Source organism: Pantherophis guttatus, chromosome 10 (genome assembly GCF_059756535.1).
Source record: "Pantherophis guttatus breed Tessera chromosome 10, ASM5975653v1, whole genome shotgun sequence".
In the NCBI taxonomy this organism is placed as follows: Eukaryota; Metazoa; Chordata; class Lepidosauria; order Squamata; family Colubridae; genus Pantherophis; species Pantherophis guttatus.
The window spans coordinates 5963982-6068638 of record NC_142072.1 but is presented as its reverse complement, the minus strand read 5'-3'; the positions used below and the strand labels follow the sequence as shown (position 1 = coordinate 6068638).

The following is a 104657-nucleotide window of genomic DNA, read 5'->3' as shown; positions in this document are numbered from 1 at the left end:
CAAAAGTATTAAGCCAGGGTTATCCAATTTTAACACCTGTGGACTTCAACTCCCAGAATTCCCCAGCCATGTCCATAAGTCTTAAAGTTGCCAATGTTGGACATTTCTGTATTAAACCTTGTCTCAAAGTCAAATTAATTAATATATGCAATTGTTTCTTCTCAGAACCTCAGGATCTGGAAAGGCATACATTTTAATGAAGTATTATTCTCATTTATCTAATACACTGTTTCCCAAACTTGGCAAATTTAAGACTCCTGGACTTCAACTCCCAAAACTCCTCAGCTAGCATGCTTGTTAGCTAATCTATGGTATAATATACCAGTGTTTCTCAACCTTAGCAACTCTTAGCAAGGTGTGATGCTGGCTGGGGAATTCTGGAAGTTGAAGATTACAATGTCTTAAAAAGTTGCCAAATGTTAAACACTGGTCAAAAATTAAGAGCCGTTCAACGAATGACCCAGATCAGTGGTGAAATCTAAAATTTGTTACTACCGGTTCTGTGGGCTTGGCTTGGTGGGGTGGGATGTGACTGGGTGGGCATGGCCAATTTTTTTTTAAAAAACTTTTAAAACCATTTTTTCTACAACCTCTTTGGCGAAGAGGTTGTAAAAAAATACTTTCAAAAGGCTCTGACGATCCCAGCTGAGTTGCCTGATCGTCAGAGGCTTTTTTTCTTTTAAATGCCTCTGCCGATCAGGCAACTCAGCTTGAATTGTCAGCCATTGTCTTGGATCGTCAGCTTGGATGTCAGCTTGGATCGTTAAACTCAGCTTGATGATCAGGCAACTCAGCTTGGATCGTCAGAGGCAAGCTGAGTTGCCTGATCATCAGAGGCTTTTTTTTCTTTTAAATGCCTCTGACGATCCAACCTGAGTTGCCTGATCGGCAGAGGCTTTTTAAAAGCCTCTGTCAATCAGGCAACTCAGCTTGGATCGTAGAGGCATTTAAAAGAAAAAAAGCCTCTGATGATCATGGGGCTCAGCTGGGCATGGGGGCGCCCAGGGATTTTTGCTACCGGTTCTCCAAACTACCCACCTCCATCACTACTGGATCAGGCGATCCGGTCTGAACTGGGAGCATTTCACCCCAGATACACAAAGATGTCACAGCAGAATTTAGCTTCCTGCTCAACTACGTTGCTTTAGAAAAGCCACAAAATTCTTTTTCATAACCACAAAGCTGGCACCTTTGCATGACCCTCATTGTCCTGTACAATAAACAGGTGTATTCCTTGCCAAAAGGCAGGAGGTACATTGTTTGTAGGTACACATTTAATTCTTTCTCTTCCTTGAAAAAGGAAGAAGGAATTTCCTATACCCAATGGAGCTTCATTGAGAATGCATGAGGATTGGGCCTCAGGCTGGATGGGGCGGATGGACAATCCAATAGGTCGAAAGATGAACTAAAAAATTTCATTTTGTTCGGGGGGAAAAGTGGACGGTCCAGATGGATATGTCCCATCTCCATTTGTACCCTTAATATCTTTTACCCATAGCCCAAAAATTCATTGGAGAAAAATTTACCCAAGCATTTTCACCCAATATAAACTCAGGAAAAGGCTCACCCACGGCCCAGGGATGTGAGGCATAGCAAGAGACATCAAAGGCAAGAAGGTAGCTCCAGTGGCATGATCAGAGTCCCACTTTTTATACAGTATAAGTCATGGATTTGCACCCTCCAAGAAGGTCAGATGGAATGCTGGTGGCAGCAAGCCGTCCATTCTGCACCCCTATCCTAGCAGCCCCATTTATGTTTCTTGTTAACATTCATTTTAGGCTTTCTCACAAGAATGTTAGGGGAACTAATTCCTGACTCAATGTATTGTGTGAATCCATATATGGGTAACCAGTGAAGTGTGTTGGGCAGACACCGTCCATAGCAAATCTTTTCAGAGGGAGGGAGGGAGGGAGGGAGGGAGGGAGGGAGGGAGAGTGGTGGGTGAGTGTTGTGACACAGGCCCACATAGTTAGTATTAAATACAAAACAGTTCCAAAAAACAAACAGAATTTATTAAAACAGCTGAGAATTAACTCATTCTCAGCGTATTCCAAATTAAATAAAAGCAAAGTCCTCAAAACACCATTCTTCAGTTTATCTCTGACCTTGGGATAATTAGGCAAATTGCCAAAGGCTTTTCTTGGCAACAGTTCAGGAACAGAAGACGCTGACAAGAAAGAAATACATCCAAACACAAAGCAAATCTCTCAACGGTTGTTTTCCGGCAAAGAGGCTAAGAGCCGTTGCTGGTCTTTTAAGCCTACCATAAGCCTCCCAATCATCTCTTGGCCCTACTCCCGAGTCATCCTCTCTGCTTTAGCTGCTCCTGCCTTCTGGCAGCTCATCTCATACGTGCACTAGGAACAGGCTCCTCCTGTTCCTCTGCCTCTCTACTGTCAGCCTCTGGTGGCTCCAAAGTCCACACATCACTCCCCGATGGCCCTGGCCCCATCTCTGCCTCTGACGCAGAGTCCTCATCCAGGCCTTCCCCAGCCTCCAGGACTGGCCCATGTTCTTCCTCAGTCTCATTGCTGTCCGACTCCTCTGCCAGCTCCTCAGGCAGCTGGCAGACCACAACAGTGGGTAAGAAGGAAGGAAGGAAGGAAGGAAGGAAGGAAGGAAGGAAGGAAGGAAGGAAGGAAGGAAGGAAGGAAGGAAGGAAGGAAGGGTTACAAATTACCCAATCAAGGTTAATCACATCATGCCAAATGCTTTTAGGAAAAAGTCAACAGCCATAATCCTAACCTCTTTTTCACAACTCTTGTAACACAGTAATCTAATACATGTTGGTCAGCTGAGCGCATGGTAGAGACCAGTGTTTCCAGTTACACACCCCTGCATCATTGTGTGTCTTTGCTTCAGTTAACAATTGCGGGTGAGGGAAATTATTTTGACCAGCAAGTGGGTAAACACCTTGTGTTTGATTTCCACAAAATCTGGCCAAGTCTAAAGTCCAATTTTAAAAAAAGGAATTAATGGGGCAAATATTTACGTATTCTGTATGTCCAAGGAAACAGAGATTTGATTTCCTTCATGCAACGAGCAGGATATTACTGTCCCAAGAAATCCCCTGTTGCACTGTTTCTCAACTTTGGCTGCTTTAAGATGCGTGGAAATCCACACCTCTTAAAGTGTCCAAGATTGAGAAACATTGCTCTATTGTATGCCTCTTGGGGAAAAAAATATAAATGAGAGGCCTTGGATTTGCAAGATGGAAACAGAAGCAGAAGCTGGGACAAGTAACGGGAGCTCACCCTGTTATGCAGCACTAGGGATTCAAACCCCTGAACTGCTGACCTTTCGATCGACAAGCTCAGTGTCTTAGCCACTGAGCCACCGCGTCATATATACATACACATACACATACATATACATATACATATACATATACATATACATATACATATACATATATATATACATGTATATATACATGTATATGTATATGTATATGTATATGTATATGTCTTTGGTTATTCGGGTCTTCTCCCACGTAAAATTGGAAGTGTCTTGGCGACGTTTCGACGAAGTCTCATTTGTCATCTTCAGGCTGGTTTTCTCGGCTTCGTGCTTCCAGGAGCAAAGCACGAAGCTGAGAACACCAGCCTGAAGATGACGAATGAGACTTTGTCGAAACGTCGCCAAGACACTTCCAATTTTACGTGGGAGAAGACCCGAATAACCAAAGACCTACATACAAACACCCGCGAAAACCTGAGAATGAATATATATATATATATATACATACATAAATACATACATACATACATACATACATACATACATACATACATACAGTCCTTTTGGAGTGGGGTGGAGATTTTACAAAGCCGCATTCACATTTGATGCTTTTTCCATCCAGTTTTGATAGCCCAATCAGGAGTTGCGGGCAGGGTTAAAAAAAAAGCGAGTGAATGCCTCTTTGAGAGTGGCTTATCCCAGCCTGTGAAATGGGGCCAAAGTTCCTTCTTATCTCTTCCTTCCCTGGAGAAACGGCTGCAGAAGCTTTCCCATGGTGGCCTCCAGCATTATTCACCTACATCGTGCTTAATGCATGAGACCCCGCCACTGTGGGAGATAAAACAAGAGCTCCACCTACGTCATTTGAGAAGTGGTTGGCCCTCGCCTTCTTTCTACGGGCTGAGAGAAAGTGACTGGCTCAAATAAACCCCAGCTGGCTTCATGCCTGGCTTCATGCCAGAACTCATTTTCAGGACTTGTGCCTTACACACCGCACCAAACCGGATCTGTGGTTTCTCTCTGCCAGATGCATAAAAACCAAAGTTTATGCTTTAAAATAGCAGTCCCCAACATTTCAGCTTTACGGACCAGCAGTGTGGGGAGGTGTTGAGACAAGATGGCTCCACATGAGTGACGTGTCAGTGGTTGCACAGTGCAGGCCCACATGCGTGCTGCCCACCAGGGGTGGGCCTCAAAAATTTTAGCAAGAGGTTCTCTGCCCAGTTGCTGGGTGGGCATAGCCATGGGGGTGTGGCCTAGTCAGCTTCCTGCACCATGGCGGGGGAGGGGGTTCACCCTCCCCAGGCTCTGGAGGCTTTCCTTGAGGGCGAAAACGGGCTCCCCCAGGCTCCGCAGGCCCTCCAGAGGCCGGAAACAGGCACATTTCTGGACTTCAGGTACTTCCGGTAGGTCCATTTTTCACCCTCCCAGAGCCTCCACGCAGGCCCTGCACTTACCTTGCATCCAAAACGGGCTGCGTGGAGACTCCTGGGAGGGGCGGGGTGGGGAGGACGGGATCAGCCAGTCCTTGCAACTACCTGTTCGGCGAACCAGATTAAAATTAACATCCAATTCGCCCAAACTGGTCCGAACCGGCTGAATCCCACCCCTGCTGCCCACAGAAATGGAGCTTAGCGCGCGCATATGTTTTCCCGCCGCTCGCACAAGTGGAGCTGTGTGTCAGGGTTCCAAGTAACAAACCCAAAACAATCAAAACTCTGAGGCCTAGAGTTTCCTCAAAGTATAAATTTATTAGGAATGTCATATTGGCACAGCTGGTGAAAACCCGACTCTGAAGGACCAGGAGTTTCCCCCACCCAAATCAAAACCCCAAGTTTCTATCTCTATCTCCCCCCCACCCCTCACGTTCCCACAGCTCCGACTGGCCTTGCTGTGGCAGCCCTGAGGATGGTCCCAAAGCGGCTTCAGGGCTGATAGTGTGTACATGTGTGCATGTACGGCAAGAGGTGGGCGGTTCTGAATGGGCCACGGCCCAGGAGTTGGGGGGGGGACCCCTGCTTTAAAACATCATGATTGTTTTAAAACACACACCGTCCGAATCACAGGCAACAATTTCTAAAGGATGGAATGGATCATTTTCAAAGCCGCTAGCAATTAATCCCAAAAGGAAATTATATGAAAGTATGCTCAAGTAACACATCTGTTTTGTGAAGGCAAAGCTGCCTGCACCGGTTGATTGCTACAGAAAGGATTGTTAGACTTTTTAAATCTAGAGAGAACCAGCCTATATAGGTTTAATTTGTCATGAAAATTACCGGGAGGGGTTTAGTTTACCCAGATTTCAAAAGAACAATTATGCACATAGTTATGAAACTTCTTAATCACTGAGACTATGACCAATGCTTCAAGCTGTAATGTACATAGTTCATCGTTCCAAAGCCATTGTTCGGGAATAAAAGATATTGGGTGTATCCCAACTATCAGACACTGGATGGCTAAAGACAACACAGACACCAAAGAATGAGGACTCACAAGGGGTAACTACCTTTATCATAATGGACAAGGAGAAAAGTTATTCGGCTTTTTTTACAGTTCCTCGTAGCCCCTTTGCCAGTGATGGGATCAGAGGTGGGTTTCAGCAGGTTCTGACCAGTTCTGGAGAACCGGTAGCGGAAATTTTGAATAGTTCAGAGAACCGGTAGTAAAAATTCTGACTGGCCCTACCCCCATCTATTCCTTGCCTCCCAAGTCCCAGCTGATCGGGGGGAAATGGGGATTTTGCAGTAACCTTCCCCTGGAGTGGGGAGGGAATGGAGATTTTACAGTATCCTTCCCCTGCCATGCCCACCAAGCCACACCCACCAAGCCATGTCATGCCCACCAAGCCACGCCCACAAACCAGTAGTAAAAAAAATTTGAAACCCACCACTGGGTGAGATTCAACCGGTTCTGTCCGGTTCGGGCTAACCGGTAGCGCCGACTGTGTTAGGCCCCGCCCACCCGCCTGGATGTAATGATGTCCTATTTAGCCACGTTCTGGAGGACGTGCGCATGTGCGGAAGGTGGCACGTGTGCTCACATTTGCAAACCGGTTGGGAAGGTAAGTGAATCCCACTTCTGCCCTTTGCCCAGCAGGCAATCCAAGGTTTCTGCTGAAGCAGCCTTGTTTTTCAAAAGATAAAGTAAACCTGGAGGAGTTTGATGAAAACCTGATTTGTAGACCCAACTTCAGAATAGGAAAGGCCAAAGCTATACAAAGACATGGTTGGGGTATGCATTGTTCCTTGATGGCTCCTTGTTAATGGTTCTTGATCTGCTAAGGCTGGCAAGGAAAGTGATTACAGGTAAATCCTCAACGTACGACCACCATGGAGTCCAGAATGTCCGTGGTTAAGAGAGAAATTTGTTCGGTGAGTTTTGCCCCATTTTACGACCTTTCTCGTCACATGTGTGAAGTGAATCGCTGCAGTTCTTAAATTAGTAACACGGCGCTGAAGTGAATCTGGCTTTCCCCATTGATTTTGCTTGTCAGAAGGTTGCAGAAGAGGACCACACGCCCAGGGGTGAAATGTAAAATTTGTTACCACCGGTTCTGTGGACGTGGCTTGGGGGGGGGGGGGGGCTAATGTGACTGGGTGGGTGTGGCCAACTTTTTTTTTTTTTAACTTTTCAAAGCATTTTTTCTAACGCTTTGAAAAGCCTCTCTGCCGATCAGGCAACTCAGCTGGGATCGTCAGAGACTTTTCAAAGCATTTTTTTAACCACCTCTTCAGCCAAGAGGCTGCAGAAAAAAATGCTTTGAAAAGCCTCTGATGATCTCCCAGTTTCCAGCATGTGCATGTGCACCAGCCAGGTGGTCTTCAGGCACGCATGCACACCAGAAACCGGAAGACCAGGTGGCCGGTGCATATGCGTGCGCCGGAAACCAGAAGATGATCTTCCCAGCACGCACATGCGCACCATGCAGCTGCTCTTCCGGTTTCCGGCAAACACACACGCACGCACTCACTCCCATTTCAGCACTCGGTGCCGAAAAGGTTCGCCAACACTGGGGTAGACTAACAACAACTGACTATACTTTTGCTGCATTCTCTAAACCAGGAATTCCCTGCCTTAGAAACTTTAAGAGGTATGAATTCCAGAATTCCTCAGCCAGCACGTTTACTGAAGGATTTTGTGAGTTTTGAGTGTGACATTTCATTTCTATTTTCTTCCATGGGTGGGGTAGTTAATCATCAGGGGGAAAAGTATGAGACAATAGAGAGCAAAACGATTTTTACTTCCTTATGCCTGAGGGTGTAACAAAAGGAGTCCTAACTACTTCTAGATAATGCAAGGAGGAAATAATTAGCATGCTTTGGAGGAAGAGAAGTGAAGGAAGATGTCAATTTCTCTCCGCCGTGTCCTCTTTCGGTCTGGTGATGCATTTTACCCCCAAATTCATGGCATGTATGTGTCTAAGGGAGTTTACTCTGTGCAATACATGCAGAGGTTAAAAAAAAATTATCTTCAGGGCATTTGTCACAAGATGGGGTATCTGGCCAAAGCTTGCTCCAGCCTTCCCTCTCCTGGAAAGCCAGCACGCCGCCCAAGTGGCCAATGAATTGGCTACTGGCTACTGACAACCTGATCAGAATAACAGAAGAGATGGAAGGGACTTGGGAGGTCTTCTAGTCCAACCCCCTGCTCAAGTAGGAAACCCTATAACATTTCTGACAAATGGCTGGCCAATCTTTTCTTAAAAACCTCCGGTGTTGGAGCATTCACAACTTCCGGGGACAAACCATTCCGCTGATTATTTATTTATGTATTTATTTTGTCGCATTTCTATGCCGCCCAACTCCCAAGGGACTCTGGGCGGCTTACAACAGAGAATAAAACAATGCAACAATATCCCATACAAAAGCTAAAAGAAGACATTAAAACGTTAAAACGTTAAAACACATACACTCCAATTTGTGGCCGGGTCTCACAAGTTCACTATAACGAGATCAACGGCCCCAGGCCTGCCGGAAGAGCCAGGTCTTCACCGCTTTCCGGAAGGCCAATAGGGTGGGGATGGTCCGGACTTCAGGAGGTAATTGGTTCCAGAGAGCCGGGGCAGCCACAGAGAAGCCCCCCCCCCGCAGGCCCACCAGCTGACATTGTTTAGCTGATGGGACCCGGAGAAGACCGACTCTGTGGGATCTTACCAGTCACTGGGAGCTATGTGGTAGAAGGCGGTCTCGAAGATAGCCTGGTCCTGAGCCATGTAGGGCTTTAAAGGTAATAACCAACACCTTGAATTGTGCCCGGAGACCGATAGGGAGCCAGTGCAGCTCGCGGAGAATTGGTGTAATGTGGGTGTATCTAGGTGCACCCACTATAACTCGCGTGGCTGCATTCTGGACCACCTGTAGTCTCCGAACACTTTTCAAGGGTAGCCCCATGTAGAGCGTGTTGTAATAGTCCAACCGTGAGGTGACAAGGGCATGAGTGACTGTGAGGAGAGCCTCCTGATCCAAGTAGGGTTGCAATTGGTGCACCAGACTGTGCAAAGGTCCCCCTAGCTACAGCTGTCAGATGTTGTTCCAATCTCAGCTGTGAGTCTAGAAGGACACCCAAATTGTGAGCCCGTTCTGAGGGGGGCACTTTCTCTCCCCCCAGAACCAAGGATGGACAATCGACATAGTCTTTAGGGGCCAATACTCAGAGCTATTCGGTCTTGTCTGAGTTAAGTCTGAGCCTGTTGACTCCCATCCAGATCCTCACAGCCTCCAGGCACCGGCACATCACATCTACCGCCTCACTGAACTGACAATTAATTGTTCCATCTATCAGGAAGTTTCTCCTTAGTTTTACCTTGCTTCTCTCCTTGATTAGTTTCCATCCATTGCTTCTTCTCCAGCGTTCAGGTGCTTTGGAGAATAGCTTGACTCCCTCTTCTTTGTGGCAGCCCCTCAGATATTGGAACGCGGCTATCATGTCACTCCCTAGTCCTTCTTTTCATTAGACTAGACATACCCAATTCCTGCCACCATTCTTCATAAGTTTTTTTTTAATTTATAATTTTATTATAACATATATATGACATTCACATAACATACAACATATACATATCTCTTTTAAACATTGTTTCTTCGTGGTCTTCTTTCTATTATTTTATCTTTCCTCCCCTATGTCTTCATTTCTTTCTTTCTTTTTCCCATTGTCCTTCCCCCGCCCCCTTTGATTACAATATGCTTTTTAGCTTTAACAAGCTTAATTTTATACATTTCTCTACAATTATTATACACATATTTTAATTATATCTTTAATATACATTTTTATATTCTTGTTATATAAAAATTTTCTTCTTTATTTATACTGTTTGTTTTTGTCCGTTTCTATACATTTTTATTCCGCTCCATACATTTGTTATGTATATATTTTATACTTCTATTTTTTTCCCCTGATAGTTATTATTCTTTATTTTTCACCTTAAGCCATTTATACCATTTATTCCATATTCTATAATAATCTGTCTCTTCTTTTTCTTAAATTTTTTTTGTTAATTTATCCATTTTAGCACATTCTAAAATCTTATCTATCAATCATTCTTCATATGTTTTAATCTTCAGTCTCCAGGCGAAAAAGGATCTTCAGGGTATTTGTCAGAAGATGGGGAATCGGGCCAAAACTTACCTCCACCCATTCGCTTTCCTGGAAAGCCAGCAGTCTACCAATGCAGCTGATGAATTGGCTACTGACAGCCTGATCCGTTTACCTCATAAGATGTCTAACTGCCTTACCCAATCTGGGTGTCTTTGGAATGTGTGGTCCAACATCCATAATTTCCCAGCAAGTAAGGCCATCTTCCGGGAGTTGGAACCTATTTCTGTGTATAAGAGCCTTGATCTTAACTTGGCCTCAAACAAGACATCTTTGCTCAAGCAGGATCTGATATGTTTATATCTATTTATTTGATTCCTATCCTGCCTTTCGTTCAGCTGAAGGAGCATCTTCAGAGGTGATATTCAGCCGGTTCGGACCGGTTTGCCCGAACCGGTAGCGGAAATTGCTGGTGCCTGCCCACCCACCCACCTGCCCTGGCTCTATGTCGTCCTATTTAGGCACATTTTTGAGGCCGGGCACATGCACGGAAGGCGCGCACGTGAGCAAAGCACATGCACAAAAGGCCGGGTGCATGTGCGGAAGGCAGGCATACACTCAAACCAATAGCACCATAATGTGCAACCCACCGCTGGGCATCTTCCTATTTTCCCCCACAATAACCCCGTATGAGGTAGGCAGAAGAACTTGCTGTATCTCTTCTGAATCTTCTTCTGGTCCTTTTAATGGTCTGCACAAACAGAAGCTTCAAGACTAAGGAGAGATGGCCACATGCTAGCCAGGGAATTCTGGGAGTTGACGTCCACACATTTTTTAAAGATGCTAAGGTTAAGAAACACTGGTCTGGGATGAGCTGAGGTTTCCTGCTCTAGGCAGGGGTTTGGCCTATGATTCCATTCTTTTCATTATTAGAACACAAAAAAATTCATACTTTTGCAATGGCAGGAGGATAGATAGATAGATAGATAGATAGATAGATAGATAGATAGATAGGTAGGTAGGTAGGTAGGTAGGTAGGTAGGTAGGTAGGTAGGTAGATAGATAGATAGATAGATAGATAGATAGATAGATAGATAGATAGATAGATAGATAGAAAGAATTTTTTATTGGCAAGTGTGATTGGACATACAAGGAATTTGTCTTTGGTGCATAGGCTCTCAGTGTACATAAAAAGAAAAGATACATTCATCAAGAATCATAACATACAACACTTAATGATAGTCATAGGGTACAAATAAGCAATCAAATCATACTAGGAAACAATCAATATAAATCCTAAGGATACAGCAACAAGTTACAGTCATACAGTCCAGGGTGGGTTCTATTTACCTTTACTACTGGTTTGCAGCGGGACCGCCCGCGTGCTCTTCTGCGCATGCGCAGAAGCATTTTGATGATGTCGGGGTCAGTGGGCGGAGCCTCCCACTGGTTTTACTACCGGTTCTATAGAACTGGTGTGAACTGGGGGCAACCCACCACTGATACAGTCGCAAGTGGGAGGAGATGGGTGATAGGAACGATGACAAGATTAATAGTAATAGTAATGCAGTCTTAGTGAATAGTTTGACAGTGTTGAGGGAATTATTTGTTTAGCAGAGCGATGGCGTTTGGGAAAAAACTGTTCTTGTGTCTAGTTGTTCTAGTAAACCAGAGAGTACTGCCGATCAATACTTAGAAACCTAGTGCGTTTACCAATGCCTGTGCCTTTCGCCGTCTTCTATAGCTGCCTTTTAAGAAGTACATCTCCCAGACCAGCACGCTAACCAGAAGTACACCTCAACATGAATCATTCGTTTGCCCCACTATGTTACCTTGTTTATTTTAATCTCATATCCGCTCCGCCCATCCAAATATAAAGAGGCACCAGAACGACTGTGCCCTTGTTTTGCCTATAAGCATCGTACCACAAAAGTTATCAAGGAGCCAGAGAGAAAATCAAACAGGTAAGAGAGGAATTTATATATTCACGGTGTTCAATCTTTTCAATTTGCGCCTGGGATTGCTCAAGTGGAGCTATGCTTATGAAGGAAACTGATTTGATTCGGCTCTTCTCTGTTGTGTAGACGAAGTTTGGTGATTTTCTTGGGAGGGGAGAGAAATACCATTTGTGGGGTTTTTTTTGTTTGTTTGTTTGTTTTTTGCTACCTTGGCCTGAGTATTCCTGGCTCTTGGAATCACTATGGATGAGGCCAGGAAATAGGAAAAGTTTAGGTAACCCAATAATGCCCTGGTAGTTACCGATGGGAATTTTGAAGTCCTAGATATCTTAGAGAGCTTCATTTTCTTCCATCATTCCTCATGGACTTCTTTGAGGAAGGATTGCAAAAGTTGTGGATTCACTCAAGGTGCCAAGTTTTACTTCAATCCCGCAGTGAAATAAGTTTTAAGCATTTGCAGGTTTACTTACTCCTTTGTGTATTTATTTCGTTTCTTGTGCCACATCTCACCAGCTTTCTCCATCTCATGAGATTTCTACATTTTGGGGAAGGAGGCAACTGAGACATTACATGAAGTGATATAATACTGGATCTGGCTCAATTCATACATTTGCAGCTGTTGCTTTCATATTTTTCTCTAATTTGCATAGAGAAAAAAGGTACACCTGCCTAGGGAACAAAGAAACATCTCTCATCTTCTGAAAGACATCCCTTTTTTTTCAACCTGTAGGCATAGCTACTACCTTAGCGCTCATTCTAATTGCTTCCTGCTGGATATGATCTATTGTTTTACATTTGCATGTTGTGGACCTTTAAAGCACAGTGTGTTTGTTCTAGTTGAAGATATCTTGAAACAAGATATAGTCACTCCATCAGCTGCTGTTTTATGTTAAAAAAAAACAGCACTGGGACTGATATCGCCCACCTCCTTATTTGTGCAAAATAGTCCAGACTTTAAAGAGAAGAATTAAAACTAAACACCGACACCATTTGAATAATTCATAATGGCACCAAAATGGCTTTTTATAGCAAAATGCAAGATTGTTATCTCTACCTCCATTCTAGACTGGAATTAAAGGAAGGTGCCAGAAGTTTAAAAAAAAAAAAAAAAAAAAAACCCTGCTTTGCCCCTTGTTAGGGGTCTTTAAAAATGTGTTTGAAAATATTAAAAGCAAGGTATTAAAAACGGCAGCACTAATAGGAAAAAAAATATTGATAAATGGCAGTTATATAGTGAAGTGAGTAGGCGGATTAAAAAAAACACACCCTTCTAGATACATTATGATGACTCAAAGAAAGCTAACCAACAAAAAAGATTATACAATACTACCATGTTTCCCCCAAAATAAAACCTATCCTGAAAATAAGCCCCAGGTTGATTTTTACATATGCACCCAATATAAGTCCTACCCCCTGAATAAGCCCTAGTTAAGACCCCGCCCACTCCATTGCACCTGGTTACATAGCGTGGGGCAAGGCGCACAGGTAAAAATCAAGCTAGGGTTGATGGGGATAGGGGAGGAGCTGCTTACCTTCAGACAGTTGCAGCCAGGCCTTGCACACCAAGACACATGCCTTGCCCACTTCTTCTGCAGCCGCTTGCCGCTGCTTGCGCACATCGCCCCCAACCTCTGTTTTGCCATCAGAGGTGCCATCAGAGATCGTTTCTCAGCAGCAGAGGCCTTTTCTGAAGGCCCCTGATGGTGATACGGAGGCTGGGGGCACCATTCACAAGCAGCAGCAAGCGGTAACAGAACATCTGCCACATGGGCTCCTGCTGGGCGGGACTGTCGATGCCACCACCGTGAGGTGAGACAGTAGAAGACATTCCCCGAAAATAAGACCTAATGCCTCTTTTGGAGGGTGGGGGGGAAAGACCGGGTCTTATTTGCAGGGAAACACGAGTACTGATGGGATTATAAAATTAATTGAGTCTTCATAAAATACAGTAGTCTTTCAATTCTTGAAGGACTGCCACACAGGGAAGAGGGTGTAGGGTTTTTTTTTCCTCCTTAGCACTCAAGAATCCGACAAGAAGTCACAAAAAATTGAAGCTATAGAGAGAGAGAGAGAGATTCAAACTTGGTAAGGTGGCATCTCCTGATCATAGCCATTATGAAGCAATTGGAGAACCAACCTCCTGGAGTTGTGGTGGCTTCATCATTGGGAGTTTTGAAGCAAAGTTTGGATAGCCAATGCTTTGAAATCATGCTTCTCAACCTTGGCAACTTTAAGATGTGTGGACTTCAACTCCCAGAATTCCCCAGGCAGCCTTGCTTCTCAGCAATTTTAAGAAGTGTGGACTTCACCTCACAGAATTCCGCAGTCAGCGAAGGGATTCTCTCAGGAGTGAAATCCAGCAGGTTCTGATAGGTTCTGGAGAACTGGTAGCGGAAATTTTGAGTAGTTCGGAGAACCCGTAGTGGAAATTTTGAGTAGTTCGGAGAACCAACAAATACCACCTCTGGCTGGCCCCAGAGTTGGGTGGAAATGGAGATTTTGCAATATCCTTCCCCCAGGAGTGGGGAGGGAATGGGGATTTTGCAGTATCCTTCCCCTGGAGTGGGGTGGAAATGGAGATTTTTCAATATCCTTTCCCTGCCATGCCCACCAAGCCACACCCACAGAACCGGCAGTAAAAAAAATTAGATTTCACCACTGGATTCTCTGTAGGTTTGAAATTCAATTTTTGTCAACAGCCTCATAATTCTCCAATTCTTGCCTAGTTTCTCTGCCAAGGCATCAATCCCAGATACAACCAATCTGGCTTCCTGAAGCAAGTTCCAGGATTCCCCCTTTCCAATCAGGTCTACAAATCGGGAGTTTCTTGGTGGTCTCCCATTCGTGTAGCCACCAATTCTGACCCTCTTGTCTTTTCAGAAATCAGCCAGGGTCAGCCAGGACAAGCATATATATTTAATTTCATTTACATTTGTACAGTATTTGTATTAAAATTCAGTCGCATTTAGTTTTCCCTGTGGCCCTCAGCCAAAACTAAAGTGCCCAATGACAGACAGAAATTGTCATTTAGGGTGCGGAAGACTAGGCCGTGAAGAATTAGGAAATGTCTAAGCCATCATGAATAGAAGGTAGTTTCTATTTCCTCCACTGTAATTTTACACCTTTGAAGCAATGTTTCTCCCAAATATACTCATTATTTTTCCAGTCAGAGAATCTTAGAAATCGTATCCAGAAAAAAGAAGAAACGCTATCCAACTCACGATTCACCAGTTTCACGAGTTGGTTTCCAAGTTTCCATTTGTTCATTTGCCATATTAATTCTCTCTTGCTCTTTCTTCCTAACAAATGTCTAACCTGAAGAAATTCGTTGTTGGAACAGTTATCTCTGTGCAAGCCAAAAAAGTTCTCCATTCCCAGAAAAAAAAAAATGAAGTATCTTCTTCTTTTCACTGCTTTGATCGCTACAGGTAAGTCCAGTAAATATTTGGATCATAGCCTTTGGGCTGGGTGGGCAGAAGGCAAAATGTGATGAAATTGTAATCTGCTGTAATTTGGAGATTATTGATTGATTAACATTAAAAATATGTTGGGATCCTTGGTGTTCTCTGAGCTTGCTGGCTTTCTTACAGATGTTTCATTACCCTGATAAAGTGCCTGATGGTGTTACCTAGCTGGGTAATGAGCGGCCAGTGTATTAGCCATAGCAGTAGCACTTAGATTTATATACCGCTTCACAGTGCTTTACAGCCCTCTCTAAGCAGTTTAGAGAGTCAGCCTATTTCCCCCAACAACCTGGGTCCTCATTTTACCGACCTCGGAAGGATGGAAGGCTGAGTCAACCTTGAGCCTGGTGAGATCTGAACTGCCAAATTGCAGGCAGTTGGCAGTCAGCAGAAGTAGCCTGCAGTACCGCACTCTAATCACTGTGCCACCGCAGCTCATTGATGCATAATTGATACATAAACCATGATTAGGACAAGCTTTTACAGGGTCAGAGACAGTGGTGGGTTGCCCCTGGTTCGCACCGGTTCTATAGAACCGGTAGAAAAACTGGCGGGAGGCCCCGCCCACTGACCCCGATGTCATCAAAACGCTTCTGCGGATGCACGCAGCTCTGCTGTCAACCGGTAGTAAAGGTAAGTAGAACCCACCTCTGGTCAAAGAGGGTGCAACTGGTCACCATTCCTTGGAAAAAAGAATTAGATCAGAAAGCATAAATAAATAAATTATTAGTTATGCTTTTCAATTCAAAATTATTGCTATTTTATTCTTCTTTTTTTCCCCCACCCAAAACAGCAAATGCCCTTAACTGCCAATGTTCTACGTGTACCGGAGGAACTTGTACAGTCGAAACGGGGCAATGTTATTCAATCGAGAGGGAAATCGCTACCGGTAAATGCTGACACTTCCTATTTGCTTTTCTGAATAACTACTTCTAGGAACTTTCTCAATTGAAAGAGAGGGAAGGAGGGAGGGAAAGAGGAAGAAAGGAGAGGAGAGAAAGAGAAGAAGGAAAAGAGAGGGAGGGGAGAGGAAAGGAAGAAAGAAAGAAAGAAAGAAAGGAAGGAAGGAAGGAAGGAAGGAAGGAAGGAAGGAAGGAAGGAAGGAAGGAAAGGAAGGAAAGGAAGGAAGGAAGGAAGGAAGGAAGGAAGGAAGGAAGATGGGAAGCAGAAGAGAAAGGAAGAGAGGATGAGGAGAGGAGAATTTTCCAGCGTCCACAATTGTCTGGCATTTGCCCAATCTCCTGGAAAAGTCTCATTTTGGATGGTGTTTAAGCATCATGGCCACAAAAATGTGGCTGAAAATGTCCTTGAGCTTACCTTTCCATAATGTCAGGAGATTGTGAAAATTTATACCACGTTTAATTGTTGGGGAACTCATCCTGGTCTCTGTAGACCTAAAAGGTGAATGCCCCAGCTCAGCTCCACTGTGCATGCATGTGTGCCTCCAGATGATTTTCGGGTCTCTGCTGCGCATGCACGGGGGCAGGACACATGCGGGAGATGTGCATGCATGTGGGGAGGCAGGGGGGAGCATGGAGGGGTGTCACATGTGCATTGCATTATGGGTTATAAGTGCAGGGAGGCCTACTAGGCCCAAAACGGGGCGCGGGGGGAATGTGGCAGTGGTGGGTTGCCCCCGGCTCGGACCGGTTCACAAGAACCGGTAGTAAAACCGGCGGGAGGCCCCGCCCACTGCCCCAGATGTCATCATCGGCAATCTGCGCATGTGCAGAAGCAAGGCGCATGTGCAGGGGGAGGGGATGCATGGGGGGTGCGCACATTGCATTATGGGTGTGGGCACTTTCAGCACACGACAGCCAAAAGGTTAGCCATCACTGCTATAGAGCTTCTCAATCATCTCTAGGTCAAGGTGTTTTTCAAAAGGCAATTGGATTTTCTTGGCTTTTCTCCCTGAAAACGTTTCTCTTCTCATCCCAGAAGCTTTTTCGAGAAACGTTTTCAAGGGGGGTGGGAAAAAACCCAAGGAAGTCCAGTTGCCATTTGTAAAGCACCCTTGGGACTACCGAGCAGTGCTTTTAACAAACGCCAACAGTTGCCTTTTCAGCTCCTTCGTAACACAGTTTTCCTCCCCTTTCTCCGCAGAAAAGGACAAGCCAGTTAAAGTAACAATTAGAGGCTGCCAGGACGACAAAGTGGATCCAAATATCTGCAAACAGGGATTTATCCTCATGTCCTCTGAGAAGGATTTTTATCTGATGAGCAATATTACATGCTGTGATAAAGATTTGTGCAATAAAGATCTCAATGCAAGTAGGTGGCATTTGTTTCTTTTTTTTAAATCGGCTTTTATTTGCATTCCCCCCCTCCGATTCCCATTTCATACAGCCCCCATTTTAATAGCAATCTCTCTGGATGGAATTCTTACTGATAGTTAGGTGACTGTATTTATAATGCACCAGGTAAACTCCCAAGGGACATCAGACTTAAATGTCTAAATTGTCCATTAAAATGTCTGAACACAAGGGCTATCAACAGATTCAAACTCAATTCGCTCTAATCTTGATTGTAGGAAATATTTATTTGTTCGTTTTATATGCCACCCTTTTCTGGAGACTCAGGGCGGCTTACAATGCGTTAAGCAATAGCCTTCATACTTTTGTATATACCTGCTTAGTAGGGCTTTCGGGCCCCCCGAACGGTGTTCTATTTTATACAAAGTCAGCTTATTGCCCCTACAATCTGGGTCCTCATTTTACTACCTTTGAAAGGATGGAAGGCTGAGTCAACCTTGAGCCTGGTGAGATTTGAACTTGCAGTAATTGCAGGCAGCTGGTGTTATCTTAACAGTGCTTTAGTCTGCTGCGCCACCAAGACTTCTGCAATAGAGTAGTAAATGTCTGGAACACTCTACCTGATCCTGTGGTTAGTCTCGCTAATCTCCATATCTTTTACCTTAAACTGTCTACCGTGGACCTTTCATGTTTCTTAAGAGGTCCCTAAGCATAAGCGCACCAGCGTGCCTTCTGACCCTATCCTACTCTTCCCATTTATATGTACACATTTTATGTGTTTATGGCTATGTTTTGCTTATTTATTTCCTTTTATTTGTGTCAATTTTTTTTCATGTGTCCATGTCTATGTCTGTACTGTTACTTGTTTCCTTGTACTTGTTGACAAATAAATAAATGAATAATAATAATAACCACCTCAGGAAATTAGACCTAAATATCCATTCCATCTAAACCAGAGATCACACCTCCAGCTGGTGATTCAGAACAGGCCCCGTTCCATTGTGCAGAGAATAAATATCTGTCCTTCTACAAATTTTGGGGAGTGGTATCCCCAAAAACGGAACTGGATAAGATTTCCCCTCCCAAATACCCCTGGGATAATTTTGCTCATGGAAGTAGCGCAAAAGGTTCAGCTCCGTGCTAACTCATTGATATCTTAATTCTTGCAGCACTTGACAGGATTTTTCCCACGAGTGATCTGGTTTGCCCATCATGCTTTGCTCTCGATAAGAATTTATGCGATGGCAAATCAATGAACTGCAACGATCTCCAGAAGAAATGCTTCAACATCAGCGGGACAGTCAACAAAAAAGGTAAATCAGAAACATCCCATAGATTCATTACATTTTAATCCAGACTCTCGTCCCAAAAGCTGTACCCGCTTCTAACAGACTCGACTTAACTACAGTTGCGAGTAGAATTTCTATTGCTAAGCAAGCCAGTCATTAAATGAGGTGTGCCTGATTTTTGCCACAGCTGTTCAGAGATTTCACTGCAGTTGTTAAGTAAATCAAATGGTCATTAAGAGAAGCTGGCTTCCCCCATTGACTTGGCTTGTTGGACACCTGGTGGGAAGGTCGCAAGTAGCGCTCACATGACCACATGACACTGCAACTCGCCTAAATATATGCCCCAAATTGCTAAGCACCCAAATCAATTGAACATGGAGAAGCTGTGACAGGAGTTAAGTGCTTTTTTTTCAGTGCCGCTGTAACTTTGAACAGTCTCTAAGTGAATGATCGTAAGTTGAGAACTACCTGTAGGAGAAGGAGAAACGATCCCTTAGTCTAAGCCAGGGGTATCAAACTAGATTTCTTCGAGGGCTGGATGTTCTGCCCCAGCTACAGACCCCAAAGAACGCAGCACACACAAAATCTGTACAAACCTTAGTTTAATAAATTAAATCAGTTTTTTTTTCAAACATAGGCTGTTAATTAACTTTCTTAACAGCCTACAAGAATCCAAAGAATAAATAATCTTAATCTTACTATGGTTGGCAGAAAGCCCAGAAGCAATTTACAGGAACCTGATAAGAGAACTAAGATCAGGACGCGAAGGAGAGTGAACAAAGTTGTTCCCTGCAAATTGCTTCAGTCGGCATTCCTCCTTAAATAGGCTAAGGGAGTGGCCAATTAGCCCCAAGCCTTACTCTCAAGGAGACCTCCTCCTGAGGAGCCCCTCCTGCCTTTTGGCAGCTTTGTGTGCCCGTGCATCAAGAAGAGGCTCCTCCTCTTCTTCCTCTTCACTTAAGGGAACTTCTGGAGGTTCTGAAGGCCCTGGCTGAATCCCCGCCTCTGGCACCACATCTTCCCCAGCCTCCTCATTGTCTGACTCGAGTGCCAACTGCACAGGCTGCTGGAACAGCACCATACCAGCCTCCTCGCTGTCCGAATCAGCCACCAGCCGCACAGGCTGCGTACGGGCCACAACACTGGATCAGCAATGTAGATCTCCGCGAGCTGGTGCAGGGTGGTGGGGTGGGCGGGGAGCAGGGGGACAAATGGGACGGATGCCTCCTGTAACAACCTGCTGGCCAAAATGGGGCATGGGTGGGCCACACGCAGCCCCCTGCGCCCCGTTTTTGCAGCAAAACCTGGACGGCCTCCTGCAGCACTTTGCTGGCCACACGGGCCACGTGGAGGGTCTCGCGGGGCCTCCATGTGGCCCATGCTGGCTGGGGAATTCTGGGAGTTGAAGTCCACAAGTCTTAAAGCGGCCAAAGTTGGAGACCCCTGGTTTATAGAGCCAGCATATTGCCTCCAATAATCTGGGTCTTTTATTTTACCAACCATGGAAGGATGGAAGGCTGAGTCAACTTTGAGCCGGTGAGAATCGAACTGCCAGCAGTTGGCAGAATTAGCCTGCAATACTGCCTTCTAATCACTGCACCACCACCGCTCAGATAAAATGTGCAGACATCCCATTGGTTTTACTATCAATTCATTGATTTAGATATGTGCCAAATCAAACAAGTCAGGATCTGAGGAACTTCCGGCTAATAATAATAATAATAATAATAATAATAATAATAATAATAATAATAATAGCACATTCACTCATCTCTAGTGAAAATTGCAGGGAATTTGGTGCACAGTTGAGCCAAATTCAACATCGCTCCTGGGGAGAAAAACATGCTAATTCTAGTCCTGTCCTCCCCCCCCCCCCCATCCTTTGGTTTCACAGGTTCTACTGTAGTTCAAGATTTCAATGCCAGGGGATGCGCTGTTGAAAACACCATCTTCAAAAAAGGTATCGTCCTAGCCTCTGAAAACGCAACGTATGAACTTGAAAATGTCCAACTTGGGGAAGCCGAATCCAAAAGTGGTGGCAGTCAGATTTCCAGTTGCCTATCTTTTGCTATCTTTCTGCCGAGTGTCCTTTGGTTCCTACTGGACATCTCCCTATATTAAACCCCAACCTACCAGTGTCCTCTCTACTCAAATGGGGAAAATCTCCAATGGAATTCTACCAAAGAAGGCATAAATCCAAGAAGTTTTGGCTTCAGCAATTGCTGGTGCCCATGTGTCTCTCAATTGCTGGTCTGAGTCTCTTTCTCTGCATCTCTGTCTCTCTCTCTCTCTTTTCTCTTTGTTCAGTCAAAAGGGATTTTAATTTATCTAATTAATGCATATCTTAAATAAGAATAGAAAGGAATATTGGTGTTAAGGATGTCACGCAAGTAAAGGCATCCCAATGATATAGATACTGTTTCGTTTCATGAGCTTTTTACATAGTGGTTTGAAAAGGCTTGGTTAAGATTGGAGTAGATTAATTGGTTTAAATAATTAAGCTTCCAACGATTGAGGTAAGGCTGCAATCATCATACTGAAGAACAAAAATATATGTTGACATGTAGTTTTTTTTCCTGATGATGTATGATTCCCATCTAAGGGGCACTCTTGTGTGCATGTGTGACAGTGTAATGGAATGCCTCTTATAAGACAATGCCTGCCATCTTTCATTGTTTCTTCCATTTAAAAAAAATCAACTCAAAATAAATGTGTCTGGCAATTATTATTTTTTTCCAAAAACAAATTAGCAAACTGTGTTCAGAAGTAAATATTGCTAAATCAAAGGGATCTATTTTTATATAAATGGGTATATGATGCAGACAAGAATGAAGCATAGGGCTGGAAGCAGGGGTGAAATCCAGCAGATTCTGACAGGTTCTGGAGAACTGGTAGTGGAAATATTGAGTAGTTCAGCGAACCGGCAAATACCACCTCTGGCTGGTCCCAGAGTGGGGTGGGAATGGAGATTTTGCAGTATCCTTCCCCTGGAATGGGGTGGGAATGGAGATTTTGCAGCATGCTTCCCCTGGAGTGGGGTGGAAATGGAGATTTTGCAGTATCCTTCCCCTGCCCACCCACCAAGCCACGCATACCATGCCCACCAAGCCACGCACACAGAACCGGTAGTAAAAAAATTTGAATTTCACCACTGTCTGGAAGGGAATTTGGAGGGCTTCTGGTCTAACCCCCTGGCCAAGGCAGGAGTCCTTATTCCATCCCTGATGAATAGATAGCCTTTCTTGAATACCATCAGCGATTATGATCCCACCACCCTGGAAGGCAAGTTGTTTCATCGACTAATTGTTCTCACTCTCAGGAAGTTTCTCCTTACTTTTAGGTTGGTTCTCTCCTTGATTAGTTTCGACCCATTGCTCCTTGTCTTGCCCTCAGTGAATCAATTGCAGGTTATCCATTATTTCCTTCTGTACCTTGGTCATGTTTTGCTTACAGAAAACTCAAGTTTTACTGATAGCTTCTAAGCAGTGGTGGGATTCAAATAATTTAACAACCGGTTCTCTGTCCTAATGACCGGCTGGGTGGGCATGGCCATGGTGGCATCACTCGGCCTCCCTGCAGCCTCCTGGGAGCAAAAATGGGCCACAGAGGGGCAGCACCATACCCCCCCATGCCCCATTTTGGGCATAGTTGGTCTCCCTGCACTTACTTACCTGGGAGCTAAAACGGGGCGTGTGGGGAATTCTGGAAGGGGTGGGGAGGGGAGGGGCCGGCCAGCAATTTAACAACCGGTTCGGCCGAAATGGTACGAACCGGTTGAATCCCACCACTGCTTCTAAGGGCCTGGATGACACTAGATCAAGATAAAACTTAAGCCTTCCAACGAGTGGGTTTTAGGGTTGGACCTGGAACAGATCAAGTTTTCTCTTGATTATTTTTTCTTCTTCTTTGTATTTGCATCCTCTCTCTTAAGATTGTGATAAATTCCTATTGACCAGGAATACCGGCCTATGATAGATAGTCAACTCTTCCAATATGAAAAGAGGATACCAAAAAAAAAACAAAAAAACCACAACACCCTAACCTCTGTGAAGCAAGGTTAATGGGTGGAACCAGAAACCGCTAACCAGAATCTACCAGATGTAGTTAATTATTGCGACGGCTAAGGTTAAATAAATTACATTCTGTCTCAGTGAGCTGAGAACTAGGCTGACATTCTGAGTTGCAATATTTTGGTTTTGTATGTGTGGTAAACACAGCCATTGAAATGACATCAACAACCCACACCACTTGTGAGCGAGGTTGGGCCCAACAATGCATTAGCAGTCCTTCAGAGAACTCTTACTTGACATCTGGCCATCTAGGAGGAGAATCTGTCGCATCGTATTTCGTTTGATCCATGCATGATTAGAAAAGTAAACCGACAAAGGTAGACAGTACTTGTTTTGCCTGTGACTTCAGGATTGCTCAATGTGAGAAGAGCACTACAAGTAGTCCTTATTGTCTATGGAGATTCTCAGTCATCCAGGTTATCTCAAAGGTGCTTTGGGATGGAAGGATGGAATGAATGAATGAATGAATGAATGAATGAATGAATGAAATGAAGGATGGAGGATGGAAGGATGGAGGATGAAATCCTTGCATCCTCCACCACTCAGTCAGAACTGAAGAAGCTTCATGGATGAAAAGCAAAACATCTGCAAGGAAAAAATAAGGAAGTCCAATCGCCTTTTGAAAAAGCATCTTTGGGACAAGGACAAGGAGCCTGGATAGCTCAACAGACAGAGCTCTGTAATTTAAGACCAACTGTCTGCAATTAAAGTAAGATCGAATCCCGCCAGGCTCAAGGTTGACTCAGCCTTCCATCCTTTCTAAGGTAGGTAAATTGAGGACCCAGTTTGTGGGGGCAATAAACTGACTTTGTATAAATATACAAAAAGTATGAAGGCTATTGCTTAGCGCACTGTAAGCCGCCCTGAGTCTCCGGAGAAGGGCGGCATATAAATCAAATTTTTTAAAAAAAGTAGTTTACACATGGCAATTCCAGCAGTCCTATTAAGTGAGGACCAAGCAGATTGCTAAGGGAGGACTTCACGTGACTGCAGCTTGCGACTTCCTGACAGATTCCCCATTAACTTTGTGGCTCACTCTCACATCATAAACATGAGGTGATTATGGGTGCCAAGTGGCCGGATCACAATCATCTTGACAAAAAAATAATGGGTCTTAATGCCCAACCATCTGGAAAACATCACATGGCGAGGCTAAACTAACAAGGTTATTTTCATTAGAAAGGACATCTGAGTGACGCAATCAACAAACACACGGCGGTACATCACAGCTGCTGGCAACCCTTTGATACCTCAGCCCATTTCATTGTCAATCATGAATAGTTTATACATTTACAAAACAGCAAAGGGGTTTTATATATATAACTGCACAATTCAGAGGGCAAAATTTAAGAGACACCGTATTTTTCGGACTATAAGACGCACCGGAGTATAAGACACACTGACCTTTTTGGAGGAGGAAAACAAGAAAAATATATCTGCCTTTGCCCATTCGCCACCACCCATTCGCTACGGCCCATTTGTTGTGGCCTGTTCGCTGTGGCCATGGCCCGTTCAGTGCGACCCATTCGACATGGCCCGTTCGCCGCTGCCTGTACCCCGTCACCATTTGGTGTGGCCCATTCACCGCCGCCAATCCCTGCTGCCTGGAACCAGCAAAAAATGCAACATGTTGAGGCTAGAAATGCAATGCGCGGAGACCGAAAACAGCGGAAGGGTGGGGACTGGTGGGTGGGCGGGGTTTCGTCAACATTTGGTGTATAAGACGCACCGCAATTTTCACCCACTTTTAGGGGGAGAAAAAGTGCGTCTTATAGTAAAAGTACAGTAACTTTTACAACACATATACCTTTCAAGGTCAAACTCATCTTTATTACTGCCTAAGCCCAACCACATTAACTCGTACAAACAAAACTTACCATTAATTAATGCCATCCTATTCAACAAATATTAACATGCAGTAAACAATATTAGAAATTAGGTCATTAAATTTTGCCATCCTAACCCATTCATTCTTATCTAACAAAACTCCCTCCCTCCCTCCCTATAGATAGATAGATAGATAGATAGATAGATAGATAGATAGATAGATAGATATTCAGAGAGATAGAGATAGAGATAGAGATAGAGATAGAGATGGAGATGGAGATGGAGATAGAGATAGAGATAGAGATAGAGATAGAGATAGAGATAGAGATAGAGATAGAGATAAAACAGGTCTGATTGGCCTAAAGCTCATTTTTAAAAAAGTGGAAACAGCAACAACAATAAAAAAGTCTTCAAATTGAATAAACCAACTCTGACAAAAACGAGAGACCAAGATAAGAAGGATTTGCTTCTCAGTGGCTTAGTGGGTAGGAGAGATCAGGCCATCTACTTTCAGAAATTACTGTAAATTTTGTCTTGATTGTAGTCTTTTTGCAAGAACACGAAGTTATATGAGAATTTAATTGCAGCCCAGTTTCATGGTGGCAGCTTTTAGCGAGTGCAATAAGCTAATCATGTTTGCTGGCATCATTTTTTCTTCAATGTTGGGGAACGGCTCGCTCCCAACCCATTCACATGTTGCCAGAAGTAACGATGCACATGTGTATACCAACACCCAGACACGTGATCTCAAAAAGCTAACAAACCACACCGGATAACCCCTGGAGCCAGAAACCCCTGGAGATAACCTCAACTGGAAAGTACTTCTTGGTTAAAAAGATTCTGTTGGGTTTCTATAAAAGATACATCAACGTATCCGCGGAGTCACTAAGAATTGAAGAGACTTTAATTTTTTTCTCTCTCTCCCTATTAGCTCTTCATTGGGAATCATCGTATTTTTTTATTATTTTTTGCTATTATTGACTTTGTTCGTCATTCAAAGCAGCATGAACTAAAGACTCCACCTTCAAGCCAAATTTGCACACCTGGGTGTTAATGTTTATTGTTCCATCCATTCGAAACAGGACTTCCAACTAAACCAGCTTTTGTATTGTTGCGACATAATGGAGATTTTGTAGACTGGCCCATCCATCCCGGATGTTTTTAACCTTTCATTTCTGTTCACTTCTACTCTCAGGCTTTAGGTACAACCGCCGGGAATTAAAATGGACTGGGGCTCCCTCCCCTATAAACTAGAGATGGCAATCTGCAGGTTTGGGGGGGGTGAAAATACATTTTCTGGGTAAGAAAAATATAAGGGAGTGATCAGTGGTGAAATCTGAACCGGTTTACTACCGGTTCGTTGGCTGCACATGCGCAGTGCGCACCACGCACCAAATGCGAGGTGTCCATGCGCAGTGCACACCAAAAGGAGACATGCGGTAAATAGAACAGTGCACGAAGGGGGGGGGTGATCAGCTGTGGCGCGCAATCTTTTTTTTTTCTTTTAAAAGCATTGCTTTTAAAAGTTTTTTAAAAAGTCTCTGATGATCCGCGTGGCTCAGCTGGGATCTTCAGAGCCTTTTAAAAGCATTTTTTTTTTTACAACCTCTTCTACCCAAGAGGTTGTAGAAAAAATGCTTTTAAAAGTTTTTTTTTTTTTAAAGCCTCTGACGATCTAGCAACTCAGCTGACCTTGCTTAATGTCAGGACGGCCTCCTTTCATTATCCAAGAAAGAAAACCCCCGACTCCATTTTCATAGAGAAAGGTAACTTTTACTGGATAAGAACTGAATGCAGTCAAAGAAAAGCAAGGTCTGAAGCAAAGGAGCAAAAATCACATATAGAAAGCATCCCCCCCAACTGTCCAGCGTAAATCATCCAATCCAAAAGTTCTCCAGGAGTCATGTGGGAGCAAACATCTGGCAGTATCATCCTCTTGCTATGCCACGACCGGTGACCTTGAGACGGTATCAGCTTCAAAGAAAAACGCTGCAGCAAAGATTCACTTTCGTTTTCCTCCAGCTCGCTTCCCCCTCCCAAGAATCTGAAGAGCTCCCCCCTCCACCTGTTTCATGGCAGCCAAGCAAGTAAGCAATGAAAGAGCAGAAGCTGACACCTGGGATCGTCAGAGGCTTTTTTTTTTACCTTTTAAAAGCATTCTTTAAACAACCTCTTCAGCCGAAGAGGTTGTAGAAAAAAATGCTTTGAAAAGCCTCCGACGATCCCAGCTGAGTGAATGAATAGCACGTATGTGCGAGGGGAACCTTTACCTTTTTAATTTAATAGTGTAATTGGCTAAATGTCACCCCATAATTGGCTTCGCACAAGATCGGTAAACAAGTACAAGTAATCCTCGACTTACAACAGTTCATTTAATGACCGTTTGAAGTTACGACGACACTGAAAAAAAGGGCCTTCTGACAGTTTTTCCACACTCACAACGTTTGTAGCATCCCTCCACTCATGTGATCAAAATTCAGATGCTTGGCAACTGGTTCATATTTATGACGGTTGCAGTGTCACATGGTCCTGTTGGAAGGAATGTCCTTCTGGGTTCAGCTCCAAGTGGGGAAAAAGACACTGGAAACATGAGACTGCTTGGAAAGATGGTTTAATGGAAGACAGGATCACATGGTTTGAGTTCTTGAACAGAAAAGGGGCGAGATAGAGCGAGTCCCCGGGTTTTTATGCTCTCCCTGGCTTTGAACTTCCTGGGGCCCTGAAAGAGTATCCTGATTGGTTGTCAGACTCCCAGGGGGTGGGGGTTTTAGCTAGCCTTGCTGGCTGATGTAATTTTCCCAGGTGCCATGTGGTGAGTTTCTGTGCCAGATGCGTCCCATTGTGTTAGTTTCTGTTGCTATTGTATTGCAGATGGGTCCTATTGTCAAAGATTGAGTTTCTGCCTCTGGCCCATGAACAAAGGTGGGGGGGACAGGAAGGTGGGAGTTGCTTGGTCTTTAAAACATGTTTCTCCATTTCTCAACCAGGGAAACATAATATTCTGCCTTTTTAATATTTCCTAAAATATTTCATTCTTCTAGGAAAGGGGTGGGTGCTAACTTCCTACAGTCCCCTTTTGCGACCTTCTGACAAGCAAAGTCAAACGGGAAGCCAGGTTCACTTAACAACCGTGTTAACTGAACAATGGCAGGGTTTCCCTTAATCACCTTGTCAAGAAAGGTCGTAAAATGGTTCAAAACTTAACAAATGCCTCACTTAACAACCGAAATTTTGGGCTCCAGCGTGATCGTAAATTGAAGACTACCTGTAGTCCCATTTTCTTTGCGTGCTGAATAATGCTCAGTTCATTTATCACAATAAGAAAAAAATAACCCCTAAAGTCAACAGTAGCTCTGGTCACATTTGTCATGTTATGCAAATACAGCTTCTAATTTTGGAAACACACCTGAGTTCTATTGTTGAGTTGAGTTTTCTTGATTTGTTTCAAATCAAATGAATCATCATTACAGAGCTAGAAAAACCAACATCAGGGCGTGGATACAGTCATTAAAAAGAAGTATAAAAAGTTATTAAGTGGAAAGCGATAATGAACTATAGATGGTATCAGAAATATACAGCAGAAAAGATGTGTAAGAGGCATAGAAGATATAAATACATAAATAGTGGGAACAAAAAAAAGGAGGGGTAGAAATGCAGAGGAGAAAAAAAATGGTATGTGAAAGGTGAAGTACGTACCGTATTTTTCGGATTATAAGACACACAGGAGTATAAGATGCACCTTGGTTTTTGGGGAGGAGAATAGGAAAAAAAATCTGTCTACCAGGTATTCATCTGGCTAGCGTCCTTAGTCTGGTCAGCTTCAGCACATTAATTGGCTGGTTTTGAGTGCGCTCACGCTCACTACGCACCTGATTGGGGATAAAAAACAGCTTCTAAAGCACAGCTGATCATCGGAGAGAGAAGCAATGAGAAAAGCAGGCGAAGCGCGGAAGATCACTTCACTCGCTAGCACCTCATTAGGGCTGAAAAAAAGCTTCACAGCTGAGAATCGGAGGGAGCAGGCAAAGCACAGAAGATCGCTAGCGCCTCATTAGGGCTGAAAAAAAGCTTCAAAAAAGCTACATTCAGAGTATAAGACGCACCCAAATTTTCAGCCTCTTTTGGGGGGGGGAAGTGTGTGCTATACTCCAAAAAATACGGTAAGTCAAATTGACTCTACTTTGCAGTGTTGAGCTCTAAACAGAAGGTAGAAGTAATCATCTGATGAATTCTGAGAACATTTGCATAGAACCTGGCAATGTTGAATGTTGTAACAGGGCTGGTACATAAAATCAACAGGGAGATGTAAAAACTGTGTACCCTGGATAGTTTTGTAATACAGGTAGTCCTCGGCTTATGACCACAATTGGGCCCAAAATTTCTGTGGCTAAACAAAACCTTTGTTAAGTAAGTAACAAGTCATTTACTTGTAATTCGGCTGTCATTTAGAATATGGAAGAGTAGACCTGAGGGGATCGAAATGCTGTGTTTTGGGCTACTAGCTAAGGGGAACATGGTTTTTCTCTAAACATGCCAGTTTCACTAAATCATAATGAAAATAAATTGTTGCGGCGAAAGTATTTGTGTCTGGGTATTTTTCTATGGGGGTGTTTGAATGGACATGAGAAGATAGCTTTGTCGACTGGCGGCCCCCAGGGGGGGAGCCTTCTCTGTGGGGGCACCTACTATCTGGAACGAGCTCCCCCCCGAGATACGGAGGATTCCGGATCTGCGTACCTTCCGTCACACGCTTAAGACATTCCTATTCCAGCAAGCCGGCCTGACCTAAACTTTTCCTCTTTTAAATGGGAATTTTAAATTTGGTTTTAAATTATTGGGGTTTTAAAATGGTTCAGCCAAATTTATTTAATTTGTTTTATCTCTATTTTAAATTTTGTATTTATATGTTTTATTTTATGGCTGTTCACCACCCTGAGTCCTTCGGGAGTAGGGCGGTATACAAATTTAATAAAATGAAATGAAATGAAAATGAAATGATCACCTGGTCATTCCCTCCTCTGGTGTCATCCATTTTTGACTCAATACAGCTATACTCTTAGCCATTTTTCTTTTGGAATACCTCTAATGGTAGAATAGAAGAGAATAACGTAGTTCAAAGGGACCTTAGAGGTAGTGGTGGGATTCAAATTTTTACTACCAGTTCTGTGGGCGTGGCATGGCTTGGTGGGCGTGGCATGGCTTGGTGGGCGTGGCTTGGTGGGCGTGGCAAGGGAAGGTTACTGCAAAATCCCCATTTCCTCCTGATCAGCTGGGAGGCAGAGAATAGATGGGGGCAGGGCCAGTCAGAGGTGGTATTTACCAGTTCTCTGAACTACTCAAAATTTCTGCTACCGGTTCTCCAGAACTGGTCAAGACCTGCTGAAACCCACCTCTGCTTGAGGTATTCTAGTCCAACCTCCTGCTTAGGTAGGAAACCCTACACCACTTCAGACAAATGGTTATCCAACATCTTCTTTAAAACTTCCAGTGTTGGAGCATCCACAACTTCTGGAGGCAAGTGGTTCCACTGGTTAATTGTTCTCACTATCACTTATAGTTCTAAGTTGCTTCTCTTCTTGATTAGTTTCCATCCACTGCTTCTTGTCCTGCCTTCAGTTGCTTTGGAGAATAGCTTGACTCCCTCTTCTTTATGGCAGTCTCCTGCCATTCTTTCTGGTCATATTACAAGAGAGTTCTAATGTAGTAACTGTGAGAGGGATCTTAGTGTCCTAGTGGACAATCACTTAAATATGAGCCAGCAGTGTGTTGCAGCTGCCAAAACCTTTTCTTTTGGAATACCTCCTACCTACCATTCTCTTTTGTCACTGTTAAAAAGTGTTCAAGGATCAAGCCCAATAACTCCATCACACGAGTATTCATTTAGTTAAAGGTCTTTATTCATAACATGTCTCCTCCTTACAGATGTTGGACTGGAACTGGCTCTGGACCGCATGGCTGGACCTTAAGTACCTGTGGGGCGGAGCTAAGGGAAGGAGGGGTCAATGGGTAAGGGTGGACCCTGGGAATTAATCTCATCAGCTCCCTGCCCCCTGGCATGGGCATGAGGTCAGGTATTTATATGTGACAGTCACATCTGTCTCCCCAAAGGTAATGGGTCTAAGAAGATATCTAGGAGTTCTTCATAAATGTTGGGAAGAGCTTCTATGTCTAATGCCATGGGAGTTTGGATTAGGTATGCCGGATGCCAAGAAGTATGGTGAATCTATGGCTAGTATGGCTAGGGTATGGCTAGTCTAGAGAAAAGAAGGACTAAGGGTGACATGATAGCAGTATTTCAATATTTGGGGGCTGCCAGAAAGAACAAGGGGTCAACTTATTTTCCAGAGTACCTGAAGGCAGGACAAGAAACAATGGCTGGAAATCAATCAAGGAGAGAAGCAACCTGGAATTAAGGAGAAACTTCCTGACATTGAGGACAATGAACCAATGGAACAACCCCCAAGATCCCTTCCAGGTGCAGTGGTGTAACATGGCCCATTCTTGGGCTACCAAGAACTGCCTGCATCAATGCTCTCTGCACTATCTGTGTGCTAATGCGAATATTGGGTTTTTTTCTCCCTAGAGATTCAGGACCAAGTGAGGAGAGTGACAACAATAAGGAGGGCTCTTTGTATATTGCTAGGCATTAGAGGACCTGTCCATACAAGCCCAAGGCAGGGACGAGATAACAAGACCCAAGCAAGTCTGACTCTTTATTTATTCACACCTAATTGACAGAATCTTACCAAACTAAAGTTGTAAATTCCTTACCTACATCTTGACAGATTCTAGGGTGTGACTACCATGAACCTCCTCCTCATCCAGCTTGGCATTGCACGGTCTCTTAAACTGGACTTCTTTGTGGGAAAACTTTGTGTTGCCAAAAGACTCCCCCACTGCTCCTACAGGTGCACATTCCATCACCTTTTTGTGTAGTGTTTGTTAAGATGTCTTCTTGTAATCTGTATGGGAAAGGGAAACTGGTTGAAGAGATTCTACCAAGGGATTGGTCAGATAAGACACAGCATAGTCTGCAAATAGATAGTGGACGAGACAAGAAAGTCAGAAGAGACAATCCCAAATCTCTTGGGGTATAAAAAGGATGAGGAGAATTGTACTTTCAGATTCTGGTAATGTAGCTTTACAATAAGGTAGAAATAGTTCATCTAATTGTATTCCTATCTGATCTACCAAGAAAGCCTGACACAATTTCCTCCCAATCATTCACAATTCAGAAGTCTTGTTTCTTCCCATATCTGCTAATTTGCAACACGAGTGCCGGTCTTTGCACATTCAGTCTTCATCTACTTGTTGTTGTTGTTGTTATTGTTGTTGTTCAGTCACTAAGTCGTGTCTGACTCTTCATGACCCCATGGAGCACAGCCACGCCAGGCCTGCCCACCCTCCACAGTCTCCAAGAGTCTGCCCAAACTCATTCTCACTACATTGATAACAATATCTAACCATCTCATCCTCTGCCACCTCCTTCTTTTGCCTTCAGTCTTTCCCAACATCAGGGTCTTTTCTAATGAGTCCTCTCTTCTCATGATCCCAACAAGCCTCAACCAACTTGTTTGTTCTCCATTGATGTTGCCGCTTTCGCCATTTCACTGTGCAAGTTCTTATTACTCTACTTTGTGTGGGATTTGGTGATCACTCATGTCTTCCATTCCACCCACCGGAGGGAATTGCTCCAAAACATCCTACAGGGGAGCCACGCTCCAATAACTATAAAATTCAGTGCATTCACTTGTTGGCTTCAGGACAACACTGGAGTCACTCTTCAGATACCATGGCTGCTGCTCTTGTTGTCTTCTTCTGCCTCATCTCCTCGGTATTATTGACAGGTGGTGAGTATTGCTATTCAACATTGAGATTCTAGAGAGTTGGTAAAGGGAGGTTTCTTACATGGATAAAGACACATGGATAGACAGACATCTTCATCTCTCTGTGTCGACTCGCCAAGCATTCCTGACCTGCTTTCGAGTTGCCATAGGCAGGGGGATAGGGAATCGAGCCTCGCAGCTACAGCGAGGAACAAAGCACATTCCAGCCAGCAAATGTCAAGGCCATCTCCATGGAGACCCACAGTGGCCGGAGGGAGGGACTTCTACAACCCACAAAATTGCTTTGTTGGGGAATGTGACTGATGACACACCTTGGGGGGAGGGGAAAACAGGGTCAGAGCTAAGGCACGAATTAAGTGAGGTCAGAGTTGGCTTCACTTGGTCTGCGCTGGCAGCTCTGTGCATGCGCACATCGGGAACAGTCACCAGCTCTTCTTCTGCCCCACTGATATCCAACTCCGAAGGCAGCTGACAATTGTCAGACGGCCCTGGCCCCATCTCTGCCTCTGATGCAGAGCATTCATCAGAGCCTTCCGCAGACCCCAGGACTGGCTCATGTTCCTCCCCAACCTCCTCACTGTCTGAGTCTGCCACCCGCTCTGCTGGCCGGCGGCGGGACACAGCACCAGCTCCTAATTCAATGTTTTCAACCAAAACACTAAAATGAATGTCATAGATTATAAACCTACCTAATCCTTCCTCATAGTCTTAGGATACTCTGTATTGGTTCTTAATATGCTGGCACCCATTCAGCGTGTTTAGAAGGCCGATCTCAATCAATAATAAAAAGAAGGGTTTGGGAGAGAATCTCATCTGAAGAACTGAATGAAAGATCATGTTTCCTATTTAAAAGCTGAGCTAATTTCTGATATCCTTATTTTTCAATCTCTAACCTTCTAAGATTCAAATGTTTGGTAGAAATGTTTTAGGAGACACACCTAGAAAAAAATGTTATGAACAGAATAGAATAGAATAGAATAGAATAGAATAGAATAGAATAGAATAGAATAGAATAGAATAGAATAGAATTCTTTATTGGCCAAGTGTGATTGGACACACAAGGAATTTGTCTTGGTGCATACGCTCTTATTGTACATAAAAGAAATGATACGTTCATCACGAATCATAAGGTACAACACTTAATGATAGTCATAGGTTACAAATAAGCAATCAGGAAACAATATCAATATAAATCGTAAGGATACCAGCAACAAAGTTACAGTCATATAGTCATAAGTGGAAGGAGATGGGTGGTGGGAACGATGAGAAGATTAATAGTAGTGCAGACTTAGTGAATAGTTTGACAGTGTTGAGGGAATTATTTGTTTAGCAGAGTGATGGTGTTCGGGGAAAAACTGTTCTTGTCTCGTGTACTGTGTTTCCTGAAAATAAGACCCTGTCTCATATATTTTTTTGAACCCTGAAATAAGCACTTAGTCTTATTGCCATGCACTCAAAAACCCAATTGGGCTTATTATCAGGGGATGTCTTATTTTGGGGGAAACAGGGTAGTTAATTTGGAAGTCTAAAAAGGGGTTTAAAATAACTGTTGCATAACTTGGTTGGCTCACTACATGTATAACCATTTTGCTTCTCTCCTCTGTAGTCACATCTCTAAAATGCCAGACCTGTTTGGCCACTGGAGGAGAATGTAGAAATGAGGACATGGCATTGACGGAGTGTGAACCAGACCAAACACATTGCTTTTCCTTGACTTTCTTTATTTCTCTGAGTGAGTGAAATGTCTTTTCAGTTTAGCTGACAAGTCCATATTACCATCACTCAGTATCTCAATCTTCAAGGAATAGGTCAGTTTCCTTGAAGGTGGATTTCACCATTGACTTCAACGTATTCTGCCAATTTCAGTGGGTTATATTTACTAGAAATGTTCTGTTGGCAAAAAATATTGTTTTCTGTTGCTCTATCGTACATGGAAAACACAGGGAGAAAAGTGGTAAGAGAACGAAAGGGATGCAGTGTTCATTTAACTGTGCAGAATAGTTTCTAGAAGTTCACCTGTCAAAATTAACTCTTCCTCCTTCCCTGAAATAAATGGAGGAAACCATCTCCAATGGGGTAATTTTGTGCCTTGTAATGCCTGCTTCTGTGCTCTTTCTCCTATTAAGGAAAACCATATCATCTTCTTGACCAGTCAACATCTATTAATACAAGGGATCTCGAATAAAATATTTAATCGAGCATGGTGCTTTTTAAACATTGCCTTTATTTTATTTATTTTTTTTCCTTCTAAATCCCAGCATTTCCTCTCTGTTTCACAGCCACTCCTTCACTCAAATACACGGCTAAGTCTTGTGCAAGGGCTGAGGAATGTACTGATGGCATTTACAGTGTCACCTCCGCACAGGGAAAATTTTCTCAATCGAACACTTTCTGTTGCCAGTCAGACGGTTGCAATAACCTGCCTCTTCTGTGTAAGTAACTCAACACAATGTTTCTTTGCATAGCCTTAAATTTGTACTGTGGGCAGGGAGTGAGAAAGCCGGGGGAGCAAATTTGACCCAGTTTAAGGAGAAAGCAAGGAGATGCTCAGTGGCTCAGTGGTTAAGACGCTGAGCTTGTCGATCGAAAGGTCGGCAGTTCAGTGGTTCAAATCCCTAGTGCTGCGTAACAGGGGGAGCTCCCGTGACTTGTCCCAGCTTCTGCCAACCTAGCAGTTTGAAAGCACGTAAAAAAAAATGCAAGTAGAAAAATAGGGACCACCTTTGGTGGGAAGGGAACAGTGCTCCGTGCACCTTTGTTGTTTAGTCATGCTGGCCACATGACCACGGAGACGTCTTCAGACAGCGCTGGCTCTTCGGCTTTGAAATGAGATGAGCGCCGTCCCCTAGAGTCGGGAACGACTAGCACAGATGTGCGAGGGGAAATTTTACCTTTTAAGGAGAAAGCAACTGCACCACCATACATGCCTCCAAAGAGATGTCAAGTTTCAATGGAGCAGCAAGCTTCAGGGGGTGAGAGGGTGAGGAATAACAGAATAACAGAGTTGGAAGGGACCTTTGAGGTCTTCTAGTCCAACCCCCTGCTCAAGCAGGAAACCCTATACCATTTCAGACAAATGGTTATCCTATCTCTTCTTTAAAAATGGGTGGTAATGGGAGCGACATGGCATTCCCATGTAATACCTCTCCTGCACGAGCTGTACTGGCTCCCGGTGGTCTTCCGGGTGCGCTTCAAGGTTTAGAGTGCTCCATGGCTTAGGATTTGGTTATCTACGGGACCGCCTACTACCACCAATAGCCTCCCACCAGCCGGTACGCTCTCATAGAGAGGGGCTCCTCCGGGTGCTATCAGCCAAACAATGTCAACTGGCGGCCCCCAGGGGGAGGGCCTTCTCTGTGGGGGCACCTACTATCTGGAACAAGCTCCTCCCGGAGATACGGAGGATCCCGGATCTGTGCACCTTCCACCACACTCTTAAGACCTTTTTATCCCACCAGGCGGGCCTGGCCTAATCTTTTCCCTCTTTTTAATTATGCAAATTTTAATCGGTTTTTAAATGATTGGGGTGTTTTAATCTGTCTGGGCCAAATTGTTTAATTCGATTTTACTTTGTTTTTAAATTTTGTATCTATGTATTTTTACTGTTTGGCTGTTCACCGCCCTGAGTCCTTCGGGAGTAGGGTGGTATATAAATCAAATCCAAAAAACAACAACGATGAATTAATGAAAGTTCATTAGTTGAGCAAGACATTGTTGGGTCAACCACGGGTAGTCCTCAATTTACGGCCACAATTGAGCCCCAAATGTACGTTGCTAAGTGAGAAATTTGTTACATGACCTTTGCCCCATTTAACCACCTCTTGCCACATTTGCTAAGTGAATCACTGCAGTTGTTGAATTAGTAACACGGCTGTTAAGTGAATCTGGCCTTCCCCATTCACTTTGCTTGTCAAAAGGTCGCAAAAGGGGACCACACCACCCCAGGACACAGCAACTGTCATAAAAGTGAGTCAGTTGCCAAGCATCTGAATGAAAATCATGCGACCATGAGGATGCCGCCGTGGTCATAAGGGGTGAAAAATGGTCATAGGTCACTTTTTTCAGGGCCGTTATAACTTTGAACGGTCACTAAATGAACCGTGGTAAGTCGAGGACTACCTGTATAAGATAAAAATAGCAGCTATGTGTCAGTGGAGAACATGGCAGTCAAGCAACCCAGGTTGAAATGGCTGCCTAGAGTTGCAGTCAACCACTGAAGGAGAAAGAAGAGCTTCAAACAGTGGTGAGTTGTTACTGGTTCGCCCCGGTTTGGGTGAACCGCTAGCGGTGGCGGCAGGAGACTCCGCCCACCCACCCAGATGCTTCTGCACATGTGCAGAAGCATCATGCGTGTGTGTGAGCACACGCGCACCCACAACCGGTAGCGACGATTTTTGAAACCCACCCGTGGCTTCAATTACTGAAGTTGCCAATCAGAGCTAGGATTGTCCTAAGGGGAAGTGAGCCCTACAGACTATTCTCTCAAAAGGGCTCATAAGGGGTCAAGAGGAGGGGGGGGAAACATCTTTTCTGAAGGGGAGCTTCAGAACATGCCTCAGGGTGGATTTGTGATGGAGAAGATGGATTGACGTGCCATCTTCATTCCTGGTCCAGCTCTCCCTTCAGACTCTTGGATTACAAATCCTGTCCTGGCTGGGAATCCTGGAAGCCAGAATGCGAAAGGACTTGGGATTTAATATGGGACGGTGGCCATGAAAAAGTTTGCTAACCTTGGGTTGATTCCTACAGTGCCATTCCGTGATGAACTCAAACCCAATGGATTGGTATGTTTTGGATCATACACAAGACACAGAGATTCCCACCAGCCAACTCAGCCAATCCTCTGTCTTGGCCAAGAGACGCGTTGTGCCAGCGTAAATTTTACCATGAATACATGTGAGTGCAATCTTTTTGTTTTGTTTTTCCCCCCCTAAATCAGAGAAACGATAGAAAGAGAAGAAGAAAATCCAGGTAACCAAAAATAAATAATTAAAATCCGAAAAGTTTTTTTTTTAAATTTGATTTATATGCCACCCTTCTCCGGAGACTCAGGGCGGCTTACAATGCGTTACACAATAGCCTTCATACTTTTGTATATTTATACAAAGTCAGCTTATTGCCCCCACAATCTGGGTCCTCATTTTACCTACTTTAGAAAGGATGGAAGGCTGAGTCAACCTTGAGCCTGGTGAGATTCAAACTTGCAATAATTGCAAGCAGCAGATGTTAATCCCAATGCTTTTAGTCTGCTGAGCTAAAGTTGGGGGAGGAGATTAAAAATTTGGGAGAGGGAGAGGCAGATTGACTGCAGGATGGCTCAAAAACATCGAAAGAGCATCCATTGCCGAACTGCTGAAGTTAAAGATCTAATTACAGTGATGGGAATCAAAGAATTTAACACCCAGTTCTCTGCCCTAATGACCGGCTGGGAGGGCGTGGCCATGGTGGGCGTGGCCAGGGGGTGTGACAGGCAGCATGTACAAAGGATTTTCCCAAAGAGTGGCTAATATCTAATATCCTCACAATAACGTCTCAAGAGATTCTTATTCTTCCTTTTTTTTCCTCCACAGTTGGAGCTTTCAAAGAGGAGGGTTGGTTCCAAGGATGCGCAACCCCAAACGTATGTACCTATCCTGAAGGAGAGATGCGATTCGCCAATGGCCTTGTAGTAGTCAGCACCAGGAAGGAGTGTAACACTGTGCCATTATCACTTGACAACAGTTTTCTTTCCATGTAGTCAGATTATAGCCTTCTTCCTTTGTCTTTCAGGATGTATAAAAGTGAGAAGGAGGTTGGAGCTTCGGTAGTAAAAGTAACAGAGGTTTGGGGTTAAGCATTCTTGAGAGCTTGGTAGTAATTTAAAATATGGAGGAGCAGTCCTGAGAGGGTTGAAATGCTGTGTTTGGGTCTACTAGCAGCTGAGGGAAACGTGGTTTTTCTCTAAACATTCCATTTTCACTAAATCATAATGACAATAAATTGTGGTGTTGAAAGCATTTGTGTCTGTGTATTTTCTTAAGGAGTGTTTGGACACCCAGTTGAAGATAGCTTTGATAAAGTGGTCATTCCCTCCTCTATGTCACCCATTCTTGATTCGGTTCAGATTGACAGAGTTGGAAGGGACCTTATAGGTCAGTGATGGCTAACTTTTTTGCCATCACGTGCCAAAAATGGGGGGAGCACGGGGGGGTCACGCACGTGCCTGCCCACACCCATAATTCTATCCACCCCACAAAATGGAGGGAGCGGGGGGGTCGTGCATGTGCGTGCTCACACCCATAATTCTATACGCACCCACCCCCCCACCGTATCCTTCCTGCTTTTGGCACTCGATGGCACAAGGGGCCTGGTAGGCCTGCTTTTTTGCCCTCCCCAGGCTCCAGAGACTTTCTAGCAGCCTGGGGAGGGTGAAAACAACCTTCCCCAACCCCCACCCCCCAGAGGCCCTCCGGAGGTCGGAAATGGCCCATTTGCCAACTTCCAATGGGCCCAGAAGGCCGGAAAATCAGATGGCCAGTGCACGCATGCGTGCCAGAGCTCAAGCAGAAGATCCTACACCATTTCTGACAAATGACAGTCCAATCTTTTCTTGAAAGCCTCAAGTGATGAGCCTCCCACAACTTCCAAAGGCAACGTCTGTTCCACTGGTTGATTGTTCTCACTGTCAGAAAGTTCCTCCTCATTTCTAGCTTGAACCTCTCCTTGGTTAGTTTCCATCTATTATTCCTTGACTGGCCTTCAGGTGCTTTGGAAAATAGCTTGACCCCCTCCTCTCTGTGGCAGCTATGCCCTTAGCCACTTTTCTTTTGGGATACTTCCTATCCTTCTCTCTTGTCACATTGTAAGAGAGCTGTCATGTAGTAAGTGGGAGAGGGATCTTAGTGTCCTAGTGGGACGATCACTTAAATATGAGCCAGCAGAGTGGTGCAGCTGCCACAAAAAGCCAATGCAGTCCAAGGCTGCAATAACAGAGGGATAGAATCAAGATCACATGAAGTGGTAGTACTGCTTTATAATGCCTTGTTAAGATCACACATAGAATAGTCAGGGCATCCAGTTTCGGTTGCTGCGATAGAAAAACGAGACTCTAGAAAGAGTGCAGAGAAGAGCAGCAAAGACGATTAGGGGACTAGAGGCTAAAACATATTGTTGCAAGAATTGGGTATGTCTAGTCTAGTGAAAAGAAAGACGAAGGGGAGACATGAGAGCAGCGTTCCAATATCTCAGGGGCTGCCCCAAAGAAGAGGGAGTCAAGCTATTCTCCAAAGCACCTGAGGGCAGGACAAGAAGCAACGGGTGGAAACTAATCAAGGAGAGAAGCAACCTAGAACTAAGGAGAAACTTCCCGATAGTGAGAACAATTAACCTGTGGTATGACCTGCCTCCAAAAGTTGTGGGTGATCCAACACTAGAGGTTTTTAAGAAGAAATTGGACAGTTGTTTGGAACGGTATAAGGTTGGACTAGAAGACATCCAGTAAGCCTTCCAACTCTGTTATTCTGTTATTCTGAGTTTCGGAAGATATCTGGGAGCACATCATAAATGTTGGGCAGGTTTCTGAGTCTAGTGGCCTGCAAGTTCAGGTCGAGTATCCCAGATGTCACGGAGTTGCATCCTTTTTGGCATTTCTTCTTTCAGCACCATCTAGGTTTGCCTCCAAGGGCTTTTTTCTAGTTGGGAATTCTCTAAAACAGCAACATGATCTGTTCCGATTAATTATCAAACCCATGAATCATAACTTTAGTTTTTCTGCTTAATGAAAAAACAGATATTTAAGCAATTATAATATATGAATATAGATATAGACATTGATATTGTCTTTCCTCTGATGAAAGAAGACAATTTGGCCTTTTCAGCAAGTTCCATCATCTTCAGCAATCGTTCCTCCATTGTAGGCAGTGATGAATCCTTCCATATTTGTGCATACAATAATCTTCCCTGCAGTTCAAAATACTAAAAATATTCAAAATATTCAAAAACAAAGCTCCATGGCTTCAGCAATTGCTGGTGCCCATGTGTCTCTCAATTGCTGGTTTGAGTCTCTTTGTCTGCGTCTCTGTCTCTCTCTCTTTTCTCTTTGTTCAGTCAAAAGGGATTTTAATTTATCTAATTAATGCATATCTTAAATAAGAATAGAAAGGAATATTGGTGTTAAGGATGTCATGCAAGTAAAAGCATCCCAATAATATAGATACTGTTTCGTTTAATGAGCTTTTTACATAGTGGTTTGAAAAGGCTTGGTTAAGATTGGAGTAGATTAATTGGTTTAAATAATTAAGCTTCCAACGATTGAGATAAGGCTGCAATCATCATACTGAAGAATAAAAATATATATTGACATGTAGGGTTTTTTTTTCTGATAATGTATGATTCCCATCTAAGGGGCACTCTTGTGTGCATGTGTGACAGTGTAATGGAATGCTTCTTGTAAGACAATGCCTGCCATCTTTCATTGTTTCTTCCATTTAAAAAAAATCAACTCAAAATAAATGTGTCTGGCAAGTTTTTTTTTTCCAAAAACAAATTAGCTAACTGTGTTCAGAAGTAAATATTGCTAAATCAAAGGGATCTATTTTCATATAAATGGGTATATGATGCAGACAAGAATGAAGCATAGGGCTGGAAGCAGGGGTGAAATCCAGCAGATTCTGACAGGTTCTGGAGAACTGGTAGTGGAAATTTTGAGTAGTTCGGCGAACCGGCAAATACCACCTCTGGCTGGTCCCAGAGTGGGGTGGGAATGGAGATTTTGCAGAATCCTTCCCCTGCCCACCCACCAAGCCATGCATACCGTGCCACACCACGCCCACCAAGCCACGCACACAGAACTGGTAGTAAAAAAATTTGAATTTCAACTCTGTCTGGAAGGGACTTTGGAGGGCCTTTGCCCATTCGCCACCACCCATTCGCTGCGGCCCATTTGTTGTGGCCTGTTCGCTGCGGCCATGGTCCGTTCAGCGTGGCCCTTTTGACACGGCGTGTTCACCGCCGTCTGTTCGCTGCCACCGTTTGGTGTGGCCCATTCACTGCCGCCGATCCCCACTGCCTGGAAACAGCCAAAAATGCAACATAACAAAACTCCCTCCCTCCCTCCCTCCCTCCCTCCCTATAGATAGATAGATAGATAGATAGATAGAGATACAGAGAGATAGAGATAGAGATAGAGATAGAGATAGAGATAGAGACAGAGATAGAGATAGAGATAGAGATAGAGATAGAGATAGAGAGATAGAGAGATAGAGAGATAGAGAGATAGAGAGATAGAGAGATAGAGAGAGTGTTGTGGCCCGTCAGTGGCCTGTGCAGCTGATAGCTGATTCCGACAGCGAGGAGGCTGGTGTGGTGCTGCGCCAGCAGTCTGTGCAGCTGGCACTCGAGTCAGACAATGTGGAGGCTGGAGAAGATGTGGTGCCAGAGGCGGCGATTCAGCCAGGGCCTTCAGAACCTCCAGAAGCTCCTTTAAGTGAAGAGGAAGAAGAGGAGGAGCCTCTTCTCGATGCACAGGCGTGCAGAGCTGCCAAAAGGCAGGAGTGGCTCCTCAGGAGGAGGTTTCCTCGAGAGTAAGGTTTGAGGCTAATTGGCCACTCCGTTAGCCTATTTAAGGAAGGACGACAACTGAGGCAATTTGCAGGGAACAACTTTGTTCACTCTCCTTCGCGTCCTGATCTTAGTTCTCTTATCAGGTTCCTGTAAATTGCTTCTGGGCTTTCTGCCAACCATAGTAAGATTACGATTATTTATTCTTTGGATTCTTGTAGGCTGTTAAGAAAGTTAATTAACAGCCTTTGTTTGAAAAAGACTGATTTAATTTAGTAAACTAAGGTTTGTATAGATTTTGTGTGTGCTGCGTTCTTTGAGGTCCATAGCTGGGGCAGAACAGAGATAGAGATAGAGATAGAGATAGAGATAGAGATAGAGATAGAGATAGAGATAGAGATAGAGATAGAGATAGAGATAAAACAGGTCTGATTGGCCTAAAGCTCATTTTTTAAAAAGTGGAAACAGCCACAACATTAAAAACGTCTTCAAATTGAATAAACCAACTCTGACAAAAACGAGAGACCAAGATAAGAAGGATTTGCTTCTCAGTGGCTTAGTGGGTAGGAGAGATCAGGCAAACTAATCAGAGATTAGTTTCCATCCATTGCTTCTTGTCCTGCCTTCAGTTGCTTTGGAGAATAGCTTGACTCCCTCTTCTTTATGGCAGTCTCCTGCCATTCTTTCTGGTCATATTACAAGAGAGTTGTAATGTAGTAACTGTGAGAGGGATCTTAGTGTCCTAGTGGACAATCACTTAAATATGAGCCAGCAGTGTGTTGCAGCTGCCAAAAACTTTTCTTTTGGAATACCTCCTACCTACCATTCTCTTTTGTCACTGTTAAATGTGTTCAAGGATCAAGCCCAATAACTCCATCACACGAGTATTCATTTAGTTAAAGGTCTTTATTCATAACATGTCTCCTCCTTACAGATGTTGGACTGGAACTGGCTCTGGACCGCATGGCTGGACCTTAAGTACCTGTGGGGTGGAGCTAAGGTAAGGAGGGGTCAATGGGTAAGGGTGGACCCTGGGAATTAATCTCATCAGCTCCCTGCCCCCTGGCATGGGCATGAGGTCAGGTATTTATATGTGACCGTCACATCTTTCTCCCCAAAGGTAATGGGTCTAAGAAGATATCTAGGAGTTCTTCATAAATGTTGGGAAGAGCTTCTATGTCTAATGCCATGGGAGTTTGGATTAGGTGTGCCGGATGCCAAGAAGTATGGTGAATCTATGGCTAGTATGGCTAGGGTATGGCTAGTCTAGAGAAAAGAAGGACTAAGGGTGACATGATAGCAGTATTTCAATATTTGGGGGCTTCCAGAAAGAACAAGGGGTCAACTTATTTTCCAGAGTACCTGAAGGCAGGACAAGAAACAATGGGTGGAAATCAATCACGGAGAAAAGCAACCTGGAATTAAGGAGAAACTTCCTGACACTGAGGACAATGAACCAATGGAACAACCTCCAAGATCCCTTCCAGGTGCAGTGGTGTAACATGGCCCATTCTTGGGCTACCAAGAACTGCCTGCATCAATGCTCTCTGCACTATCTGTGTGCTAATGCGAATATTGGGTTTTTTTCTCCCTAGAGATTCATGACCAAGTAAGGAGAGTGACAACAATAAGGAGGCCTCTTTGTATATTGCTAGGCATGAGAAGACATGTGCTCAACTTTGGAAAAATCAAAATATCCCATCAGAGGAAGCTATTATAAAAAAGATTTTAGAATGTGCGGAAGCAGATAAATTGACCAAAAAATTACAAGATAGATATCAAAAAGAAGTATGTTTATCTTGGGAAAAATACTACAGATGGTAGAGAAAAGGAAAACATAACCCAAATTAGAAGAGGAACTATATGTACTGAGAAACTTATATTATACAAGTAAAGTGAGTTCGGATAGACCTAATTGTTTTAGAAAGATATGTAAGATGTTCTGTCTTCTCCGGATTATAATATAGATATACAGTACCGAGTACTAGGTTATCAAGGTACTGTTTATCAAGGTATGCTAGCTTTGTTGGTTCTTGTTGTGTTGTTTTGTATGTTTTGTTTGTTATTTATATAATATGTCGTTCTCTTTTTGTTTTTAATGGTAAAATGTAAATAAAGATTATTTAAAAAAAAAAGAAGAAGAAGAAGACATGTCCATACAAACCCAAGGCAGGGACGAGATAACAAGACCCAAGCAAGTCTGACTCTTAATTTATTTACACCTAATCGACAGAATCTTACCAAACTAAAGTTGTAAATTTCTTACCTACATCTTGACAGATTCTAGGGTGTGACTACCATGAACCTCCTCCTCATCCAGTTTGGGATTGCACGGTCTCTAAAACTGGACTTCTTTGTGGGAAAACTTTGTGTTGCCAAAAGACTCCCCCACTGCTCCTACAGGTGCACATTCCATCACCTTTTTGTGTAGTATTTGTTAAAATGTCTTCTTGTAATTTGTATGGGAAAGGGAGACTGGTTGGAGAGATTCTACCAAGGGATTGGTCAGATAAGACACAGCATAGTCTGCAAATAGATAGTGGACGAGACAAGAAAGTCAGAGGAGACAATCCCAAGCAGTGGTGGGATTCAAATAATTTAACAACCGGTTCTCTGCCCTAATGATTTCTTCCAATAACCAGTTCACCAAACTGCTCAAAAAGTTAACAACCGGTTCCCCCGAAGTGGTGCGAACTGGCTGAATCCCACCACTGATCCCAAGGCTCTTGCGGTTTTAAAATGGATGGGAAGAATTGTATTTTCAGACCTGCCAGATTCTGGTAATGTAGCTTTACCAGAGGTGGGTTTCAGCAGATTCTGACCAGTTCTGGAGAACCGGTAGCGGAAATTTTGAGTAGTTCAGAGAAGCGGTAGCGAGTAGTTCGGAGAACCAGCAAATACCACCTCTGACTGGCCCCACCCCCATCTATGCTCTGCCTCCCGAGTCCCAGCTGATCAGGAGGAAATGGGGATTTTGCAGTATCCTTCCCCTGGAGTTGGGAGGGAATGGAGATTTTGCAGTATCCTTCCCCTGGAGTGGGGAGGGAATGGAGATTTTATAGTATCCTTTCCCTGCAACACCCATCAAGCCATGTCACACCCAGCAAGCCACACCTACAAAACCGGTAGTAAAAAAATTTGAAACTCACCACTGAGCTTTACAATAAGGTAGAATTAGTTCATCTAATTGTGTTCCTATCTGATCTACCACAAAAGCCTGACACAATTTCCCCCAAAACATTCACAATTCAGAAGTCTTGTTTCCTCCCATATCTGCTAATTTGCCATATGAGTGCCGGTCTTTGCACATTCAGTCTTCATCTACTTGTTGTTGTTGTTGTTATTTTTGTTGTTCAGTCACTAAGTCGTGTCTGACTCTTCATGACCCCATGGAGCACAGCCACGCCAGGCCTGCCCATCCTCCACAGTCTCCAAGAGTCTGCCCAAACTCATTCTCACTACATTGATAACCATATCTAACCATCTCATCCTCTGCCACCTCCTTCTTTTGCCTTCAGTCTTTCCCAACATCAGGGTCTTTTCTAATGTGTCCTCTCTTCTCATTTGGTGGCTTCAGCTTCAGCTTCAGTATCTGTCCTTCCAAGGATAGGGTTGATTTCCTTTAGGAATACATCTATTACTGACCCACACAAATCCTCATTAAACCATTGCAAAAACACCATGCAAATTTAATCTCCATCCCTGATAAAGTCCAACATCCCACAGAAATCTCCTTCTTTCTCTTCCAATAAAAGGAGCTGTGTTGGCCAAGCCCTCCATTGAATAGTCGAGTAGTGCTTATAGTACTTTGCTGTTTCTCAATGAATAAAAACAAAATGCTATCCTTCATCATCACCACTGACCCATGTTAGACATGTTGGCACATACTGTAGCAAGCTTCCTCTTGCTCTCCTTTCCGAAATAAAAAAATAAAAATAAAAGAGAAGGCAGATATTTCCTCTTCAGTCCAGTGGTGAAATCCAAATTTTTTTACTACCAGTTCTGTGTGCATGGCTTCGTGGGTGTGATGTGATTTGGTGGGCATGGCAGGGGAAGGATACCGCAAAATCTCCATTCCCAACCCAGTCTGGGACCAGCCAGAGGTGGTATTTGCCAGTTCTCTGAACTACTCAAAATTTCCGCTACCAGTTCTCCGAACTGTTCAAATTTTCTGCGACTGGTTTGCCAGAACCTGTCAGAACCTGCTGGATTTCACCCCTCCTTCAATCCCCTACTTATGATTGGAATCAATTCTTGCTTAACTTAAAGAACCCACCGAGTTACTGCATGATCCCAACAAACCTCAATCAACTTGTTTGTTTTCCATTGACGTTGCCGCTTTCCCGATTACACTGTCCAATTTCTTATTACTCTACTTTGTGTGGGATTTGGTGATCACTCATGTCTTCCATTCCACCCACCGGAGGGAATTGCTCCAAAACATCCTACAGGGGAGCCACGCTCCATAACTATAAAATTCAGTGCATTCACTTGTTGGCTTCAGGACAACACTGGAGTCACTCTTCAGATACCATGGCTGCCGCTCTTGTTGTCTTCTTCTGCCTCATCTCCTCGGTCTTATTGACAGGTGGTGAGTATTGCTATTCAACATTGAGATTCTAGAGAGTTGGTAAAGGGAGGTTTCTTACATGGATAAAGACACATGGATAGACAGACATCTTCATCTCTCTGTGTCAACTTGCCAAGCATTCCTGACCTGCTTTCGAGTTGCCATAGACAGGGGGATAGGGAATCGAGCCTCACAGCTACAGCGAGGAACAAAGCACATTCCAGCCAGCAAATGTCAAGGCCATCTCCATGGAGACGCACAGTGGCCGGAGGGAGGGACTTCTGCAATCAACAAAATTGCTTTGTTGGGGAATAGAACAGATGACACACCTTGGGGGGGAGGGGAAAACAGAGTCAGAGCCAAGGCACGAATTAAGTGAGGTCAGAGTTGGCTTCATTTGGGCCGCGCTGGCAGCTCTGTGCATGCGCACATCGGGAACAGTCACCAGCTCTTCTTCTGCCCCACTGATATCCAACTCCGAAGGCAGCTGACAATTGTCAGACGGCCCTGGCTTCATCTCTGCCTCTGATGCAGAGCATTCATCAGAGCCTTCCGCAGACCCCCGGACTGGCTCATGTTCCTCCCCAACCTCCTCACTGTCTGAGTCTGCCACCCGCTCTTCTGGCCGCTGGCGGGACACAACACCAGCTCCTAATTCAATGTTTTCAACCAAAACACTAAAACGAATGTCATAGATTATAAACCTACCTAACCCTTCCTCATACTCTCAGGATACTCTGTATTGGTTCTTAATATGCTGGCACCCATTCAGCGTGTTTAGAAGGCCGATCTCAATCAATAATAAAAAGAAGGGTTTGGGAGAGAATCTCATCTGAAGAACTGAATGAAAGATCATCTTTCCTATTTAAAAGCTGAGCTAATTTCTGATACCCTTATTTTTCAATCTCTAACCTTCTAAGATTCAAACATTTGGTAGAAATGGCTTAGGAGACACACCTAGAAAAAAATGTTATGAACAGAACAGAACAGAACAGAATTCTTTATTGGCCAAGTATGATTGGAACACAAGAAATTTGTCTTTGGTGCAGAAGCTCTCAGTGTACATAAAGGAAAAGATACGTTCATCAAGAATCATAAGGTACAACACTTAATGATAGTCATAGGGTACAAATAAGCAATCAGGAAACAATATTAATATAAATTGTAATGATACAAGCTATAAATTTACAGTCATACAGTCATTAGTGGAAGGAGATGGATAGTGGGAACGATGAGAAGATTAGTAATAGTGCAGACTTAGTGAATAGTTTGACAGTGTTGAGGGAATTATTTGTTTAGCAGAGTGATGGTGTTCGGGAAAAAACTGTTCTTGTGTCTACCGTGTTTCCTGAAAATAAGACCCCGACTTATATATATATATTTTTTGAACCCTGAAATAACCACTTAGTCTTATTGCCATGCACTCAAAAATCAAATTGGGCTTATTATCAGTGGATTTCTTATTTTGGGGGAAACAGGGTAGTTAATTTGGAAGTCTAAAAAGGGGTTTTAAATAACTGTTGCATAACTTGGTTGGCTCACTACATGTATAACCATTTTGCTTCTCTCCTCTGCAGTCACATCTCTAAAATGCCAGACCTGTTTGGCCACTGGAGGAGAATGTAGAAACGAGGACATGGCATTGACGGAGTGTGAACCAGACCAAACACATTGCCTTTCCTTGACTTTCTTTATTTCTATGAGTGAGTGAAATGTCTTTTCAGTTTAGCTGACAAGTCCATATTACCATCACTCAGTATCTCAAGCATCAAGGAATAGATCAGTTTCCTTGAAGGTGGATTTCACCATTGACTTCAATGTATTCTGCCAATTTCAGTGGGTTATATTTACTAGAAATGTTCTGTTGGCAAAAAAATATTGTTTTCTGTTGCTCTATCATTCATTTAACTGTGCAGAATAGTTTCTAGAAGTTCACCTGTCAAAATTAATTCTTCCTCCTTCCCTGAAATAAATGGAGGAAACCATCTCCAATGGGGTAATTTTGTGCCTTGAAATGCCTGCTTCTGTGCTCTTTCTCCTATTAAGGAAAACCATATCATCTTCTCGACCAGTCAACATCTATTAATACAAGGGATCTTGAATAAAATATTTAATCGAGCACGGTGCTTTTTAAACATTGCCTTTATTTTGTTTTGTTTTTTCTAAATCCCAGCATTTCCTCTCTGTTTCACAGCCACTCCTTCACTCAAATACACGGCTAAGTCTTGTGCAAGGGCTGAGGAATGTATTGATGGCTTTTACAGTTTCACCTCCGCACAGGGAAAATATTCTCAGTCGAACACTTTCTGTTGCCAGTCAGACGGTTGCAATACCCTGCCTCTTCTGTGTAAGTAACTCAACTCAATGTTTCTTTGCATAGCCTTAAATTTGGCAGTACTGTGAACAGGGAGTGAGAAAGCCAGGGGAGCAAATTTGACCCAGTTTAAGGAGAAAGCAAGGAGATGCTCAGTGGCTCAGTGGTTAAGACGCTGAGCTTGTTGATCAAAAGTTTGGCAGTTCAGCGGTTCAAATCCCTAGTGCTGCGTAACGCTGTGAGCTCCCGTGACTTGTCCCAGCTTCTGTCAACCAAGCAGTTTGAAAGCACGTTAAAAAAAAAATGCAAGTAGAAAAATAGGGACCATCTTTGGGAAGGGAACAGTGCTCCGTGCGCCTTTGGTGTTTAGCCATGCCGGTCACATGACCACGGTGACGTCTTTGGACAGCGTTGGCTCTTCGGCTTTCAAACGGAGATGAGCACCGCCCCCTAGAGTCAGGAACGACTAGCACAGATGTGCAAGGAGAATCTTTACCTTTACCTTTTAAGGAGAAAGCAACAGCACCAACATACATGCCTCCAAAGAGATGTAAAGTTTCAATGGAGCAGCAAGTTTCAGGGGGAGAGAGGGTGAGGAATAACAGAATAACAGAGTTGGGAGGGACCTTGGAGGTCTTCTAGGCCAATCCCCTGCTCAAGCAGGAAACTCAATACCCGTGATGGCGAAACTATGGCACGCTTGCCACAGGTGGCAAGCATAGCCATATCAGTGGACAGGCAGCTCAGCTCTGGCGCGCATACGTGCGCCACCCAGCTGATTTTTGGGCCTTCAGAGCCCACCAGAAGTAAGGAAACACGTTGTTTCCTGCCTCCGGAAGATCTGGGTGGGGTGGGGAAGACCCGTTTTTCTTTCTCACCTGGCTCCAGATCCTCTCTATGCATCTGGGGAGGGCGAAAACAGCCTTCCCCACTCCTTCAGAGGCCTTCCGGAGGCCTGAAACAGCCTATTTCCCAACTCCCTGTGGGACAGGAAGTGACTTGTTTGCTGTTCCCCAGCCTCCAGAGACTCCTAGTGAGGCCCTGGAGGCTGGGAACAGTAGCGGGGGGGAGGGGAGTTGCACGCACATGCGCAGGGCTGGGCACATAGAATTATGGGTATGGGCATGCGTGCGTGAACCTCCCCCACCACCCTCCTGGCACACAATGGCAAAAAGGTTAGCCATCACTGCCCTATACCATTTCAGACAAATGGTTATCCAATCTCTTCTTTAAAAATGATGACTTAATAAAAGTTCATTAGTTGAGTGAGCCATTGTTGGGTCAAACACAGGTAGTCCTCAATTTACGGCCACAATTGAGCCCCAAATTTACATTGTGAAGTGAGAATTTTGTTACATGATCTTTGCCCCATTTTACGACTTACGTTACCACATTTGCTAAGAGAATCACTGCAGTTGTTGAATTAGTAACACGGCTGTTAAGTGAATCTGGCCTTCCCCATTGACTTTGCTTGTCAAAAGGTTGCAAAAGGGGACCACACGACCCCAGGACACAGCAACTGTCATAAATGTGAGTCAGTTGCCAAGCATCCGAATGAAAATCATGCGACCATGAGGATACCGCCGTGGTCATAAGGGGTGAAAAATGGTCATAAGTCACTTTTTACAGGGCCCTTATAACTTCGAACGGTCACTAAATGAACGGTGGTAAGTCAAGGTCTACCTGTATAAGATAAAAATAGCAGCTATGTGTCAGTGGAGAACATGGCAGTGAAGCAACCCAGGTTAAAATGTCTGCCTAGAGTTGCAGTCAACCACAGGAGGAGAAAGAAGAGCTTCAAACAGTGGTGAGTTTTTACTGGTTCTCCCCGGTTTGGGTGAACTGTTAGCAGCCGCGGCAGGAGACTTCGCCCACCCACCCAGATGCTTCTGCACATGTGCAGAAGCATCATGCGTGTGTGTGAGCGCACGCGCACCCACAACCGGTAGTGACGATTTTTGAAACCCACCCCTGGCTTCAATTACTGAAGTTGCCAATCAGAGCTAGGATTGTCCTAAGGGGAAGTGAGCCCTACAGACTATTCTCTCAAAAGGGCTCATAAGGGGTAAGAAGAGGGGGGGGAAACATCTATTCTGAAGGGGAGCTTCAGAACATGCCTCAGGGTGGATTTGTGATGGAGAAGATGGATTGAGGTGCCATCCTCATTCCTGGTCCAGCTCTACCTTCACACTCTTGGATTACAAATCCTGTCCTGGATGGGAATCCTGGAAGCCAGAATGCAAAAGGACTTGGGATTTAATATGGGACGGTGGCCATGAAAAAGTTTGCTAACCTTGGGTTGATTCCTACAGTGCCATTCCGTGATGAACTCAAACCCAATAGATTGGTATGTTTTGGATCATACACAAGACACAGAGATTCCCACCGGCCAACTCAGCCAATCCTCTGCCTTGGCCAAGAGACACGTTGTCTCAACATGAATTTTACCATGAATACATGTGAGTGCAATCTTTTTGTTTTGTTTTTTTCCCCCTAAATCAGAGAAACGATAGAAAGAGAAGAAGAAAATCCAGGTAACCAAAAATAAATAATTAAAACCCGAAAAGTTTTTTTTTAAATTTGATTTATATGCCACCCTTCTCCGGAGACTCAGGGTGGCTTACAATGCGTTAAGCAATAGCCTTCATACTTTTGTATATTTATACAAAGTCAGCTTTTGCCCGCACAATCTGGGTCCTCATTTTACCTACCTTAGAAAGGATGGAAGGCTGAGTCAACCTTGAGCCTGGTGAGATTTGAACTTGCAGTAATTGCAGGCAGCTGATGTTAATAACAGTGCTTTTAGTCTGCTGAGCTAAAGTTGGGGGAGGAGATTAAAAATTTGGGAGAGGGAGAGGCAGACTGACTGCAGGATGGCTCAAAAACATCGAAAGAGCATCCATTGCCGAGCTGCTGAAGTTAAAGGTCTAATTACAGTGATGGGAATCAAAGAATTTAACACCCAATTCTCTGCCCTAATGACCGGCTGGGAGGGCGTGGCCATGGTGGGCGTGGCCAGGGGGTGTGACAGGCAGCATGTACAAAGGATTTTCCCAAAGAGTGGCTACGCTCACGAGTCTGTCAAGAGGAAAACTATCTTTCTTTTCTAATATCCTCGCAATAACATCTCAAGAGATTCTTATTCTTCCTTTTTTTTCCTCCACAGTTGGAGCTATCAAAGAGGAGGGCTGGTTCCAAGGATGCGCAACCCCAAATGTATGTACCTATCCTGAAGGAGAGGTGCGAAAGGCCAATGGCCTTGTAGTATTCAGCAACACGAAGGAGTGTAACACTGTGCCATTATCACTTGACAACAGTTTTCTTTCCATGTAGTCAGATTATAGCCTTCTTCCTTTGTCTTTCAGGATGTATAAAAGTGAGAAGGAGGTTGGAGCTTCGGTAGTAAGAGTAACAGAGGTTTGGGGTTAAGCATTCTTGAGAGCTTGGTAGTAATTTAAAATATGGAGGAGCAGTCCTGAGAGGGTTGAAATGCTGTGTTTGGGGCTCCTAGCAGCTGAAGGGAAGGTGGTTTTTCTCTAAACATTCCATTTTCACTAAATCATAATGACAATAAATTGTGGTGTTGAAAGCATTTGTGTCTGTGTATTTTCTTAAGGAGTGTTTGGACACCCAGGAGAAGACAGCTTTGATAAAGTGGTCATTCCCTCCTCTATGTCACCCATTCTTGACTCGGTTCAGATTAACAGAGTTGGAAGGGACCTTATAGGTCAGTGATGGCTAACTTTTTTGCCATCACGTGCCAAAAATGGGGGGAGCACGGGGGGGGGGGTCACGCACGTGCGTGCCCACACCCATAATTCTATACGCACGCACCCCCCCTGGACCCGCCCGCTTTTGGCACTCGATGGCACAGTGGGCCTGGTAGGCCTGTTTTTTTGCCCTCCCCAGGCTCCAAAGACTTTCTAGGAGCCTGGAGAGGGTGAAAACAACCTTCCCAACCCCCCACCCCCCAGAGGCCCTCCGGAGGTCGGAAATGGGCCCAACTTCCGATGGGCCCAGAAGGCCTGAAAATCAGATGGCCAGTGCACGCATGCGTGCCAGAGCTGAGCTTGCGTGCCCACCGATATGGCTCCGTGTCCCATCTGTGGCACACGTGCCATAGGTTCGCCATCTTGGTTATAGGTCATCTAGTCCAACCGCCCCACTCAAGCAGAACCATTACACTACACCATTTCTGACAAATGGCAGTCCAATCTTTTCTTGAAAGCCTCAAGTGATGAGGCTCCCACAACTTCCAAAGGCAACTTCTGTTCCACTGGTTGATTGTTCTCACTGTCAGAAAGTTCCTCCTCATTTCTAGGTTGAATCTCTCCTTGGTTAGTTTCTATCCATTATTCCTTGACTGGCCTTCAGGTGCTTTGGAAAATAGCTTGACCCCCTCCTCTCTGTGGCAGCTATGCCCTTCGCCACTTTTCTTTTGGGATACTTCCTAGCGTTCTCTCTTGTCACATTGTAAGAGAGCTGTCATGTAGTAAGTGGGAGAGGGATCTTAGTGTCCTAGTGGGACGACCACTTAAATATGAGCCAGCAGAGTGCTGCAGCTGCCAAAAAAAGCCAATGCAGTCCAAGGCTGCAATAACAGAGGGATAGAATCAAGATCACATGAAGTGGTAGTACTGCTTTATAATGCCTTGTTAAGATCACACATAGAATAGTCAGTGCATCCAGTTTCGGTTGCTGCGATAGAAAAAAGACACCGAGACTCTAGAAAGAGTGCAGAGAAGAGCAACAAAGACGATTAGGGGACTAGAGGCTAAAACATATTGTTGCAAGAATTGGGTATTGTTATGTATGTATCTATTTTGTGCGGGAAATTCAAATGTACAGTGAATCCTGATTGGTTAATCCTGAAAAGTATATAAAGAGGGCTGTTGCCTGTGTTCCTTTGCTGAAGTCTCACCCTGAATTAAAGAGCTGTTGTTACTAGCCTTCTTGTGCCTCTCGTTATTCCTGCGCTACAACATTGGCGACGAAGGTGGGATAGATTGCCTGGATCCGGCAATATTGGCCAACTATCGTCCTGTCTCCAACCTTCGCTTTATGGCGAAGGTTGTTGAGAGTGTGGTCGCACGACAGTTTCCGCAATTCCTGGAGGAAACATCTTATCTAGATCCGTTCCAGTCGGGTTTCAGGTCTGGGCACAGCACAGAAACGGCATTGGTCGCGTTGGTTGATGATCTCTGGAGGGCTCGGGACAGGGGTTGTTCCTCTGTTCTGGTCCTGTTAGACCTCTCAGCGGCTTTTGATACCATCGACCATGGTATCATGCTGCACCGGCTGGAAGAGTTGGGGGTGGGAGGCACCGTGTTGCGGTGGTTCTCCTCCTTTCTCTCCGACCGGTCGCAGTTTGTGTTGGCAGGGGGGCAGAGGTCGACCTCGAGGCCTCTCATTTGTGGAGTGCCGCAGGGATCGGTCCTCTCGCCCCTTCTGTTCAACATTTATGTGAAGCCGCTGGGTGAGATCATCCGTGGCTTTGGGGTGAGATACCACCAGTACGCTGATGACACCCAGCTGTACATCTCCACCCCAGGCCACCCCAACGATGCCCTTGAAGTGATGTCCCAGTGCCTGGAGGCTGTACGGGTCTGGATGGGGAGGAACAGGCTCAAGCTCAACCCTTCCAAGACTGAGTGGCTGTGGCTCCCGGCATCCCGATATAGTCAGTTGACTCCATCACTGACTATTGGGGGCGAGTCATTGGCCCCCACAGAGAGGGCTCGCAATCTGGGAGTCCTCCTGGATATGCAGCTGTCCTTGGAGGAACATCTGACGGCTGTAACCAGGGGGACCTTTTGTCAGGTTCGCCTGATTCGCCAGTTGCGGCCCTTTCTTGATCGGGATTCCCTGTGCACAGTCACTCATGCCCTCGTCACCTCTCGCCTTGACTACTGCAACGCTCTCTACATGGGGCTCCCCTTGAGGAGCACCCGGAGGCTCCAGCTGGTCCAGAACGCAGCAGCGCGGGTAGTGACGGGAGCAGCATGGCGCTCCCATGTAACACCGCTCCTGCGCGAGCTGCACTGGCTCCCAGTTGTCTTCCGGGTGCGCTTCAAGGTGTTGGTTATCACCTTTAAAGCGCTCCATGGCATAGGGCCTAGCTATCTGCGAGACCGCCTGCTGCTACCGACGACCTCCCAGCGACCCGTGCGCTCCCACAGAGAGGGCCTCCTCGGGGTGCCATCAGCCAAACAATGCAGGCTGGTGACCCCCAGGGGGAGGGCCTTCTCTGTGGGGGCACCCACCCTCTGGAATCAGCTCCCCCCAGAGATAAGGAGAATCCAAGACCTCAGTGCCTTCCGTCGCGCCCTTAAAACCCATTTATTTAAACAAGCCGGGCTGGCTTAAGATGAAATTTTTAACTGTTTTTAAATGTTTTAAACGTTTTTAATTGGTAAATGAGTTTTAATTGGGCCAAATTTATATATCTTTTAATTGTTTTTAATATTTGTTCTGCATGTTTTTTTAATCTGGCTGTACACCGCCCTGAGTCCTTAGGGAGAAGGGCGGTATAGAAATCCAATATAAAATAAAATAAAAAATAAAAATAGAGGACACAAGAGGCAACCCAAAAAGAGCTTAGAGTTTCAGCCAGGGTGACTAGCGAACACGGAGACATGGCATGTCTGCCTACGTTCCGCCAAAACCGTTCGACCCGACCCGAGAGAAGTGGGGATCATATCTAACCAGGTTCGAGTGCTCCCTGGAAGCAAGCGAAATGCAAGGGCTCTCTGCGAACAGAAAAAGGGCTCTGTTCTTAAGCCACTGTGGGCCAGACATATTCGAGATGGCCGAATCCCTCTGCGAGCCAACCCCAGTCCAGACAGTTCCCTGGGACGTCCTTCAGGCCAACCTGAAAGCCCACTGCACTCCAGTTCCATCTAAATTTGTTCAGCGCTATGAACTCCGGCAAAGAGTTCAAAAAGAAGGAGAGCCGGTCAGTGCTTATGTGGCTGCGCTTCGAAAAGCCGCAACGCATTGTGACTACAGAGACTTAGACGATGCATTGCTTGAACAACTGATTTGTGGGGTTCGAGATACCCGGTTACAAAGGCGTCTTCTAGCCAAGCCAGACCTAATGCTAGCCGGTGCGCTAGACGAAGCCCGAGCACACGAGGCATCAACGAAAGCTTCGGAAGCGCTGCAGCGTCCCAGTTCAAGCAAGGACGGGCCGAAAACAGCCCCCGTCCACAGAGAAGAGGTGCGAACCAGCACAGAGGAAGTGTTGGACGAGGACGTCTTCCATACCGAAAAGAAATTGAGCGAACAAAGCCGCCGCCACGAGAACTGCCCTAGCTGTGGCAGGGATCACGAGAGACAGTCGTGTAAATACAAAGAAGCCATTTGCAGGCGTTGCAACAGGAAAGGCCACCTGGCACGAGTTTGCAGAGCTCAATTTCCGCATAGTCGAAAGTCACGTGACTACTGCAACCAACCAGAACCGGCGCGTTCAAAACAGCCAATCAAAGATGAAGGCGCGAGAAAACGGCGCGAACCTCAAAAGCGGGAGACCTACAGCACAAGAATTGGCCAAGCCAGCACAACCGACGATGAGAAAGTCTACACGAAAGTAGAAATCGATGGCAAATCGTGCGAAATGGAGATCGACACCGGGACTACGTTATCGATCATGTCCTGGTCAACATTCAAGGCACTCCTGCCCAAGCTTCAGAAGAACCAGCTGTCCCGTCAGAAAATCCGCCTACTCCACTACCAGGGAAAACGAGAGACCAAGATAAGAAGGATTTGCTTCTCAGTGGCTTAGTGGGTAGGAGAGATCAGGCAAACTAATCATAGATTAGTTTCCATCCATTGCTTCTTCTTTTTTTTTTTTATTGCAAAAGTTTTACAATTACATTTTCACCCTTTTTCCCCCACCACCACCCACCCCAAACTTCCCAACCTCCCTAACCCTCCCTAACCCTCCCCTCCCCCCAGACTTCCACACAATATACTCATATCAGGTAAAAAAAAAACCTTAATATAAAACTTGTATAAAACTTGAACACCTCCCTCCCCCTTATAATTTTTCTTTTTATCTTCATTACATTAAAATATTTCTAATACATTATCTTCAAATAAAAGCTATTTGATACTTCCTAGTTTGATATTTGTTCTGAACATATTCTATCCACTTTTTCCATTCCCATTCATAAGTCTCTTGTGAACAATCTTTTAAGTATGCTGAAATCTTCGCCATCTCTGCAAAACTGGCCCTCTTCAAAGTCCATTCCTCGATAGTGGGCAAAGCTTCGTTTTTCCAGTATTTACCTATCAACAATCTTGCTGCTGTTCTCATATACAATATCAATTTTGTTTCACCCAATGTAAAACCCTTAACTATACCCAAGAAAAACAATTGTGGAGAGAATTGAATTTTTTTCTTCAAGACATTCTGCATGACCCACCAGATTTTTATCCAAAAAGCCTTAACATCCATTGCTTCTTGTCCTGCCTTCAGTTGCTTTGGGGAATAGCTTGACTCCCTCTTCTTTATGGCAGTCTCCTGCCATTCTTTCTGGTCATATTACAAGAGAGTTGTAATATAGTAACTGTGAGAGGGATCTTAATGTCCTAGTGGACAATCTCTTAAATATGAGCCAGCAGTGTGTTGCAGCTGCCAAAACCTTTTCTTTTGGAATACCTCCTACCTACCATTTTCTTTTGTCACTGTTAAAAAGTGTTCAAGGATCAAGCCCAATAACTCCATCACACGAGTATTCATTTACTTAAAGGTCTTTATTCATAACATGTCTCTTCCTTACAGATGTTGGACTGGAACTGGCTCTGGACCGCATGGCTGGACCTTAAGTACCTGTGGGGCGGAGCTAAGGGAAGGAGGGGTCAATGGGTAAGGGTGGACCGACCCTGGGAGTTAATCTCATCAGCTCCCTGCCCCCTGGCATGGGCATGAGGTCGGGTATTTATATGTGACAGTCACATCTTTCTCCCCAAAGGTAATGGGTCTAAGATATCTAGGAGTTCTTCATAAATGTTGGGAAGAGCTTCTATGTCTAATGCCAGGGGAGTTTGGATTAGGTGTGCCGGATGCCAAGCAGTATGGCGAATCTATGGCTAGTATGGCTAGGGTATGGCTAGTCTAGAGAAAAGAAGGACTAAGGGTGACATGATAGCAGTATTTCAATATTTGGGGGCTTCCAGAAAGAACAAGGGGTCAACTTATTTTCCAGAGTACCTGAAGGCAGGACAAGAAACAATGGGTGGAAATCAATCACGGAGAAAAGCAACCTGGAATTAAGGAGAAACTTCCTGACACTGAGGACAATGAACCAATGGAACAACCTCCAAGATCCCTTCCAGGTGCAGTGGTGTTACATGGCCCATTCTTGGGCTACCAAGAACTGCCTGCATCAATGCTCTCTGCACTATCTGTGTGCTAATGCGAATATTGGGTTTTTTTCTCCCTAGAGATTCATGACCAAGTAAGGAGAGTGACAACAATAAGGAGGGCTCTTTGTATATTGCTAGGCATGAGAAGACATGTCCATACAAGCCCAAGGCAGGGACAAGATAACAAGACCCAAGCAAGTCTGACTCTTTATTTATTTACACCTAATTGACAGAATCTTACCAAACTAAAGTTGTAAATTTCTTACCTACATCTTGACAGATTCTAGGGTGTGACTACCATGAACCTCCTCCTCATCCAGTTTGGGATTGCACGGTCTCTAAAACTGGACTTCTTTGTGGGAAAACTTTGTGTTGCCAAAAGACTCCCCCACTGCTCCTACAGGTGCACATTCCATCACCTTTTTGTGTAGTATTTGTTAAAATGTCTTCTTGTAATTTGTATGGGAAAGGGAGACTGGTTGAAGAAATTCTACCAAGGGATTGGTCAGATAAGACACAGCATAGTCTGCAAATAGATAGTGGACGAGACAAGAAAGTCAGAAGAGACAATCCCAAGCAGTGGTGGGATTCAAATAATTTAACAACCGGTTCTCTGCCCTAATGATTTCTTCCAACAACCAGTTCACCAAACTGCTCAAAAAGTTAACAACCGGTTCCCCCGAAGTGGTGCGAAATGGCTGAATCTCACCACTGATCCCAAGTCTCTTGGGGTATAAAAAGGATGGGAAGAATTGTTTTTTCAGACCTGCCAGATTCTGGTAATGTAGCTTTACCAGAGGTGGGTTTCAGCAGATTCTGACCAGTTCTGGAGAACCGGTAGCGGAAATTTTGAGTAGTTCAGAGAACCGGTAGCGAGTAGTTCGGAGAACCAGCAAATACCACCTCTGACTGGCCCCACCCCCATCTATGCTCTGCCTCCCGAGTCCCAGCTGATCAGGAGGAAATGGGGATTTTGCAGTATCCTTCCCCTGGAGAGGGGAGGGAATGGGGATTTTGCAGTACCCTTCCCCTGGAGTTGGGAGGGAATGGAGATTTTGCAGTATCCTTCCCCTGGAGTGGGGAGGGAATGGAGATTTTATAGTATCCTTTCCCTGCCACGCCCACCAAGCCATGCCACACCCACCAAGCCACACCTACAGAACTGGTAGTAAAAAAATTTGAAACCACCACTGAGCTTTACAATAAGGTAGAATTAGTTCATCTAATTGTGTTCCTATCTGATCTACCAAGAAAGCCTGACACAATTTCCTCCCAATCATTCACAATTCAGAAGTCTTGTTTCTTCCCATATCTGCTAATTTGCAACACGAGTGCCGGTCTTTGCACATTCAGTCTTCATCTACTTGTTGTTGTTGTTGTTATTGTTGTTGTTCAGTCACTAAGTCGTGTCTGACTCTTCATGACCCCATGGAGCACAGCCACGCCAGGCCTGCCCATCCTCCACAGTCTCCAAGAGTCTGCCCAAACTCATTCTCACTACATTGATAACAATATCTAACCATCTCATCCTCTGCCACCTCCTTCTTTTGCCTTCAGTCTTTCCCAACATCAGGGTCTTTTCTAATGTGTCCTCTCTTCTCATTTGGTGACTTCAGCTTCAGCTTCAGTATCTGTCCTTCCAAGGATAGGGTTGATTTCCTTTAGGAATACATCTATTACTGACCCACACAAATCCTCATTAAACCATTGCAAAAACACCATGCAAATTTAATCTCCATCCCTGATAAAGTCCAACATCCCACCGCAACCTCCTTCTTTCTCTTCCAATAAAAGGAGCTGTGTTGGCCAAGCCCTCCATTGAATAGTCGAGTAGTGGTTGTGGTACTTTGCTGTTTCTCAATGAATAAAAACAAAATGCTATCCTTCATCATCACCACTGACCCATGTTAGACATGTTGGCACATTACTGTAGCAAGCTTCCTCTTGCTCTCCTTTCCGAAATATAAAAATAAAAATAAAAGAGAAGGAAGATATTTCCTCTTCAGTGCAGTGGTGAGAAATCCAATTTTTTTTACTACCGGCTTGGTGGGTGTGATGTGGCTTGGTGGGCATGGCAGGGGAAGGATACCGCAAAATCTCCATTCCCATCCCAGTCTGGGACCAGCCAGAGGTGGTACTTGCCAGTTCTCCGAACTACTCAAAATTTCCGCTACCGGTTCTCCAAACTGTTCAAATTTTCTGCGTCTGGTTCGCCAGAACCTGTCAGAACCTGCTGGATTTCACCCCTCCTTCAATCCCCTACTTATGATTGGAATCAATTCTTGCTTAACTTAAAGAACCCACCGAGTTACTTCATGATCCCAACAAACCTCAATCAACTTGGTTGTTCTCCATTGACGTTGCCGCTTTCGCCATTTCACTGGGCAAGTTCTTATTACTCTACTTTGTGTGGGATTTGGTGATCACTCATGTCTTCCATTCCACCCACCGGAGGGAATTGCTCCAAAACATCCTACAGGGGAGCCACACTCCAATAACTATAAAATTCAGTGCATTCACTTGTTGGCTTCAGGACAACACTGGAGTCACTCTTCAGATACCATGGCTGCTGCTCTTGTTGTCTTCTTCTGCCTCATCTCCTCGGTCTTATTGACAGGTGGTGAGTATTGCTATTCAACATTGAGATTCTAGAGAGTTGGTAAAGGGAGGTTTCTTACATGGATAAAGACACATGGATAGACAGACATCTTCATCTCTCTGTGTCAACTCACCAAGCATTCCTGACCTCCTTTCGAGTTGCCATAGGCAGGGGGATAGGGAATCGAGCCTCACAGCTACAGCGAGGAACAAAGCACATTCCAGCCAGCAAATGTCAAGGCCATCTCCATGGAAACCCACAGTGGCCAGAGGGAGGGATTCTACAACCCACAAAATTGCTTTGTTGGGGAATGTGATTGATGACACACCTTGGAGGGAGGGGAAAACAGGGTCAGAGCTAAGGCACGAATTAACTGAGGTCAGAGTTGGCTTCACTTGGTCCGCGGTGGCAGCTCTGTGCATGCGCACATCGGGAACAGGCACCAACTCTTCTTCTGCCCCACTGATATCCAACTCCGAAGGCAGCTGACAATTGTCAGACGGCCCTGGCCCCATCTCTGCCTCTGATGCAGAGCATTCATCAGAGCCTTCCGCAGACCCCAGGACTGGCTCATGTTCCTCCCCAACCTCCTCACTGTCTGAGTCTGCCACCCGCTCTGCTGGCCGCCGGTGGGACACAGCACCAGCTCCTAATTCAATGTTTTCAACCAAGACACTAAAATGAATTTCATAGATTATAAACCTACCTAACCCTTCCTCATAGTCTCAGGATACTCTGTATTGGTTCTTAATATGCTGGCACCCATTCAGCGTGTTTAGAAGGCCGATCTCAATCAATAATAAAAAGAAGGGTTTGGGAGAGAATCTCATCTGAAGAACTGAATGAAAGATCATCCTTCCTATTTAAAAGCTGAGCTAATTTCTGATACCCTTATTTTTCAATCTCTAACCTTCTAAGATTCAAACATTTGTTAGAAATGTTTTAGGAGACACACCTAGAAAAAAATGTTATGAATAGAATAGAATAGAATAGAATAGAATAGAATAGAATAGAATAGAATAGAATAGAATAGAATAGAATTCTTTATTGGCCAAGTGTGATTGGACACACAAGGAATTTGTCTTGGTGCATATGCTCTCATTGTACATAAAAGTTCATACGTTCATACAGTCATATAGTCATAAGTGGAAGGAGATGGGTGGTGGGAACGATGAGAAGATTAATAGTAGTGCAGACTTAGTGAATAGTTTGACACTGTTGAGGGAATTATTTGTTTAGCAGAGTGATGGTGTTCGGGGAAAAACTGTTCTTGTCTCGTCTACCGTGTTTCCTGAAAATAAGACCCTGTCTCATATATTTTTTTTGAACCCTGAAATAAGCACTTAGTCTTATTGCCATGCACTCAAAAACTCAATTGGGCTTATTATCAGGGGATTTCTTATTTTGGGGGAAACAGGGTAGTTAATTTGGAAGTCTAAAAAGGGGTTTTAAGTAACTGTTGCATAACTTGGTTGGCTCACTACATATATAACCATTTTGCTTCTCTCCTCTGCAGTCACATCTCTAAAATGCCAGACCTGTTTGGCCACTAGAGGAGAATGTAGAAACGAGGACATGGCATTGACGGAGTGTGAACCAGACCAAACACATTGCCTTTCCTTGACTTACTTTATTTCTCTGAGTGAGTGAAATGTCTTTTCAGTTTAGCTGACAAGTCCATATTACCATCACTCAGTATCTCAAGCATCAAGGAATAGGTCAGTTTCCTTGAAGGTGGATTTCACCATTGACTTCAACGTATTCTGCCAATTTCAGTGGGTTATATTTACTAGAAATGTTCTGTTGGCAAAAAATATTGTTTTCTGTTGCTCTGTCGTACATGGAAAACACAGGGAGAAAAGTGGTAAGAGAACGAAAGGGATGCAGTGTTCATTTAACTCTGCAGAATAGTTTCTAGAAGTTCACCTGTCAAAATTAACTCTTCCTCCTTCCCTGAAATAAATGGAGGAAACCATCTCCAATGGGGTAATTTTGTGCCTTGAAATTCCTGCTTCTGTGCTATTTCTCCTATTAAGGAAAACCATATCATCTTCTTGACCAGTCAACATCTATTAATACAAGGGAATTCGAATAAAATATTTAATCGAGCAGGGTGCTTTTTAAACATTGCCGTTATTTTGTTTTGTTTTTCCTAAATCCCAGCATTTCCTCTCTGTTTCACAGCCACTCCTTCACTCAGATACACGGCTAAGTCTTGTGCAAGGGCGGAGGATTGTATTGATGGCATTTACAGTATCACCTCCGCACAGGGAAAATATGCTCAAACGTACACTTTCTGTTGCCAGTCAGACGGTTGCAATACCCTGCCTCTTCTGTGTAAGTAACTCAACTCAATGTTTCTTTGCATAGCCTTAAATTTGGCAGTACTGTGGGCAGGGAGTGAGAAAGCCGGGGGAGCAAATTTGACCCAGTTTAAGGAGAAAGCAAGGAGATGCTCAGTGGCTCAGTGGCTAAGACGCTGAGCTTGTTGATTGAAAGTTTGGCAGTTCAGGTGTTCGAATCCCTAGTGCTGCGTAACGCTGTGAGCTCCCGTGACTTCTCCCAGCTTCTGTCAACCTAGCAGTTTGAAAGCACATAAAAAAAAATGCAAGTAGAAAAATAGGGACCCACCTTTGGTGGGAAGGGAACAGTGCTCCGTGCGCCTTTGGTGTTTAATCATGCCAGCTACATGACCACGGAGACGTCTTTGGACAGTGCTGGCTCTTCGGCTTTCAAACAGAGATGAGCACCGCCCCCTAGAGTCAGGAACGACTAGCACATCTTTACCTTTACCTTTTAAGGAGAAAGCAACAGCACCAACATACATGCCTCCAAAGAGATGTAAAGTCTCAATGGAGCAGCAAGCTTCAGGGAGTGAGAGGGTGAGGAATAACAGAATAACAGAGTTGGGAGGGACCTTGGAGGTCTTCTAGGCCAACCCCCTGCTCAAGCAGGAAACTCTATACCCGTGATGGCGAACATATGGCACGCGTGCCACAGGTGGCAAGCATAGCCATATCAGTGGACAGGCAGCTCAGCTCTGGCACGCATACGTGCACCACCCAGCTGATTTTTGGGCGTTCAGGGCCCACCAGAAGTAAGGAAACACGCTGTTTCCTGCCTCCGGAAGACCTGGGGGGGTGGGGAAGACCCGTTTTTCTTTCTCGCCTGGCTCCAGATCCTCTCTATGCATCTGGGGAGGGCGAAAACAGCCTTCCCCACTCCTTCAGAGGCCTTCCGGAGGCCTGAAACAGCCCATTTCCCAACTCCCTGTGGGACAGGAAGTGACTTTTTTGCTGTTCTCCAGCCTCCAGAGACTCCTAGTGAGGCCCTGGAGGCTGGGAACAGTAGCGGGGGGAGGGGAGTTGCACGCGCATGCGCAGGGCTGGACACAAGAATTATGGGTATGGGCACACGTGCGTTTATCTCCCCCACCACCCTCCTGGCACACAATGGCATAAAAGTTAGCCATCACTGCCCTATACCATTTCAGACAAATGGTTATCCAATCTCTTCTTTAAAAATGATGACTTAATGAAAGTTCATTAGTTGAGTGTGTCAGGGCATTTATTAATCCCATGTTTGGCTCTGGGACTAATTACCCTGGTTGAGAGGAGGAGATGAATCGAGGCTTATTCCAAGTTGCAATATTCTGAAAAGAAACGCGAAGGAAGGTTTCTAATAAAACTCATTTATTTGTTATAAAGAAAATAAAACACCTCACTAACTAAGAAAAGTAAATTGTTACATTTTTGAAAGTAATTCGGGCCGGCTATCTCTTAGCCGGACCTTTCTGGAAAGAGAACAAAGGAAAGAATGAGAAGGAATGTGGGTGGATGGACATGCGTAATAGCTTCTGATAACAATTCTTGGCAAGGTACGGAGAGTCAGATAGTCCAGAAATAATGAGCTCAGCTGGTAAATAAAATAACGCAGTGACATTCCCCCTCTTTGCCAGTTGAGCGAATATCAGTACATCATCAAATAAGGCACATCTTCTTGCGCAGATACTCATGTTGAGCTGCTGGAAGTGGTTTGTTGAGCATATCAGCAATTTGATCATGTGTAGATACATATTGCATTTTGACAAAACCTTTTTTCACTAAATGTTTTATATTTTGATAATGGATGTCAATGTGTCTGGACCTAGAACCTGTAAAATGAGATTCAGAAATATAAACCACCGATTCATTGTCTTCCATCACGGTGATTGGTCGGATTGGGTGTGTCCAGATATCTGTGACTAAAGCATCAAACCAAGTTAGAGAATTACATGCATCTGAAACACAAGCATATTCAGCTTCAGTAGATGAACAAGAAACAAAATTTTGTTTACGTACTTGCCAATAAACAGGACATCCATTTAAGAACATCATATAACCTGAAGTACTTTTACGTGATTTCTTATCACTTGCCCAATCAGAATCTGCATAACAACATAATTCTGCATAATCAGTATGTGTTGGTTCTAACAATAACTTCAAATGTTTGGTGTATTTTAGGTATCTCAGTAATTTCTTAATACATGTCCAATGAAACTGTTTTGCCTTACCTACGTGTCGAGATAAGAGATTAACACTAAGTGCAATGTCGGGTCTGGTCCAACTACTAATGTACAATAGTGACCCAATGACTGAACGATAAAGTGTTTGATCCTCGAATTCAGGACTTTCTTCTTGTGTCAAGTTGTGAAAATCTGTTTGCATGGGTGTCTTTGTTGTGTTAGCATCTTTCATGTTGCAATGATGCAAAAACTTGTTCAATTTTATCTTCTTGTGAAAGACTAAACCACTTCTGTGTTTTTTCAATCTGAACACCTAAATAAGTGCTAATGTGACCCAATAATTTCAATGTGAAGTATCTCTGCAAAGCTTTGGCAAAAATTTCACTCATTTGCTTATTTGGACCAATATAAACAATATCATCAACATAAACAAGAACTATCTCATATGCATTGTTAGATCTTTTTGTGAACACGCACTCATCAGTTTTGGACTTAATAAAGCCCATTGAATTTAGTTTGTCAGTAAGACATAAATACCACATTAAATCAGATTGTTTCAGACCATAGAGACTTTTGTTTAGGAACCAGGTATCCCCTTCTTGCTGTCGGAATCCTGGAGGACTTCTCACGTAGATCTCTTCGTCTAGGTCTGCATGTAGATAAGCCGTGTCAACATCAAACTGGAAAACTTCTAAACCAAGGATAGTTGCAGTTGCTAAAGCAATTTTTACACTCTCAGTTCTGACTGTCGGTGAGTAGGTATTTGTGTAGTCCTCAGGATAACGTTGAGCGAAACCCTGAGCTACAAGTCTGGCCTTGTACAGTGACTCACCATTTGGTTTCTTTTTGATTCTGTAGACCCATCGAGTGCCAATGACCTTTTTGTTTGCTGGAGGTTTTGCAGGTGTAAATACTTTAAGTTTCTTTAGACTGTCCATTTCAACCTGCATTGCTTCATACCATTTGTCTTGCTCTGAATCAGGGAGCTGCTTGATTTGTGTGAAATTATCAGGTGGAAGTGTGACATTGCAAATCAAAGGCAAGGGTGCTTTTGTCAGTTGCCAAGAATATCGTTGTGGAGGGATCCCTTTTGTGGCCCTCTTGGAACGTTTCGGAACAACTGTCCAATCTTCTTCTGCTTCGTCCTCGTCCTCACTTTCGTCGCTAGTGTCAGCATCCGCGGCTTGCGAAGACGGAACATTGGGTTGAGAAGAATCAGTGGAATCTTGATCATCAATCTGCGTAGCATCAGCAGTATCATCTCTGGGAAAATAAACTCCAGGATCATTGGAATGAATCCTGGACCAGTCAATATCTTCTTCAAAATTAGCAGATTGGGAAATCACAATTGCATGTTTAGAGTCAATAAATTTGCTCCATTTTGAGTTATCATCAATACCCATAAATCTCAGTCTCTTTGCTGCTGGACTTCCTTTTCTTCTTTGAGCTAAGGGAATGTTCACCATAGCATATGAACCAAAAATATGGATGTTTTTAAGATCGGGCTTGTAGCCATACAACACGAAGAAAGGAGTCTGATTTGTTACACTGCTCCAAGTACGGTTGACAATGTAATTTGCGTACTTGATAGCTTCACCCCAGTATATCATATCAAGATTGGCGTCTTCTAGGAGACAACGCATCATGGTTTGCAGTACCTCTCCGTTGTGAGCCGGTGTGTCAGGGGGCGAAGTCTGATGAAGAATTCCATTCTTACTCATCCAGTCCTGGAAACGCTGAGACATGAACTCGGCACCACGATCACTCTGGATTCTGGCGATGCGAACTTGGTGTTGGGTAGAAACAAGGGTTGCAAAGTCTTTAAAGATCTGAAAAGTCTCTGATTTTTCTTTCATAGGATATACATATCCATATCTAGAGTAATTATCAACAATTGTTAGAAAATATTTTCTACCACCAAATGATGGCGGGAATGGACCAACTATGTCAATGTGAACCAAATCAAAAATGCGTGTTGACAGGCGTGTAGCGCGTTTGGGAATGGCTGCTGCTTTGGATTTGGCCTTTTTGCATACAGCACAATCCAAAAACACCTTACACCCCTTTAGATCCAAACCTTTTGCGAACTCCGGCATCTTCCTAAGAACACGGAAACTGGCATGCCCCAATCTTCTATGCCATTTATGGATACACCTGGAATGCAAAGGTTTACCTGTTAGTGAATTCTCAACATTAACATTTTTATGCGGAACCTCAGGCTTGCTCTGAGCAACCTGTTTACCAACTCTCTTTTTGTTGGCTCTAGGACCCTTAGGAATAGCAACAGGATCTCTCTCTGGAGCATCTCTCTCTGGGCCTGTGCATTCCCTTTTTGGAGTTTGCATACTTGCCTGTGTTTGTGTTTTAGGCTTTGGCTTTAAGTAATAAACACCACCAATTAATATGGTTTCAGCAACAATATCTCCATCTTTAACTATGTATCTTGCTTTTTCAAGGTGGTGAACTTGGAACTTTAACATTCTAGACAAGTGAAACTGACTAAGCAAATTACTGGTTGCTGTTGGTATGTAATAAACATCAGGAATGAATGCATCGAGCTCTTCAACATAAACAGTTCCTTTTCCTTTGACCTGACAAGGATGATTTGAAAAAGAATAAAGTTCACGTAGTTCTGGTTCAGGCTCGTGCATCTCTGTGAAAAGTTCCTTTCTGTAGGTAACATGCAATGCTGCACCACTGTCTAAAGTCCACAGGAGTCGTCTGTCGTACTCTGGTTGAGGTTGTGGATCATTGGTTAAAGCCAATGTGGCGAGTGGAGTTTGTGGATCACGCTGGGGACCACGACGACCTTGTCTTCCGCCTCTGCCTCTGCCTCTGGAATCTGTTCCTCTGGGCTGGTACGTGACGGGAGCTGGAGCTCGTTGGGGACAATCCCGGGTGGCATGTCCCACACGATTACAGGTGTAGCATCTTGGCATCCTTGGAGCGTAGGTCCTTCCTCGGAAGGGGCGCCTAGCTGGAGCTCTTGATGCGGGTGGTCCTCTCAAGTGTGGCGTGGCCAACATGAATGCCTCTTCTTCAATTAAAAGCCTACAGACATTGTTCACTGTGCGTTGAGCAATTGGGACTTGGTTAATTTTTGTAACAGCATCTTTCCATTCATAATTCAAAGAGTTAATGATGATGCTGATCATTTGGATATCTTCAATGTTATGGCCTCTTTCTCTCAATTCTGTTCTCAGACCTTTCAGTTTGGTCAAATGTCCTCCAATTTGTTCACCAGGTTTCAATCTCGAACCGTGGAGTTCAGACATTTTTAGTTTTGACTCACCAGTTAGTGGAGAGACAGAAAATGCCTGGTAAGGAGCCTGCACTTGGTATGCTGGCTGTGCTGGCAGAAATGCCTGTGGTATTTGCTGTGCCTGTTGTGGACCTAAAAATGGTCTTGGTTGTGCCATTGGAGGTGGGCCAGGAGGTGGCCCTATTTGCACTTGTGGCTGGGGCACATATGCAGGCATTTGTAGCTGCTGTGGCTGATTCACTGGAATCTGCTGTATTCCAGTTGCCATTTGTGCTTGAGCTGCAATATTGGCATGACCTGCTGGAGATGCAGTCATTTGCCTTTGCTGTATTCCATCTAAAAGGACACCAACACCGCCAGGGGGTGTTTGAGTTTGGGCCTGTGGAAACACTTGTGGCATTTCAGCTTCTTGTAGTAAATTACTTTTGCCAGCAGATGGCACTGCACCTTTAGCTTCGGGCAGCTTTGCATACGGGGCATTGTATGCTTTTGAGTAGGAGTGGTTATGTAAGACATGTGTAATTTGATCAGGGAGACTTTCATGTGACGTATGCAGTGCCCTCTGTCTTAATTGGCCTGACACAGAATCCACCAGGGGGAGTGTCTTTGGCTCTGAGCAAGAAGACAATATGGCGCTTTTTGAAAAATTTAAGTTATCTCCCTTATCTTGCTCAAGCATAGATATAGCCATTTTTGCCTGGGATAGCTGCTGTTCATAGAGTTTTATACGGTCACGATAGGCTTTCATAGCCAGCTCATCCAGGGTGAGCTTAGAGCTTCGAGGAGAATAATGAATTGTTTCTCTCTCTGTGTGGGAGGAATTTTGCTCAGCAGTGTGCTTTAGCCTTGCATCGAGCGTTACAAATTCAGAAGGTTCTGGGAAGACTTTTTCAGAGCTTGGAAGATCAGAAGAAAATGTTACTGACCTCAGTCGTAAATCATCATCTTCAAAAACAGCTTCTGTCTTATCTGTCTCCATTTCTGTTCCCACGGCTTTTTCTTGTTCCAGGCGTGTGGCTGTAGTAAGAGGCTGGAAATCTGGAAACCTCCTTTCTGCCACCTTCTCAGCAAAATACATTTTGTATTTGTTTTACTTCTGTTTCGGCATCTCAGCAATATAATTAGCGTACCTCAGTAGCTAAAAACTGATTGCCTATGCGCTCTTATCAGAAATAACAAAACAAGGGAAAAAAGCCATAAATCAAACCATCCGAGCTACCAGATGTCAGGGCATTTATTAATCCCATGTTTGGCTCTGGGACTAATTACCCTGGTTTAGAGGAGGAGATGAATCGAGGCTTATTCCAAGTTGCAATATTCTGAAAAGAAACGCGAAGGAAGGTTTCTAATAAAACTCATTTATTTGTTATAAAGAAAATAAAACACCTCATTAACTAAGAAAAGTAAATTGTTACATTTTTGAAAGTAATTCGGGCCGGCTATCTCTTAGCCGGACCTTTCTGGAAAGAGAACAAAGGAAAGAGTGAGAAGGAATGTGGGTGGATGGACATGCGTAATAGCTTCTGATAACAATTCTTGGCAAGGTACGGAGAGTCAGATAGTCCAGAAATAATGAGCTCAGCTGGTAAATAAAATAACGCAGTGACAGAGTGAGCCATTGTTGGGTCAACCACAGGTAGTCCTCAAATTACGGCCACAATTGAGCCCCAAATTTACATTGCTAAGTGAGAAATTTGTTACATGATCTTTGCCCCATTTTACGACTTATGTTACCACATTTGCTAAGTGAATCACTGCAGTTGTTGAATTAGTAACACGCCTGTTAAGTGAATCTGGCCTTCCCCATTGACTCTGCTTGTCAAAAGGTCGCAAAAGGGGACCACACGACGCCAGGACACAGCAACTGTCATAAATGTGAGTCAGTTGCCAAGCATCCGAATGAAAATCATGCGACCATGAGGATGCCGCCGTGGTCATAAGGGGTGAAAAGTGGTCATAAGTCACTTTTTAATACTCAGGGCTGTTATAACTTTGAACGGTCATTAAATGAACCGTGGTAAGTTGAGGACTACCTGTATAAGATAAAAATAGCAGCTATGTGTCAGTGGAGAACATGGCAGTCAAGCAACCCAGGTTGAAATGGCTGCCTAGAGTTGCAGTCAACCATTGGAGGAGAAAGAAGAGCTTCAAACAGTGGTGAGTTGTTACTGGTTCCCCCCGGTTTGGGTGAACTGTTAGCAGCCGCGGCGGGAGACATCGCCCGCCCACCCAGATGCTTCTGCACATGTGCAGAAGCATCATGCACATGTGTGAGCGCATGCGCACCCACAACCGGTAGTGACGATTTTTGAAACCCACCCCTGGCTTCAATTACTGAAGTTGCCAATCAGAGCTAGGATTGTCCTAAGGGGAAGTGAGCCCTACAGACTATTCTCTCAGAAGGGCTCATAAGGGGTCAAGAGGAGGGGGGGAAACCATCTATTCTGAAGGGGAGCTTCAGAACATGCCTCAGGGTGGATTTGTGATGGAGAAGATGGATTGAGGTGCCATCCTCATTCCTGGTCCAGCTCTACCTTCAGACTCTTGGATTACAAATCCTGACCTGGCTGGGAATCCTGGAAGCCAGAATGCAAAAGGATTTGGGATTTAATATGGGACGGTGGCCATGAAAAAGTTTGCTAACCTTGGGTTGATTCCTACAGTGCCATTCCGTGATGAACTCAAACCCAATGGATTGGTATGTTTTGGATCATACACAACACACAGAGATTCCCACCAGCCAACTCAGCCAATCCTCTGCCTTGGCCAAGAGACGCGTTGTCTCAACATGAATTTTACCTTGAATACATGTGAGTGCAATCTTTTTGTTTTGTTTTTTTTCCCCTAAATCAGAGAAATGATAGAAAGAGAAGAAGAAAATCCAGGTAACCAAAAATAAATAATTAAAATCCAAAAAGTTTTTTTTTTTAATTTGATTTATATGCCGCCCTTCTCCGGAGACTCAGGGCGGCTTACAATGCGTTAAGCAATAGCCTTCATACTTTTGTATATTTATACAAAGTCAGCTTATTGCCCCACAAACTGGGTCCTCATTTTACCTACCTTAGAAAGGATGGAAGGCTGAGTCAACCTTGAGCCTGGTGAGATTTGAACTTGCAGTAATTGCAGGCAGCTGATGTTAATAACAGTGCTTTTAGTCTGCTGAGCTAAAGATGGGGGAGGAGATTAAAAATTTGGGAGAGGGAGAGGCAGACTGATTGCAGGATGGCTCAAAAACATCGAAAGAGCATCCATTGCCGAGCTGCTGAAGTTAAAGATCTAATTACAGTGATGGGAATCAAAGAATTTAACACCCAGTTCTCTGCCCTAATGACCGGCTGGGTGGGCGTGGCCATGGTGGGCGTGGCCAGGGGGTGTGACAGGCAGCATGTACAAAGGATTTTCCCAAAGAGTGGCTACGCTCAGGAGTTTGTCAAGAGGAAAACTATCTTTGTTTTATAATATCCTCGCAATAACGTCTCCTGAGATTCTTATTCTTCCTTTTTTTTCCTCCACAGTTGGAGCTATCCAAGAGGAGGGTTGGTTCCAAGGATGCGCAACCCCAAACATGTGTACCTATCCTGACGGAGAGGTGCGAAAGGCCAATGGCCTTGTAGTACTCAGCACCAGGAAGGCGTGTAACACTGTGCCATTATCACTTGACAACAGTTTTCTTTCCATGTAGTCAGATTATAGCCTTCTTCCTTTGTCTTTCAGGATGTATAAAAGTGAGAAGGAGGTTGGAGCTTCGGTAGTAAGAGTAACAGAGGTTTGGGGTTAAGCATTCTTGAGAGCTTGGTAGTAATTTAAAATATGGAGGAGCAGTCCTGAGAGGGTTGAAATGCTGTGTTTGGGCTCCTAGCAGCTGAAGGGAAGGTGGTTTTTCTCTAAACATTCCATTTTCACTAAATCATAATGACAATAAATTGTGGTGTTGAAAGCATTTGTGTCTGTGTATTTTCTTAAGGAGTGTTTGGACACCCAGGAGAAGACAGCTTTGATAAAGTGGTCATTCCCTCCTCTATGTCACCCATTCTTGACTCGGTTCAGATTAACAGATTAACAGAGTTGGAAGGGACCTTATAGGTCAGTGAGGGCTAACTTTTTTGCCATCACGTGCCAAAAATAAGGGGAGCACGGGGGGGTCACACCCATAATTCTATACACACGGACCCCCCCCCCGGACCACCACCACCCCGCTTTTGGCACTCGATGGCACAGTGGGCCTGGTAGGGTGAAAACGACCTTCCCAAACCCCCACACCACAGAGGCCCTCCGGAGGTCGGAAATGGCCCGTTTGCCAACTTCTGATGGGCCCAGAAGGCCTGAAAATCAGATGGCCAGTGCACGCATGCATGCCAGAGCTCAAGCAGAAGACCCTACACCATTTCTGACAAATGGCAGTCCAATCTTTTCTTGAAAGCCTCAAGTGATGAAGCTCCCACAACTTCCAAAGGCAACTTCTGTTCCACTGGTTGATTGTTCTCACTGTCAGAAAGTTCCTCCTCATTTCTAGGTTGAATCTCTCCTTGGTTAGTTTCCATCCATTATTCCTTGACTGGCCTTCAGGTGCTTTGGAAAATAGCTTGACCCCCTCCTCTCTGTGGCAGCTATGCCCTTCGCCACTTTTCTTTTGGGATACTTCCTAGCGTTCTCTCTTGTCACATTGTAAGAGAGCTGTAATGTAGTAAGTGGGAGAGGGATCTTAGTGTCCTAGTGGGACGACCACTTAAATATGAGCCAGCAGAGTGCTGCAGCTGCCAAAAAAAGCCAATGCAGTCCAAGGCTGCAATAACAGAGGGATAGAATCAAGATCACATGAAGTGGTAGTACTGCTTTATAATGCCTTGTTAAGATCACACATAGAATAGTCAGTGCATCCAGTTTCGGTTGCTGCGATAGAAAAAAGACACCGAGACTCTAGAAAGAGTGCAGAGAAGAGCAACAAAGACGATTAGGGGACTAGAGGCTAAAACATATTGTTGCAAGAATTGGGTATGTCTAGTCTAGTGAAAAGAAAGACGAAGGGGAGACATGAGAGCAGTGTTCCAATATCTCAGGGGCTGCCCCAAAGAAGAGGGAGTCAAGCTATTCTCCAAAGCACCTGAGGGCAGGACAAGAAGCAATGGGTGGAAACTAATCAAGGAGAGAAGCAACCTAGAACTCAGGAGAAACTTCCCGATAGTGAGAACAATTAACCTGTGGTATGACCTGCCTCCAAAAGTTATGGGTGATCCAACACTAGAGGTTTTTAAGAAGAAATTGGACAGTTGTTTGGAACGGTATAAGGTTGGACTAGAAGACATCCAATAACCCTTCCAACTCTGTTATTCTGTTATTCTGAGTTTCGGAAGATATCTTGGAGCACATCATAAATGTTGGGCAGGTTTCTGAGTCTAGTGGCCTGCAAGTTCAGGTCGAGTATCCCAGATGTCACGGAGTTGCATCCTTCTTGGCATTTCTTCTCTTCCTCTTTCAGCACCATCTAGGTTTGCCTCCATGGGCTTTTTTCTAGTTGGGAATTCTCTAAAACAGCAACATGACCTGTTCCGTTTAATTATCAAACCCATGAATCATAACTTTAGTTTTTCTGCTTAATGAAAAAACAGATATTTAAGCAATTATAATATATGAATATAGATATAGACATTGATATTGTCTTTCCTCTGATGAAAGAAGACAATTTGGCCTTTTCAGCAAATTCCATCATCTTCAGCAACTGTTCCTCCATTGTAGGCAGTGATGAATCCTTCCATCTTCGTGCATACAATAATCTTCCCTGCAGTTCAAAATACTAAAAATATTCAAAATATTCAAAAACAAAGCTCCATGACTTCAGCAATTGCTGGTGCCCATGTGTCTCTCAATTGCTGGTTTGAGTCTCTTTGTCTGCATCTCTGTCTCTCTCTCTTTTCTCTTTGTTCAGTCAAAAGAGATTTTAATTTATCTAATTAATGCATATCTTAAATAAGAATAGAAAGGAATATTGGTGTAAAGGATGTCACGCAAGTAAAGGCATCCCAATGATATAGATACTGTTTCGTTTAATGAGCTTTTCACATAGTGGTTTGAAAAGTCTTGGTTAACATTGGAGTAGATTAATTGGTTTAAATAATTAAGCTTCCAACGATTGAGGTAAGGCTGCAATCATCATACTGAAGAACAAAAATATATATTGACATGTAGGGTTTTTTTTTCTGATGATGTATGATTCCCATCTAAGGGGCACTCTTGTGTGCATGTGTGACAGTGTAATGGAATGCCTCTTGTAAGACAATGCCTGCCATCTTTCATTGTTTCTTCCATTTAAAAAAAAATCAACTCAAAATAAATGTGTCTGGCAATTATTATTTTTTTCCAAAAACAAATTAGCAAACTGTGTTCAGAAGTAAATATTGCTAAATCAAAGGGATCTATTTTCACATAAATGGATATATGATGCAGACAAGAATGAAGCATAGGGCTGGAAGCAGGGGTGAAATCCAGCAGATTCTGACAGGTTCTGGAGAACTGGTAGTGGAAATTTTGAGTAGTTCAGCGAACCGGCAAATACCACCTCTGGCTAGTCCCAGAGTGGGGTGGGAATGGAGATTTTGCAGTATCCTTCCCTGGAGTGGGGTGGAAATGGAGATTTTGCAGTATCCTTCCCCTGCCCACCCACCAAGCCACGCATACCATGCCACACCACGCCCACCAAGCCACGCACACAGAACAGGTAGTAAAAAAATTTGAATTTCACCACTGTCTGGAAGGGACTTTGGAGGGCCTTTGCCCATTCGCCACCACCCATTCGCTGCGGCCCATTTGTTGTGGCCTGTTCGCTGCGGCCATGGTCCGTTCAGCGCGGCCCTTTCGACAGGCCGTGTTCACCGCCGTCTGTTCGCTGCCACCGTTCGGTGTGGCCCATTCACTGCCGCCAATCCCCGCTGCCTGGAAACAGCCAAAAATGCAACATGTGGAGGCTAGAAATGCGATGTGCGGAGGCCAAAAACAGCCGAAGGGTGGGGGCTGGTGGGTGGGCGGGGCTTCGTCAACATTTGATGTATAAGACGCACCGCAATTTTCACCCACTTTTAGGGGGAGAAAAAGTGCGTCTTATAGTAAAAGTACAGTAACTTTTACAACACATATACCTTTCAAGGTCAAACTCATCTTTATTACTGCCTAAGCCCAACCACATTAACTCGTACAAACAAAATTTACCATTAATTAATGCCATCCTATTCAACAAATATTAACATGCAGTAAACAATATTACAAATTAGGTCATTAAATTTTGCCATCCTAACCCACTCATTCTTATCTAACAAAACTCCCTCCCTCCCTCCCTCTAGATAGATAGATAGATAGATAGATAGATAGATAGATAGATATACAGAGATATACAGAGAGATAGAGATAGAGATAGAGATAGAGATAGAGATAGAGATAGAGATAGAGATAGAGATAGAGATAGAGATAGAGATAGAGTATTGTGGCCCGTCAGTGACCTGTGCAGCTGGTAGCTGATTCTGACAGCGAGGAGGCTGGTGTGGTGCTGCGCCAGCAGCCTGTGCACTGGCACTCGAGTCAGAAAGTGAGGAGGCTGAAGAAGATGTGGTGCCAGAAGCGGCGATTCAGCCAGGGCCTTCAGAACCTCCAGAGGCTACCTAAAGTGAAGAGGAGGAGCCGCTTCTTGATGCACGGGCGCAAAGAGCTGCCAAAAGGCAGGAGTGGCTCCTCAGGAGGAGGTCTCCTCAAGAGTAAGGTTTGGGGCTAATTGGCCACTCCCTTAGCCTATTTAAGGAAGGACGACGACTGAGGCAATTTGCAGGGAACAACTTAGTTCACTCTCCTTCGCGTCCTGATCTTAGTTCTCTTATCAGGTTCCTGTAAATTGCTTCTGGGCTTCCTGCCAACCATAGTAAGATTACGTTTATTTATTCTTTGGATTCTTGTAGGCTGTTAAGAAAGTTAATTAACAGCCTTTGTTTGAAAAAGACTGATTTAATTTAGTAAACTAAAGTTTATACAGATTTTGTGTGTGCTGCGATCTTTGGGGTCCATAGGTGGGGCAGAAGAGAGATAGAGATAGAGATAGAGATAGAGATAGAGATAGAGACAGAGACAGAGACAGAGACAGAGACAGAGACAGAGACAGAGACAGAGACAGAGATAGAGATAGAGATAGAGATAGAGATAAAACAGGTCTGATTGGCCTAAAGCTCATTTTTAAAAAAGTGGAAACAGCAACAACAATAAAAAAGTCTTCAAATTGAATAAACCAACTCTGACAAGAACTAGAGACCAAGATAAGAAGGATTTGCTTCTCAGTGGCTTAGTGGGTAGGAGAGATCAGGCAAACTAATCAGAGATTAGTTTCCATCCACTGCTTCTTGTCCTGCCTTCAGTTGCTTTGGAGAATAGCTTGACTCCCTCTTCTTTATGGCAGTCTCCTGCCATTCTTTCTGGTCATATTACAAGAGAGTTGTAATGTAGTAACTGTGAGAGGGATCTTAGTGTCCTAGTGGACAATCACTTAAATATGAGCCAGCAGTGTGTTGCAGCTGCCAAAAACTTTTCTTTTGGAATACCTCCTACCTACCATTCTCTTTTGTCACTGTTAAAAAGTGTTCAAGGATCAAGCCCAATAACTCCATCACACGAGTATTCATTTAGTTAAAGGTCTTTATTCATAACATGTCTCCTCCTTACAGATGTTGGACTGGAACTGGCTCTGGACCGCATGGCTGGACCTTAAGTACCTGTGGGGTGGAGCTAAGGTAAGGAGGGGTCAATGGGTAAGGGTGGACCCTGGGACTTAATCTCATCAGCTCCCTGTCCCCTGGCATGGGCATGAGGTCAGGTATTTATATGTGACGGTCACATCTTTCTCCCCAAAGGTAATGGGTCTAAGTAGATATCTAGGAGTTCTTCATAAATGTTGGGAAGAGTGTCAGCGTTCCAAATTAGGCTTTCTTCCAGCGCTGACATAACAAGTTGAAGCAGAAAGAGCGGAAGCTTGATTTATTGCTGAGATGAACTTTTACCTAGTTTTGTATATACAGATAGGGTTTCCTGGGAGACGAGGGTGGGGGCTGCATTCCTGTGAAAAGAACGTGCCGGGATGTAGAGATGGATCTGTATGATGGCCAATGGGACGTGGGGGCTGGAGAGCGGAAGAGGAGGGGGTTGGAAGGAGGGGCCAGTTTGGCTGCAATTTGAGTCAGAAATGTCGGATTCTGCTATGCTTAAAAATAAAATGTTTCATTAGACAGCTTGCGCTTGAGAATGAAGTTTATTCAAGATAGCACCAAAACCTGACAGACAGCTAAACAGCTCAAACAACCAATTCGCTTCGAGCAAGTTGATGGGTCCCTAGTGGGAGGAACGTATGCCACACATTTGACTGAACCCGTGAGACTAGAACTCGCAGATCACTGGGAGACGATCCGCTTCATAATAGCCCCCAAGATGACAGAACCAGTCATATTGGGACTCTCATGGCTCGACAAATGGGGCCCAATCATTTGGTGGCAAGAGGGAACCCGCAGGCTGAGAATAGCAAAGGGGCCCCAACCCCTGCCGCCCCGACCAGAAGAATTCCCTCCCACGCTGAAACCCCAAAGCAGCCCTCCACTACAGAAGAAAACACCACCAACACAAGGGCCCCTCCCAGAAGGTGCAGCAAAACAATTGGCAGCCGCACCCACCACCGCTTGTAACGCAAACCAGATCCCAAGGGAGTACCAAGACCTTGCAGGGGTATTCAGCGAGGCCGAGTGTGACATTCTGCCCCCCCACCGCGAGACCGATTGTGCCATCGAGATTATCCCAGGAGCGAAACTACCCAAACCTAAAATGTATGCTATGACGCCCCGAGAAATGCAGGAAATGCGGGACTACATAGACAAAAACTTACAAAGGGGATTTATTGAGCCAGTGAAACCAAGGGTAGCGGCGCCGGTCATGTTTAAAGAGAAAAAGGACGGCTCCATGAGACTGGTGGTCGACTTTCGAAGTATCAATGCTGTTTGCGTACACAACTTGTACCCCCTCCCCCTCATGAAAGACATGTTAGCCCACCTAGCTAAAGGGAAGGTTTTCACCAAACTAGACCTTCGAGAAGCTTATTACCGAGTACGCATAAGGGCAGGAGATGAATGGAAAACAGCATTCAACTGCCCCCTGGGTAGTTTCCAGTTTAAAGTAATGCCTTTTGGATTGCAAGGAGCCCCGGCAGTGTTCATGCAGTTAATAAACAAAGTCTTACATGAACACCTTTACAAAGGGGTCCTCGTCTACCTGGACGATATTCTTATCTACACGGAGACCATAGACGAACATATACCCCTCGTCCGCCAAGTACTGGAAAAACTGCTACGGGCAAACCTATATGTCAAACTGCCAAAATGCGATTTCCACCAATCACGGCTAGACTACCTGGGCTACCGAGTATCAAATGAGGGGATAGAGATGGACCCAGCCAAGGTCCAATCAGTTCTACAATGGCAGCCCCCTCGCACCCGCAGACAACTGCAAAGTTTTCTAGGTTTTGCGAATTTCTACAGACAATTCATCCCCTCGTTTGCGAAAATTGCCAAACCTTTGACAGATCTCCTAAAGACAGGAAGCCCAGCGATGAAACCTCGCCCGGGACAACCCCTACAGTGGGACCTGACCTGCCAACAGGCATTTGAGACGCTAAAAGGACTGTTCGCGAAAGAACCTGTCTTAAAACACCCGGATCCAGAACAGCCTTTTGTCATCCAAGCAGACGCAAGTGATGTGGCAGTAGGAGCCGTGTTACTCCAAAAGAACAACCAAGGGGATCTACAACCCTGCGCCTACACCTCCCGCAAACTCACTGATACGGAGAGGCGATGGGCGGCGTGGGAGAAGGAAGCGTTTGCAGTAAGGTGGGCCTTGTTGACCTGGCGGCACCTTCTAGAGGGAGGCCAGAAACCATTTGAAGTCTGGACTGATCATAAAAACCTAGAGGCCCTAAAAACCCCACGAAAACTGTCGCCCAGGCAAGTGCGGTGGGCACAATACTTCAATCGTTTCAATTTCGAGCTTAAGCACATCCCAGGTGGGAGAAATTTCCTGGCTGATGCCCTCTCCCGGATGCCCCAATACAACAGTGAGCGGGAGCAGGTAGTGAATGCCATCATCCCCTCCACCCAAGCTGCGGCCCAAGTGATCACCAGACGGCAACGACGTGACCAGCAAGGCCAACTTGCAAGTGACTTAACTGCAAAATTAAAAAATGAAACACTGACAGACCCCTGGTATCGGGACAATCAACATCTCTTGACAAAAAGAGATGAACTAGCATGGAGGGGGACAAAGCTCTATGTCCCACAGAGTTTACGCATCCTGATTCTCAAGAGGAGCCACGATGTTAAACCAGCAGGACACTTCGGGTTCCTAAAGACTCTGCACCTAGTACGGAGGCAGTTCTGGTGGCCACATATGAGAAAGGACGTAGACAGTTATGTAAAAAGCTGCACCATTTGTGCCACGATGAAGACAAGGCCAGGGTGCCCGCCTGGATTGTTGCAACCAGTAGCTAAGCCAACAAGACCATGGGAGGAGATTGCAATGGACTTTATAGTAGACCTACCGAGGAGCAGTGGAAATACAGTGATCTGGACTGTAAGAGACTTATTCTCCAAACAGGCACACTTCATTCCTTGTAGTGGACTGCCTTCAGCCCGTCAGTTATCCAAACTGTTCCTGAAACACATTTACCGCCTACATGGAGTCCCCAGGAGAATCATTTCCGACAGAGGGGTCCAGTTCACAGCAAAGTTCTGGAGGGAGTTTCTACGGTCCATAGGTTCATCCCAAGGGCTCAGCTCAGCATTTCACCCGAGCACCAATGGGGGGGCAGAAAGACTGAACGCTATGATAGAACAGTATTTAAGATGCTACGTCGACTACCAGCAGTCCAATTGGGCAGACCTCCTATCTTTTGCGGAGGTTGCATATAATAATGCTGTCCACAGCAGCACGGGGCTAACCCCGTTCAAAATAGTGAGTGGCATGGATTTTGTTCCCATGCCAGAATACCCGAGGGAGCCCCCTTCCTCAGTCAGTTTGACCGACTGGATGGCAATGTTGAGACAAACGTGGGAAAATGTTAAGAGGGCGCTGGCAAAGGCGGCTCAATCTTATAAGGACCAAGCAGACAAGCACCGAACTCCCCAAAGACCATTTCAGCTAGGAGAGAAAGTTTACCTCTCCACCAAGTACTTGAGACTTAGACTCCCGAGCAGGAAATTGGGCCCAAAATTTATAGGACCATTTCCTATAATAAAAATAATCAACCCCGTTACAGTGCAATTGCAGTTGCCACGGCTTTTGGGGAAAATTCACCCCGTTTTTCACAGTAGCCTTCTAAAACCTGTAGTGGGGTCTACTTTAAGGCCAACGCCACGTGAACCTCCTGGGCCCCTGGTTGTTGGGGGCCAAACGCACTACGAAGTGCAGCGGATTCTTGATTCAAGATGGCACAGGGGGCGCCTTCAGTACTTAATTAAATGGAAGGGTTACCCATTGTCAGAGGCTTCCTGGGTGAAGAGCGCAAACATCCAAGCTGATCGCCTTATAGCAAAATTCCATGCAGACCACCCGGGAAAGCCGGGAGGGGGGGTGCACAGCCAGGGAGGGGCTGATGAGACTAATCTTGTTGTGTTTTCCCTATGGGATAGGTGATGTTGCAGAAGTGAAGGGAGAGAGGCCGGATGTCAGCGTTCCAAATTAGGCTTTCTTCCAGCGCTGACATAACAAGTTGAAGCAGAAAGAGCGGAAGCTTGATTTATTGCTGAGATGAACTTTTACCTAGTTTTGTATATACAGATAGGGTTTCCTGGGAGACGAGGGTGGGGGCTGCATTCCTGTGAAAAGAACGTGCCGGGATGTAGAGATGGATCTGTATGATGGCCAATGGGACGTGGGGGCTGGAGAGCGGAAGAGGAGGGGGTTGGAAGGAGGGGCCAGTTTGGCTGCAATTTGAGTCAGAAATGTCGGATTCTGCTATGCTTAAAAATAAAATGTTTCATTAGACAGCTTGCACTTGAGAATGAAGTTTATTCAAGATAGCACCGAAACCTGACTTCTATGTCTAATGCCATGGGAGTTTGGATTAGGTATGCCGGATGCCAAGAAGTATGGCGAATCTATGGCTAGTATGGCTAGGGTATGGCTAGTCTAGAGAAAAGAAGGACTAAGGGTGACATGATAGCAGTATTTCAATATTTGGGGGCTGCCAGAAAGAACAAGGGGTCAACTTATTTTCCAGAGTACCTGAAGGCAGGACAAGAAACAATGGGTGGAAATCAATCACGGAGAGAAGCAACCTGGAATTAAGGAGAAACTTCCTGACACTGAGGACAATGAACAATGAACCAATGGAACAACCTCCAAGATCCCTTCCAGGTGCAGTGGTGTTACATGGCCCATTCTTGGGCTACCAAGAACTGCCTGCATCAATGCTCTCTGCACTATCTGTGTGCTAATGCGAATATTGGGTTTTTTTCTCCCTAGAGATTCATGACCAAGTAAGGAGAGTGACAACAATAAGGAGGGCTCTTTGTATATTGCTAGGCATGAGAAGACATGTCCATACAAGCCCAAGGCAGGGACGAGATAACAAGACCCAAGCAAGTCTGACTCTTTATTTATTTACACCTAATCGACAGAATCTTACCAAACTAAAGTTGTAAATTTCTTACCTACATCTTGACAGATTCTAGGGTGTGACTACCATGAACCTCCTCCTCATCCAGTTTGGGATTGCACGGTCTCTAAAACTGGACTTCTTTGTGGGAAAACTTTGTGTTGCCAAAAGCCTCTCCCACTGCTCCTACAGGTGCACATTCCATCACCTTTTTGTGTAGTGTTTGTTAAGATGTCTTCTTGTAATTTGTATGGGAAAGGGAGACTGGTTGAAGAGATTCTACCAAGGGATTGGTCAGATAAGACACAGCATAGTCTGCAAATAGATAATGGATGAGACAAGAAAGTCAGAAGAGACAATCCCAAGCAGTGGTGGGATTCAAATAATTTAACAACCGGTTCTCTGCCCTAATGATTTCTTCCAACAACCAGTTCACCAAACTGCTCAAAAAGTTAACAACCGGTTCCCCCGAAGTGGTGCGAACTGGCTGAATCTCACCACTGATCCCAAGTCTCTTGGGGTATAAAAAGGATGGGAAGAATTGTTTTTTCAGACCTGCCAGATTCTGGTAATGTAGCTTTACCAGAGGTGGGTTTCAGCAGATTCTGACCAGTTCTGGAGAACTGGTAGCGGAAATTTTGAGTAGTTCAGAGAAGCGGTAGCGAGTAGTTCGGAGAGCCAGCAAATACCACCTCTGACTGGCCCCACCCCCATCTATGCTCTGCCTCCCGAGTCCCAGCTGATCGGGAGGAAATGGGGATTTTGCAGTATCCTTCCCCTGGAGAGGGGAGGGAATGGGGATTTTGCAGTATCCTTCCCCTGGAGTTGGGAGGGAATGGAGATTTTGCAGTATCCTTCCCCTGGAGTGGGGAGGGAATGGAGATTTTATAGTATCCTTTCCCTGCCACGCCCACCAAGCCATGCCACACCCACCAAGCCACACCTACAGAACCGGTAGTAAAAAAATTTGAAACCACCACTGAGCTTTACAATAAGGTAGAATTAGGTCATCTAATTGTGTTCCTATCTGATCTACCAAGAAAACCTGACACAATTTCCTCCCAATCATTCACAATTCAGAAGTCTTGTTTCTTCCCATATCTGCTAATTTGCAACACGAGTGCCGGTCTTTGCACATTCAGTCTTCATCTACTTGTTGTTGTTGTTGTTATTGTTGTTGTTCAGTCACTAAGTCGTGTCTGACTCTTCATGACCCCATGGAGCACAGCCACGCCAGGCCTGCCCATCCTCCACAGTCTCCAAGAGTCTGCCCAAACTCATTCTCACTACATTGATAACAATATCTAACCATCTCATCCTCTGCCACCTCCTTCTTTTGCCTTCAGTCTTTCCCAACATCAGGGTCTTTTCTAATGTGTCCTCTCTTCTCATTTGGTGGCTTCAGCTTCAGCTTCAGTATCTGTCCTTCCAAGGATAGAGTTATTTTATTTATTTTTTTATTTATTAGATTTCTATACCGCCCTACTCCCGAAGGACTCAGGGCGGTGCACAGCCAAACAATAAAAACACATACAATACAAAATTTAAAAAATAGAATAAAATCAAATTAAATAATTTTGGCCACGACAAATTTAAAACCCCACACTTTTAAAACCAATTTAAAATTGAATATATAAATACTAAAAGATATTTAAAATTTTAAAAATCTTTTATAAAAGAGGGGGAAAATTAGGCCAGGCCAGCCTGGTGAAATAGTAAGGTCTTTAAGGCGCGGCGGAAGGTGCGCAGATCCGGGATCCTAAGTATCTCTGGGGGGAGCTCGTTCCAGATAGTAGGTGCCCCCACAGAGAAGGCTCTCCCCCTGGGGGCCGCCAGTCGGCATTGTTTGGCTGACGGCACCCGGAGGAGCCCCTCTCTATGGGAGCGTACCGGCCGGTGGGAGGCTATTGGTGGTAGTAGGTTGATTTCCTTTAGGAATACATCTATTACTGACCCATACAAATCCTCATTAAACCATTGCAAAAACACCATGCAAATTTAATCTCCATCCCTGATAAAGTCCAACATCCCACAGAAATCTCCTTCTTTCTCTTCCAATAAAAGGAGCTGTGTTGGCCAAGCCCTCCATTGAATAGTCGAGTAGTGCTTGTGGTACTTTGCTGTTTCTCAATGAATAAAAACAAAATGCTATCCTTCATCATCACCACTGACCCATGTTAGACATGTTGGCACATTACTGTAGCAAGCTTCCTCTTGCTCTCCTTTCCGAAATATAAAAATAAAAATAAAAGAGAAGGCAGATATTTCCTCTTCAGTGCAGTGGTGAGAAATCCAATTTTTTTTACTACCGGCTTGGTGGGTGTGATGTGGCTTGGTGGGCATGGCAGGGGAAGGATACCGCAAAATCTCCATTCCCATCCCAGTCTGGGACCAGCCAGAGGTGGTACTTGCCAGTTCTCCGAACTACTCAAAATTTCCGCTACCGGTTCTCCAAACTGTTCAAATTTTCTGCGTCTGGTTCGCCAGAACCTGTCAGAACCTGCTGGATTTCACCCCTCCTTCAATCCCCTACTTATGATTAGAATCAATTCTTGCTTAACTTAAAGAACCCACCGAGTTACTTCATGATCCCAACAAACCTCAATCAACTTGATTGTTCTCCATTGACGTTGCCGCTTTCGCCATTTCACTGGGCAAGTTCTTATTACTCTACTTTGTGTGGGATTTGGTGATCACTCATGTCTTCCATTCCACCCACCAGAGGGAATTGCTCCAAAACATCCTACAGGGGAGCCACGCTCCAATAACTATAAAATTCAGTGCATTCACTTGTTGGCTTCAGGACAACACTGGAGTCACTCTTCAGATACCATGGCTGCTGCTCTTGTTGTCTTCTTCTGCCTCATCTCCTCGGTCTTATTGACAGGTGGTGAGTATTGCTATTCAACATTGAGATTCTACAGAGTTGGTAAAGGGAGGTTTCTTACATGGATAAAGACACATGGATAGACAGACATCTTCATCTCTCTGTGTCAACTCACCAAGCATTCCTGACCTGCTTTCGAGTTGCCATAGGCAGGGGGATAGGGAATCGAGCCTCACAGCTACAGCGAGGAACAAAGCCCATTCCAGCCAGCAAATGTCAAGGCCATCTCCATGGAGACCCACAGTGGCCGGAGGGAGGGACTTCTACAACCCACAAAATTGCTTTGTTGGGGAATGTGACTGATGACACACCTTGGAGGGAGGGGAAAACAGGGTCAGAGCTAAGGCACGAATTAACTGAGGTCAGAGTTGGACACAGCACCAGCTCCTAATTCAATGTTTTCAACCAAAACACTAAAACGAATGTCATAGATTATAAACCTACCTAACCCTTCCTCATAGTCTCAGGATACTCTGTATTGGTTCTTAATATGCTGGCACCCATTCAGCGTGTTTAGAAGGCCGATCTCAATCAATAATAAAAAGAAGGGTTTGGGAGAGAATCTCATCTGAAGAACTGAATGAAAGATCATCTTTCCTATTTAAAAGCTGAGCTAATTTCTGATACCCTTATTTTTCAATCTCTAACCTTCTAAGATTCAAATGTTTGGTAGAAATGTTTTAGGAGACACACCTAGAAAAAAATGTTATGAACAGAACAGAACAGAACAGAACAGAACAGTACAGAACAGAACAGAACAGAACAGAACAGAACAGAACAGAATAGAATAGAATAGAATAGAATAGAATAGAATTCTTTATTGGCCAAGTGTGATTGGACACACAAGGAATTTGTCTTGGTGCATACGCTCTTATTGTACATAAAAGAAATGATACGTTCATCACGAATCATAAGGTACAACACTTAATGATAGTCATAGGTTACAAATAAGCAATCAGGAAACAATATCAATATAAATCGTAAGGATACCAGCAACAAAGTTACAGTCATATAGTCATAAGTGGAAGGAGATGGGTGGTGGGAACTATGAGAAGATTAATAGTAGTGCAGACTTAGTGAATAGTTTGGCAGTGTTGAGGGAATTATTTGTTTAGCAGAGTGATGGTGTTCGGGAAAAAACTGTTCTTGTGTCTACCGTGTTTCCTGAAAATAAGACCCTGTCTTTTTTTTTTTTTTTTTTTTCTGAACCCTGAAATAAGCACTTAGTCTTATTGCCATGCACTCAAAAACCCAATTGGGCTTATTATCAGGGGATGTCTTATTTTGGGAGAAACAGGGTAGTTAATTTGGAAGTCTAAAAAGGGGTTTTAAATAACTGTTGCATAACTTGGTTGGCTCACTACATGTATAACCATTTTGCTTCTCTCCTCTGCAGTCACATCGCTAAAATGCCAGACCTGTTTGGCCACTAGAGGAGAATGTAGAAACGAGGACATGGCATTGACAGAGTGTGATCCAGACCAAACACATTGCCTTTCCTTGAGTTCCTTTATTTCTCTGAGTGAGTGAAATGTCTTTTCAGTTTGGCTGACAAGTCCATATTACCATCACTTGGTATCTCAAGCATCAAGGAATAGGTCAGTTTCCTTGAAGGTGGATTTCACCATTGACTTCAATGTATTCTGCCAATTTCAGTGGGTTATATTTACTAGAAATGTTCTGTTGGCAAAAAATATTGTTTTCTGTTGCTCTGTCGTACATGGAAAACACAGGGAGAAAAGTGGTAAGAGAACGAAAGGGATGTAGTGTTCATTTAACTGTGCAGAATAGTTTCTAGAAGTTCACCTGTCAAAATTAATTCTTCCTCCTTCCCTGAAATAAATGGAGGAAACCATCTCCAATGGGGTAATTTTGTGCCTTGAAATGCCTGCTTCTGTGCTCTTTCTCCTATTAAGGAAAACCATATCATCTTCTCGACCAGTCAACATCTATTAATACAAGGGAATTCGAATAAAATATTTAATCGAGCAGGGTGCTTTTTAAACATTGCTTTATTTTGTTTTGTTTTTTCTAAATCCCAGCATTTCCTCTCTGTTACACAGCCACTCCTTCACTCAGATACACGGCTAAGTCTTGTGCAAGGGCTGAGGAATGTACTGATGGCTTTTACAGTATCACCTCCGCACAGGGAAAATATGCTCAAGTAAAATTTTTCTGTTGCCAGTCAGACGGTTGCAATAACCTGCCTCTTCTGTGTAAGTAACTCAACTCAATGTTTCTTTGCATAGCCTTAAATTTGGCAGTACTGTGGGCAGGGAGTGAGAAAGCCGGGAGAGCAAATTTGACCCAGTTTAAGGAGAAAGCAAGGAGATGCTCAGTGGCTCAGTGGCTAAGACGCTGAGCTTGTTGATCGAAAGGTTGGCAGTTCAGCGGTTCAAATCCCTAGTGCTGCGTAACGGGGGGAGCTCCCGTTACTTGTCCCAGCTTCTGCCAACCTAGCAGTTTGAAAGCACGTAAAAAAAAAATGCAACTAGAAAAATAGGGACCCACCTTTGGTGGGAAGGGAACAGTGCTCCGTGCGCCTTTGGTGTTTAGTCATGCCAGCCATATGACCATGGAGACGTCTTTGGACAGCACTGGCTCTTCGGCTTTCAAACAGAGATGAGCACCGCCCCCTAGAGTCAGGAACGACTAGCACATATGTGCAAGGGGAATCTTTACCTTTACCTTTTAAGGAGAAAGCAACAGCACCAACATACATGCCTCCAAAGAGATGTAAAGTCTCAATGGAGCAGCTAGCTTCAGGGAGTGAGAGGGTGAGGAATAACAGAATAACAGAGTTGGGAGGGACCTTGGAGGTCTTCTAGGCCAATCCCCTGCTCAAGCAGGAAACTCAATACCCGTGATGGCGAACCTATGGCACGCGTGCCACATGTGGCAAGCATAGCCATATCAGTGGACATGCAGCTCAGCCTTGGTGCGCATACGTGCACCACCCAGCTGATTTTTGGGCCTTCAGGACCCACCAGAAGTAAGGAAACACGCTGTTTCCTGCCTCCGGAAGACCTGGGGGGGTGGGGAAGACCCGTTTTTCTTTCTCACTTGGCTCCAGATCCTCTCTATGAATCTGGGGAGGGCGAAAACAGCCTTCCCCACTCCTTCAGAGGCCTTCCCGAGGCCTGAAACAGCCCATTTCCCAACTCCCTGTGGGACAGGAAGTGACTTGTTTGCTGTTCCCCAGCCTCCAGAGACTCCTAGTGAGGCCCTGGAGGCTGGGAACAGTGGCGGGGAGGAGGGGGGTTGCACGCACATGCGCAGGGCTGGGCACATAGAATTATGGGTATGGGCATGCATGAGTAATCCTCCCCCGGCACCCTCCTGGCACACAATGGCAAAAAGGTTAGCCATCACTGCCCTATACCATTTCAGACAAATGGTTATCCAAACTCTTCTTTAAAAATGATGACTTAATGAAAGTTCATTAGTTGAGTGAGCCATTGTTGGGTCAACCACAGGTAGTCCTCAATTTGCAGCCACAATTGAGCCCCAAATTTACATTGTTAAGTGAGAAATTTGTTACATGATCTTTGCCCCATTTTACGACTTATGTTACCACATTTGCTAAGTGAATCACTGCAGTTGTTGAATTAGTAACACGGCTGTTAAGTGAATCTGGCCTTCCCCATTGACTTTGCTTGTCAAAAGGTTGCAAAAGGGGACCACACGACCCCAGGACACAGCAACTGTCATAAAAGTGAGTCAGTTGCCAAGCATCCGAATGAAAATCATGCAACCATGAGGATACCGCCGTGGTCATAAGGGGTGAAAAATGGTCAGAGGTCACTTTTTTCAGGGCCGTTGTAACTTCAAACGGTCACTAAATGAACCGTGGTAAGTCGAGGACTACCTGTATAAGATAAAAACAGCAGCTATGTGTCAGTGGAGAACATGGCAGTGAAGCAACCCAGGTTAAAATGGCTGCCTAGAGTTGCAGTCAACCACTGGAGGAGAAAGAAGAGCTTCAAACAATGGTGAGTTGTTACTGGTTCTCCCCGGTTTGGGTGAACTGTTAGCAGCCGCGGCAGGAGGCTCCGCCCACCCACCCAGATGCTTCTGCACATGTGCAGAAGCATCATGCGTGTGTGTGAGCTCACACGCACCCACAACCGGTAGTGACGATTTTTGAAACCCACCCCTGGCTTCAATTGCTGAAGTTGCCAATCAGAGCTAGGATTGTCCTAAGGGGAAGTGAGCCCTACAGACTATTCTCTCAAAAGGGCTCATAAGGGGTCAAGAGGAGGGGGGGAAACATCTATTCTGAAGGGGAGCTTCAGAACATGCGTCAGGGTGGATTTGTGATTGAGCAGATGGAATGAGGTGCCATCCTCATTCCTAATTCAGCTCTACCTTCAGACTCTTGGATTCAAGATTACAAATCCTGTCCTGGTTGGGAATCCTAGAAGCCAGAATGCAAAAGGACTTGGGATTTAATATGGGATGGTGGCCATGAAAAAGTTTGCTAACCTTGGGTTGATTCCTACAGTGCCATTCCGTGATGAACTCAAACCCAATGGATTGGTATGTTTTGGATCGTACACAACACACAGAGATTCCCACCAGCCAACTCAGCCAATCCTCTGCCTTGGCCAAGAGACGCGTTGTGTCAACATGAATTTGACCATCAATACATGTGAGTGCAATCTTTTTGTTTTGTTTTTTCCCCCCTAAATCAGAGAAACGATAGAAAGAGAAGAAGAAAATCCAGGTAACCAAAAATAAATAATTAAAACCCGAAAAGTTTTTTTTTTAATTTGATTTATATGCCACCCTTCTCCGGAGACTCAGGGCGGCTTACAATGCGTTAAGCAATAGCCTTCATACTTTTGTATATTTATACAAAGTCAGCTTATTGCCCCCACAATCTGGGTCCTCATTTTACCTACTTTAGAAAGGATGGAAGGCTGAGTCAACCTTGAGCCTGGTGAGATTTGAACTTGCAGTAATTGCAGGCAGCTGATGTTAATAACATTGCTTTTAGTCTGCTGAGCTAAAGTTGGGGGAGGAGATTAAAAATTTGGGAGAGGGAGAAGCAGACTGACTGCAGGATGGCTCAAAAACATCGAAAGAGCATCCATTGCCGAGCTGCTGAAGTTAAAGGTCTAATTACAGTGATGGGAATCAAAGAATTTAACACCCAGTTCTCTGCCCTAATGACCGGCTGGGTGGGCGTGGCCATGGTGGGCGTGGCCAGGGGGTGTGACAGGCAGCATGTACAAAGGATTTTCCCAAAGAGTGGCTACGCTCAGGAGTTTGTCAAGAGGAAAACTATCTTTGTTTTCTAATATCCTCGGAATAACGTCTCAAGAGATTCTTATTCTTCCTTTTTTTTCCTCCACAGTTGGAGCTTTCAAAGAGGAGGGTTTCTTCCAAGGATGCGGAACCCCAAATGTATGTACCTATCCTGACGGAGAGATGCGAATGGCCAATGACCTTGTAGTATTCAGCACCACGAAGGAGTGTAACACTGTGCCATTATCACTTGACAACAGTTTTCTTTCCATGTAGTCAGATTATAGCCTTCTTCCTTTCTCTTTCAGGATGTATAAAAGTGAGAAGGAGGTTGGAGCTTCGGTAGTAAGAGTAACAGAGGTTTGGGGTTAAGCATTCTTGAGAGCTTGGTAGTAATTTAAAATATGGAGGAGCAGTCCTGAGTGGGTTGAAATGCTGTGTTTGGGTCTACTAGCAGCTGAGGGGAAGGTGGTTTTTCTCTAAACATTCCATTTTCACTAAATCATAATGACAATAAATTGTGGTGTTGAAAGCATTTGTGTCTGTGTATTTTCTTAAGGAGTGTTTGGACACCCGGGAGAAGACAGCTTTGATAAAGTGGTCATTCCCTCCTCTATGTCACCCATTCTTGACTCAATTCAGATTAACAGAGTTGGAAGGGACCTTATAGGTCAGTGATGGCTAACTTTTTTGCCATCACGTGCCAAAAATGGGGGGAGCATGGGAGGGGTCACGCAGGTGCTGCCCACACCCATAATTCTATCCACCCCACAAAATGGAGGGAGCAGGGGGGGTCGTGCATGTGCGTACTCACACCCATAATTCTATATGCACGCACCCCCCTGTATCCCCCCCGCTTTTGGCACTCGATGGCACAGTGGGACTGGTAGGCCTGTTTTTTTTTTTTTTTTTTTTTTTTAATATAATTTTTATTAATTTTTTTTTATACACAAATAAAATATAATAACAATTCTGTTTAACATCGGATTCGCAGTGTTTATACATAAATACATGAATAAGTGTCTGGTGTCAGTTATACTATACATTTCTAATTGATTTCTGCACCTTTTGTTTCTTCCTTAATTCTACCATTTATCCATTCGTACCATCTTCCCCACACAGTATCATAATCAGAATTTTCATCGTCATTTATCTCATGAGTTAATTTACTTATCTCTGCACACTCTAATATTTTATTAATTATAAGGTCATCTGGTGGTAGGTCTTTCTTTTTCCAGTATTGAGCATATGCTAGTCTGGCAGCTGTAGTTATGTGTATTAGGAGGTGGACCTTTTCCTTTACGTATCCTTTCTTTACCATTCCCAGGAGAAATATTTCTGGGTTCAGATCAATGTCTTCTTTAAGTATGTCTTTCAACCATCTCCAAATTTTGCTCCAAAACCTTTTTGCTTCGGGGCATGTCCACCACGTATGAAAGAAGGTGCCATGACCATGGCCACATTTCCAACAGTTTGGCTGCGCATTGGGGAACATCTTTGCTAATCTTGCAGGTGCCAAATGCCACCTATGAAGCATTTTGTAGTGATTTTCCTTATATGTGGCTGCTCTAGTTAATTTATAATTTTTATTCCAGGCTGGAAGCCTGGTAGGCCTGTTTTTTTGCCCTCCCCAGTCTCCAGAGACTTTCTAGGAGCCTGGGGAGGATGAAAACAACCTTCCCAACCCCCCACCCCACAGAGGCCCTCCGGAGGTCAGAAATGGCCCTTTTGCCACCTTCTGGTGGGCCCAGAAGACCTGAAAATCAGATGGCCACTGCACGCATGTGTGCCAGAGCTTGCGTGCCCACCGATATGGCTCCGCGTCCCATCTGTGGCACGCGTGCCATAGGCTCGCCATCATGGTTATAGGTCATCTAGTCCAACCCCCCACTCAAGCAGAAGACCCTACACCATTCCTGACAAATGGCAGTCCAATCTTTTCTTGAAAGCCTCAAGTGATGAGGCTCCCACAACTTTCAAAGGCAACTTCTGTTCCACTGGTTGATTGTTCTCACTGCCAGAAAGTTCCTCCTCATTTCTAGGTTGAATCTCTCCTTGGTCAGTTTCCATCCATTATTCCTTGACTGGCCTTCAGGTGCTTTGGAAAATAGCTTGACCCCCTCCTCTCTGTGGCAGCTATGCCCTTCGCCACTTTTCTTTTGGGATACTTCCTAGCGTTCTCTCTTGTCACATTGTAAGAGAGCTGTCATGTAGTAAGTGGGAGAGGGATCTTAGTGTCCTAGTGGGACGACCACTTAAATATGAGCCAGCAGAGTGCTGCAGCTGCCAAAAAAAGCCAATGCAGTCCAAGGCTGCAATAACAGAGGGATAGAATCAAGATCACATGAAGTGGTAGTACTGCTTTATAATGCCTTGTTAAGATCACACATAGAATAGTCAGTGCATCCAGTTTCGGTTGCTGCGATAGAAAAAAGACACCGAGACTCTAGAAAGAGTGCAGAGAAGAGCAACAAAGACGATTAGGGGACTAGAGGCTAAAAGATATTGTTGCAAGAATTGGGTATGTCTAGTCTAGTGAAAAGAAAGACGAAGGGGAGACATGAAAGCAGTGTTCCAATATCTCAGGGGCTGCCCCAAAGAAGAGGGAGTCAAGCTATTCTCCAAAGCACCTGAGGGCAGGACAAGAAGCAATGGGTGGAAACTAATCAAGGAGAGAAGCAACCTAGAACTCAGGAGAAACTTCCCGATAGGGAGAACAATTAACCTGTGGTATGACCTGCCTCCAAAAGTTATGGGTGATCCAACACTAGAGGTTTTTAAGAAGAAATTGGATAGTTGTTTGGAACGGTATAAGATTGGACTAGAAGACATCCAATAATCCGTCCAACTCTGTTATTCTGTTATTCTGAGTTTCGGAAGATATCTGGGAGCACATCATAAATGTTGGGCAGGTTTCTGAGTCTAGTGGCCTGCAAGTTCAGGTCGAGTATCCCAGATGTCATGGAGTTTCATCCTTCTTGGCATTTCTTCTTTCAGCACCATCTAGGTTTGCCTCCATGGGCTTTTTTCTAGTTGGGAATTCTCTAAAACAGCAACATGATCTGTTCCGATTAATTATCAAACCCATGAATCATAACTTTAGTTTTTCTGCTTAATGAAAAAACAGATATTTAAGCAATTATAATATATGAATATAGATATAGACATTGATATTGTCTTTCCTCTGATGAAAGAAGACAATTTGGCCTTTTCAGCAAGTTCCATCATCTTCAGCAACCGTTCCTCCATTGTAGGCAGTGATGAATCCTTCCATATTTGTGCATACAATAATCTTCCCTGCAGTTCAAAATACTAAAAATATTCAAAATATTCAAAAACAAAGCTCCATGGCTTCAGCAATTGCTGGTGCCCATGTGTCTCTCAATTGCTGGTTTGAGTCTCTTTCTCTGCGTCTCTGTCTCTCTCTCTCTTTTCTCTTTGTTCGGTCAAAAGGGATTTTAATTTATCTAATTAATGCATATCTTAAATAAGAATAGAAAGGAATATTGGTGTTAAGGACGTCACGCAAGTAAAGGCATCCCAATGATATAGATACTGTTTCATTTAATGAGCTTTTTACATAGTGGTTTGAAAAGGCTTGGTTAAGATTGGAATAGATTAATTGGTTTAAATAATTAAGCTTCCAACGATTTAGTTAAGGCTGCAATCATCATACTGAAGAACAAAAATATATATTGACGTAGGTTTTTTTTTTCTGATGATGTATGATTCCCATCTAAGGGGCACTCTTGTGTGCATGTGTGACTGTGTAATGGAATGCCTCTTGTAAGACAATGCCTGCCATCTTTCATTGTTTCTTCCATTTAAAAAAAAATCAACTCAAAATAAATGTGTCTGGAAATTATTATTTTTTTCCAAAAACAAATTAGCAAACTGTGTTCAGAAGTAAATATTGCTAAATCAAAGGGATCTATTTTCATATAAATGGGTATATGATGCAGAAGAATGAAGCATAGGGGTGAAATCCAGCAGATTCTGACAGGTTCTGGGGAACTGGTAGTGGAAATTTTGAGTAGTTCGGTGAACCGGCAAATACCACCTCTGCTGGTCCCAGAGTGGGGTGGGAATGGAGATTTTGCAGTATCCTTCCCTGGAGTGGGGTGGAAATGGAGATTTTGCAGTATCCTTCCCCTGCCCACCCACCAAGCCATGCATATCATGCCACACCACGCCCACCAAGCCACGCACACAGAACCGGTAATAAAAAAATTTGAATTTCACCACTGTCTGGAAGGGACTTTGGAGGGCCTTTGCCCATTCGCCACCACCCATTCGCTGCGGCCCATTTGTTGTGGCCTGTTCGCTGCGGCCATGGTCCGTTCAGCGCGGCCCTTTCGACACGGCCCGTTCGCAGCCGCCTGTACCCCGTCACCGTTTGGTGTGGCCCATTCACTGCCGCCGATCCCCGCTGCCTGGAAACAGCCAAAAATGCAACATGTGGAGGCTAGAAATGCGATGTGCGGAGGCCGAAAACAGCCGAAGGGTGGGGGCTGGTGGGTGGGCGGGGCTTCGTCAACATTTGGTGTATAAGACGCACCACAATTTTTGACCCACTTTTAGGGGGAGAAAAAGTGTGTCTTATAGTAAAAGTACAGTAACTTTTACAACACATATACCTTTCAAGGTCAAACTCATCTTTATTACTGCCTAAGCCCAACCACATTAACTCCTACAAACAAAACTTACCATTAATTAATGCCATCCTAATGATTTCTTCCAACAACCAGTTCACCAAACTGCTCAGAAAGTTAACAACCGGTTCCCCTGAAGTGGTGTGAACTGGCTGAATCCCACCACTGATCACAAGGCTCTTGGGGTATAAAAAGGATGGGAAGAATTGTATTTTCAGACCTGCCAGATTCTGGTAATGTAGCTTTACCAGAGGTGGGTTTCAGCAAATTCTGACCAGTTCTGGAGAACCGGTAGCAGAAATTTTGAGTAGTTCAGAGAACCGGTAGCGAGTAGTTCGGAGAACCAGCAAATACCACCTCTGACTGGCCCCACCCCCATCTATGCTCTGCCTCCCGAGTCCCAGCTGATCAGGAGGAAATGGGGATTTTGCAGTATCCTTCCCCTGGAATGGGGAGGGAATGGGGATTTTGCAGTATCCTTCCCCTGGAGTTGGGAGAGAATGGGGATTTTTTTTTAATTTGATTTATATGCCGCCCTTCTCCGGAGACTCAGGGCGGCTTACAATGCATTAAGCAATAGCCTTCATTCTTTTGTATATTTTATACAAAGTCAGCTTATTGCCCCCACAAACTGGGTCCTCATTTCACCTACCTTAGAAAGGATGGAAGGCTGAGTCAACCTTGAGCCTTGGAGAGATTCGAACCAGCAGAAATTGCAGGCAGCTGTGTTAATGACAGGGTGCACTAAACCACTGTACTATCAAGGCTCTTTTACATTTATATTTTGCAGTAGCCTTCCCCTGGAGTGGGGAGGGAATGGAGATTTTATAGTATCCTTCCCCTGCCACGCCCACCAAGCCACACCTAGAGAACCGGTAGTAAAAAATTTGAAACCCACCACTGAGCTTTACAATAAGGTAGAATTAATTCATCTAATTGTGTTCCTATCTGATCTACCAAGAAAGCCTGACACAATTTCCTCCCAATCATTCACAATTCAGAAGTCTTGTTTCCTCCCATATCTGCTAATTTGCCACATGAGTGCCGGCCTTTGCACATTCAGTCTTCATCTACTTGTTGGTTGTTGTTGTTATTGTTGTTGTTCAGTCACTAAGTCATGTCTGACTCTTCATGACCCCATGGAGCACAGCCACGCCAGGCCTGCCCATCCTCCACAGTCTCCAAGCGTCTGCCCAAACTCATTCTCACTACATTGATAACAATATCTAACCATCTCATCCTCTGCCACCTCCTTCTTTTGCCTTCAGTCTTTCCCAACATCAGGGTCTTTTCTAATGTGTCCTCTGTTCTCATTTGGTGGCTTCAGCTTCAGCTTCAGTATCTGTCCTTCCAAGGATAGGGTTGATTTTCTTTAGGAATACATCTATTACTGACCCACACAAATCCTCATTAAACCATTGCAAAAACACCATGCAAATTTAATCTCCATCCCTGATAAAGTCCAACATCCCACAGAAATCTCCTTCTTTCTCTTCCAATAAAAGGAGCTGTGTTGGCCAAGCCCTCCATTGAATAGTCGAGTAGTGGTTGTGGTACTTTGCTGTTTCTCAATGAATAAAAACAAAATGCTATCCTTCATCATCACCACTGACCCATGTTAGACATGTTGGCACATTACTGTAGCAAGCTTCCTCTTGCTCTCCTTTCCGAAATATAAAAATAAAAATAAAAGAGAAGGAAGATATTTCCTCTTCAGTGCAGTGGTGAAATCCAAATTTTTTTACTACCAGTTCTGTGCGCATGGCTTGGTGGGTGTGATGTGATTTGGTGGGCATGGCAGGGGAAGGATACCGCAAAATCTCCATTCCCACCCCACTCTGGGACCAGCCAGAGGTGGTATTTGCCAGTTCTCTGAACTACTCAAAATTTCCGCTACCAGTTCTCCAAACTGTTCAAATTTTCTGCGTCTGGTTTGCCAGAATCTGTCAGAACCTGCTGGATTTCACCCCTCCTTCAATCCCCTACTTATGATTGGAATCAATTCTTGCTTAACTTAAAGAACCCACCGAGTTACTGCATGATCCCAACAAACCTCAATCAACTTGTTTGTTCTCCATTGACGTTGCCGCTTTCGCCATTTCACTGTGCAAGTTCTTATTACTCTACTTTGTGTGGGATTTGGTGATCACTCATGTCTTCCATTCCACCCACCGGAGGGAATTGCTCCACATCCTTAAGAAAATACACAGACACAAATGCTTTCAACACCACAATTTATTGTCATTATGATTTAGTGAAAATGGAATGTTTAGAGAAAAACCACCTTCCCCTCAGCTGCAAGTAGCCACATCCTACAGGGGAGCCACGCTCCAATAACTATAAAATTCAGTGCATTCACTTGTTGGCTTCAGGACAACACTGGAGTCACTCTTCAGATACCATGGCTGCTGCTCTTGTTGTCTTCTTCTGCCTCATCTCCTCGGTATTATTGGCAGGTGGTGAGTATTGCTATTCAACATTGAGATTCTACAGAGTTGGTAAAGGGAGGTTTCTTACATGGATAAAGACACATGGATAGACAGACATCTTCATCTCTCTGTGTCAACTCACCAAGCATTCCTGACCTGCTTTCGAGTTGCCATAGGCAGGGGGATAGGGAATCGAGCCTCACAGCTACAGCGAGGAACAAAGCACATTCCAGCCAGCAAATGTCAAGGCCATCTCCATGGAGACCCACAGTGGCCGGAGGGAGGGACTTCTACAACCCACAAAATTGCTTTGTTGGGGAATGTGACTGATGACACACCTTGGAGGGAGGGGAAAACAGGGTCAGAGCTAAGGCACGAATTAAGTGAGGTCAGAGTTGGCTTCACTTGGTCTGCGCTGGCAGCTCTGTGCATGCGCACATCGGGAACAGGCTCCAGCTGTTCTTCTGCCCCACTGATATCCAACTCCAAAGGCAGCTGACAATTCTCAGACGGCCCTGGCCCCATCTCTGCCTCTGATGCAGAGCATTCATCAGAGCCTTTCCACAGACCCCAGGACTGGCCCAAGTTCCTCCCCAACCTCCTCACTGTCTGAGTCTGCCACCCTCTCTGCTGGCCACCGGCGGGACACAATACCAGCTCCTAATTCAATGTTTTCAACCAAAACACTAAAACGAATGTCATAGATTATAAACCTACCTAACCCTTCCTCATAGTCTCAGGATACTCTGTATTGGTTCTTAATATGCTGGCACCCATTCAGCGTGTTTAGAAGGCCGATCTCAATCAATAATAAAAAGAAGGGTTTGGGAGAGAATCTCATCTGAAGAACTGAATGAAAGATCATCTTTCCTATTTAAAAGCTGAGCTAATTTCTGATACCCTTATTTTTCAATCTCTAACCTTCTAAGATTCAAACGTTTGGTAGAAATGTTTTAGGAGACACCCCTAGAAAAAAATGTTATGAACAGAATAGAATAGAATAGAATAGAATAGAATAGAATAGAATGGAATGGAATGGAATGGAATGGAATGGAATAGAATAGAATAGAATAGAATAGAATAGAATAGAATAGAATAGAATAGAATAGAATAGAATAGAATAGAATAGAATAGAATAGAATTCTTTATTGGCCAAGTGTGATTGGACACACAAGGAATTTGTCTTGGTGCATACGCTCTTATTGTACATAAAAGAAATGATACGTTCATCACGAATCATAAGGTACAACACTTAATGATAGTCATAGGTTACAAATAAGCAATCAGGAAACAATATCAATATAAATCGTAAGGATACCAGCAACAAAGTTACAGTCATATAGTCATAAGTGGAAGGAGATGGGTGGTGGGAACTATGAGAAGATTAATAGTAGTGCAGACTTAGTGAATAGTTTGGCAGTGTTGAGGGAATTATTTGTTTAGCAGAGTGATGGTGTTCGGGAAAAAACTGTTCTTGTGTCTACCGTGTTTCCTGAAAATAAGACCCTGTCTTTTTTTTTTTTTTTTTTTTCTGAACCCTGAAATAAGCACTTAGTCTTATTGCCATGCACTCAAAAACCCAATTGGGCTTATTATCAGGGGATGTCTTATTTTGGGGTAAACAGGGTAGTTAATTTGGAAATCAAAAAAGGGGTTTTAAATAACTGTTGCATAACTTGGTTGGCTCACTACATGTATAACCATTTTGCTTCTCTCCTCTGCAGTCACATCGCTAAAATGCCAGACCTGTTTGGCCACTAGAGGAGAATGTAGAAACGAGGACATGGCATTGACGGAGTGTGATCCAGACCAAACACATTGCCTTTCCTTGACTTTCTTTATTTCTCTGAGTGAGTGAAATGTCTTTTCAGTTTAGCTGACAAGTCCATATTACCATCACTCAGTATCTCAAGCATCAAGGAATAGGTCAGTTTCCTTGAAGGTGGATTTCACCATTGACTTCAACGTATTCTGCCAATTTCAGTGGGTTATATTTACTAGAAATGTTCTGTTGGCAAAAAATATTGTTTTCTGTTGCTCTGTCGTACATGGAAAACACAGGGAGAAAAGTGGTAAGAGAACGAAAGGGATGCAGTGTTCATTTAACTGTGCAGAATAGTTTCTAGAAGTTCACCTGTCAAAATAAACTCTTCCTCCTTCCCTGAAATAAATGGAGGAAACCATCTCCAATGCGGTAATTTTGTGCCTTGAAATGCCTGCTTCTGTGCTCTTTCTCCTATTAAGGAAAACCATATCATCTTCTCGACCAGTCAACATCTATTAATAGAAGGGATCTCAAATAAAATATTTAATCGAGTACGGTGCTTTTTAAATATTGCCTTTATTTTGTTTTGTTTTTTCTAAATCCCAGCATTTCCTCTCTGTTTCACAGCCACTCCTTCACTCAGATACACGGCTAAGTCTTGTGCAAGGGCTGAGGAATGTACTGATGGCTTTTACAGTATCACCTCCGCACAGGGAAAATATTCTCAAGTAAACTTTTTCTGTTGCCAGTCAGACGGTTGCAATACCCTGCCTCTTCTGTGTAAGTAACTCAACTCAATGTTTCTTTGCATAGCCTTAAATTTGGCAGTACTGTGGGCAGGGAGTGAGAAAGCCGGGGGAGCAAATTTGACCCAGTTTAAGGAGAAAGCAAGGAGATGCTCAGTAGTCCAGTGGCTAAGACGCTGAGCTTGTTGATCGAAAGGTTGGCAGTTCAGCGGTTCGAATCCCTAGTGCCACGTAACTGGGGGAGCTCCTGTGACTTGTCCCAGCTTCTGCCAACCTAGCAGTTTGAAAGCACGTAAAAAAAAATGCAAGTAGAAAAATAGGTGTTTAGCCATGCCGGCCACATGACCACGGAGACGTCTTTGGACAGCGCTGGATCTTCGGCTTTCAAACGGAGATGAGCACCGCCCCCTAGAGTCAGGAACGACTAGCACAGATGTGTGAGGGGAACCTTTACCTTTTAAGGAGAAAGCAACAGCACCAACATACATGCCTCCAAAGAGATGTAAAGTTTCAATGGAGCAGCAAGCTTCAGGGGGAGAGAGGGTGAGGAATAACAGAATAACAGAGTTGGGAGGGACCTTGGAGGTCTTCTAGTCCAACCCCCTGCTCAAACAGGAAACTCAATACCCGTGATGGAGAACCTATGGCACGCTTGCCACAGGTGGACACGCAGCTCAGCTCTGGCACACATACGTGCACTGCCCAGCTGATTTTTGGGCCATCAGGGCCCACCAGAAGTAAGGAAACACACTGTTTCCTGCCTCCGGAAGACCTGGGGGGGTGGGGAAGACCCGTTTTTCTTTCTCACCTGGCTCCAGATCCTCTCTATGCATCTGGGGAGGGCGAAAACAGCCTTCCCCACTCCTTCAGAGGCCTTCCCGACTCCTGAAACAGCCCATTTCCCAATTCCCGGTGGGACAGGAAGTGACTTTTTTGCTGTTCTCCAGCCTCCAGAGACTCCTAGTGAGGCCCTGGAGGCTGGGAACAGTAGCAGGGGGGAGGGGGGTTGCAAGCACATGCACAGGGCTGGGCACATAGAATTATGGGTATGGGCATGCATGAGTAAACCTCCCCCACCACCCTCCTGGCACACAATGGCAAAAAGGTTAGCCATCACTGCCCTATACAATTTCAGACAAATGGTTATCTAATCTCTTCTTTAAAAATGATGACTTAATGAAAGTTCATTAGTTGAGTGAGCCATTGTTGGGTCAACCACAGGTAGTCCTCAATTTACAGCCACAATTGAGCCCCAAATTTACATTGCTAAGTGAGAAATTTGTTACATGATCTTTGCCCCATTTTACGACTTCTCTTGCCACATTTGCTAAGTGAATCACTGCAGTTGTTGAATTAGTAACACGGCTGTTAAGTGAATCTGGCCTTCCCCATTGACTTTGCTTGTCAAAAGGTCGCAAAAGGGGACCACACCACCCCAGGACACAGCAAACTGTCATAAAAGTGAGTCAGTTGCCAAGCATCCGAATGAAAATCATGCGACCATGAAGATGCCGCCGTGGTCATAAGGGGTGAAAAATGGTCATAAGTCACTTTTTTCAGGGCCGTTGTAACTTCAAACGGTCACTAAATGAACCGTGGTAAGTCGAGGACTACCTGTATAAGATAAAAACAGCAGCTATGTGTCAGTGGAGAACATGGCAGTGAAGCAACCCAGGTTAAAATGGCTGCCTAGAGTTGCAGTCAACCATTAGACGAGAAAGAAGAGCTTCAATCAGTAGTGAGTTGTTACTGGTTCTCCCCGGTTTGGGTGAACTGTTAGCAGTGGCGGCAGGAGACTCCGCCCACCCACCCAGATGTTTCTGCACATGTGCAGAAGCATCATGCGTGTGTGTGAGCACACGCGCACCCACAACCGGTAGCGACGATTTTTGAAACCCACCCGTGGCTTCAATTACTGAAGTTGCCAATCAGAGCTAGGATTGTCCTAAGGGGAAGTGAGCCCTACAGACTATTCTCTCAGAAGGGCTCATAAGGGGTCAAGAGGAGGGGGGGAAACATCTATTCTGAAGGGGAGCTTCAGAAAATGCCTCAGGGTGGATTTGTGATGGAGAAGATGGATTGAGGTGCCATCCTCATTCCTGGTCCAGCTCTACCTTCACACTCTTGGATTACAAATCCTGTCCTGGATGGGAATCCTGGAAGCCAGAATGCAAAAGGACTTGGGATTTAATATGGGACGGTGGCTATGAAAAAGTTTGCTAACCTTGGGTTGATTCCTACAGTGCCATTCCGTGATGAACTCAAACCCAATGGATTGGTATGTTCTGGATCGTACACAAGACACAGAGATTCCCACCAGCCAACTCAGCCAATTATCTGCCTTGGCCAAGAGACGCGTTGTGTCAACATGAATTTGACCATCAATACATGTGAGTGCAATCTTTTTGTTTTGTTTTTTTTCCCCTAAATCAGAGAAACGATAGAAAGAGAAGAAGAAAATCCCTTCTCCGGAGACTCAGGGAGGCTTACAATGTGTTAAGCAATAGCCTTCATACTTTTGTATATTTATACAAAGTCAGCTTTTTGCCCCCACAATGGGGGTCCTCATTTTACTACCTTAGAAAGGATGGAAGGCTGAGTCAACCTTGAGCCTGGTGAGATTTGAACTTGCAGTAATTGCAGGCAGCTGATGTTAATAACATTGCTTTTAGTCTGCTGAGCTAAAGTTGGGGGAGGAGATTAAAAATTTGGGAGAGGGAGAGGCAGACTGACTGCAGGATGGCTCAAAAACATCGAAAGAGCATCCATTGCCGAGCTGCTGAAGTTAAAGGTCTAATTACAGTGATGGGAATCAAAGAATTTAACACCCAGTTCTCTGCCCTAATGACCGGCTGGGAGGGCGTGGCCATGGTGGGCGTGGCCATGGTGGGCGTGGCCAGGGGGTGTGACAGGCAGCATGTACAATGGATTTTCCCAAAGAGTGGCTACGCTCAGGATTTTGTCAAGAGGAAAACTATCTTTGTTTTCTAATATCCTCGCAATAACGTCTCAGATTCTTATTCTTCCTTTTTTTTCCTCCACAGTTGGAGCTATCCAAGAGGAGGGTTGGATCCAAGGATGCGCAACCCCAAATGTATGTACCTATCCTGACGGAGAGATGCGAATGGCCAATGGCCTTGTAGTATTCAGCACCACGAAGGAGTGTAACACTGTGCCATTATCACTTGACAACAGTTTTCTTTCCATGTAGTCAGATTATAGCCTTCTTCCTTTCTCTTTCAGGATGTATAAAAGTGAGAAGGAGGTTGGAGCTTCGGTAGTAAGAGTAACAGAGGTTTGGGGTTAAGCATTCTTGAGAGCTTGGTAGTAATTTAAAATATGGAGGAGCAGTCCTGAGAAGGTTGAAATGCTGTGTTTGGGGCTACTAGCAGCTGAGGGGAAGGTGGTTTTTCTCTAAACATTCCATTTTCACTAAATCATAATGACAATAAATTGTGGTGTTGAAAGCATTTGTGTCTGTGTATTTTCTTAAGGAGTGTTTGGACACCCGGGAGAAGACAGCTTTGATAAAGTGGTCATTCCCTCCTCTATGTCACCCATTCTTGACTCAATTCAGATTAACAGAGTTGGAAGGGACCTTATAGGTCAGTGATGGCTAACTTTTTTGCCATCACGTGCCAAAAATGGGGGGAGCACGTGGGGGGTCACGCACGTGCGTGCCCACACCCATAATTCTATCCACCCCACAAAATGGAGGGAGCAGGGGGGGGTCGTGCATGTGCGTGCTCACACCATAATTCTATACGCACGCACCCCCCCCCCGTATCCCCTCCGCTTTTGGCACTCGATGGCACAGTGGGCCTGGTAGGCCTGTTTTTTTTGCCCTCCCCAGGCTCCAGAGACTTTCTAGGAGCCTGGAGAGGGTGAAAACAACTTTCCCCACCCCCCCACCCTCCAGAGGCCCTCCGGAGGTCAGAAATGGCCCATTTGCCAACTTCCGGTGGGCCCAGAAGACCTGAAAATCAGATGGCCAGTGCACGCATGCGTGCCAGAGCTGAGCTTGCGTGCCCACCGATATGGCTCCGCATCCCATCTGTGGCACGCGTGCCATAGGTTCGCCATCATGGTTATAGGTCATCTAGTCCAACCCCCCCAGGGATAGGGAATCGAGCCTCGCAGCTACAGCGAGGAACAAAGCACAAAGAAGAGGGAGTCAAGCTATTCTCCAAAGCACCTGAGGGCAGGAAGTTTTTAAGAAGAAATTGGACAGTTGTTTGGAACGGTATAAGGTTGGACTAGAAGACATCCAGTAACCCTTCTAACTCTGTTATTCTGTTATTCTGAGTTTAGGAAGATATCTGGGAGCACATCATAAATGTTGGGCAGGTTTCTGAGTCTAGTGGCCTGCAAGTTCAGGTCGAGTATCCCAGATGTCATGGAGTTTCATCCTTCTTGGCATTTCTTCTTTCAGCACCATCTAGGTTTGCCTCCATGGGCTTTTTTCTAGTTGGGAATTCTCTAAAACAGCAACATGAGTCTACATTTCTATGATCTGTTCTGTTTAATTATCAAACCCATGAATCATAACTTTAGTTTTTCTGCTTAATGAAAAAACAGATATTTAAGCAATTATAATATATGAATATAGACATTGATATTGTCTTTCCTCTG

General features: G+C 44.4%; 6 protein-coding genes across 6 annotated transcripts; all 6 read left to right on the top strand.

Annotated features, from left to right (window-relative positions):
* The first annotated feature begins 11633 nt into the window (after positions 1–11633).
* On the top strand, positions 11634–21444 carry LOC117677639 (phospholipase A2 inhibitor and Ly6/PLAUR domain-containing protein-like). The gene is made up of 6 exons (XM_034437958.3): positions 11634–11735; positions 15051–15157; positions 15987–16082; positions 17297–17464; positions 18615–18758; positions 20629–21444. The coding sequence occupies exons 2-6, from the start codon at positions 15118–15120 to the stop codon at positions 20853–20855; spliced, it is 675 nt and encodes a 224-aa protein (XP_034293849.3). The 5' UTR covers positions 11634–11735; positions 15051–15117; the 3' UTR covers positions 20856–21444.
* A 10928-nt stretch (positions 21445–32372) lies between these two features.
* On the top strand, positions 32373–38474 carry LOC148112363 (phospholipase A2 inhibitor and Ly6/PLAUR domain-containing protein-like). Its single transcript, XM_087876454.1, has 5 exons — positions 32373–32481; positions 34085–34210; positions 34758–34910; positions 37228–37374; positions 38049–38474. Exons 1-5 carry the CDS (start codon positions 32424–32426, stop codon positions 38213–38215), a joined length of 651 nt encoding a protein of 216 aa, XP_087732580.1. The 5' UTR covers positions 32373–32423; the 3' UTR covers positions 38216–38474.
* An 8023-nt stretch (positions 38475–46497) lies between these two features.
* Positions 46498–52491, top strand: LOC148112362 (phospholipase A2 inhibitor and Ly6/PLAUR domain-containing protein-like). The gene is made up of 5 exons (XM_087876449.1): positions 46498–46606; positions 48163–48288; positions 48780–48932; positions 51212–51358; positions 52066–52491. Exons 1-5 carry the CDS (start codon positions 46549–46551, stop codon positions 52230–52232), a joined length of 651 nt encoding a protein of 216 aa, XP_087732575.1. The 5' UTR covers positions 46498–46548; the 3' UTR covers positions 52233–52491.
* Positions 52492–60779: 8288 nt separating this feature from the next.
* LOC148112361 (phospholipase A2 inhibitor and Ly6/PLAUR domain-containing protein-like) lies at positions 60780–72576 on the top strand. The gene is made up of 5 exons (XM_087876453.1): positions 60780–60888; positions 62384–62509; positions 63052–63204; positions 71297–71443; positions 72152–72576. Exons 1-5 carry the CDS (start codon positions 60831–60833, stop codon positions 72316–72318), a joined length of 651 nt encoding a protein of 216 aa, XP_087732579.1. The 5' UTR covers positions 60780–60830; the 3' UTR covers positions 72319–72576.
* A 12501-nt stretch (positions 72577–85077) lies between these two features.
* On the top strand, positions 85078–90968 carry LOC148112360 (phospholipase A2 inhibitor and Ly6/PLAUR domain-containing protein-like). The gene is made up of 5 exons (XM_087876452.1): positions 85078–85186; positions 86580–86705; positions 87247–87399; positions 89688–89834; positions 90543–90968. Exons 1-5 carry the CDS (start codon positions 85129–85131, stop codon positions 90707–90709), a joined length of 651 nt encoding a protein of 216 aa, XP_087732578.1. The 5' UTR covers positions 85078–85128; the 3' UTR covers positions 90710–90968.
* Positions 90969–97434: 6466 nt separating this feature from the next.
* LOC117658520 (phospholipase A2 inhibitor and Ly6/PLAUR domain-containing protein-like) lies at positions 97435–103495 on the top strand. Its single transcript, XM_060682052.2, has 5 exons — positions 97435–97544; positions 99239–99364; positions 99907–100059; positions 102269–102415; positions 103070–103495. The coding sequence occupies exons 1-5, from the start codon at positions 97487–97489 to the stop codon at positions 103234–103236; spliced, it is 651 nt and encodes a 216-aa protein (XP_060538035.2). The 5' UTR covers positions 97435–97486; the 3' UTR covers positions 103237–103495.
* Positions 103496–104657: the final 1162 nt, after the last annotated feature.

What these genes read in the sequence shown, in the direction of transcription:
- LOC117677639 (XM_034437958.3), top strand. Translation starts at nt 15,118, where the DNA reads ATGAAGTATCTTCTTCTTTTCACTGCTTTGATCGCTACAG. An exon ending in CAATAAAGATCTCAATGCAA is followed by an intron (nt 17,465 to 18,614) that starts GTAGGTGGCATT and finishes TAATTCTTGCAG; the next exon opens with CACTTGACAGGATTTTTCCC. An exon ending in CGGGACAGTCAACAAAAAAG is followed by an intron (nt 18,759 to 20,628) that starts GTAAATCAGAAA and finishes TTGGTTTCACAG; the next exon opens with GTTCTACTGTAGTTCAAGAT.
- LOC148112363 (XM_087876454.1), top strand. Translation starts at nt 32,424, where the DNA reads ATGGCTGCTGCTCTTGTTGTCTTCTTCTGCCTCATCTCCTCGGTATTA. An exon ending in CAATAACCTGCCTCTTCTGT is followed by an intron (nt 34,911 to 37,227) that starts GTAAGTAACTCA and finishes TGATTCCTACAG; the next exon opens with TGCCATTCCGTGATGAACTC. An exon ending in AAATTTTACCATGAATACAT is followed by an intron (nt 37,375 to 38,048) that starts GTGAGTGCAATC and finishes TTTCCTCCACAG; the next exon opens with TTGGAGCTTTCAAAGAGGAG.
- LOC148112362 (XM_087876449.1), top strand. Translation starts at nt 46,549, where the DNA reads ATGGCTGCCGCTCTTGTTGTCTTCTTCTGCCTCATCTCCTCGGTCTTA. An exon ending in CAATACCCTGCCTCTTCTGT is followed by an intron (nt 48,933 to 51,211) that starts GTAAGTAACTCA and finishes TGATTCCTACAG; the next exon opens with TGCCATTCCGTGATGAACTC. An exon ending in GAATTTTACCATGAATACAT is followed by an intron (nt 51,359 to 52,065) that starts GTGAGTGCAATC and finishes TTTCCTCCACAG; the next exon opens with TTGGAGCTATCAAAGAGGAG.
- LOC148112361 (XM_087876453.1), top strand. Translation starts at nt 60,831, where the DNA reads ATGGCTGCTGCTCTTGTTGTCTTCTTCTGCCTCATCTCCTCGGTCTTA. An exon ending in CTCGGTCTTATTGACAGGTG is followed by an intron (nt 60,889 to 62,383) that starts GTGAGTATTGCT and finishes TCTCCTCTGCAG; the next exon opens with TCACATCTCTAAAATGCCAG. An exon ending in CAATACCCTGCCTCTTCTGT is followed by an intron (nt 63,205 to 71,296) that starts GTAAGTAACTCA and finishes TGATTCCTACAG; the next exon opens with TGCCATTCCGTGATGAACTC.
- LOC148112360 (XM_087876452.1), top strand. Translation starts at nt 85,129, where the DNA reads ATGGCTGCTGCTCTTGTTGTCTTCTTCTGCCTCATCTCCTCGGTCTTA. An exon ending in CTCGGTCTTATTGACAGGTG is followed by an intron (nt 85,187 to 86,579) that starts GTGAGTATTGCT and finishes TCTCCTCTGCAG; the next exon opens with TCACATCGCTAAAATGCCAG. An exon ending in GAGTTCCTTTATTTCTCTGA is followed by an intron (nt 86,706 to 87,246) that starts GTGAGTGAAATG and finishes TCTGTTACACAG; the next exon opens with CCACTCCTTCACTCAGATAC.
- LOC117658520 (XM_060682052.2), top strand. Translation starts at nt 97,487, where the DNA reads ATGGCTGCTGCTCTTGTTGTCTTCTTCTGCCTCATCTCCTCGGTATTA. An exon ending in GACTTTCTTTATTTCTCTGA is followed by an intron (nt 99,365 to 99,906) that starts GTGAGTGAAATG and finishes TCTGTTTCACAG; the next exon opens with CCACTCCTTCACTCAGATAC. An exon ending in GAATTTGACCATCAATACAT is followed by an intron (nt 102,416 to 103,069) that starts GTGAGTGCAATC and finishes TTTCCTCCACAG; the next exon opens with TTGGAGCTATCCAAGAGGAG.